Source organism: Macaca nemestrina, chromosome 16 (assembly GCF_043159975.1).
Source record: "Macaca nemestrina isolate mMacNem1 chromosome 16, mMacNem.hap1, whole genome shotgun sequence".
NCBI classification, from domain to species: Eukaryota; Metazoa; Chordata; class Mammalia; order Primates; family Cercopithecidae; genus Macaca; species Macaca nemestrina.
The window spans coordinates 15,689,685-15,803,172 of NC_092140.1; the positions used below are offsets into that span (position 1 = coordinate 15,689,685).

The following is a 113,488-nucleotide window of genomic DNA, read 5'->3' on the forward strand; positions in this document are numbered from 1 at the left end:
TGGTGAAACCCCGTCTCTACTAAAATATAAAAAATAAGCTGGGCATGACAGCATGTGCTTGTAGTTCCAGCTACTTGGAAGGCTGAGGCAGGAGAATCACTTGAACCTGGAAGGCGGAGGTTGCAGTGAGCCAAGATTGTGTCACTGCACTCCAGCCTGGGTGACAGAGCAAGACTCTGTCTCAAAAAAAAAAAAAAAAAAAAAAAAAAAGGAACAACAACAAAAGGAATGACTTTTAAGCCAGGCTGGGGTGAAGGAGAATAGTGGGGCAAATTTACCAAAAATCAATTTGCCAAAAGGCATGTTACTAAAAGATCGATTTGCCCACTATCCATGATCTGAATTTACCAAATGAACTGATTAACTAAAACTCGTTATAATGAATGCATTTCTTGAAAATATTAAATGAGGCCGGGCGCGGTGGCTCAAGCCTGTAATCCCAGCACTTTGGGAGGCCGAGACGGGCGGATCACAAGGTCAAGAGATCGAGACCATCCTGGCTAACACGGTGAAACCCCGTCTCTACTAAAAAATACAAAAAGAAAACTAGCCGGGCGCGGTGGCGGGCGCCTGTAGTCCCAGCTGCTCGGGAGGCTGAGGGAGGAGAATGGCATAAACCCGGGAGGCGGAGCTTGCAGTGAGCTGAGATCCCGCCACTGCACTCTAGCCTGGGCGACAGAGCGAGACACCGTCTCAAAAAAAAAAAAAAAAGAAAAGAAAAGAAAAGAAAATATTAAATGAACATTTCCTTCTTGAATACATTGACTGTTTTCTTCTTACCAGTATGTAAAGGAATGTTTAACTTGTCAAAACCGAGGATCACAGAGTAAAAAATGTATTTTTCTTATTAATTTACTCGTAAAAATATATACATCGCATACACTAAATAAATAGTTGTGTACATTTAGTATCTGTCAAGATTTAATCAGAAAAACAGAAACCATACTAGGTATTTCAAACAGGGATTTAATAGAGCAAACTGGTCATATAGATGTTAGAAGGAGGAGAGAGAGAGAAAAAAAAAAAAAGAGACAACATATTCAGCCTTAAAAAGGAAGTCCTGACCCATCCTGTAGCAGGATGAACCTTGAGGACACAATGCTGTGCAAAATAAGGCAGACACAAGGAGACAAATACTGTATGCTTCCACTTAACGTGAGGTATCTGGAGTAGGCAAACTCACGGAGACAAAGTAGAATGGGGGCTGCCAGGGGCCTGGGTGGAGCAGGGAGGTTACTGTTTAATGGGGAGAGTTGGCTGAGCCAGATTCTGCTTGCTGACTGAGCCTTGTTCATCCAATCCCACAGAATCACTGTATTTCTTTAAACTAAGTAGAACAAAACTTCTCAAAGATATATTTACATGGCTACCCTCTGCAAGAAAAAGGATTTCCTGAGCTTCCATCATCAGTACCATCTGCATGATTTTTGCCACATCCTCAGAACAACTGTAACTCTGTTTACCTTAACATTAAAAATAAATCAACTCACTGACTTTTAGTTTTTGAAGTGTTTGACAGGAAAATTTTAAATCATTACTATAAATGAAAAACTGGTATTTGGTTTGTTTTTGTTTTGGAGACAGTCTCACTCTGTCACCCAGGCTGGAGTGCAGTGGTACAATCATAGCTTACTATAGCCTGGAACTCCTGGGCTCAAGCAATCCTTCCACCCCAGCCTCCCAAAATGCTGGGACTACAGGGATGAGCCACCGAGCCTGACCCATTTGTCATAAATAGAAGGTAACCATAAAATAAATGTTAAAAACAGAATAATGTTATTAAATTTTAAAAGATGTGATCGTTATAATTTACAAAAATGCATACTTGAAAATATGCTCTCCAATGAGAATAGAACTTCATAGGCTGAATTGTAGTAAAGGAGACTTAGTCCAATGCCACTTAGTTTAAGATGAAATGAGGTTCTAATTCAGTATGGTGATGCTGTTTTTAACATTTTGATGATAACCAGCACCGGGCATACTAATTTATAGGTTGTCATTTATTGAAAAGGGCAAAGGGTATTTAACTTTTTTTTTTTTTTTTGGTATTTTTTTTAGTAGAGATGGAGTTTCACCGTGTTAGCCAGGATGGTCTCGATCTCCTGACCTTGTGATCCACCCGCCTGGGCCTCCCAAAGTGTTGGGATTACAGGCGTGAGCCACCACGCCCGGCCAACTTTCATCTTTAACAGGGTTAAATTTTGAGAATTCCCAGCAAAAATGATTTAACTTTTATTCTGAAAAGTCTCCTGAATATTTATAATCCTGGAGCGATAGATAAGAATTGATCATCTTTCTTTCTGGGTTTTTTTTTTTTTTTTAAACCCTTTTCAGATAATATAGCTATGAGTGTTATAAATTTACTTACAGTAAGTTTCAAAAACTTCTTTTATTGTAGAGATATTTTAGAGGCAAAAGATAAATGTAGTTAATCATTGTTGACTTTTTTTTTTTTTTTTTTGAGATGGAGTCTTGCTCTGTCACCCAGGCTGGAGTGCAGTGGCACGATCTCGGCTCACTGCAAGCTCTGCCTCTCGGGTTCATGCCATTCTCCTGCCTCAGCCTCCAGAGTAGCTGGGATTACAAGTGCCCCCCACCACGCCCGGCTAATTTCTTGTATTTTTAGTAGAGATGAGGTTTCACTGTGTTAGCCAGGATGGTCCCGATCTCCTGACCTTGTGATCCGCCCACCTTGGCCTCCCAAAGTGCTGGGATTACAGGTGTGAGCCACCACGCCTGGCCTCACTGTTGACTTATATAATGTTTGGTTAAAGAATTCAGGTTGTGTTACCAGGTGGGCAGGTGGTTTCTTAGAATAGTTCCTACCCATCAGAAAGACATGTAGGCATTTCATTCATTTCCTTCCAGAAGGAGGTTATGAATTACATTAAGCAAAAAGGTTCTGTCAGGATCAAGTTTGTGGACTTTTCCTTTATAAGAGGAGGAAGCTGGGTGGGGATGGCTGAGGAGTAAGAGAAGAGACTTTTCACTGAATAATAATGTTTTAAAAGTCTTGAATTTTGAACTACGTACAGGTGGCCTATTGGGTAAAAAAGTAAAACAATTGAAAAAAAAAAACCAAAAAACCCACAAACCGGCAGGGCACAGTGGCTCACGCCTGTAATCCCAGCACTTTGGGAGGCCGACGTGGGTGGATTGCCTGAGCTCAGGAGTTTGAAACCAGTCTTGGCAACATGGCAAAACCCCATCCCTACTAAAAATACAAAAAATTAGCCAGGCGTGGTGGCGGGCGCCTGTAATCCCAGCTACTCAGGAGGCTGAGGCAGGAGAATCGCTTGAACCCGGGAGACGGAAGTTGCAGTGAGCTGAGATGGTGCCACTGGTGCCACTGGTGCCACTGCACTCCAGCCCGGGCAACAAAGAAGACTCTGTCTCAAACAAAACAAAACAAAAACAAAAACAAAACCCACAAACCAACCAATTACCGCTCTCCCGAATTTATCTTAAAATACTCATATATAGGCTGGTACAGTGGCTCATGCCTGTAGTCCCAGGACTTCGGGAGGCCGAGGTGGGAGGATCTCTTGAGGCTAGCAGTTTGAAACCTGCCTGGGCAACAAAGTAACACACTGTCTCTACCAAAGGGTGTGTGTGTGTGTGTGTGTGTGAGAGAGAGAGAGACAGAGAGACAGAGAGACAGAGAGAGAAAGAGAATATCCCTACAGTTTATAACATGAAAACAAAAGGAAGATGCGTTCCTTCTCTAGACACCCCTACCAGTGGATTTGAGAAATCTTTTCTCATCTGTTCTCAAGTGATTACAATATTTCCTGCAAAATTTTCAGATGAGTTTAGACATGGGAAGCTCAGATTTCCAGCAGGTTCTCAGTCTTGGTTGGCTTTGAGAATGTTCGAATGATTGGGGGCTGGTCCCCGGGATCTGAGCGTAGCTGTCACTGTAGCCACTGCCAGTGCTGAGCAGGCACTGCCCTGAGCACGTCAGTTACATCCTTCCATTTAATTCTCACCGGCACCCTCCACCACACATGTAGCAGAGGAAACCAGAGGGATGCCCAGAAGACACTATTTACAAATAATGCATTCTCTTCTATATCACTCCCTTGCTGAAGGCAGTGCTGCTAGGACAGCATGTTTTCAAGGGAAACAGGCCTGAGGAAGGGGCAAATGTTTTCCTGGTGCCATGAAGCGTAAGCAAGGATCAGGAAAACAGCACCTTACCTGAAGGCCGAGGCAGCAGCTCTGGAAGCAGCAGAAAGCCTGCGGGGGCAGTCTGTTGGGGAGTTTGGGCGGGAGAGGCTTCAAGTAATGAGTTGGATGACAGGGGATGGAATCAGCCCTGCTTCTGGGAATAGCCTCTTGGTGTTTCCCACTGCATGGGCGGATTGCTGGGGAAAGACAGCAGCTTTGGCCGAGTGGCCGCTCTGAAGGCCAGCGAGGGCCCCTCACGCACCGTGCCACTAAAGTAACTGGACAGATGATTGCAGCCCCGACAACACGGTCCCAAGACTCTTGAGGATCATATCCCTGGAGCAAAGGGCAATCCATTCTATGAAACAGACAGATCCTCCAGAAGGCCTGTCTTGGGATCCTTTGTCATCGCCACTTGGGCCAGTCATTGCACTAAAGACCCGACTGCAGTCATCGTCTCTGCCCATCACCAGTCTCCACATTAGTGTTGCTGTTTCGTCTTTGCACTCTTCTTGAAATATCAGCTACAATGTGAGCCTTTGTCTTTTGGGTATTGACCATTTGTAGTAATGGCAGCCTTTTCCCGTGAGAACCAATTGGAGAACGCTCAAGATGGTGATGGGCTATATTTTTCTTCAAACACAACTATCTTCTTTGACCCTTCAGCAATAAACTGTAGATTCTTTTTTAAATTAGAAAATGCAATAGGGTCCTAACTGCTTAAATATTTTCACTTTCAGCCGGGCGCGGTGGCTCATGCCTGTAATCCCAGCACTTTGGGAGGCCAAGGCGGGCGGATCACGAGGTCAGCAGATCGAGACCATCCTGGCTAACACAGTGAAACCCGTCTCTACTAAAAAATGCAAAAAATTAGCCAGGCGTGGCGGCGGGCGCCTGTAGTCCCAGCTACTCGGGAGGCTAAGGCAGGAGAATGGCGTGAACCCGGGAGGCAGAGCTTGCAGTGAGCCGAGATCACGCCAGTGCACTCCAGCCTGGGAGACAGAGCGAGACTCCGTCTCAAAAAAAAAAAAAAAAAAAAAATTTCACTTTCAATATTTCCTAATCAGAAGGGACTTTATTTTATTGGCTTTTTTTTTTTTTTTTTTTTTTGAGACAGGGTCTCACTCTGTTACCCAGGCTGGAATGCAGTGATGCAATCATGGCTCACTGCAGCTTCAGCCTACTAGGCTGAAGCTATCCTCCCACCTTAGCCTCCCAAGTAGCTGGGACTACACACCTGAACCACCATGCCTATTTTTTTGCATTTTTAGTAGAGATGGGGTTTCTCCATGTTGCCTAGGCTGGTCTTGAACTCCTGGGCTCAAACGATTCACCTACCTCAGCTTCCCAAAATGTTGCGATTACAGGTGTGAGCCCAGCCTCAATGGCTAAATTCTTTTTTTTTTGTTTTGAGACAGGGTCTCGCTCTGTTGTCCAGGCTGGAGTGCAGTGGTGTGATCTTGGCTCACTGCAACCTCCGCCTCCCAGGTTCAAGAAATTCTCTTGCCTTGGCCTCCCGAGTAGCGGGACTACAAGTGCCTGCCACCGCGCCTGGTTAATTTTTTTATTTTCAGTAGAGATGGGGTTTCACCATATTGGCCAGGCTGGTCTCAAACTCTTGACCTTGTGATCCACCCACCTTGGTCTCCCAAAGTGCTGGGATTATAGGTGTTAGCCACTGTGCCGGCTGGCTAAATTCTTAAAACTAGATAAAACATGCCAGTTAATCCCTAAATCATAGAAGGTTTGAGAAAATTCAGGAGTGTGATTAAGCAGCAACAGCACACTTGGGACAGAAACAGACACACCAAAAAAGACCACACACCCCATTAGGAGAGTTCTAGGAAGGATGAAACAAGACAGTAACTGCTTTGGGGTTTGGGGCCAACTTTCTAAATGGCTACCGATAATCTGGCAGGTTCTTTCTTCATTGCCAACCCAATTGTCAGTTGACTGAAAGGGGACTATCTCACAGCAATACTGCCCCTAGGAAGGATCTGGGGTTGGCTGTAATGCAGTTTGGGAGATCAAAACTTCCTGTTTGCCTGTCTGGCTCCCTCACCTTCCAAGGGAGCACATATTGTGAACTGTCTGGTCACAAATGCCACACTCTGGGTCACCTCTGCAGCAGCCCAAGAACAACCAATTGCGAGTAGCAAGGCTGGAAAATGCATCACCTAGGGAGAGATTTCTCAATGACCAGGAGCATGTGTATTTTTATCTTTGGTGCAGTTTGCTATAATGCTGAAATTGAAGCAGCTCAACGCACATCCTATTTGCAATATTAAGTGAATTTACTTTGATTTCTTCATCAAAGGGTACACTCAGTGCACCCTTTACTTTTCCTTAATGATGTGCCCCCTGTAGCACAGACCATGTGTTTTACTTGGCCCTTTATCATGCAAGCCTAACACAGTTTTGGTCACATAGCTTAACAAAAGTCAATCAAATTCTTGGTTAGCAAGTACTTCCATTTTCCATGGTTTGCATGTTTTATGACATAGGTAACCAATTTGAAAATTGTCAGAATCAAAATGGAGTCACTAGGCCAGACTTGGTGGCTCACCCTGTACTCCCAGCACTTTGGGAGGCCGAGGTGGGTGGATCACCTGAGGTTGGAAGTTCAAGATCAGCCTGGCCATCATAGTGAAGCCCCATCTCTACTAAAAATACAAAAATCAGCCAGGCATGGTGGTACATGCCTGTAATCCCAGCTACTCAGGAGGCTGGGGCAGGAGAATCGCTTGAACCCGGGAGGTGGGGGTTGCAGTGAGCCAAGATCGCGCCACTGCACTCCAGGCTGGGTGACAGAGCAAGACTCCTCAAAAAAAAAAAAAAAAAAAAAAAAGGAATCACTAATGTTAAGAACACCCAGACAAACGGCTGGAGAAGGTCATAAAGAGAGGGTTCTCATATTTGTATGCATGACAAAGATCACAAAAATCATGACTTTGCACAAAGGCCATTGCAGTCTCACAAAAAATACTTCTGCAAGCACACACATCCAACTGTTTGTCAACCTTGGACTGACATCACCCTTGTTACTGACCTGTGCAGTCAGGGATAATTATCTCAAAACAATGATGTAATCCTCATTTCTTCCTTTATAAACCTTTCTCTTCTCGCCTGTAATCTCAGCACTTTGGGAAGCTGAAGCAGGAAGACTACTTAAGCCCAGGAGTTCAAGAGCAGTCTGGGTAACATAGGAACACTCTGTCATCACAAAAGTAAACAAAACCAAAAAAACCCCACAAAAACCTTTTTCTTCCTGAATATACTCATCACCTATGATGGCATGCACATTCCCATTGCAATGCTCTACTTCCAAATAAACATCTTTTCTTCTTAGGGATCCTCTTTTAGGTTGACACTAACAACAAGAAATGCTATCCAAATGTACTTCCATCTCTTCAGCATGTGTACTCATAATAGCAAATCTACAATGCTAGGCACTGCTCTAGGTGCTTATACATATATTAAGCCTTACAACAACCCTGTGTGGTAGCTGTTAACTTTGTTTTACATAAGAGATTAAGGAGCTCCCGCAAGGGGCCACAGCCAGGCAGGAAGTGTGACCCAGGGGGCAAAGCCTTCCAGCTGTCTACTCCTGTACAATGGCCTCGACAGTGATCTCATCCTACAGATGCCAGATCCATGTCAGCATGGGGGCAAAAGTCCCTGGTGACCTACAGTTCAGTGTACTGAACAAACCAGCTCTTGCAGCAAACTGTCTGAATGTCTTCTCCAAACAGGGACAGACTGCTGCTTTTTAGGGTGGAGCTCCAGATGAGGCAATGGGTGCATTTAGGGCCATGTCTTACGCAGATCAGGCATCTTCAAACACCACAATCACAGTGTCAAGAAAGTAAAATAGTCCACACACACCACATTTATGGTACAACTTCACTGACTTTGCAAAGTTTCCCGGTATTTTCCACAACTTTCTAGGCTTCCTCCCAATGCCAAGGCTGATTAGAGAATTTGAAAAAAAAAAAAAAAAAGCTTGCGGCCGGGTGCCCTGGCTCACACCTGTAATCCCATCACTTTAGGGGGCCGAGGCAGGCAGATCACGAGGTCAAGAGACAGAGACCATTTTCGCCAACATGGTGAAACCCTGTCTCTATGAAAAATACAAAAATTAGCTGGACATGGTGGCTCACACCTGTAGTCCCAGCTACTCAGGAAGCTGTGGCACAAGAATCACTTGAACCTGGGAGGTGGAGGTTGCAGTGATCAGAGATCGTGCCACTGCACTCCAGCCTGGCAACAGAGGGAGACTCCATCTCAAAAAAAAAAAGTTTGCCTAAATTATCTGGAAGTATTAATAGAACTGAGGTGTAATTCTGACAGCCCATGCTTAATGTGCCTGGCTTCTAAATCTGTTTCAATACTCTATAAGGTATGTACTATTATTGTTCCCATTTTACAGAGAAGGAAACTAAGGCATACAGCGTTTAGGTAAGCTGAGTACATGGCAGACTGGGATTTTTTAACCGACGCAGTGATTTTATTCAGAGTTAACAGCTATGGCTAGCCTGTCTTGGTCAAGTTTCACTGGGATATAGCCAAACCCATTTGTTTACTATGGTCCACGGCTGCTTTCGTACTGCAACGGCTATGCAATGGCTAAGTGGTTTGTGAGACCCTATGGCTCGCAAACACATACTGTTCGGTGATGAGCGCTAAAATATTTACTATCTCGAACTCAGAGAACACATTTGCCAACCTCTGGTCATAAGCACATAGCACCATGATCTTTTAAGGTGTACCTTAAGATCACAGGAGCAAGTTGTCGGGCTGATCCAAACTCTTACATTTTCTACCCATGTGTTACAAAACTTCTAAGGAAACAGGGGAACAAATTTCTGATTCATAGCAAGTGGCACTATTATGGTTTCCATTACAATCTGAATGCTAGTCAAGAGGACAGAAATGATAGATCAAGAGGAAATACACAATGAAAGATCCTGAATTATGAAAGAACACATTTCAGAATTATACTCTGCTGCCTTAGTGGAATTTAGAAAAAAAAATTTTGTAATGTTTTACCAAAAAATTATTGTACCACTTCTGGATTCATTTTGAGAAATGAGTAATTTAGCTACAATTTATCTTTAAAATGTTTGTATTCATCCATTCAAATATAATAAATACATAGAAATAATCAGCCCAAATGTTGTCCTGGCATACACTGGAAGGATTACAGCTGTGTGGGGAAAAAGGGTGCAAGTCTAGGGTAGGATGTTGTTAGAATTAACCCCTACTCCCCAGCATCACCCTTCAGAAGTTCCAAGTGCTGGAAGTAAATATCCAAGCTTCCTCCCAAGTGTGATGTGCATACATTGCGGGTCATTCATTTTCTTCTTCTAATATAGTGGTACTCATACTTTTAGGGCTGAGAAAGAAAATCTGCTTAGGAATAGCAAACATGGCAGGTTTTGGCTGTTAATCTTTTGTGGCAAAGAAGGTCTAGGGTAGGATGTTGTTAGAATTAACCCCTACTCCCCAGCATCACCCTTCAGAAGTTCCAAGTGCTGGAAGTAAATATCCAAGCTTCCTCCCAAGTGTGATGTGCATACATTGCGGGTCATTCATTTTCTTCTTCTAATATAGTGGTACTCATACTTTTAGGGCTGAGAAAGAAAATCTGCTTAGGAATAGCAAACATGGCAGGTTTTGGCTGTTAATCTTTTGTGGCAAAGAAGGTTAAGAGAAGCAAAGTAATTTCCTTTTTTTTTTTTTTTAATTTTTATTTGAGATGGGAGTCTCACCCAGTTGCCCAGGCTGGAGTGCAGTGGCACAATCTTGGCTCACTGCACGCCTCCCGGGTTCAAGTGATTCTCCTGCCTCAGCCTCCCGAGTAGCTGGGATTACAGGCACCTGCCACCACACCAGGCTACTTTTTGTATTTTTAGTAGAGATGGGGTTTCACCATGTTGGCCAGGCTGGTCTCCAACTCCTGACCTCAGGTGATCCACCTGCCTTGGCCTCCCAAAGTGCTGGGATTACAGGTGTGAGCCACCGACCCCGGCCCGCAAGGTGATTTCTGTGCAACACAGAAAACTGATGCAACAATACTCCTAGGCAGAATGAAGCAATTAAGTAAAACATTTACCTAGCTCCTGAGCCTTTCAAGTTGCTTAAACAGGCACCCACTCAAAAGATTAGATTATAAAAATATAATGCTTGCAAGATTGTAAGTAAGCTCCCCCCTTTTTTATCATCAGACCAGGTGCACCAAGACCATTTATTTGGTTATGTCTTTACTGATGGTTCTGTCAAACTATAACTCCAGAATTATAAGGTTGCCTCTGATTACAGAAGTGTCAAATTAGCTTTAAGACAATTTTACTTTTCTTTAAAGATACAGCATTTAAAAAATACTCCAAATTGAGTTATGCGAAAGATTCTAACACTTGTGCGTGTACTTGTTACAAAATTCCCAGAAAATCTAAGAGCCACACACATTTTTTTCCCTCCAGAAACAGCTTGCATTTATAAACAATATATATCACTTGCTGACATCAAGACCCCTAAATTTGGTACAAAAGTCAAGAAAAAAACTCCACGAATTTTCATCTTGCATAGACAGAATGAGGTATTAAAAATGCTTCTCCAAGTGCTTTCAAAGAATTGTTAGTTCATGGTACATCTTGCAGTTAGTTCTGAGCTCTGGATTTCAGAATCATGTCACACTAACAGCATTTACTACCAACCTTCCCTATTAACTTGATTCAACTACAATTACCTCTTTGCTTTTCTGCTTTTATCAAGGAGGATGTTGCCAGTCTGCATCGAACAGAGCACTTCTTTCAGAGCTCTTAGAACCTTGCTCTAAGTCCATCTCAGGTGTGAGCGGCTGACAATACCACTAGTGTTTAAACTGGAAGGTAGGAAGTTCTTGCTCCCAAAGCACTTAGCGCGGTGCCCAGCAAACACTAGCTTCTCCCAAACACATCCTCTGACCACACTGTCATTTCAACTCCTGCAGGTATGCCATGTTTTCAACATGTTTCTTTTCTGAAAGTGTAGTAATAAAGTGTAGTCATAATTTAAGTTTAAAAAACCTACATTGCTCTAGCTGACTGGCATCAGTACATGAATTGGCTTTGCAGATGCTACATAAGAAAGCAGAAATGGGTTGTCTTCACACATTTTTTACTCCAATTCCCATCTTTTTCTCCCAAGGAATACAGGCTATAAAGCTCCAAATATTACCACACACATTACAAGAGCCCACAGGTATCCATCCACTGAAACCAAGGACTGCGCAGGTGAAGTCATTTAATATTTTGTTTTGCTAGATTTGGAAGCCTCCAGGCAATGGTGTTGTGCTGCAAACGGAAAATATATTTGAAGGGCATCTGCTAACAAGTAAACCATCTGTATGTAATCCATTCTATTTTCTATTCCATTTCAGATTTAGTTTTAATAAAGTAATACAAATCATTTAAAGAAAAAACCTTTAATTTAAAATTCTGATCTATGCATAAAATTCATTTTTATATCACGGTTAAATTTAGTACAAACTATAAAAATGTTAACACTGAAGTTTTCAACAGAAGTCTATTAAGATGCCTTAGAAAAATTAAACAACAGTAAGTCATTTACTGCTATGAGGTTAATACATAAAGAAACATTCACACATTTTACTGAAATTTTCAGCAAATAACTTTAGCCATAATACTTATAAGTTCAAAAGTTGTGTGTGGCTCTACAGCAATTATAATTTGCAATGAAAACACTAAGCCAAATCTTTTTGAGCTAATCAGAACAATCCTAGCTACAAAATTGGCTGAAATTTGCAAACCTTAAAAAGAACACCAATTGTGAATGGAATAGGTATCATAACTTAGCTTACAGTGGAAGATGGTAAAAACTCGATGCTTAAGACTGAACTGCACAAGGAAAATATTAGGGGAAAAAACACTCAGCTATTACTGATAGCTATTACTTTAAAAAAATATTAGATCATTCTTATAGTAAAAACATGAAATGAATCCAAGCCAGACAGTACTGAGTTTTTACACAAGCCTCTTTTGTATTCAATGTTGTTTATTGAGGAGTGAATAAGAGACTACTGCCAGACATGCCAATGACACTTCACATTCAAGGGCTGGAAGCTGGAAAGCTTCCCGACTGAGTCACTGTATAAGCCTTCTGGGAAAAAGAACCAAAGTGACATCAAATATGCCATCTTCATGCTTGTTGTCTGTCATCAGTTTTTTTCAACTTTTGGGTCTAGTGGTTTGCTGGGTAGTAGGCTTCTTTCTACCCTACAGAAAGACTCACACTCCAATTAACAATGAACACTGAGTGCAGAGCAATCTGTGTGAACACACATCTACGCTGAGTAACTGTTCTTAAAGCTGTTTTTCCTTAAATTTCCTTAGGTCTAACGAGAAAAATTAATTTGATTTCCCTTTCCCCTTCAGGTGGGTGGGTTATACCAATAGAAAAATACTCTTCAGTGCTACTGCAGGGCTTCCAGGAACTCCTTCACTGGTCTGGTAGAAATCCATGGAAACTCCATTCTGCAACACAGCGCTGCTCTTCCTGCTCATGGCTCTCCAGAATGGCCTACACACAACACTACCGCTCTCTTTTGCTCAAAAACAAAACAAAGAAACCTAAACGAAAGGGTAAGCGTTTATTTGGAGTTAGTTTTCTGGTGGGTGACATTAAGGCCCTTCACGCAGAGTTCAGGAGCTCCTGAATGGCGGCCTGCTGCTCAGGACTGAGCTGTGCTATGCACTCAGTCCACAGTCCTCCAGAAGTCTAGGGAAAGAAACATGTTCAGAGACTTAGACATGGCAAAATGCTCATTTGGAAGGATTTTAATCATCATCATAGGTAGACTGTAATAATGCCAAAATACCTTCTCCCTAGGTAGTTTATTTTGATGAGTATCATTGTAAAAGCAAGAAATCTGTTCATTTTTTTAAAGTTCATTTCATTTACAGTAAGGTTTCTTCATTTTTTGCATTGATAAAGCTACACAAAGCAGGTAACATCTTAAAGTAACCCATATACCACATGAATATAGGAAGTAAAAATCATCTATAAAGTTTCTTGGCAGGTGCCAAGTTGTTATTACATCTCAGTTGTTTTTCTTCAGATAGGCAGAAAAACTACACATAATAAGCTTGTGTTAAGCACCAACTGGTAGGCTCAAAATGTCCTAAGCTGAAGGTTTTAATTCTAATAAATAATAAGAACATATGGATGGATTACATTAAGTATAATCCATTTGAGGCTTACAGAGAAGAGACTATGAAAATATAAAAATAAAATTCCCTTAGCTATTAGATTTCTAGTTTCTTCTCATAGAGGAATATAAAGACAAAAAGGCTTTATCTCCCCTTTCACAATTCAACCAAATCAGCTTACCTGTACTTGGCGAACGACATTGGCCAGACGTTTGGCACAAGGATCTTCATGTTTAATTGCCTCGTGCATTTCTCCTTCCGCAATTATACTAAATATTTTGGGCAGATTGGTATTGTTTGGGCCAAGAACAATTGGATGATTACTGACAAACAAGAAGAAAACCTTAGTAAGTGAAATTTATAAGGAGAAATATGATTATGTGTTCACTAAGAAAACCAGCCATTCTTACATATGAACTCTTTAGTTTCTTCCTAAATAAGAAAAAAAAAAAATACTGGACTCATCTCTCAGGATTGTTTTAAGGGCCAAACACAACAGAATGCTCCAAATACCTTATAAATAATTTGTGATGTCTTAAAAAAATGTATTGTATTACTAAGAATAAGTTTCTTAACACAAATTTTATTTTGCTACTACAAAATTGCTTCTAAAATAACTCTGAAGTTCAAAAAAATTATATAAACATTTCAAGAACAAACTGGGAAATAAACTCAGGCAAGTTTAACAGGAAAAAACCTAACAGTGAATTTAAGAATTCTAGTCTTTGTCACTAAGAGAATTTCAGAGTAGTCGTTTTCAAGGGAGATGATCAAATAGCATAATTAAGACCTGGTCATTTCAGATGCAGGAGCAGGTCAGGAGCACGTAGTCTGCAGGATGGCTGTTACATTCCTTAATGATGTACTCAGTGGAAGACTCAAACCCATTTCTTATGTGAACGTGAACTTAAAACAAGCATGGAGAATATGCCTGTTGGCCTACTGCTACAAACTCCACTGGTTGTAGCCCTTAAATTTATTCATAACCTAAAAATAATAATCAATAGTGACAGAGCTTAGATCTGATTATATTTGGGGGGAACTTGGACTTAGAAAACAGACACTAAACAACATGCCCTTAGGCCAGGTTTGGTGGCTCATGCCTGTAATCCCAGCACTTTGGGAGGCTGAGGTGGGAGAATATCTTGAGGCCAAGAGTTTGAGACCTGCCTGGGCAAAACAGTTAAGACCTTGTCACTACCAAAAAAATTTAAAAATACAGAAATAATTAAAGTGCCTCATCTGTTGAATCTAATTTCATAAAGAATAACTCAAAATTAGACCTTATTATAAGGGCAATGTTAACCGTGATATGGCTTCTTAATATGACTTATAAAGACAGCACTGTTATAAACCTATCCAACTGAGGACTGTGCAGAGATCATCGGTTAAACCTTAAAAGACTGATGTCAAACAAGAAAAATCAGGAAGCACTGTGGAGGGGAAGGAAATAAGGTCACACTCTGCTTTCTTACCTTTCAATCAGGTCACACAGATAATTGAAAGTCTGAACAGCTTCTTCTTTATCTTCATGTAGTGGAAGCCAAGACAACCAGTGTGGAAGGACCTCTTCAACATTTACACAGTCAGGCTTGAACTTCATGATTTTCCCTACTGCTGAGATGCAGTTTTCTGTAGCATTGACATTTTCTTTGGTCTTAGAATCCGCAGACTGAATAACTCTTACCAGCAGGGGAAGTGCTTCTAAAATAAGCATTTCAAAGAAGTTCAGCTAAAATCTCACATTTTCATGCAAATGAATATACATATTTTTGTTTTTGGTCCAGATATTGATTATGGTAAAGAAATGTTAAAATGTATGGGAAGTGTTGTCTTCTTGGCTATGTCATTACAGAATGGTAACAGGGGGGACTGCCACAGCACGGACAGGAGCACTAGTCCTCTACTAACTTAGAGACCCAGAGAGATTAGTGGCCTCCAGATTTATAGTACTCACCACATCACGTGAGGGTACTTCAGCTTTAAAAGCTGCTTAACTATAATCCCCAATAAGTTTTAAAAGTCCTATTCTGCCAGGCATGGTGGCTCATGCCTCTAATTCCAGCACTTTGGGAGGCTGAGGTGGGCCGATCACAAGGTCAGGAGATCGAGACCATCCTGGCTAACATGGTGAAACCCCGTCTCTACTAAAAACAGAAAAAATTAGCCAGCTGTGGTGGCGGGTGCCTGTAGTCCCAGCTACTCAGGAGGCTGAAGCAGGAGAACTGCTTGAACCCGGGAGGCAGAGGTTGCAGTGAGCCGAGATTGCGCCACTGCACTCCAGGCTGGATGACAGAGCAAGACTCCGTCTCAATTAAAAAAAAAAAAAAATTCCTATTCTAAGGCGATTGTATATCACCAAAACGCAAAGAGAAATGCACCCCGGAAGGCTGGGGGCAGAGGATGCCTTTGATTCTATTTCTATGAGAATAAATCATATCTTTTTATCATCTAAAATCCTAAATGCTACAGATGAGATGTTTGAAAACAGACTACAGCAGAAATAGGCAAATAATGTTTGGGAGTGTGGTAAAGAGTAAAGTAGGGATACACAGGATGTCTGGAATGCACGTAACTGAATAAGCAAAGGTACCTGTACAAAAAGGGCGATAATTATCTCCACCATACTGTGCCATGACTCCCAGGCCATATGCAGCTGCTTGCCTGACTTCTGGGCTGTTGTCACATACATATTGGAGCATTGGTCTTAGGAAATATTCTGCATATTTAAATGAGGCTGGACTACAGTGTTCTATGACATCATCAAAGATGCATAATCCCCATTGTCTGTCTGGCCATGGTCTATGTGGACACTACAAAAGAAATTCTCTTTTAAGCTTCAAATACTGGTGTACACAAAGAATGTAAAGAAATATTCACTATAGACTATCTGCTTACATTGATATTCCTGATATAGGCAAAAGAAAAAAGAAAACATAGTAACAACCACTTCTTGTGACCAATGATATTCAATCAAATACACAGATTTAATAAAATTTAGGTTTCAAAGACATGTGTGATTTGTTACAGAACTCTACAATCTGACACTATCACACAGAAGAACTGACGGTGGCAGCATTGTATATAAATCTACTTTGTAAAAAAGACAATGGTAATGCTACATTAAAAAAATACAATAATAATAAAAGCTGCAAAGATCTTAACATATAGCATTTATTCAACAGGCTAAGTCATGTGTGCCTGAATCTTTTTAAAAATGTAATGTACTACTTAATATAATAAAATGCAAAATTGAAAGCCAAAAAGAAAAATTCCAAACATCTGATGACAGCTGCTAATTTATAATATATTTTTAAAAAACCCAATACATGGCTGGGTGCGGTGGCTCACGCCTGTAATCCCAGCACTTTGGGAGGCCAAGGCGGGCGGATCACAAGGTCAGGAGTTTGAGACCCGTCTGGCCGATACGATGAAACCCCATCTCTACTAAAAACCAACAAAAAAACACAACTAAAGATACAAAAAAAAAAACCCCAAAAAACTGAATAGGCCATTATATGATGTGTTGATGTAGGCCCATAAATGGAAACACATGTATCTACTACCGTGATGGGGGGTGTTAATGGTGCTGAGGCCATACATGCATGGAGGCACAGGCACGTGGGAAATCTCTGTACCTCCTGTTCAATTTGGTTGTAAATCTAAAACTGCTTTAAAATAGGAAGTCTAGAGCTGGGAGCAGTGGCTCATGCCTATAATCCTAGCACTTCGGGAGGCCAAGGCGGGTGGATCACGAGGTCAGGAGTTGGAGACCAGCCTGGTCAACATGGTGAAACCCCATCTCTACTAAAAATACAAAAAATTCGCTGGGCGTGGTGGCGTGCGCCTGTAATCCCAGCTACTCGGGAGGTGGAGGCAGGAGAAGTGCTTGAACCCAGAAGTCGGAGGCTGCAGTGAGCCGAGATCGCGCCACTGCACTCCAGCCTGGGCGACAGAGCAAGACTCTATCTTGAGAAAAACAAATAAACAAAAGTCTATAAAACATTTTTTAAAACATCAAATATATGGGTAAGAGAAGGTTTAAAAAAAAAATATGTGTATATATATATATATATATATATAAAAGCCCATTATCCATAATCCATGATTGCTGGTAGTACATAACAAAGATAATTGAATTATCTATGGTCCACTAAAAAAGAAGTAACCATTCTGTTTCCTTTTATTAATTTAGGAGGGCATATATAATCTGAAATAATAAAAAAAAAATCACTTGTATGTCTTTCAGATGTGTTAGAACTGAATTGGCCTATGGAAAACTAAGGTAGGAATCTTCAAGCATACAATGAATGAGAAAATATCCAGGGTAATGCAGTCAACTTGATAAAATCAAAGATGTACAATGGAAACAATCATTTCTGAGACCCATTTTAACTTCAAGCATTAGATTTTATGCTGCAATGAAAACAATTCTAGGTTAACTATCCAAAACAACTACTAAGAAAGGTAACACTTACAATGAGGTTGACAATTAACGGAAGCAGCTGTTCAAACCATGGTAATACCTTTTCTTTGTAGCTACTGAATATTGAATGTAAAATATCTGACACTTTGGTCAGAATATAAACATCATTATCATCCTAGAAAAAAACACACACACACACACACACCCCCATATGGATTAAAAAGTATATTTTCTATCATCAATAGTAACATTTATAAAAACCTTAAAAAATGCAGAAAATCAATTTCTCATTCCTGAATTAAGGGTAAATCAAGAGTCTAGAGACTGAAGTCAAGGGTGGGTTATCATGTCTCTTACTAATCAAAGACCAGTCTTACTTGGAAAGACAAAGGTGTGTGGCAAGAACTGTATTTACTGCAAAGATTTTCCTCAGAACATAATTAAAATAGATGGGTTGAAAAATTATCTCTAATTTCTACATTCTGAAATGAAGGTGTTTTTACTATTTTTACTTTGTTTTCAGCAGAATAATCCTCATTTCGGGGTGGATGGTGGGGAGAATGGGGTCTTGCTGTTAGTGGCAATTTGGGCCTACAAGCATGTGGGCACCTTCAGGAAGCTGGTACTACCTACATGGTAGCACTGGCCCACCAAGCGGCCACAGATGAGATGCTGGACTCTAAACACACAATGAAGTATGCTTGACAGTCCTAGGTGGTTTGATGAGAGAACTAAGTAACCTGGTGAAAAAGGCCCCAGACGGTCAATAGTGTGACTCTGGGCAATCATTTCACACTGGAATTTTAGGTTACTCATCTTTAAAACAGTGAAAGCACCACAAAATACAAATGGTTGTTGTGAGCAGTATGTAAATGAACTAGGAAAACCTCAAGGTGTTTTGCTGAGTGAGGTATTACAACAAAATGCACATAGCACCAAAAGACATATCAGTTTAATTTCAGATTACTCATTCATAAATTAAGAGGGGAAATATATCCAATTCCTCTGCTAAAGACTGATAATTACATCAGAATGACAAGTCACATAAATCAGAAACTGAGGCATTTACAAGTATTTCAGATGCAAGTGGTCATGGAAGTAAGTTCCAAAGGGAAAAATTTACCTCATCTTGTAGTGACTCTTCGACCTGTTCATCATAGTCTTCATCTTGTCTTTTAACTAAAACACACCCAAATAAATGTTTTTAAATGATCACCAAAATGGTCAAGGTTTGTATTCAGAAATAAAAGCATGTAAAACTTACCTTGTCGCAATTCTTGATTTTTAAAATGTTCTTCAAGCTTTGCTTTCAATATACCTCCTAGTTCTTCAAAGTGTTCATTATTAAGGCATCCATCTCCCATTACTTCAATGCACTAATGAGGTTGAGAAAAGAAAACAATCCATAAGATTAGGGGTGTTGAAAGTCTAAAGTTAAACTTCACTAAGAATCATACGGAAAAATGAACACAGTTCAGATCCTGAAAGATTAGTTATTTAAATATGCTTAGCTTGTATTTGTTAGAATGACAGCATTGTAGAGATTGGAGTTAGAAAAAACATTTTCTTTTAAACATTACTGAGCACACCTAGGTGCCAGGCATCATGCCAGGTACTGACGATTCAAAGATAGAACACACACATGCATACACACACACCAGCTCCTAAGGAACACAACCGCTATATCCATACTTGGTACACACAACATACAAGAACACGGAAGGAAGGGTATTAGAGGTAGAAGAAATAATATAGGCAAAGGTATGGAAGCATGCTTTCTTCGGAAAAACAGAAGGAATTCTGAATTACAAGAGTGTAAATAAGGATACATAAAGATGCTGAGAAATTGTAAATCTTCAATCAAGATTGGAGCAAACTACAGGTGTGCAAAATGGGATGACACTGTATGAGAAAGGAAGTGACTCAATGAAGAGCAAGGCAGTGCTTGAGGAAAGCAGAACGAACTGAGAGCAAAAGAGAGGAGAGATCTGGAGCAGACCAAGAGGGCTATTTCAACGGCATGAGAAAGAGATGGGGCAATGAAAAAAAAACAGAGAGGAACTGAGGAAAGTAGAAAGAACAGAAACTAGAGATGATACCCAAGCTTCTGTAGTTGGATTATTAAGTACAAGACTAAAATACTATTCAGAATTTCTTCTCTTTTTCCAAAGAATGCATGCTTTCGTGCTGTTGTCTGTATCATTCCCTCTACCTATACTGCCCTTCCAAGGCAAATTTACCCTCTTTAAAAGAAACATAATAATACCAAAATATTAAAACAAAAAATTTAACATTTTTATTTTTTAAAAAATCATACACTACAGCATATACAAATTTATTTAGCTGGCCTACACCTGTAATCCCAGCACTCTGGGAGGCCGAGGAGGATCACCTGAGGCCAGGAGATCGAGACCAGCCTGGGGAACATCTACCAAAAATACGAAAAGTAGCAGGTGTGGTGGCACATCCCTGTAATCCCGACTACTTGGAAGGATGACGCATGAGAATTGCTTGAACCCAGGAGGCGAAGGTTCAAGTGAGCTGCGACTGTGCCACTGTACTCCAGCCTGGGTAACAGAGTAATACTCTGTCTCAAAAAAAATTTTTTTTAAACTTTTAGCAAGACTAATAAATGAACACACTACCTTATACATATTTTTTAAGAGAAAAATATTCACCTTTGCAAAAGAATGCATTATTTCTGAGAGGACGTCTGAATCTGGTTCTGTACCAATGGCCTTAATTAGAGCATCACACATAAAATGCCACATCTGTGTGAGATACTCAGGACCACGGACTCTTGCACACTCCAGGAGAAGAGGCATGGATTCTGCTGCTGCCACTCGAACACGTTTCATTGTTAAGGAACCTCAAAAGACTGTTTATTATTTCACTTAAATGTTAAAGGGTTCAATGCATTAATAGGAGTGCTAGGCAACTTCTGTTTATCTAAGATATCCAAGAGCTTGTGTTAAATATAAAGCATGTATAAAAATAGAAAAGACATACCTCCCGTCTCCTGTCACCTATAATAGTGGCAGGAATAAGTCCAGCAGCAGTGAAGGGCTGCCTACTGCTCAAATGTAAACCAAAATACAAAAATGACTATGAAAGGACCCATGACCATTAGCATGCCTCAAGGTGTACCCACCTCAAAACCTCAGGTAGTATGTTTCTAATAAATGCAACTGAAGCATTTCCCTGAAAAAAACTACCGAGGACCTCTTCCTATGCTGGCCTTTTCAGTTTTCAATAAAGATTAAATTGTCTTTCCCTATCTAATCTCATTTACAAAATAAGGTCTTGATAACTTCCTCTTAAATGCAATTTCACTTTGTCCTCTGGCATCCTGGGAAGTAAGTCTTTGTGGGGTAAAAGCTGTCTTCTGTAAAGGACACCACTATAGGATATCGTAAGAGGAATGATGACAAAGGGGCTTTGGAGTCAGAGAGATCGGGGTTTGTGTCTGGGCTCTAACATTCTCTTGTGTGTAAAGACATAAAAATGTACCAGAAAATATTAATTACAACTACTATTATGTTAAGAAGGATATTGGAATGCAGATGAGGGTGGATCACCTGAGGTCAGGAGTTCGAGACCTGCCTGGCCAACGTGGTGAAAACCCGTCTCTACTAAAAACAAAAAACAAACAAACAAAACAAAAAACAAAAGTTAGCTGGGCATGGTAGCACATGTCTGTGATCCCAGCTACTCAGGAGGCTGAGGCAGAAGAATCACTTGAACTTGGGAGGTGACGGTTGCAGTGAGCTGAGATCGTGCCACTGCACTCCAGCCTGGGCAACAGAGTGAGACTCTGTCTCAAAAGAGAATGCAGATGTACCAAGCGACGTTTCCCCCAAAGGTGCTATCCACATTGGAAATGGAGGATTCTCACTGCTACAGAAAGTTGACTATATCGCTGGTTCTCTAATCTATTAAGACAGGTCTTTGCCAGGCACAGTGGCTCACGCCTTTAATCCCGTAACTTTGTGGGGCCAAGGCAGGAGGATTGCTTGAGCCTAGGAGTTTGAGACCAGCCTGGGCAACACAGGGAGACCTTATCTCTACAAAATAATAATAAAAATATAGCTGGGCACGGTGTTGTGCACGTAGGTCCCAGCTACTTGGGAGGTTGTGGTTTCAGTGAGTCCTGATCACGCCACTGCACTCCAGCCTAGGTGACAGAGTGAGACACCATCTTTTAAAATAAAACTCTTATTTTCTTAACGTTTACCAAAAGATATTTGAGGAAAGTAGCAACTATATATAATTCTAATCATTTGCTAATTATTTATCCTTAAATCCTTAAGTGGGCCACAGAAAGCTGACAAACAGAGGATAGGTGACATTTTCTTTTTCATGTTTTGGCACAAGTGGAAACAAAGGCACACGCAGAGGACCGAGTTTATCACCCTGAAGCACAGTTAGTGCAAATACAATCATGGTGATGTCTACTTCAGTGAACACTGTCTAATACTCCAAGAAACAACTTTACTAAATCTACACGTTTTGTATTCAAAGGTTGTAGGATATCATCGTGGAAATAAAACTTCAGTAAAGGGACCATCAGTTTGACAACCTGTTCGGTGTACTCCACAAAGCCTTCCTTTAACTCCTTAGCATAGCAAACCTGTAACCAAAGTATTGGGAGGAAATAAAGATTCATGTTAGTTTTCAAGCATTAATATTAACAAACAGCAAAATCATTAAGGACCATAGGAGGTTGTACTTTGACTAGAACTACATTTAAAGCTGCATGTAGAACTGTCAAATTAGTCTTCCAACTAAAAAGAGTATTAAAAGGGTCATGAAATGATTGTAGTATTGGTGAGTGACAAAAAGAAAAAAAAAAGGAAATTATTGTCATATACATTGTCTTTCCAAGGCTGGAATCATTCATATTCTATTCAGCAAGTTTTAGCCAATACATCGAACAAAATGTATCACTTATTAGAGGAAAAATCATTCTAAAAGATACATCACCCCTTCCCCAACCCATCAGTTAATTGTAGCATTTACTTTGTAAATGTGTAGCAAACAGGCTTCTGTTATTTTGTATTTTTAAAAAATCATGGCTGGGCCCGATGGCTCATGCTTGTAATCCCAGCACTTTGGGAGGCCGAGGCGGGTAGATCACGAGGTCAGGAGTTCAAGACCAGCCTGGCCAACACAGTGAAATCCCATCTCTACTAAAAATAAAAAAATTAGCCAGGCATGGTGGCGGCTGCCTGTAACGCCAGCTACTTGGGAGGCTGAGGCAGGAGAATCGCTTGAACCCAGGAGGTAGAAGTGGCACTGAGCTGGGATCGTGCCACTATACTCCAGCCTGGGTGACAGAATTAGACGGATCGCGAGGTCAGGCGTTCGAGACCAGCCAGGCCAACGTGGTGAAAACCTGCCTCTACTAAAGATACAAAAAATTAGCCAGGCGTGGTGGTGCACGCCTGTAATTCTAGCTACTCAGAAGGCTGAGGTAGGAGAATCGCTTGAACCCAGGAGGCAGAGGTTGCACTGAGCTGAGGTCAAGCCATTGCACTCCAGCCTGAGCGACAGAGTGAGACTCCGTCTCAAAAAGCAAAAAGAAACCCCAAAAAACCTAATTGTTTCATTCTCTTCTACTACATCTAAAGATTATTTTAAGATGTTATTATTTGTATTTGCTCTCCAGTTGAGAGGGGAAAAAACCCACAAAAATCCAAAGTGTTTATAATTTATAGATACTAAGTATTGTAGATGACAATAAGAAATATACTTTTAAATGAATTAGAACATGTAATATAAATACAAAATAAAATTGAAGCAACTTTTATTTAGGTTTACTTAACTGCTAAATTTGTAATATACCATAATTTCTAAAATCTAACTTTAAAAATAAGTATTAGCCAGGTGCGGTGGCTCACGCCTGTAATCCCAGCACTTTGGGAGGCCGAGGCAGGCGGATCACCTGACGTCAGGAGTTCAAAACTAGCCTGGCCAAAAAGGTGAAACCCCATCTCTACTAAAAATACAAAAAAAAGCCGGCTGTGGTGGCAGGCGCCTGTAATCCCAGCTACTCAGGAGGCTGAGGCAGGAGAATCACTTGAACGCCGGAGATGGAGGTTGCAGTGAGTCGAGATCATGCCACTGCACTCCAGCCTGGGTGAAAAAGAGAGACTCCATCTCAAAAATAAATAAATAAAATAAAATAAAATAAAATAAAGTATTATCCTTCACTTTAAAACGCATGCTTATAAAGAAAACTAGGAACTAAATACACATACGCACACCATAAGCACCATAAGGGATAATAACTGAACATTTTGATTTTCCTGCTGTATCTATTTTTTTACACAATTGAAATCATACCAGTTTTGTTTTACATTAAATAGCATGAACACACTTCTGTTAATTTGTTTAAAAAATATTTCATGGCCACCTACTATAGACTAAGAACAAAACAAACAAAAATCCTTCCCTTGTGTAGCTTATATTCTAAACTCTTTGTAATGGCTGTATATTTATCATTCGTCTTCCCGCTAACAGGAATTTGGGCTATTTGCTGTTTTTTGCTATTTAAAACAGCACTGATAATGAAAGGTTTATCCACATGATTTCTTTAAAATGGAAAGAAAACTTTGCTTTTTAAGGAATATATTCCTGGCTCTCCAAAGTAATTTCTTTAGCAGCTATTAAAAGCACTCATATAAAATGTATATAAATATAAGATGTAAAACAAAAGTTTAGTAAAAATAGTGCTCTCTTACCAACATCTGGCAAGCAGTTGATTTTTCTTCTAGTCCTGCAGTTTTAATACCAAAGCTTTGCTGATCTCCAAGGTTCACAAATTCCCAACCATCATCATCACTCATATTCTCCATGTCTTGGGCTATTAACGGAAAAGAAAACAAATGCATATGACAAATAATAACAAAGAGAGAACTATTGCAACCGATAGGTCCTTCTAAAGACACCTACTATCTAAAAGGGCTACTTCAGGCTTAATTGAAGCCGTCTTCATTAAAGGCCCCATAACCACTGGAAGGTACTGCTGAAATTCTTTTCCAAGGATTTTGCACATTCTGGCCCATGCTGAGATCATGTAAGAGATCTGGGGAAAAAATTTAAAATTAAAAAAATAGATTAAAAACCAATGGGTAAATGTGATAAAGTCATTTCCTTATTTCATAGAAATAATGTTTTATTGATACGTTTACAGTACTTAAGCAATAAGAGCATTTCTAAAGGTTATATACTTAAAAGGTTCAGAATCAATAATGAAATCCCTGTGAACTCACCCTACACTGGGATATGGACAGCAGGTGAGGCAAAAGACAAAGACCAGAACCTTGGGTATTTCTTTCTACTTTCAGTAAGTGATTCTAGTTTTCTTTCTTAGCATCTGAATCACCTAAATGAAACTAATCACCTAAACAAAGCCAAACATTTCGTCAACTCCCAGTCACAAATTTTTTGAAGACAGAAATGTATTTTATCTGACTCTGTATCCCTATTGCCTGCCACTCCATTCATTAAACATTTATTAAAACCCAAGAAACAAAACATCCTTTTCCCTTAGCTGTTACAATTTTCTCGTTAAGTGGCTGAGTATATTTAAAACACCTCTTCTCCTATTACTGTGTTTACACAGACTTCATCATCTGAAATTACCTAGAGAATCTGGTTCCATTCACCATCCCTGCAACCTAGAAAGTGATTCTTATCCCAGTATCTGTCATCCACCTACCTATTTTATTTATTAAGCATGGATAGACACATGCCCCACCTCTTAATGATTTCATATGTAAAAGTCCACCCACTCTTCAGATAGGTACTGGGTGTTTCTCACATGCCAGGCATGAAACTACATGCTGGCTGATACAAAGGTGAGCAACATGCCTTGTCCTTACCACCCTCCCTACTGCTTACAGTCCCCTCAGCCTCCCTACTGTCAGCAGCCTGCTAAGTATCCCTCCTGCCTGTTATCTCGGTACATACAAAACATACATGTATATTTGTATGTCATTTTGCAAAGAAAGCGAACAACAACAAAACACGCTTTCTCTGCAAAATGATATGTTTTCCTGTTTAAACTAATACAGTGTGGCTATGTAAAGTCAAAATTTAATTCAACAATTATTTACGGAGTGCCTTGTTTTATGTCAGGCATTGGGAATACCATCAAGATTATGACAAACATTTATGATGTTACTATAACACAGTGCTGGAACTGCCCACCATTGAGACTGACCAGATCAGGAAAATCTTGTAAAGGATAAGAACTGTGAGCAAGCGTTAGCTGGGTGTATATACCTATGTGTGTATGTACATGTGTCGAGAGGCAGGGGTTCCTCCTAATGAAATGCCTTTGTCTGCTCATAGGCAGAGAGGCAAGCAGTGTGTCCTGAGATTCTTGGGTTCTGTATTTTCTGCCAGGGGAGGGAGGTCATGCAGACTTCAAAGGGGTAGGAGACACCTGAATGGAGATGTCTATTACATGCTGGAGAAATGAAACTTCAATTCTGAAGATCTGAAAGTTGCAAGCATACAGAGGAAACTGGAAGCCATGTCTATGAGTGACACTGCTCCATGGGAGTGAGAAGATAAGAGAGCCTTGGACAGAACTCACTAACACCAAAACTCGAGAGTCAGAGAAAGCAAGAGCAACCGACAACAGACTAGAAAAAGTGGCTTGAGAAACAGAAGGAAAATCAGTGAAGAATGTCTCTGCTAGTAGGGGTTGACAGAATGTCAAGAAACCTATCACTCCTTTTGTTTTAAATATATTGAACCGTGTGCTGTCCACAACTCATTAGCAGATCAAGGCAAACGCATTAAGACCACTTACCTGAGGATCATCATCTTCCATGTCATTGAAGTCTGTCTGGGTCTTTAACAATAGCTGCATCACATCTGATGCATCCTGCATGAACTAGAGGAAAATACGTAGACAGACACTTGTTGCTACCGAATTTTGTTTCTTAATTAGCAAAGCATTGCCAAAAAATTGACTACATTGCCCACATAGGTCATAACCTCCATAGATAAAACTATCATATTGAAAAATTCTCATCAATATTGTGACAGATTTAGTTCACTTTCTAGAAAAATATATTTTCCACTGAAGGGCAGTGGACTACAGTATAAAGGTACTTCTAATGGCATCAGGTGTTAGTCTATGGTTTAAGCATTTCAAGCAGTAAAACTGAATTCAAATTCAGAAAGAAAATTTTGGATTGTTTACAGAATTCACTACATAAAATTTTGTCTATGATTTTCACTTAACTCTTTGCAGTTCTGGTAATCTCCATTGTACAGACAGGCAGCGTTTTAAAGAGAAAATGAAAGCCAGATATATAGAGTATGGGACACAGAAGTATTTTATTGGTATAAAACATACCAATGTTTTAGTGGTCAGTGTCTCACAGAAACCAGTTCCAAATATAAATTAATACTGATGCTGGTTTTGAAGAAGGCAAGACAGAGGTTCCCTGATAATTCTGAGGGTCAGAACATGAGGGTTCAATGACAGAGAAATTTCTTTTGCATTAGCTTGAACAATTCTGAGATGTTGGCTGAGAAACACATTGGCCAATGGTCCTTGGTAATTATTTTCTGAAGATATATATGCATAGATTTCTCTCTTAGAGAACATTTGATGCATTTTAGATTAATAGGAAAGCAAGCGACATGTTTCCAAGCGCACATTTAAAGGGAACTAACATGGATACTGATTTCCACACACCTCCCATGAGATACAGTGTGTGTGGAGGGGAAAGGAGGAGGCATCAAGAGCACAGCTGAGCTAAAAAGAAACCTTAATGTTAACAATGAAAAGACGGGCTGGGAGCGGTGGCTCACACCTGTGAGCTGATTGCTTGAGGTCAGGAGATCAAGGCTAGCCTGGCCAACATAGTGAAAGCCCACTTCTACTAAAAACACAAAAATCAGCTGGGAGAGGTGGCGCGTGCCTGTAATCCCAGCTACTTGGGGGGCTGACGCAGGAGAATTGCTTGAACCTGGGAGGCAGAGGTTGCAGTGAGCCAAGATCGTGCCATTACACTCCAGCCTGGGTGATAAGAGAGAGACTTGGTCTCAAAAACAAAACAAAACAAAAAACACCAAACCAAACAATGAAAAGATGAAGGCAGGAATTAATTTGTATATAAAACAGGAGCAATGTGAAAGGAGTAAGGAAAAAAAAACAAGCATCCAGAAAACCATTTATCAGAAGGAAAAAATCCCTCTAGTACTCTCAATGCCTCCACAGCCAAGTTATATACAGTAAATTCAACATAATAGAAATTACTTACTTTTTCCTTCCCAACAGCCAGACCAATGAGGCTAATGCATTCAATAGTTTTTCCTCTCAGAAGCCTCAGTTCTTTTTGAACCGCATTCTCAACGATGTGCTTCAGTGATGGCATAAATAAATCATAGTAGGGGACAAATTTTTCTTCTGCAGTATCTGCAACTGACGCAATGGATGTCACGACTTGTTCCAAAACTAACTTGGTGCCTTTTTGAATCAGCTAGAAGGAAGACACACAAATGATTACTTCAAAGGAAAACTGGAAGAAGTATTTAAATTTACAATTACTACTCCCTTCAAGTTCTTGAATGCTTTTCTGAAACAGCAGAATGAGACCACCTCTCCAGAAGCAGAGACTGCAGGTTTTGGAGGAAATTTTTATAAAAAGAATTTATGTTGAACTATTTATGTGAGTTTTTTTTCTGTCTTCTGTTAACACAATACCCCTTACTCATTTTTGTCTTGTCTCAAAGCACAGCTATTCTTGAGTATAGATATGGACTCAAAATTTTTGTGTTCATCAACTTTAATGCCTACACTTCATACTCATTTTTTTCTTCACTGATTTCCTCTACTTATATTTTGTGCTGTCTTATTATGTCATAAAGAAAATTCCCTCTTTGGCCCCTTCCTTTATCTTCTAACCACCCCCTCCCCAGAAGATCCCACCAAGGAAACTTGCTGCCTTCTCCTGCATCTGTCTTGCTGAAACAGATGAGATGACCTTTTTCTCTGCACCAAAGACCTGGTGTTCTCTGACCCAGCTAGTAACAAATGCTTACTACCTATCTGCTGCTGGGCCTGTCCTGTCACCAGCAATATTTTAAAATAATTCTTCTGTAATCCCAGCACTTTGGGAGGCTGAGGAGGGCGGATCACTTGAGTCAGGAGTTCAAGACCAGCCTGGCCAACATGGTGAAACCCTGTCTCTAAAAAAACAAACAAATAAATAAATAAATAAACAAACAAATAAAAATTAGCCAGGTGTGGTGGCACACCCCAGTAATCCCAGTTATTAGGGAAGCAGAGGCAGGAGAATTGCTTGAACCAGGGAGGCAGAGATTGCAGTGAGCCAAGATTGTGCCATTGCATCCCAGCTGGGCTGACTAGAGCAAGACTTCCATCTTAAAAACAAAACAAAACAAAAAAAAACAAAAAAAAAAGGAAGCCAGGCATGGTGACTCACACCTGTAATCCCAGCACTTTGGGAGGCCCAGGCAGGTGGATGACTTGAGGTCAGGAGTTCAAGAACAGCCTGGCCAATATGGTGAAACCCTGTCTCCACTCAAAACACAAAAATTAGCCGGGTGTGGTGGTGCACGCCTGTAATCCCAGCTACTTGGGAGGCTGAGGCAGGAGAATTGCTTGAACCTGGGAGACAGAGGTTGCGGTGAGCAGAGATTGCATTACTGCACTCCAGCCTGGGCAAGACTCCATGTCAAAATAAATTAAAGAATAAAATACAATATTTATTGACTCATATGAACCCGACCCAGTTACTACTTCAGATTTTCATAATTCCTCCCATCAACTACACCCACACTCTCAGCAGAGTTCTTTACCTTGTGTTACACATTCAACCATGTCTTCAGGAAGTTCTCTCACTTCCTGCTTCTGCATCTCAACCTCTGCTCCATGTTTAGTATGGACTGTGCTGCTGGCCTCAGAGAAATGTCTTTCCTCCTCCGCTAGGCTACCTTCTCTTCATACAACTCTTCCTCATGAACACTGTCCTCCTATCATCCCATCCCAACAACTCCTTCCACTTATCTTTAAAAACCCACATAGTGCCTCACTGCAGGAAGGAAGGGCAGGGGTACACAGGGCCTCTCACACCACAGCCACCCACCCAAACCTGTAAAGTCACGCTGGATCCATCCATTACTGATTTAACCAACCAACCTATCTGCCTTCAACTTGGTGTCCACCTCGGTCTGCCTTCGGGCACGTGCATGTTTCTTTTATCATATTCTTAGTCTGCTGTCATCTGATAGTGAGCACTTGGGCCTTTGTTTTTAAGTCCTCTCTCTTTGGCTTCTGAGACATTGCATTTCTTGTTTGTCTTGCTCTCTGACCAATCACCAGTGCTATGCAAACTGTGGTTTGTTAACTATTTGCTACCAGTTCATATTAAGTATAGGCACTGAGGGCATTAGAAACTTTCACAGCAATTTGAGAGTAGGTTTATATCTTCTATTTTCTATGCCTTTCTATGCCTTCTGTTCATTTCATTTTTATAACAGTAATCCATTTTCATTGCATTTGACAAACTGGGCTAAAATCCTTGCTTTTCACATCTACATCTCTCATGCACTGTGCTGGACTAACATCCTTCAATTGTTTTCAGGTTGTATCCCTTCCTTCAGCTGTAACTACAATCATTTTTACTTGGATACTCAAAAATGATCTTGTTTCTACAACTTCTGTGTTTCTGTCACTTTGGTTAGAATAGTCAACATTTTAAAATTTATTCTTTTATCTTTTTTTTTTTTTTTTTTGAAACACAATTTTGTTCTTGCTGCCCAGGTTGGAGTCAAGTGGTGCCACTTCAGCTCATTGCAAGCTCTGCTTCCCATGTTCAAGTGATTCTCCTGTCTCAGCCTCCCGAGTAGCTGGAATTACAGGCGTGTTCCACCACACCCGGCTAATTTTGTATTTTTAGGAGAGATGGGATTTCACCATGCTGGCCAGGCTGGTCTCGAACTCCTGACCTCAGGTGATCCACCTGCCTCAGCCTCCCAAAGTGCTGGGATTACAGGGGTGAGCCACCGTGCCTGGCCCTTTCATCTTTTAAAATTAAAACTGCCAGAAACAAACTGTTAATGCTTCCCATGAAATGTCTTTCAGAATCACCTCTTCCACTATTACTATCTAAGCTTCCTGGACAATGACAGTGTGATGGTCTTGCCTTAAATCTTCTCTTTTTTGTGTATGCCTCACCCAATGCTACTACACTAATTTCTTACCATATGATGATTTCCTGCAGCATTTAAGAACATAGAATGGTTTTTCACACTTTACATAAATCAGAGTTCAAAAATTTCTCTGCCTTATTTTCAGGGTGATCCATATACTGATTTTACCTGACCTTTAGCTGTATCTTTCCCAATTTCGGTTATCAATCCACATTTTGGTCAAATCTGAATTTTTCTACTCATCACTCCACAACTCCGAACATCCTCCTTGGTTTTTTTACTTTATATTCTTTATGGTCAGGCTGCAAGTCCCTCTTTCTCCAGTTCTTACCCATCAAATCAAACCAAATTAATCTACAAAGAGAAGGCAGCCTACAGATCTTAAAACTTACCTCTTGAAGCTTAAGTACCATAATGGAATGCAGATGTTTCACCAAATTATCCAAGTATGGAATAAGTAGTGACTTGGGACAGTCTTCAGTGAAGTTAATGAGGGCAGCAGCTGCATGGGCCTGCACACGTTGATTGCCTTGGTCTTCCATGGTCTGCAGCAGAGCTGCAATCACCTGTGAAATGAAACCAAGTGAGCATATATGGTGAAATGTCCACCCCTCTTCCTAAAGTCTGATTTGAGTGTCTGAGGACTTGTTACTTACCTTCTCATGAAATTTCTTTTGGAAACCAGGTGCAAAATCTGTAGCCATCTGTCCCACGGCATTACAGGCTGCATACCTCACTCGTGGATGCTGGAAAACGTTCCCTTTCATTAGTAAAAGCAATAAGGTTTCCACCTGAAGCTACAACACTAATCATTTTCAATCATATATTTACTGGTACTTACAGGATCCTGAAGAAAAAGTAAAACGAAATTTACTATCTCATTTAGAATTCCTTCCATTTGCTGGTGGCACCCTTCACCAATGGCAGATAAGGCCATCAATCCTGCATGCCGATATTTCCAGTCAGCTACAGAAAAAAATTACAGATGGAATACCAATTAGACACTATAAACATGTCATGCTGGTAGAGGGAGATGTAAAAAAGTTCTTATTTGGGAAAGAGTAACAAAATTTTTTTAGAAAGGGTTATATGTATATATAACGTAATATAAAAACATTTGTATATTTACTTTTTAGAAAAATGAACAGAAAAAGTGCCCAACTAGACTACTTGATTCTAAAAGTATGTATCAGGCCAGGCGCGGTGGCTCACACCTGTAATCCCAGCACTTTGGGAGCCTAAGGCAGGTGGGTCAGGAGTTCAAGACCAGCCTGGTCAACATGGTGAAACCTTGTCTCTACTAAATAATACAAAAATTAGCCAGGCGTGGTGGCGGCGGGCACCTGTAATCCCGGATACTCGGGAGGCGCAGGTTGCAGTGAGCCAAGACTGAGCCACTGCACTCCAGTCTGGGTGACAGGGCGAGACTTCGTCTCAAAACAAAAACAAACAAACAAAAAAAATCCTGTATCAATGGTGTGATCTTCATGTCTGCTTTTTAAATCTACTCTATAAAAATATTCACACAAGGTAAGCCAGAATTCCTGTAGAAGAGTGTTTACATTATTATTTGTAATCAATAAAAACAATTAGCATGGAATAGGGATTGTGGAATGTATGTGGCAATTAAAAAAAAATGAGGTAAGCTGTTATGTGGTGATACGACAAACTGTTGAGCAAAAGCTTAAAAAATATGATGTGTCCATACAGTATATTCACTTTAAAAATCCCCTCCGTATATGCATAAATGAGGTCAGAGGAAAGTCTCAGAGAGCTGTTAACAATGGTTACCTGTGAATATGAATTTAAAACCTTGCAAGTTGGCCGGGCACAGTGGCTCACGCCTGTAATCCCAGTACTTTCGGAGGCCGAGACAGGCAGATCACTTAAGGTCAGGAGTTCAAGATCAGCCTGGCCAACATACTGAAACCCCATCTCTACTAAAAATACAAAAATTAGGCCGGGTGCAGTGGCTCATGCGGTAATCCCAGCATTTTGGGAGGCCGAGGTGAGCGGATCACTTGAGGTTAGGAGTTTGAGACCAGCCTGGCCAACATGGAGAAACTCCGTCTCTACTAAAAGTACAAAAATTAGCTGGGTGTGGTGGTATATGCCTGTAATCCCAGCTACTTGGGAGGCTGAGACAGGAGAATTGCTTGAAACTGGGAGGTGAACATTATAGTGAGCCAAGACTGTACCACTGCACTCCAGCCTGGTTGACAATGAGATTCTGTCTCAAAAAAAAAAAAAAAAAAAAAAAAAAAAAAAAAAAAAAAAATTAGCTGGGCATGGTGGCATGTGCCTGTAGTCCTAGTTACTCAGGAGGCAAGGGCAGGAGAATCGCTTGAACCCAGCAGGTGGAGGCTGCAGTGAGCTGAGATCACATCACCCTGGGCAATAGAGTGAGACTCCACCAAAAACCAGACAAACCAACAAATTTCTAACTTAAAACTTCTGCATTTTAATTTAAGAACACATTAATTTATAATTAAAAAAGACAAATGAAAATAAAACATATACAATAATCAACTTTGGGATTGATATATATTATAGGTACAAAGGTAACTGACCAAATAGTAGGGAAATATTCACAGAAATAAAAAAGGATGGCCGGGTATGGTAGCTCATGCCTATAATCCAAGCACTCTGGGAGGCTGAGGCAGGAGGACTGCTTGAGGCCAGGAGTTTGAGACCAGCCTGGGCAACATAGTGAAATCCCATGTCAACAACACCACCAGCAGCAACAGCAATAACAGCAACAGCTGCCCTCCAAGGCAGGTGGGCTTCCACCATCACCTCAGTCAGGGGCAAAAAAAGAAAGAAAGAGTTTCTTTTTTGATAACATTAGACAGAATTTCTTCTTTTAAAAATAAAAGATAACGGATGAAAGAAGATTATATGATTCAAACATTCTAATATTTCTTAAAAGTTCAAATAATGTCACTTTCAAATTCAAATCTAAATATTTTTGGCAAGGAAGTAAATCTGTACATTTTCTTTGGGATTGACAATTTCATGTCAATGAATTGGGTTAAATATGGATGGTAAAAAGACAAGATTAATTTTTTTTTTTTGATGGAGTCTTGATCTGTCACCCAGGCTGGAGTGCAGTGGCATGATCTTGGCTCACGGCAACCTCTGCCTCCTGGGCTCACGTCATTCTCCTGCCTCAGCCTCACAAGTAGCTGGGACTACAGGCGCCCGCCACCACGCCTGGCTAATTTTTTTGTTTTAGTAGAGACAGGGTTTCATCATGTTAGCCAGGATGGTCACGATCTCCTGACCTCGTGTTCCGCCTGCCTTGGCCTCCCAAAGTACTGGGATTACAGGTGTGAGCCACCATGCCTAGCCAAGATTAATTTTTAACAGTCTAAACATATCTTAGAATTTAAGCTTTAGAAAGGGCACAACTTCACTATTCTAGCTTTTGAAGGACATAGCTTACGATTTTGAAGCATTTGCATAATGTGTTCCTTGATCATCGGCAGAACGAGCTTTCCACCAAGTCCACAAGCCATTCGGTCTAGAGCACTCTCGCCTGCAACTGCATTGCTAAACACATAAACAAAATTATGTATTCAATATATCTGAAATACAAAATAAATAGCAGACTCTACAGACATACGTCTAATCGTATTATTATTAAACTAAGACTGAGAAAGAATTCAAGCTGTCTTTAAATGTGGAACTGAAATTAGGGGTTTAAAAACCCTATAGCTTAGTAAAGAAAAAAAAGAGTAATTGCTTTTATCATGATCCACCATAGTTTAGAAAGTCATGTCTGAATCTTATTTTTCTTTTCTTTTCTTTTTTGAGACAGAGTCTCACTCTGTCGCCCAGGCTGAAGTGCAGTGGCGCGATCTCAGCTCACTGCAAACTCCGCCTCCCGGGTTCACGCCATTCTCCTGCCTCAGCCTCCCGAGTAGCTGGGACTACAGGCGCCCGCCACCACGCCTGGCTAATTTTTTTGTAGTTTTAGCAGAGATGGGGTTTCACCATGTTAGCCAGGATGGTCTCGATCTCCCGACCTCGTGATCCACCCGCCTCAGCCTCCCAAAGTGCTGGGATTACAGGCGTGAGCCACTGTGCCTGGCCTGAATCTTATTTTTCAAGACCATCCTCACCCCCTACTGGCTAAAAACTGTTCTCAGAAACAGCTTCTGACACTTTCAACACTCCAGTAAAAGCAGTGTTGAAAGAGCCTTGTGTATTTCATTTCCTAGAAATACAGTCTTCAAACTTGTCAATGAACAGAACATGGAAAACCGAAAAGGGTGCAGAGAATGTATAATTTTCCCCACTGAGTTTATTCACCTTTAAAGGGGTGCAAACTGCACTGCCAGAAACTATGCATAGTTATATAAACACAATTCTACTGTTTTCTCTGAAAGCTGAAGGGATGTGGGCATAAAAGCATTTGGTCTTATGCTGGCTTAGAACTGGAAGATCAGTAGTGAATTTCACATGCATTATCTTTACTGTGTAAAGACAATACTATAAAAATGAAGCTATAAATTACCTTCAGAACAGGTTTTTAGACTTAAAAAATCTCCCCTTGAAAATATATTCATGCCCTGTTTACTCACAAATTAGAAAATCTTATTCACCTAGTCTAGAAAACAAAGTTTCTTAAACTGTATAAATTTAAGTGCCATTTACAGGGCAAATTAAAGGACAAGTAGCAGCACATTACAGTAACTGAACCAGAAAGGAAATTCAAGCTAGCCCTGGTCTTCTCTTCAGCCATTATCAGGTGTTTCCAGTGAAAGATTACTTTCATATACTTCAAAACAGTATTAAAGCCAGAAATCAGTCATTTTTAATAATGGGATTAAGTATCAAAAATGCACCATACATTCTAAAGACAAATGTCTTTAATTTTTTCTTTTATTAACCTAGTAGTTTATACTGACTCCAAGTCTTTCGGGCGAATAATTTCAGCTCCTTTTTTTTTTTTGCGACAGAGTCTCGCTCTGTGGCCCAGGCTGGGGTGCAACAACGTGATCTCAGCTCACTGCAACCTCCGCCTCCCAGGTTCAAGAGATTCTCCTAGCTCAGCCTCCCGAGTAGCTGGGATTGCAGGTGTTTGCCACCAGGTGCGGCTAATTTTTGTATTTTTAGTAGAGATGGTGTTTCAACATGTTGGTCAGGCTGGTCTCGAACTCCTGACCTCATGTGATCTGCCCGCCTCTGCCTACCAGAGTGCTGGGATTACAGGCGCGAGCCACCACACCCGGCCAATTTCAGCTTTTTTAAAGAAAAAGTGGTAGGATAATGCACTGGGAAGAATGAAAGAAATAGTAATTAACCCCAGTACATTAACTGGCTACATAACCTCAGACAAATCACTCAATCTTCAATCTCCCTTTCTGCATCTGTAATATACCTCTGGGACTACTAATAAAGTTGATTAAAGTAACAGAACTCTGAGGTGCTATGTTTCAATATACATTCATTACTACTGCACAGTGAGTACAGATTTTGGTTGACTTTTCCTGTATTCATGGGACTTCCTAAGCTGAAATAAATAAGTACAATAGTAATTCCAGTGTTACTGTCACCTGGTGTGACTTTTAATCTTTTCACCACTGGATCCTGTCTATCCTGAAGTTAAACTACTTTTTACTAGGAAAATATGATGTGTATCGCAGGGAATTTTGTTGAAACAATTATTCTAAGGGAAGTCTTTGCCTATAAAAGCATTTATCACAAAAAAGCTTCTTTATACGTTTTAAAAGATACTCAAACTAAAAAAACAAAAAAACAAAAAAAACCTTGGAAATAATTTAGAGTAAGACAGTTAAAAACACAGCTACTTTATTTGCTGTTTTCATGTCATACTTTTTTTAAAAAACTTCCTTGTTTGTTGTTGTAGGTATCTTTCCATTCCTGATTACAAAATACAACTTTATGTATTAACTATTAAAGTATTTTTATGAACTTTCAAGGAACATAAATTTTATTAATATGTTATGTATGAAAACTAAAGAAAATACTATCTATAAAATGTGACACAGCAATACATACAACAGCAAGGCAAAGTGCCCCATATTCCAGGCTTAAAAGTTTACCTTCAGGTTACAGGGTGCAATGGTGAAGAGATGGGCCTTGGAGCCCTAGGGCTCTCACTGCCACCCTAGACACTATGTTTGATTACCTGTCAAAATCATCATCTTCTAGTTCATCTGCATTTGCCCAGTCCTCATCTTCTTCCAAATCAACCATCATTGCTAACATCTGAGGAACTAAAGTAAACAATTATTTCACATCTGAAGACTGTGACTTTATTTTACCCATACCACTATTTATAAACAAGAATTTTAATATTTCACTTTGCCTCTAAGAGAGTAAGACAGAACAATTATTTGTCTGTGCCCCCAAAACCTGGTTTGTTAAATTTTAACCTTTTGTCATATTTGCTTTTATCTTTTCTTTAAAAAGTAACATTCATAAGTCACACCCTCCTATGAAATTCCCAAATCCAATTACATTCTCCCCCGGTCACCAGAGGTAAGAAGCAACATCACAAAACAGATGTTTCACATTCCTCAATTGTTTTTTTCACACTTGAACTACAGATCTATATCTCTATACAAAATTACAGTACTATTTCAAGATTCGATTTTTTATATAATAAATGGTTTCATAATATATGCACCTTGGCAATTTGCTTTTTTCTCAACACATAAGCATTTCAATTTAATTAATAGCATTCCATTATATAAACATACTACCCACTGTCCAGCTGATAAACATTTTAGTTGTTTCCAATTTCTTCCTCCTATAAAATTTGCTTTGATGAGATTATTACATCTTCTCTCTGACAAGCATGAGTCTAGGCATGAAATCGTTATTACTACCTTCAAATAGTACTAAAAAATTACCAAGCAAGGCCAGGCGCTGTGGCTTATGCCTATAATCCCAGCACTTTGGGAGGCCAAGGCGGGCAGATCACAAGGTCAGGAGATCGAGACCATCCTTGCTAACATGGTGAAACCCCAAATACAAAAAAATTAGCCGGGCGTGGTGGCGGACGCCTGTAATCCCAGCTACTCGGGAGGCTGAGGCAGGAGAATGGCGTGAACCTGGGAGGTGGAGCTTGCTGTGAGCCAAGATCACATGAGCCACTGCACTCCAGCCTGGGTGACAGAGTGAGACTCCATCTCAAAAAAAAAAAAAATAAAAATAAAATAATAATAATTACCAAACAAGCTGTGCTCTGCACAGCTGTTGCAGAAACTATGTGACGTTTCAGTGGAGGTCTGTATTATTTCACAAAAATGTGTGAAGTGCCCTGTGGCCGGAATAAGCGTCCTCTTGGTTCTACATCTTTCATCAACAATTGATATTGTCAAACTTTTGGGCAACTTGTATTCCACAATTACACTGGTTTTTATTGAGACTTAGCAGGGTTCATTAGATATCTCAGATCCCTCTTTTATGAATTTCCTGGCTGGGCCTGCTGGTGCACACCTGTTATCCCAGCACTTTGGGAGGCTGAGGTGGGAGGATCCCTTGAGCCCAGGAGTTCAAGATCAGCCTGGGCAACATGTTAAACCCTATCTCTACCAAAAAACAAAAATTAGCCAAGTGTGGTGGCATGTGCCTGTAGTCCCAGCTACCTGGGAGGCTGCAGTGAGCTGAGATCACGTCACTGCACTCTAGCCTGGGTGACAGAGCGAGACCCCGTCTTAAACAAAAAAAAGCAATGAATTTCCTCTTCTCAGCCTTTGTGTATTCTCTAGATAACAAAACTGTTGATTGTGTGCACTGTAATTATTTTCTTCCAGTCTGTGGCTTTTCAGTTCGTTTATGGTATATCTGATTGGTCAAAAAACTGTTTTAACATTTACAAATTTGGCAATGTTTACATCAATGGTTTGTGATTCAGTCTTAAAATGCTTCAGTCTTAAAATGCAGTCTTAATCTACTATTAAGCATTACTTATAAAATGTATCTGTAATATTTAGTTCTTAATTTAATTTTTTTAACTAGTTCTAGTGTGCAAGGTGATATTCAGGTCTTCAGTAGAACCCAAATTATTTTTTTAATAAGCTGTCTAGAGTTGAAATTTTTTCTCCATAGAAATAACCAGTTATATTCTCAACTCTTAAGTGGGAGCTGAGCTATGAGGATGCAAAGGCATAATAATGATACAATGGACTTTGGGGACTCAGGGGAAAGGTGGGGAGGGGAGTGAGGGATAAAAGACTAAACACTGGGTACAGCGTACACTGCTCCCGTCATGGATGCACCAAAATCACAAAAATCACCACTAAACCAAACACCACCTGTTCCCCATAAACCTATTAAAAAAAAAAAAAAAAAAAGAATGAACCAGTTATTCCAGCAACTTTTTTTTTTTTTTGAGACAGGGTCTCGCTCTGTCACCCAGGCTGGAGTGATCTTGGCTCACCGCAGCTTTGACCTCTTGGGCTCCAGCAATCCTCCATCTCAGTCTCCTGAGTAGCTGGAATCACAGGCGTGTGCCACCATGCCCGACTAATTTTTGTATTTTTGGCAGAGACAGGGTTTTGTCACGTTGCCCAGGCTGGTCTCAAACTCAGGAGGACACGCGATTTGCCCACCTTGGCTTTCCAAAGTGCTGGGATTACAGGTCTGAGCCAGTATGTGGGGTCCTAAGAACTTTCGATCAATTATCTCTTTAAAAATGGCTTTGTTCCCAGGTGAGTGGATCCTCTCCTACACTCTATCCTTTGTTCCATCCAATCCATTGTCAACACCCGCATCATCAATGCATTCTAAATTCACAGAGTTGATGGGGCAAGATCTCCACTTTATTTGTCAAAATTGTCTTGGCTACTCCAGGCCCTATGTTCTTTCAGAAGAATTTCAGGATCGTTCTATCATAACCCTAGATTAATTTGAGAACTGACACTTCGTTCTTGTATTAGTCTTTCAATATGTTATTCAACATTCTCCATATAAGTCTTATATACCTTTTGATTTATTCCCAGTTACTACAACTCATGCCTATAAAATTTTCTAAGTGATTACTACGTATAATGGAACACTTACAATAAAATGCTCTCATATCTAAGGATCTTGCTTAACCCTTTGATTAGCAGTTTATCTGTTTAGTCTTTAAAATTTTTTGTAGACGATAACCTCATAGCCTACAAATAAGCAATATTTTTGTTTCTAATTCTTTTTTTTTTGAGACAAGTTTTACTCTTGTTGCCCAAGCTGAAGTGCAATGGTGCAATCTGGGATCACTGCAATCTCCGCCTCCTGGATTCAAGCAATTCTCTTGCCTCAGACTCCTGAGTAGCTGGGATTACAGGCGTGCACCATCACACCTAGCTAATTTTTTGTGTTTTTAGTAGAAACGGGGTTTTAGCATGTTAGCCAGGCTGGTCTCGAACTCCTGACCTCAGGTGATCTGCCTGCCTCAGCCTCCCGAAGTCCTGGGATTACAGGCATGAGTCACCGCACCCGGCCATCGTTTCTAATTCTTATAACTTATTTTTATCTCTTAATGCATCAGCTGGGGCAGTCAGTACAACACGAACAGTGATAAAGGAGATATTTTTCTTGTTCCTGACTTTAATGGGAATGTTTCTAAAATTCCAACCACTACCTCAGTGTAAGACAAAAGGTAAGTACCACTACGAAATAAATCTGGTGATGTATTTACCCTCTAAATTAAGTGTTCAAGTACTCATTAGCTCATTAAGAAATGGCTAGGCCAGAAAATGATCAGGTTAGTTCTCAAGTCCTTATCCCAGCACAATGAAACTTTAAAGTAGTATTTCCATAGCACAATAGCCATTTAAGTTTCTGCTGCAATGAGGGTCTATAAAACAAAAGCAATGTAATATAGTGAACAGAGCCACGACTAGAGTGTTAGACCTTGTTCTAATCCTATCTTCACTGGTAACACACATTATTTTGGTTTGCAGTTCACTACTGTATATCTATATATCCCTGCTGAATTGTTTTTGACTGTATTAACTGTGCCCAATATTTAACATATAAATGATAGAGTCTGTCACGGTTCACTCTAGAAATGTTATTTTTAACACCAGATTTCAGGGTGCCTGCAAAGTCTTAAAGGCATAATCACAATGTGGGGGTCCACGCTTGCATGTATTGAGATGCATTTTCCCAAATTCATCTGATTCTAAAAGGATATTCATTATATTCTCAACAATCTGAGAAATTACACAACCCTCAGCAAATTTATCCAAAAATTTGGCCACATTACACATAAACTATCTGAAGACTGTTGACTTACTAGTCTGTGCAACAATATTGGTATGTTTTCTTAACATAGCAGCTGCAGTCTCAGAGAGGGTGACAATAACTTCAAGGGCAAGCTGGCGTTGCATATTGTTGAGGCTAGTGTCTCCACACAACTACAAAGAAGACATATTTGTATACATTTAATAGTTTAGATTAGTCCCTGCAAATAACAAACAGAACGTTTACTAACGTACTTAATTTACCTTTAGACTTAGCTGTAGAGTTGCTTCCAAGTGAGGACGCAAATACTTTGGAACAGTATCTGCAATCTCAACAAGGGATTTTAGGACAGAATCATCATTCTGGTAGCACGAGTCATTTACAGCCTAGAAAAGATGAAATAGAAAGTCTGTGTTGAAGATTCACTTTACGATGCCTCCTTAGCCAAAACATTCCTAAGATGCTGACAACAGAGAAATATTACAAAACTATTTTTCACTAAGTAATTTAGCAATCTATATTATGCAAATGTTCTACCTGCAGGCACATATATACCTTCCTTTCAATGGATGTTAACTAGAAACATACAAAACAGACTTACATTTAAGTCAAAATGAAAATCGGTGAAACTATAATAACCATTACAATACTTAAGGCTGCCAAGGAATTACTTTTTTATAACCAGGAGTCCCTTTCCTTTGTCCTTTTATTTTTTCAGCAATAAAGTCTCGCTCTGTCACCCAGGCTGGAGTATGGTGGCACGACCACAGCTCACAGTACCGTCCAACTCTTGTGCCTCAGACTCCTGAGTAGCCAGGACCACATGTGTGGCCATGACACTCGGCTCTTCTGTCCTTTCTTATATCCATGTCCTAGTTGTTTTCATACGCACAGTAAGTACTAGAACCTATAAAGTGTCCAATATTACCCATTTTATTTATCTTGGATGTTAAGTCTGGTCACTGTGGTATTAAAGTATGCATTTTGTGTTTATCATTATCAATTTCAGAATAACAACTCTTAAAAGTTGTGGTAAACATTTTAACTTACTCTAAATCCAGAGGAAGAAAACCGGGATTAGATTTCAAAAGTAACTAGAGATTTCAGATAATAAACTACTAAAGCAATAATATGTTATAGTTAATGTTCTGTCACAAAACTATCTTTTAATTGTGATAGCATGGGGAGAGAAGTTTCACTAAATCCTTTAAATAAACTTTTATCATGTGGAAACCTTCAATTTTAGCTCCTCTAAATCCTCTCTAACTCAGTGGTTCTCAAGGGGAATGGTTTTCCACCCAGGAGATATTTCCTGATGGTCACACGGTTGAGGATGGGCAAAGGCCATGGATACTAAATGTCCTGACCTGAGACACAAGCACAAGGGACTTACATGATCTTCTCATTATGCATTTCACATTTGTACAAACCCCAGACATTTATAAAAAGGAAAAACTCTTTATAGTGATCTGAACCTAGAGCCTAACTCACAAATTATGTTTTGTCTGGTTTCAACAACTGTTATCCCCCCGCAATGTAACTACTGTATCAATCAAGAATGGATACATACAGGTGGAACATCCCAAATCCAAAATGCTCTGAAATCCTCAACTTTTTGAACACAGACACGTCACTCAAAGGAAATGCGCATTTGAGTATTTCGGATTTCTGACTTGAGATGCTCAACTGGTAAGTGTAACACAAACACAGTGTTTCAAAATTTGAAAAAATTTTGAGATCCGAAACACTTCTATTCCCAAGTATTCTGAATAAGAGAGACTCACTCTCTACATTGCTTTGTTCAGAACCTTACTATTTTAGGAAATCTTATCACCAATTCTAATGGGAACTGTGGTGTTTGACTTACCAATATCTTTGTTATCAGTCCAGTTTTAGCTATTACATTTGTATAGATCACTTGGAAACCACCTAGTCTATTATGTCTTTTAGTGTAGTCTTGTCTGACCATTCACATAAGGAAAAGCAAGCCATTTTATTATATGTTTTCTTTGTAGTTCTTTATATTTAGTTAAGGCCATATATATATTCTAAAAAATTGTGCACATATATGTTACATTACTTATGCATTTCATCTTTAGAAGAGTATTTGAAAAATTACTAAAAATTGTCATAAAAAAGGAGTTTGGAGTCTGAAGATTGGGAACCACTAACTTGTACAATCTTTTAAATTTTATTTTAATTAATATAAATTTTTTTTCCCCAGGAGCATAGACTCAAGTTGCCCTGAATATATACTCTATCTTGTCTAATCTTATTTTGCTTTCTGATTAAAGCAGAAAGTATCCTTAAAACATTAACATCCTTAATGATAATGTGAATTAACCATAAACTCACATTATAATACAAACTTACACACCCTGTAGTTAAGAGTAGTTTCTCCTTATGTAAAATGGACCTTAAATCTCACAGGTTATTTGACTGATTTAACGGAAATAATCTACATGACCATATATTCAATAATAAGCATATAACTGCTTACACCATTTACTTTACAGGAAAATTTTATAAGTATAAATATTTAAGAGACTAAAAATGTCTTTCAAAGGCAGTAACCATAAACTCAATGGAGACTGAGATCTGCATGTTTTGTTCACTCTTGTATCCCCAGTGCCAGAACATAATAAGCAATATGAATTTATTGCTTATAAATATCCATATATAAATTCATAATAAGCAATATGAATTTATTGCATAAATGATTGAATGCATTAAAGAACCAAGTAAGGTATAATTATGATTTATTCTATACTGTTTTCATACCTGTAGAAATCCTGGTAGCAAGTCTGCAAAATGTTTGAACAGAGCAACATTATGCTCATTTGCAAGTATAAATGCAGCTGTAGCTCTAGCAGATAAAGTTCTAATCTAAAATGAAGAGGAAAAAATGTCAAGTATGAGAAATTTTTGATAAACGCAAATTCAAGCTTTCTTACTCAAGATCAAATTATTCTTTATCAGTAAAACTGGTGTTTACATTTTAAAGTATAAAAGTAAAAACCTCCTAATACACTGATTTCTTTCAAAATTAGATTAAAATCGATGGCAATATTAATAGGATTGAAATTATTTACCGACGGGTGTTCCTGATCTTGCATACACTGAACTAACATCCGTTTGATGACGTCTAAATAGTGCTGCTGCTGGTTCCCAAAAATTCCAGGGAAGTTCCTAAAAGATAATCCAAACATTCTTTAAAAGCTACATTATATTAATATCTTGGTAAAGTATGAGCTAGAATCTCTAATGAACTGTTTGTTTACCTGACTCAGTACGCATTAATCCATAGGTTGAACATCATCTACCCATTTTCTAAGCAATCCTGTTTTTGGGTTAAGTGAATGAAAACATACTGGAGAAGTCTGGGCTGGGAGTAGAGGCTACTCAACAGCCCATTCCCAGCTACATGCTTTTATCCTTATTACTCTGTCTCAGTCGAAAGCTGACCTGGAGTGCAGGATGGGACAAGAGCAACCACAGGTTTTCAGATGAAAACTACAGTAACTATGCTCTCTGACCATCTGCATTCTCTAATCTGAATTACTGATATTAACAAAGATACATAAGACAACTAAAGTAGAAAATGATATAATGCCTAAAATGTGTATGATCTTGATCACATTTTAGGTGTAGTAGAAAAATATAACACAGTGGGGCAAAGAATAATCACTTAATTCTAAACTTAGACTATTTGATTATAAATATACATGTTTGTTAAAATATTATAAAATTTGGCCACAGAAGATTCAGAAAACATAATGGGGATTCACCTGCATTCTCCTTCTCCTCTTCAAGACACCATTATTAATGTGGTTTTTGAAAAGCTACATTCAGTATTGTGTTAATCTCCAAATAAACGAGAGGAAACTGTTCAATAAAACTTTCAGAATCATAAAAGACAAAGAGAAAGCAAGCAAGCTGTAGAGAACCTTTGTGTACAAAAAAGATCACAACATGAAATAAAAGGCCCTTTAAAAAAATTTTTGCTTCCAATACAAATACAAACAAAGCTTATGTAAAGGCATTATTTTCATTTTAAGTATAAAGTTAAATTAGGCTAAAATAATCAATTAAAAGGTGTTTAGGGCATTCATGAAATCAAATGTCTCAAAAAACTAGATGAATGTATATACCAGAAAATGTGAAGGGCAGCTTCTCGTAGTCCCACATTTTGAGAGCTGACCGAATCAAAAAGGAACTTCAAACCTTCGGGCCACTGGTTATTGCCATCTTCATCTAAAAGTAAAGAAATCCAGACATGAAGTGTGTAAGTCAGAACTTCAATATTCTAGGAGTAAATCCTTTCATAAGCCTCATTCAAAACATGGCGTAGCGAAAAATGTCACTTTTGCCAGTTTTAAAAACTCCATAACATTCTGTCCTTTAGCCATAAAAATGGCATCATAATCGTGTTAAAAAAAAAAAAAAAACCAACAAACCAACAAACCAAACAACTCTGTATTTGGGTTAATCAGGTATCAGCAGAGGTTCTTTCTTTTGAGATGGAGTTTCGCTCTTTTACCCAGGCTGCAGTGCAATGGCGTGATCTTGGCTCACTGCAACCTCCACCTCCAGGGTTCAAGCGATTCTCCTACCTCAGCCTCCTGAGTAGCTGGGATTACAGGCACCTGACACCATGCCTGGCTAATTTTTGTATTTTCAGTAGAGACGAGGTTTTGCCATGTTGGCCAGGCTGGTCTCAAACTCCTGACCTCGGGTGATCCAACTGCCTCTGCCTCCCAAAGTACTAGGATTACAGGCATGAGCCACCGCGCCTGGCCCGCAGAGGTTATTTCTAAGGAGCGGAATTTGAAGAGAAGGCAGCACTTTTAACTGTACAAATATCTGATTGCTTGACTCCTTTATATATACCATTGTCATTAAAGAGTTGAAAAAGTAGGCAAAGCTAGTATTTGGTGGCAAGGTCTTGAAATCAAAGTAACGATTACTTTGGAACTTGAGAAGAAATCAGGGTTAGAATCTCAGGACTCACACAGGGTGCTCACACTTTGCAGTTTGGTGCAAATAGTGCCAGAGGATGTTATTAATATGTTTATTATTTAACAAGATTAGGAGATTTTAAATAATACTTTATAATAAAAATGAGTGACCACAAAAATCTACTGTGCCATTTATGAGACTATGGTTAGACTGTTGCAAAGACCTTAAAAGTTACACAACTCACAGATGAATTACAGATGTTTTCTTTTTAAACTTCCCCCCATATTTGAACTCTTGTGAAATGACAAGTGTGCTGCTAAGCTGACATTAAATGTCTCTTCAACCTAAAGATGATACTTTGAGGGGAAATAAAATATTAGCTTAAAAAAAAATCTATGAGAGCACTTTGAACACTTTGGAAAGGTTTGCATTGTTAAGTGTTTCTGAATAAGAAATGATGTCACCTATAAAAATTCATATTTACATACTTAAAACTGGAAAGTAGAGTTTTCTGAACAATTTAAAAATATTCAAAATTAGGGCCATGTGCTATGGCTCATGCCTATAATCTCAGCACTTAGGGAGGCCAAGGAGGGCAGACCATTTGAGGTTAGGCATTCAAGACTAGCCTGACCAACAGGGTGAAAGCCAGTTGGCACCATCTCTACTAAAAAAATACAAAAATTGCTGGGCGTATGGGAGGCTGAGGCAGGAGAATCACTTGAACTCGGGAGGTGGAGGTTGCAGTAAGCCGTGATCACACCACTGAACTCAAGCCGGGGCAACAGAGCAAAACTCTGTCTAAAAAAATTAATTTGAACTCATCTAAAATATAAAGAATTGACACATTCCCCATTAGTTTCTAAGAAATGGTTGATATAAGAAAGCATATAATCTGCTGGCTGAATTGAACAAGAACTTACTGCATTACTGGTTGATGAGATTTTAAAATTAGTGTCATAATGTACTAAGCTCAATCAATAATAATGTTCCATTTAACCTTGATCTTCAACTATTAAAAATGCCATCTAAACAAGCTGCACTAACAATCACACTTATAAATGCCTGTCCAAAAAAAAAAAAAAAGACAGTGGTGGCCACACTCTCTTCTACGAGCAGGAAGTACAAAGATGAGTGGGACAAAACCCGAGACACCATGGAAGCTGTCATGGCCCTGGAGAAGAACTTGAACCAGGAACCAGGCCCTTTTGGATCTTCATGCCGTGGGTTCTGCCTGCACAGATTCCCATCTCTGTGACTTCTTGGAGAGCCACTTCCTAGATGAGGAAGTGAAACTCATTAAGATGGGTGACCATGTGACCAACCTCCACAGGCTAGCTGGCTCCTAGGTTGAGCTGGGCAAGTGTCTCTTCGAAAGGCTCATCATCAAACAACACTAAAAGCCCAGGAACCTCTGAGGGTCCCCCTCAAACTATCAGGGTTTCTGTCTGAGCCTCTCCCTCCAGCCACCACGCTGGAGATCTCTCCCAAGCCCTAGACCAAATGGAAATAAAGCTTTTTGCAGCAAGATAAAAAAGTAGCATGTTCAATTACATTATTATTATTTTTAGTTGGCCAAAAAGGATTTTTACCTTTAGTAAAATGCATTTTATGATGTTTGCCTTTTACCTCACTTAAAAAAATATTTTTTGGGCAATAAAAATGTACACAGTAGGCTGGGCACAGTGGCTCACAACTATAATCCTATCACTTTGGGAGGCTGAGATGGACAGATCACCTAAAGTCGGGAGTTCCAGACCAGCCTGACCAACATGGAGAAACCCTAAAAATACAAAAAAATATTAGCCGGGCGTGGTGGTGCATGCCACCAGCTAATTCCAGCTACTCAGGAGCCTGAGGCAGGAAAATCACTTGAACCTGGGAGGCAGAGGTTGTGGTGAGCTAAGATCGCACCATTGCACTCCAGCCTGGGCAGTAAGAGTGAAACTCTGTCTCCTAAAAAAAAACAGAAACAAAACAAAACAAAGACATAGTATATGGCTGCATAACAGTATATGTATATATTTATCAGCATACATATACAACAGCAAAAGCACTGGAGTCACTGATTTTTAGTTCAACTGGCAAGTTTAATGTACAAAGTAGGTTATACCATTAATTAGCCCGTGCTTCTAAAACATTATAGATTTAGAAGGAAATATAACTGTCCATTTTCAAGCAAATTATAAAATTACTTTTCCACATAGATTTTTTTTTTTGAGACAGAATCTTGCTTTGTTGCCCAGGCCGGAGTGCAGTGGCATGATCATGGCTTACTGCAGTCTCCAGCTTCTGGGGTGATCTCCCATCTCAGCCTCCCAAGTAACTGGGACTACAGGTGCACACCATCATGCCCACTAATTTTTTGTAGAGATGGGGTTTTGCCATGTTGCCCAGGCTCGTCTTGAACTGCTGGACCCAAGCGATGTGCCCACCCTGGCCTCCTAAAGTGCTGAGATTACAGACGTGAGCCACTGTGCCTAGCCTCACATGGGTACTTTGAATACCAACAGGTAAGTCCTATGACTGGATTTCACAAACATCTGTCTGTAATTTCTGGCTCTAAATGCAAAATCCACAAGCACACTCATTTTAAACAGAATAAATGCTACTCAGGTACTTATGAGTCTTACTGTAAGATTCCACTAAAAAAAAAAAAAAGGAAGGATATACCCAAGTTTTTGGTAACATGAGTGCACCTGCATACACACCTATTAAATTTCTGGCCAGTTCTGCCGCAATATCACAAACTTTTTTCCTCATACTAGATTGTGTTTCCATCTGAATAATCATGAGCAGCTCACTCTTGATGGCAGTCTGGACATCAGAGGGAAGTGCTGGATAGACTTCATCAAATGCAGAGGACAAGAGGCGTCTTAGGAGAACGGCGGCCATTTGTCTAGCCTATAAATAGACAACATTGTTAATAACTAGATTCACTCTGCCATTGATGTACTTCACTATTGTATTTTTATATTTCAAAAGCGCCTTGCTAATTTTCTAAAGAAGTAAATATAACTATTTCTAATTACATTATCTATTACATAGACTTATTTTCTTAGTGCCACAAAATAAGCCATTTGTACTCAAGGTGAGGAGAACTCCTAATCACATTACAATTCAATTACGAACACATATCTTAGCAATGATAAACCTGTCTTTAATCCCTATTTTTAACACATTATTTGGGAGAAAAACAAAACTTAAATTGTAAACCCTATAATGAATGCTCTTTTCCTACCTCTCTGTCTGGTCTCATTCTAGAATATCAAGTGCCTTTCCCACCCAACCTTAGGCTCCCAGACTGACTTAACTTGTTACATAACTGCCCTTTGATTAACATCTTAGATAAAATGCTTCTTTCATGCAAACAAACATTACAAGTTCCCAATACCTAAAAAGTGCTAATCCATCTCAACATGTGTATTCTTGGATTTTCATTTTCAAATCTGTGTAATTAAGTTTGGCATTTTCTGTTTAACATTTCTTGAGATTATCAAAAGAAAAGCTAAGACAAATGCCATACTCAAATTTTATCAAATCGAACCAATAAACTATTGGGAATACTGCACCTAATCTTTCCTGCTCTTGATTTCTCCAAGTTGATGTTACTCATTATCACTATAATTACTTTGGGAATTTGACCAACAAAAAATGTTAAGCTATACAAATAAAATTGATAATTTTTTTTCTCCACTACTTTTCACTGAAAAATCTTTTTATTGAAACATTTATGGTAGGTAGAAACCTTTACAAATATTTAACATGTTCTAGAAATAATTCAAAGTGGTTACAATTCTTATAAAAGTGGTTAAAACTCACGTGCAATTCTTCCCACACATATACCAAAAACTAAAGATATAATCAAGATGCTGTCACTAATTCACAATAATCATCTAATTCTTAAATCAAGTTAAGATTTAAATAAGGCTTAATACAAGTTTTTAAAATTAAAATTCAATAATTTTCATTATTATTCTTGGCTTTAAATTGTTTACTAGCTAACTTGCACTAATCTTCAAGAATTAAAACAGTCATCTGTTTTTAGTGATAGAAGTCACCCTATATAGGGTTATTCACATTTGACATCCATTTTGAGTTACAGAAAAAAACATGCTACAAAAGCAAAAAAAGCACCTCTTGTCATCTAGGAAAAAAAACCTGGGATACTTTCATATGGCTTTTAAAGTGGTTGGGAGAACATGAAGTTGCTAGTCTAAACTGATTGACTATTCATCTGCTTAGAGAAAATTGATTGACTGGAAGAAGTCACGTGAAACATAATGTAAAAGTTTGGCGCGACTTATTTCCATCAAGGATAAGCATTTTACATATAGTTTGACTGCTAGCAAAAAATTCTTACACTATGAACTCTAAATGTAATGTTTTGTAGGTAGAATGGTTTTCTAGACTTGGGTATTTTAATACCTTTTCCAAAGTACACATATTCAATGGCATTCAATATTTATGAGGATATTAACTTATAATTGGGGGTGGGGGGAAGAAAATTAGCTATGAAATGCCTCAATCAGAAGTATGAAACTATAAAATCCCAGAAAACAGCCTTGTTTTTACCATAGGCAAAAATAATTCTTAAAATGAAAACAAATTTGAATTTGGTATAGGAAGTAGGTAATTAGCTAAAAACCATGATTCTAATAAAATATTCTAGAAAATGTCTCCATTCCTAAGTATATCTTTAGTACATACACTTATCTAGAGATGGTTATAAGCATAAATTTTTAAAGATTGGAAAAAAATGTTTTTTCAAAACATTGATAACACATCAAAACACTGAACTAATTTACTTCTTCAGAATAAATTGTTTCAAGGAAAGATTTTTAGCTGCAAAAAGCACTTCAATTAGGCTGGGTATGGCGGCTCATGTCTGTAATCCCAGCACTTTGGGAGGCTGACGGGGGTGGATCACTTGAGGTGAGGAGTTCGAGACCAGCCTGGCCAACATGGCGAAACCCCGTCTCTACTAAAAACACAAAAATTAACCAGGCGTGGTGGCGCAGGCTTGTAATCCCAGTTACTACTCGGGAGGCTGAGGCAGGAGAATTGCTTGAACCCAGGAGGCAGAGGTTGCAGTGAGCCGAGATGGTGCCAGTGCACTCAAGCCTGGGCAACAGAGTGAAACTCCATCTCAAAATCAATCAATCAATCAAATCAAATCACTTTAATAATTCTTATGCAATTTATAAAACCATTAACCTTCATCTACCCTAGACACATTATCTTATATGGAAAAAAGGCAATTATCATTAATACAAAGTACTTAAAAAATTACATTATAATTCCTAAGTAGCTTTTAGTAAATAATAAGTACAAAGTTCTAGTAAAGTCTATGTGGTAAATCACAATTCTCACTTCTACTACGATCATCATCTTATTTTCTAAGAATGTAATAGTCACAAATATTAAGGTAGTACCTCTTCAGCAGCTGTCGTATTTCTGATGGCTTGTAAGAGGAATGTGATCTTTGACTGGCCTGGGATATTCTCATAGGTTTCCTGCGTGGGAAGAAAAAATGGTTAGGAAAGAATGTTAGAAAACTTCATGAGTAAATCAATGAAAGAAATGAAGAGTGGGAAGGATGCACGAGAAATTATTTAATCTAGGTCTGGTGTTAACACCTTCTGTGACATGAAATACACTTCATATATGTTGGGAAAGAGAAGATGTCCAAAGGGTTGTTCTCAAGTTCCTTTCTACCTGTATCTCTTAAATAAATGTCTCTAATGTGTGTGCATGTTTTCCCAACTTATGATCCCTGGTTAACAAAACTCAAGGTCTAAGAGGGCCAAAAAATTGCCAAATGTGACTTAAGCCATTGTGCTGCCAATATTAGTGCTCACTTAAAATCACCTTACATCATGAGAAACTGTTTTGTTAACATTTTTTAGACTGGATGATGTACAACTGGTTCAAATTACCACTACTTAGAACCACCAGACACACACCTGGAAATAAGTCAGAGAAACAAAGTATTCAAATCCTTTATGCTACATTTTCTTCCAAGCAAGGATCATACTAAAACCATACTACATAGATAAATGAATGTGGTCAGGATCAATTTGGCCAGGAGGCTTTAATGTCTTTTGTAAATCTATTAGCAAGAGGTTTGTGACTCAGGACACTCTATACTCTGTTAATAATGTAAAATCACAACAAATTGGTTAACAACAAAAAGTTGACACCAATTAAAAGACAGATGATCAGAATGGATTAAAAAACAAGAACCAACTATATGCTGTCCAGAGAAGTGCAGATTCATATGCAAGAATTCTAATTCGCTCACTGTGGAAAAGAAATCAACTTAAGTACACTTGGAACTGCTTCCTCTAAGAAGCCTCCTAGTAAATAGATAATCCATTCTTATCCAGCAATTTAGAGTTGAGTCTTACGTGGGTAACATTAATTTCTTTAGAGCTTACCTGCTCTCATTGCTACCACATCTCTATATCTACGCGGCTTCTCTGGAACGAAGTGACAAGGGAGGAAAAACAAGGCTATTTTGAATCCATATCTACCTTAAACCTTTTACTAAGTGTCCCATGGCATCCCTGAGATATTAACAGATAAGGAAATAAAAGCTTATAAGTTAATGACTTGCCCAAGATCACAGACAATGAATAGCAGACAGAACTCTGGTCCTCTAAGGCCAACCATATTCAAAATCTCTCTGGTACTGAAAGCTGTTTCACTTCATTAAACAACCATTATATTTATGCAATGCTACACAGTTTTCAAACTTTTCAAACAGATCTGTCTGGGGAAGAACAGATTTTGGGGGAAAGGAGAATTCAAGATCTTCTGATAACCTCAAGTTCCCATTCTAGTAAAAAGCACATAGGATCATAACAATGCTGAAACCTGTGCCAAAAAGTACTCACAGCTGAGAAGATGGTCTGAGTTTCCTTATCCAGAAGACATAACTTATGTAAAGACACCCACAAGCTGAATGCGAAAATGGTTATGTATCTTTCTTTTCTTTTCTTGTCTTTTTTTTTTGAGACGGAGTCTCGCTCTGTCGCCCAGGCTGGAGTGCAGTGGCCAGATCTCGGCTCACTGCAAGCTCCGCCTCCTGGGTTTATGCCATTCTCCTGCCTCAGCCTCCCATGTAGCTGGGACTACAGGCGCCGCCACCTCGCCCGGCTAGTTTTTTGTATTTTTTAGTAGAGACGGGGTTTCACCGTGTTAGCCAGGATGGTCTCGATCTCCTGACCTCGTGATTCGCCCGTCTTGGCCTCCCAAAGTGCTGGGATTACAACAGGCTTGAGCCACCGCGCCCGGCCCTGGTTATGTACCTTTGAGACTTTTCACTTAATATTTACCTTATACCAGCAGTATAATGTTTTCATTTAAAAAGTATCTCACTATACAATAAAAAGCACCCAACTTAGCCACTTATACACTGGTAATGTGAACAATGTTTAACACTTAAATTTCCAGTAGTCTAAATCAAGTTTTGCAAAAAAAATTTTTTTTTTTTTTTTTTTGAGATGGAGTCTCACTCTGTAGCCCAGGCTGGAGTGCAGTGGCGCGATTTTGGTTCACTGCAACCTCTGCTGTCCAGGTTCAAGCGATTCTCCTGTCTCAGTCTCCCGAGTAGGTGGGATTACAGGCACCTGCCACTGTGCCTGGCTAATTTGTTTGTATTTTTAGTAGAGACGGGGTTTCACCATCTTGGCCAGGCTGGTCTTGAACTCCTGACCTCGTGATCCACCCGCCTCGGCCTCCCAAAGTACTGGGATTACAGGCATGAGCCACTGTGCCCGGCCAAACACTTCTTTACTAGGCTATCACTCTCAGAAAACCTAATATAAATCCTGAAGCTCCCTACTCTTGCCCAGGGGGAATTGTTGGTTTGACTATGTAGACTGTTGGTCTAACTCTAGTAGACTCAACATTGGGTCAAATATTAAACTCTACTCCATAATGAATTAGAAGCCAGTGGTGGGAGAGTTTAGTATGAGTGACAGATGACTTCTGTTGAGAGAGGGTTCTCTCCATCTGATATGTTCCATTGTGGTAATCCAAATACAGTATTACATCAATACCATCACAATGGTCAAGGATAATGGTTAGACGAGTTGATGGGTGCTGATGAGTTGATGGGTGCAGCACAGCAACATGGCACAAGTATACATATGTAACAAACTTGCACGTTATGCACATGTACCCTAGAACTTAAAGTATAATAATTAAAAAAAAAAAAAAAAAAGGATAATGGTTAAACAGTCTAAGTTCCACACAGACAGGAATGGTAACTCTTTATCTTTGTATCTGAGTACCCAGCACATCAGCATAAAAGAATTATAAAGATTGTTTCTAATACTATTCCTAGCACTAGTCCTTAGGTTCAATGAATGTTACCAGTGTTGTGGCAAAAAAAATTTCAATTCTATCTGATTCCACCTTATACAATTTACACAATGCAAAGACTTCTCCTCTGCCTCTTCCCTGCCCATGAAGAAATGCTCATATGTACTCATCTCATTCCATAAATATTTATAGTGAGCCTACCTTGTATGAGGAAAAGTAAAAGGGGATGCATGACTTTTATCTATTAACACCCTGGTTCCTCAACAATCAGGTATATTTTTCACTGTTATCCGCTGTCTATTGAAATCTCAACAACGGGCTGGGTGTGGTGGCTCATGCCTGTAATTCCAACACTTTGGGAGATGGGAGGATCACTTGAGGCCAGGAGTTCAAGACCAGCCTGGGCAACACAGCAAGACCCCATCTCTACAAAAAACACTCAATGAAATTCTCTATTAGAATCAATGAGGAACAAATTCTGTATGGAGAACCTTAGTAAAAAAACAAAATCCATGCATATGATTAATAAATACTTAAGCTTATGTCGTATAAAAATGTCTAGTGATAAATACCATGAATACTCTGTACTACTTGTCAACTATTTATTCAATAGTTATTGTATTCTGAGACTTAGGGACATTCACATATGTTTCTTCAAATGAGAAACATTTTCTATAAAGTTAATATCCTTACAGGTTTTAAAAAATAGAAATAAACTATAAAGCCTATTGAATGGCGTATACGATGAAAAAAGTTTTAACTTTTTAGAGTTTTGACATCCCTTCAATGATATCAACCAAATATATAACCATATTTGAATACAAAAGAAGTCACCTTAGTCAACAGTTTGGTATTTATGTGTCAACTAAGTATTTTTATTTTGAATGAGTAAATTACAAAGATATTTACTGAGCCCTGGCCAATTTTTCAGTTCATAGAAAATATTTCTATATTTGCTGTATCAGACTTAACGCTAATTTTATTTCATTTGATTTGTTATAAAACGCTTATTTCATTAGGCAAAAAAGAAAAGGACATTACATGGCACCAGAGAACTTCTCTTAACATTTATTTTTTTGGGGGTCAAATTAGAAAATTCTGTATCACAGTAAGTACTGTGATACTTACTTTACATATTAATATATTCTCAGGATATACAAAGAAAGTAAAATCCTAGTATCTGAATGTTTTCACTAGGAATAAAGAGACTAAGAGAATAACAGTACTTATTTCCAATTATTCTTTATGAGAAAATGTGATGAATGCTGATAACTATCCCCAATGTGATGTAAGTGATAAAAGATTTACAACGGGCACCAACTGGAATTCAAGCTAAACCAGACACTGGTATTTAGTTCAATAGAAGAGAGATTCCCCACTAGGCTTGACAATAGAGACTTAAGCAACTGGAGGGAAGAGGGAGAATTAAACTAGCTTACTAATTACAATGCTGTTCTGCTTTGTAACACATGGAAATTTCTATTATACGTTGGGATTAAAAACTTATTTTGGCGAAAAATTATCTCAAGAGTTAGCAGAAAGCATTAATTTTTTCTTTTTAAGCATCATCATATCCCCAAGGCAAATTGATGCAATACATGCATATTACTTCTAGGAACAAATCCTACTTTTCAGTATTCTCCAAGTAAACCTGGGAAAGTATGCAAAGATAGGTATATATGTACTCCTGTGCATAGCACTATTTTTAAAAGAGCAGGTCACTGGAAACCACAATATCCATTTCATAGAAGGTTGCTTATATAAATATCTATCCATATGATGTATAATCTATAGCTGACCAAAAAACTCACCTATGAGGCAATGTGAAATATACTGAGTGAAAAATTCAAGTTGCAAAATAGTGTAAATAGTATTATAAGCCCATTCAAGTAAAAAATCAATGTGTATGTTAAAATTTCAGGAAAGACTCACGAGACACTTAAAAGTGGTCACCTTTGGGAAATGGGATAAGAACCTATTCACTGTTTGAATTTTTACCCTGAACATGTATTACATATATAAAATAAAGTGAATAGTTGAAAATGCCTCTTCATATAGAACAGAATTTTGGGTGTGTTTACTTCACTTAATATAAAACCTCTAAGTATAACCAGCACATCCAACATCTATTCAAAACAAGGATTAACACTTGTTTTAAGGACACCTGGAAAAGTCTTCAGGCCTGAGTTCAGAAGAGGACCTGTAGTCAATTTCATTGGCTATATGCAAAATTAATTTTTGCTCTTTAAAAATATCCGGCTGAACATCCTTCATTTAATCTTATAAAACTCTTCAATCTCATGGTTGCAAAAAAACCCATATATAACCAAGTTTAGCGGTCAGCTAAGAAACTGGAAAGTTTCTCCCTCCCCTGGAAATATCCCATAATAATCGTGGTCTCAACGCTGACGATGTAACATCAGTCTTCCAGTGAACCCGGTAAATGAGCTTACAGATATATTTAAATTACTGTCACTTGAAAGTATCTCCACATTTTGGAGGCCAGGAACAAGAGGTGGTTTGAAAAAACAGATTACGGTTATATTTAATGAAGTCGAAGACTTAAACATATGGTACTGGCCCAGTTAAACAACGGAAGTCCCACTACATCCCATTTATCCCACGATTCTCTAGAGAGCAAAGAAAATTTGTCTGAAGGAAGAGCAGAGTAAGTGTATTACAAGCCCAGAGTAAGGTGGAAACTGCATAGAAAGAAACCCTAAAGGCAACTTCACAGAACTGGGGGTGGAAAGGGGTAGGGAAATCTGGCTTCTGATGTTAGGAACTAGAATGAGAAAGAACTAAATGAAAAAACGCAGCAGCGACAAGGAAGGGCACACATTTAAAAAGAGAGGGACAGACGGTGTGGGAGATGAGCAGGGGGTAGAAGCAGGCGTGACGGGTAAGGTAGCAGCCAGGGTTTGGGAGACCCACAGCGCTAGGCTGGGTGGAGACAGCAGCTGGAAAGGCGGTGGGGGCTCCCGCTGGGAGAAAGCGGGAAAGGGGCGAGCGGGGAGCTCGGAAAGGGGGTGGCCAGCGAAGTTGGGGCCCCGGGCCCGCCCTGCACCCCACACCTGGACTGGGGCAGCGCGTCGGGAGCGGCCGCACGTGGGTGCGAGCGGCGGCAGGGAGGTAACTGGTGTCGGGCGCCGCGGCAGCAATGGCCGGAAAAGCCCGGGGGCACGACCGGGAGCCGCGGGCCGCCTCACACGTGGGCTGCGCGGCCGCCGCCCGCCGGGCCCAGCCTGCGCGGCCGCCGCGGACCGGCCGAGGCCCGGAGCTGCCGGCGTCGGGAAAGGGTCGGCGCGCCGGCCAGGGCGCGGAGACGGGGGCGGTGAACTCGGTTACCTCTGCCTGTTTCCGGACCACATTGTCGGGGCTGAGCAGGTTTCCCAGGAGCAGGTAGAACTGTTGCTGCTCCGCCGCGGCCGCCGCCATTGCGCTAGGCGTGAGAGAGAAGGAGGGAGGGGAGACAGGAGCCGTGAGGCGCGCTCGCGGGCCGCGGGAGGGGCGGGGGCGGGCCCAGCGCGGGGACCGGCACCAGCGGCGGCGCGGGGCTGTGGGGGGGCCGGGCGGGAAGGGCGGGGCAAAGGGGAAAGGGGAGGACGGGGCGGGGCCTCGCGGCCTCTCACCCCGCCGCGGCCGCCGGCGCCGGCGCCTCACTGGCCCTGGGCGCAGGGGGGCGGGGCCGAGGCCACCTCCTCGGGGGCCGCGCTGATTGGCCACGCACCCTGCGGTGCCGTCACTGGCCGCGCGCCGTGGGCCGCCGGCTGTGCGCGGGTGGGGTCGGCTGGCGGCTACGCAGCCGGGCCAGGGCTGGGATCGGGGTCGTGGTCCGGGTCGAGGCCTGGGCTGGGGCCGGGGCTGCGTCGCGGGGACAGCGGGAGGAGCCGGCCGGGCCCGGCCGCGGCGATGGGCCTGAGGCCTGGCCGGGAGGAGGGGCCAGCTCCTGAGCGCGGGAGATTTCGGCGCCGCGGGCTGGTCGGCCTCCTTCTCGCGGACCCCCGGCCCCTCCCCGCGGCCGCAAGAGCGGGCCCCACCCCTTCGGTCCTTCTCGCCCTGGGATCCAGCCCTTTACCCACATCTAGGAAGGCAAAAGCCCCTTTAGACCCACTTCCTAGGTACCTTCCACCCACAGACTCCTCTTGTTGTCAGACCCTCCGACCTCCCCCAGGACTATGGACTCAGGGCGCCCCTTCCTCCTGCCGCGCCCGCCAGTGACTCACGCCTGGGGCTTTCGCGGAAGAGGGGTTACTCAGCCCGGGGCTCTCCCGCCAGGCTGCCCGTCCCCAGCCCGCGGTCGTCTTCGCACGTCCACGTAGCAAAGATGCCTCCACCCGAGGATCTGTGACTATTCCCTTGAATCCCTTGTTTAGGGATGCTGTTCTCGCAATGATTTGGGAACGTCAAGAAACACCTTTCTTCCTAAAGGAGCCCTGGTTTACAGGGTTGATATCTCAATCTCGGTCTAGGAACCCAGAGGCGTAATTTCAATTTCAGCATTCTAATGCGTAGATAATACACGCAATGTTCTTTAACTGCTGGGGCTGCCAAAGGCAGAGAGAGGGGTGTACAAATCAAAGGGTACTTCTGTTGAGACCCTGTTGTATCCAATACATTGGGCTAAGGGTGTCAGTGGAAGGCTCGCTCTGTCGCCTAGGCTGGAGTTCAGTGGCACAATCTCGGTTCAGTGCAACCTCTGCATCCCGGGTTCAAGCAATTTTCATACCTCAGCCTCCCAAGTAGCTGGGATTACAGGCATGTGCCACCATGCCCAGCTAACTTTTTTGTATTTTTAGTAGAAACGGGATTTCACCATGTTGGCCCGGCTGGTCTCGAACTCCTGACCTCAGGGGATAACCCTCTCCACCCCCCGCCTCGGCCTCCCAAAGTGCTAGGATTACAGGCACAAGCCACCGTGCCTAGCTACGAAAACAATTCATTTCTGCCCCAAAGGGACGCTACATCTCTAGTGAGGAGGTTTCATATTGGGAGAGATGAAGAGTAGCTCTACACAGCTGGCAGTACATAGTATTTAACTTAGGGAATTTAATTTCCTGTTGGCTATTCTGCTGCAGTTCTGCTCTTTGAAAGTCAAAGCATTTGCTCTTTGGTGAATGATTTTAAATCTTGGCCACTGTGTCCAGAATCTGGGCTGAGCCCTGGGATCCACGTGCAATTGTGATGGCCAGCCAAGATTTTTTCCTAACGGATTCTAATTGATTCCTAGAGAAAATTCTCTTAGAAAGTTTTGGGCCATGACAATGATGGGTTCTCTACAGGAGGTCTGCAGACCTATCTTTGTTGAATTTCTATTTCTTAGATGTGACAAGTTTTCATTCTCATGCCACGTTATTTCTTCTAGACAAACCACTATGCACATTACTTTGGGGCAGTTTTGTTTTTGTTTGATTTTGGGTTTTTGTGTGTGTGTGTGTGTGTGTGTGTGTGTGTGAGTAGTTGGGGTGTCTGGATTCTGAGGAGGTTTCATCATCAGCCAAGGTTATTAAGATTTTAAGGCTGGGCATGGTGTCTCACGCCTGTAATCCCAGCACTTTGGGAGGACGAGGTGGGCAGATCACCTGAGGTCAGGAGTTCGAGACAAGCCTGGCCAACATGGTGAAAGCACGTCTCTACCAAAAATACAAAAATTAGCCAGGTTGGTGGTGGGCGCCTGTAATCCCAGCTACTCAGGAGGCTGAGGCAGGAGAATCGCTTGAACCTGGGAGGCAGACGTTACAGTGAACTGAGATTGCGCCATTGCACTCTAGCCTGGGTGACAGAGCAAGACTCCATCTCAAAAAAAAAAAAAAAAAAAAAAAAAAGAATTACAGACAAAAACAACTCATTCAAATGACTAGGTCAACAGCAAAATTTGATAAATTGCCTAGGGGCTTGCTTAGGGTATGGCCGGATCTCCAGTTACTTTTTAACACCTGTTGTGGTATGTGTTTTTATTGGCAATGAGTCTGTAGATTACATATATTTGCTTAATAGTTACTAAATGATAGAAATTTCAATCAAGTTTGCAGATTTTTGTTACTATTATTATTGTTATTGTTATTATTTTGAGACAGAGTCTCGCTCTGTTGCCCAGGCTAGAGAGCAGTGGTGTGATCTCGGCTCACTGCAGCCTCCACCTCCTGGGCTCAAGCCCCTCCCACCTTAGCCCCTCCAAGTGGCTGGTCTGCAGGCACAAGCCACCTGTAGTTTTGGTAGAGATGGGGTTTCGCCCTGTTACCCAGGCTGGTCTCAAACTCCTGAGCTCAGGTGATCCTCCTGCCTTGGCCTCCCAAAGTGCTAGGATTACAGGCCTCAGCCACCACACCCGGCCAGGAGCTTGTTTTTTTAATGAGGCAAAGCGTAAACCTAAGATTATTTCAGGTAGTCTAAAAACAAAACAATTTTGTATTAGTGGTGACATCAACTGCTAGAACACAAAATCACAGTCCAACCTTATTTTAACATTTTAAATATCCAATTAAAAGGGAAGGAGAAGCATTTTAAGGTTAATGAATGAAGAGACCACCCACCCCCCTCCAAAAATGGGAGAAATTCCAGTAAACTTGGGGTAGATAGCAGATGTCCTGACAATGGAGACTGGTTCTGGTGTCCAGAAAACCTCTTAGGTGGGGACTGTATTTTTGGTAGCAGGCTCGCCATTCTGGAGAGTTTATAATGCTCAGCCTTCTGGGAAGCTTACTGCACTTAGAAGCCCATTTCTCATAGAGAGTGTCCTTATAGTTTATAAAAGTATCATTTTCTTATAAGAAAATAACTCAGGGGCCGGGTGCGGTGGCTCACGCCTGTAATCCTAGCACTTTGGGAGGCAGGTGGATCCCCTGAGGTCAGGAGTTTGAGACCAGCCTGGCCAACAGGGCGAGACTCCATCTCTGCTAAAAATACAAAAAAAATTAGCTGGGTATGGTGGTGCATGCCTGTAATCCCAGCTACTTGGGGGGCTGAGGCAGGAGAATCACTTGAACCCAGGAGACAGAGGTTGCAGTGAGCCAGTATCATGCCACTGCACTACAGCATGGGCAACAGAGCGAGACTCCTCTCAAAAAAAAAAAAAAAAAAAGAAAGAAAGAAAAGAAAATAGATATTGCATAAAGGCAGCTTGCAGCAGTATAGATTTATTTATTTCCCAAGGAGATCAAATGGTGGAAGGTAAAGAGCCTTGAACTTGAGTCTAGAGGATTTGTATCTTTAGTCTCTTACTAGCTGTGTAACCTCGAGTGCTTAATGTCACTAAGCCTCAATTTCTCATCTATAAAATGGGGATAATAAAAAGCATAATATTATTAATCATAAAAGTTCTTCTAGCATTAACCTATAATTGGAAGTAAAAATGCAAGGATAGAAAACTTTGAGTTTTGCTCACTCCGTATTCGCTGCCATTGCTTTGGCCACGTTAAAATAAAAAAACAAAAACAAAACTGCCCCAAAGTAATGTGCTTAGTGGTTTATCCTGTGAATGGCCAGCTCCTTTCCCTTGCAATTTATTGGACTTGACATTACTTCCATTAAGTGCTGGAGGCAAATTTGCTTGGAGCATTTGCAACCCCTTAAAACGAAGTCTCTCTCAGCTGATACGTGAAATCTAGGTAGGTTAGGAGTTTTGCTGTTCGGAAGTACTGCGCAGCCTGGGTGTGACCTGTTTGTAATACTGCAGGAGACAAGGCTCCTTAACTAGAGTGCATCAGAATCCTCTCCTGCTACTGCTCTTAGTTTTATGGGCTCCCATGTTGACGGGCGTGTTCTGGAAATGGGAGAAAGTTGGAGAAGTTAGGCTTGTAAGACCTCTGTGAAAGCTTTTCTCAACTGGGATAGAATTTGGTTTTGTCTGCCCTTTCTGGTTCATAGAATGCTGAATGCAAATGACATAAGAGTCTCCCAAGTGAATAATCTAATTTTTTTTAAGTTGCCTCGGGTCTCTGTGACTCCTCATCTTGGTATTTGTAAGCTCTTATGCTTTTGATATCACAATTTATTATGAGGGTCAATTTAGATGATATAAATCAAAGCGTTATAATCTGTAACTACACCAATGTAAGCTGGTGGCATTATTATTTTTATTAATAATTAACCTGGTACAATGAAAAAGAATGCTGGCTTTGTTTTCTCATCTGTAAAATTGGAATAATAGTTCTTCATAGGAGTGTTTTGAAAGTTAGGACGATATATGTAAATTCACATAGTATGGTGTCTGCATAAGTAGATACTCAATAATTATCATCTTTTATTAGTAAGATGGATTTGGGAGTTAAATGTGACCTTAAGCAAGTAATTACTCTTTTTGTTTGTTTTTTGAGAGCTGGGCCCTTGCTATATTGCCCAGGACAGTCTTGAACTCCTGGGTTCAAGCGATCCTCCCACCTCGGCCTCCCAAAGTGCTGGGATTACAGGCTTGAGCCAGCATGCCTGGCCTTAAACAAGTAATGACTCTTAAAGCTGCATCTGGTGCATAGTCATGTGCATCCCATTTCTGTTTATATAAAATCTACTTGCATATTTTCTGTTGGTCTCCCAATTGTGCAGAGTAAAATGGTATATGGAATGGATTACCCATCTTCAGTAGACACTTGGCTGATAAGTAAGATTTCTGACTCTAATATTGATGTTTTCTACTGCCTAGATAAGAGCCACAAAAAAATTGGGAACGATTGAAAAATTGTTTATTGAAAATATGCTGAACTATTCACATTTTTTTTCAACTGCTTTTTTATCAAAACTTTCAAGTTCCTGCTCTGAAGCAGTCTGTTACATACAGTCAGTGCACCCCAGCCAGGGGCAAGTGGGACCCTATCAGTCCTGAAGGACATTGTGCACAATAGGCCCTCAGTAAATTGTGGAATGGAACACAGGCCAGGGAAATTTTGACTTGATTGTCTTCTTTTGTGCCCTTTCTTAGTTTTATATTTGAGATTCAGCGGATATCTGCAGGTGGAGGGACTGATTTTAGGGAGGCTGGGAGCAGAGGCTCCAGAGCCGGCCAATGTGCAAGTTCAAATGATAGCTTCACAACCTACATGCTGTGTGATCTTGCCCAAGTTAACCTTCCTCAAGCCCAGTTTCCTCTTCTCTGAAGTGGGCGTAATAGAAGTTGTTTTTTTTTTTTTTTTTTTTTTTTTTTTGAGACGGAGTCTGGCTCTGTCGCCCAGGCTAGACTGCAGTGGCCTGATCTCAGCTCACTGCAAGCTCCGCCTCCCGGGTTCACGCCATTCTCCTGCCTCAGCCTCCCGAGTAGCTGGGACTACAGGCGCCTGCCACCTCACCCGGCTAGTTTTTTTGTATTTTTTAGTAGAGACGGGGTTTCACCATGTTAGCCAGGATGGTCTCGATCTCCTGACCTCATGATCCGCCCGTCTCGGCCTCCCAAAGTGCTGGGATTACAGGCTTGAGCCACCGCGCCCGGCCAATAGAAGTATTTTTTACTACTGACTAAAATACCTGGCAGTAGTGCCGGGCACAGAGTAAATGCTTAATAAATAGTGGCTGTCATTGCTAATACAGATTGCAACCTCTAAAATTTGTAACTTTAATTTTGATTGGACATCTACCTGTTAGACTATTGCATTTTTATATTTCCATTATATAAGTGATCATGTTACAGGAATGCATAATAATTGTGGTTAAGAAAAAGATCAAGTTTGATTTGATTATCACAGAGCATTTAAAGGCTCTTTCCAACTTTCAATACTACAGTTGCAATGCCCATTATGGTATCCACTAGCCATTATGACTGTTGACCAATTGAAAATATGGCGTGTTCGAGCTGAGATATGCTTTTTTTTTTTTTGAGATGGAGTGCCACTCTGTCGCCCAGGCTGGAGTACAGTGGCACAATCTCGGCTCACTGCAACCTCTGCCTCCTGGGTTCAAACGATTCTCCTGCCTCAGCCTCCTGAGTAGCTGGGATTACAGGCGCCCGCCACCATGCCTGGCTAATTTTTTTATTTTTTTATTTTTAGTAGAGATGGGGTTTCGCCATCTTGGCCAGCCTTGTCTCGAACTCCTGACTTCGCAATCCACCCGCCTCAGCCTCCCAAAGTGCTGGGATTACAGGTGTGAGCCTCTCTACCTGGCCTGAGATATACTTTAAGTGTAAAATACACAGTAAATTTCAAAGACTTAGTAGGAAATTAGGAATAACAATTTTATATTGGTCACATGTAGAAATGTTAATATATTGGGTTAAATAAAATATATTAGTTATATTTATTAATAAACTATTGTTAAATGTATTAATTTCATCTTTTTTTTTACTTGTTAAAATATGGCTACTAGAAACTTTAAAATTGCATATGTGATTTGTATTTGTGGCTAGTATTATATTTCGATTGGGCGGTGCTTTGCTAAAATAGCCAACTAGCTACACATACGTGTCCTACATATTTTGTACATTGACATTTAGGAAGTGACTTTTGGGTGGGTGTGATGACTCACACCTGTAATCCCAGCACTTTGGGAGGCTGAGGTGGGAGGATTGCCTGAGGCCAGGAGTTCGAGACCAGCCTGGGCAACATGGTGAGAACTTGTCTCTTTAAAAACAAAAACAAAAACAAAACAGGAAGTGACTTTCCCCAGGTGAAATCAGTTACCTTACTGTGTTTTCTGTTGCTTCCAGTTTTCCAACTTGATCCTCAGGCATTTGAAGACATGGTACAGTACTTTCTGAGTAGTGTTCCTTGCTTAGGAATTTCTTTCCTCTGCTGGTTTGACAGAAAAAGAATGGCAGACCATTAGATGCTACTTAATTTTGAAGATGATATTCTTAAAAATCACATCTGATTTTGAAGAATAAATCCTTATAAGTTAAATCAAAGACTGGTTGAGAGTTGGAGAAAACAAAAGTATCTTTTATTTTCTTGATGTTAATAGTTTTCATTTCATTAAGTGGATTTTTAAAAATCATTTGTTGCATTTTAAAACCTGAAATAAAAATATACTTAGCAGAGGCCAGATGCGGTGGCTCTTGCCTGTAATCCCAACACTTTGGGAGGCTGAGGCGGGTGGATCACGAGGTCAGGAGATCAAGACCATCCTGGCTAACATGGTGAAACCCCGTTTCTACTAAAAATACAAAAAAAATTAGCCTGGTGTGGTGGCAGGTGCCTGTAGTCCCAGCTACTCGGGAGGCTGAGGCAGGAGAATGGTGTGAATCTGGGAGGCAGAGCTTGAAGTGAGCTGAGATGGTGCCACTGCACTCCAGCCCGGGTGACAGAGCAAGACTCCGTCTCAAAAAAAAAAAAAAAAAAAAAAAAAAAAAAATATATATATATATATATATATATATATATATATACACATATACACTTAGCAGAAATATTTCATTTCTAAGTTAGCTGTTTTTTCTTAGAACACAAATAGGTCAAAAAAAAAAAAAAAAAGAAAGTAAAAGGATAGAAAAAGACACACCATGCAAACAGTATTCAAAAGCAGATACACAGCCCGGACAACATAGCGAAAACCCATCTCTACTAAAAATACAAACGTTGCTGGGCGTAGTGGCAGGCGCCTGTAATCCCAGCACTTTGGGAGGCCAGGGTGGGTGGATCACTTGAGGTCGGGAGTTTAAGACCAGTCTGTCCAACATGGTGAAATCCTGTCTCTACTAAAAATACAAATGTTAGTTAGCTGGGCGTAGTGGCAGGCGACTGTACTCTCAGCTACTCAGGAGGCTGAGGTATGAGAATTGTTTGAATTTGGGAGGCAGAGGCTGTAATGAGCTGAGATGGTGCCACTGCCCTCCAGCCTGGGTGACAGAGCAAGACTCCATCTCAAAAAGACAAAAAACAAAAGCAGGCGGAATGGCTCTTTTCATTTTAGACAAAATAAATTTTAAGACAAAAAATGTCATTAGAGATAAAGAGGACATTTTTATAATAAAAAAGTCAATCAGGAAGATAGAACAGTTTTAAACACATGTGCCTAACAGCACCAAAATACATAAAGCAAAACCTGACAGAATAGATAAGAAATAGATAAGCCACCAAAAATAGTTTGAGACTTCAGTTCCCACCTTTCAATAACTCATAGGATAACTGGATAGATCAATGATAAATGGAAGACAAAGAACAAGATAAACCAACTACACCTAAAAGACAAGCGTAAGACACCACCCAAAAGCAGCAGAGTAAACATTTTCCTCAAGTGAATATGAAACATTCTCCAGGATAGACCATATGTTAGGCCGTAAAACAAACTTCAGTCAATGTTAAAGGATTGAAACCATACAAAGTATGTTCTCTGACCACAACAGAATAACATTAGAAATCAAGAACAAAAGGAAATTTGAGAAATTCACAAGAGATTAAACTGCATACTCCTAAATAACAAGTGGGTCAAAGAAGAAATCACAAGATGACCTGGCACAGCGCCTCGTGTCTCTAATCACAGTGCTTTGGAAGGCTGAGGTGGGAGGATCCTTTGCGCCCAGGAATTAAAAGTTACAGTGAGCAACGATCGCACCACTGCATTCCAATCTGGGTGACAGACAGAGTGAGACCCCTTCTCTATATTGAAAAAAAAATCACAAGAGAAATTAGAAAATACTTTGAGATGAATGAAAATGAAAATATAAGGTACCAAAACGTATGGGATAGCAGTGATAGCAATGCTTATAGGGACATTTTGAGCTGTCCCTATGAATTAGAAAAGAAGAAATCAATAACCTACTTTCTTAGATACTAAAGAAAGAAGGGCAAACTAAATCTACAACAAGCAGAAAGAAAGAAAGCCAGGAAGAAAGAGAAAGAAAGAAGACTAAAAAGGAAATAAATGAAATAGAAAATTTAAAAAGAGAAACTAAAAATAACCGAAAATTGTTTCTTTGAGAAGATCAACAAAATTCACAAACTTTTGGCTGTACTGACCAAGAAAAAAAAGGGGAGACTCAAATACTAAAATCAGGAATGAAAGAGGAGACATCACTACCCAGCTTTCAGAAATAGAAAAACTTATAAGAGAATACTCTACACAATTGTGTGCTAACAAATTATATACCCTAGAGGAAATGGACACATTTCTAGAATGCAAATCAAGAGTGATTCATGAAGAAATAGAAAATATGAATAAATCTACAGCAAGTAAAACTATTGAATTAGTTATTTTATTTTATTTTATTATTTTTTGAGACAGAGTCTTGCTCTGTCACCCAGGCTGGAGTGCAGTGGCGTGATCTTAGCTCATGCAACCTCCGCCTCCCTGGTTCAAGCAATTGTCCTGCCTTAGCCTCCCAAGTAGCTGGGACTATAGGCACACACCACCACACCCGGCTAATTTTTATGTTTTTAGTAGAGACAGGGTTTCACCATATTAGTCAGGTTGGTGTTGAACTCCTGACCTCAGGTGATCCACCGGCCTCGGTCTCCCAAAGTGCTTTGATTACAGACGTGAGCCACCGTACCCAGCCGAATTAGTAATTTTAAAAGTCACAAAGAAAAATGACTTTACTGGTGAATTTTACCAAACATTTAAACAGCAATTAACACCATTCCTCCTCAAACTTTGCCAGAAAATAGAAGCAGAGTGAAGATGTACTAAATCATTTTATAAGGCCAGTTGTGCCCTGATGCCAAAACCAAAAAAAACTGTAGACCAATATTGACACAAAAATTCTAAACAAAATACTAGCAAACTGAATTAAACAACATATAGAGAGGATTACCTACCATGACCAAGTGAAATTTATCTGAGGAATGAAAGGTTGGCATAACATATGAAAATCAATGTAATATACCATATTAATAAAGCATAAAAAGTATATGAGCATCTCAATTGATGCGGGATAAGCTTTTCACAGAATCCAATCCCTTTTCATTATTAAAATACTCAACAAACTAGGAATAAAGAGGAATTTCCTCAACTTCATAAAAGCCATCTGTGACAGACTCACAGCTAATATCATATTTAGTTGAGAAAAACTGGATGCTTTCTCCCTGAGATGAAGACAATAATGTCTATTCTCACCATTTTTATGCAATATTTTACTGGATGTTCTGTGTGTGTGTATATTTATATGTGTGTGTGTGTGTGTGTGTGTATATATATATATATATATTTTTTTTTTTTTTTTTTTTTTTTTTTTTTTTTGAGAGGGAGCCTTGCTCTGTCACCCAGGCCGGAGTGCAGATCTCAGCTCACTGCAACCTCCGCCTGCCTGATTCAAGCAATTCTCCTGCCTCAGCCTCCTGAGTAGCTGGGATTAAGGCACGTGCCACCACACCCAGCTAATTTTTTATTTTTAGTAGAGATGGGGTTTCACCATGTTGGCCAGGCTGGTTTCGATCTCTGTCATGACCTCATGATCTGCCTGCCTCGGCCTCCCCAAAGTGCTGGGATTACAGGTATCAGCCACCGTGCCCGGCCTGGTAGTTCTATCTCTATTCACAGGTGACGTGATTTCGTATAGACAGAATCCTAAGGAATTCACACAAGCACACACACACACATAAACTATTAGAACAAACAAAGCAAGTTCAGCAAGGTTGCAGGAGACAAGATCAATATATAAAAATCAATTGTAATTCCATATTCTAGCAATAAACAATTCAAAAATGAAATCAAGAAAACAGTTTTATTTACAATAGCATCAGAAGAGATAAGACTCAGTAACAAAATAACAGTGACTTTCACAGAACTGTAGAACTTGTATGCTGAAAATTATAAAACATTGGAAGAAATTAGGAAAGATCTAAATAGATGGAAACACATTCTATATGCATGAATTGGGAGATTTATTATTATTAACATGGTGATACCCCCATCCCTTGATCTATAGATTCAAGGTAATCCCAATTTAAATTTCAACTGCCTGTGTTTTTCAGATATGGACAAGCTGATTCTTTTTTTTTTTTTTTAATTTGACTTTCAGTTCTGAGATACATGTGCAGAACGTGCAGGTTTGTTACAAAGGTATACATGTGCCATGGTGGTTTGCTGCACCCATCAACCCATCATCTAGGTTTTAAGCCCCATATGCATTAGGTATTTGTCCTAATGCTCTCCCTCCCTTTGTCCCCCATCCCCTGACAGGCCCTGGTGTGTGATGTTCCCCTCCTGTGTCCATGTGTTCTCATTGTTCAGTTCCCACTTAGGAGTGAGAACCTGTGGTGTTTGGTTTTCTGTTCCTGTGTTAGTTTACTGAGAATGATGGCTTCCAGCTTCATCCATGTCCCTGTAAAGGACATGAACTCATTCTTTTTTATGGCTGCATAGTATTCCATGGTGTATATATGCCACATTTTCTTTATCCAGTCTATCACTGATGGACATTTGGGTTGGTTCCAAGTCTTTGCGATTGTAAATAGTGCTGCAGTAAACATACGTGTGCATGTGTCTTTATAGTAGAATGATTTATAATCCTTTGGGTATATACTCAGTAATGGGATTGCTGGGTCAAATGGTATTTGTGGTTCTAAATCCTTGAGGAATCACCACACTGTCCCTATTTAAGAAATGGTGCTGGGAAAACTGGCTAGTCATATGCAGAAAACAGCAACTGGACCCATTCCTTACACCTTATACAAAAATTAACTCAAGATTTTAAAACCTAAAACCTAAAACCATGAAAACCCTAGAAGAAAACCTAGGCAATATCATTTAGGACATAGGCATGGGCAAAGACTTCATGACTAAAACACCAAAAGCAATTGCAACAAAAGCCAAAATTGACAAATAGGATCTAATTAAACTAAAGAGCTTCTGCACAGAAAAGAAACTATCCTCAGAGTGAACAGGCAGCCTACAGAATGGGAGAAAATTTTTGTAATCTATCCACCTGACAAAGGGCTAATACACAGAATCTACAAAGAACTTAAACAAATGTACAAGAAAAAAGCAACCCCATGAAAAAGTGGGCAAAAATATGAACAGATGCTTCTCAAAAGAAGACATTTATGTGGCCAACAAACATGAAAAAAAGCTCATCGTCACTGGTCATTAGAGAAATGCAAATCAAAACCACAGTGAGATACCATCTCATGCCAGATAGAATGGCGAGCATTAAAAAGTCAGGAAACAACAGATGCTGGCGAGGCTGTGGAGAAATAGGAATGCTTTTACACTGTTGGTGGGAGTGTCAATTGGACAAACTGATTCTAAAAATTCATCTAGAGTTGCAAGAGACTCTGAGTAGCCAAAGCAGTTGAAAAAAACAGAATTCGAAGGATTAAGAGTTGATGAATTCAAGGCTTACTATAGAGCTATAATAATGGCCAGGTGCAGTGGCTCACACCTATAATCCCAGCACTTTGAGGGGCCGAGGTGGGCAGATCATGAGGTCAGGAGATCGAGACCATCCTGGCCAACATGGTGAAACCCCATCTCTACTAAAGTACACAAAATTATCTGGGTGTGGCGGTGCGTGCCTGTAGTCCCAGCTACTTGGGAGGCTGAGGTAGGGGAATTGCTTGAACCCGGGAAGTGGAGGTTGCAGTGAGCTGAGATTCCATCACTGCACTCCAGCCTGGCGACAGAGCTAGACTCCGTCTCAAAAAAAAAAAGCTATAATAATTACACTGTGTTACTGGCATAAGGATAGACATATAGATCAATGGAATTGAATAGTGACTCCAGAAATAAACCTTACATGTGTTGTCAGATTGATTTTTGACAAGGGTACTGTGATGGTTAATTTTATGTTTCAGCTTGGCTAGGCTGTTGGAGCCCAGTTGTTTGGTCAAACAGCAGTCTAGATGTTGCTGGAAAAGTATCTGTGGATACAATTTAACATTTATAATCAGTTGACTTTAACTAAAGCTAATTACCCTCCACAAGGTGGGTGGGCTTCATCTAATCAGTTGAAGGCCTTAATAGCAAAGATGGAGGTTTCTGGGGGAAGAAACACTTCTGCTACAAGACCACAGCACAGAAACCCTGACTGAATCTCTACCTGCTGGCTTGCCCTTCAGATTTCAAACTCAAGACTGAAACATCAACTCATACCTGAATTTCCAGCCTGCTAGCCTGCCCTGCAGGGTTTGAACTTGCCATCTCTCATAATTATGTAGCAGAGTCCTTAAAATAAATGTCCATCTATCTACCTTTTTTTTTTTTTTTTTTGAGACAGTTTCACTCTGTTACCCAGACTGGAGTGCAGTGGTGCAATCTTGGCTCACTGCAACCTCTGCCTCCCAGGCTCAAGTGATTCTTGTGCCTTAGCCTCCTGAGTAGCTGGGGCTACAGACGTGCCTCACCATACCCAGCTAATTTTTTGTATTTTTAAAAGAGACAGGGGTTTCACCATGTTGGCCAGGCTGGTCTCGAACTCCTGATCTCAAGTGATCTGCCTGCCTGGGCCTCCCAAAGTGCTGGGATTGCAGGTGTGAGCCACTGTGCCCAGCCTATCTATTTCTTATTGGTTCATTTTCTCTTGAGGACCCTGGCTAATATAGGAGCCATGACTGTTCACTGTGGAAAGATTGTTGCCGGTACAACTTGATATCCACATGCATTAAAATGAAGCTGGACCCATACTTCACGTCATAAAAACTTCACAATGGATCATAGACTAAACATAAGAGCTAAAACTATACTATTCTTACAAGGAAATATAGGACTAAATCTTCATCGCTTTGGGGTAGGCAATCATTTTTTAGCTATGACAGCAAAATCACAAAAGGCTGAAGAGAAAAATAGATACATTGAACTTGACAAAATTAAAACCTTTGTGCTTTTAAGGACACCATCAAGAAAGTGAAAAGACAACCCACAGAATGAGAGAAAATATATGCAAATAATATATATTGTTTGAGACAAAGTCTCACTCTGTCACCCAGGCTGGAATGCAGTGGCATAATCTCAGCTCACTGCAGCCTCCACCTCCCAGGTTCAAGCGATTCTCCTGCCTCAGCCTCCAGATTAGCTGGGATTACAGGTGTGTGCCACCATGCCCATTTAATTTTTGTATTTTTAGTAGAGACAGACTTTCGCCATGTTGGCCAGGCTGGTCTTGAACTCCTGACCTCCAGTGATCCACACTCACTTTGGTCTCCCAAAGTGTTGGGATTACAGGCGTGAGCCACTGCGCCTGGCCACAAATCATATATCTTATAAGGGACTTATATCCAGGATATATAAAAAACCCGAAAAAAGACAACCCAAGTAAAAAATGGGTAAAACATTTGAATAGACATTTCTCCAGAGAAAATATACATATAGCCAATAAGCATATGAAAAGATGTGCAACATCGTTCATCATTAGGGAAATGCAAATCAAAACCACAATGTAAGATACCACTTCATACCCAATAGAATGGCTTTAATAAAAAAAGGCAATAGCAAGCGTTGACAAGAATGTGGAGAAATTCAAATGCTCATACTTTGCTGATAGGAACATAAAATGGCACAGCCAATTTGGAAAACAGTCTGAATTAGCTGGGTGTGGTGGTGCATGCCTATAATTCCAGCTACTCGAGAAGCTAAGGCCTCTCAAATCACTTGACCCCGGGAGGCGGAGGTTACGGTGAGTCGAGATCGCACCATTTGCACTCCAGCCTGAGTTACTGTTTGACTCAGTAATTTCACTCCTACATATACATGCAAGAGAAAAGAAAACATATGTCCACACAAAAGCTTGTACATGCATGTTCATGGCAACATTATTCACGATAGCCAAAAAGTGTCCATTCAACTGTCCATCCACTGGTGAATGGATAAACAAAATGTGGTCTAACTGTACAAGGAAATACTACTTAGCAATAAAAGAATAAAGTAACGATACATGTAACAACATGGGTGAACCTTAAACTCATTAGATTGCCTGAAAGAAGTCAGACACAAAGACCACACATTTTTTTGGTCCCACTTATGGGACCAAATGTCTAGCATCAGCACATCCATAGACAGTTGATTGGTGCTTGCCATGTGCCTGGGCATGGGGTGGGTAGGGAATCAGTGAGTGCGAGTAGGTATGGAGTTTTCTTTTAGGGTGAGGAAAGAGTGATAGTGATGAATGCGCAACCCACTGAATATACTAAACACTCCATTGTACAGTTTAAAAGGTTGAACTTTAGGCTGGGTGCAGTGGCTCATGCCTGTAATCCCAGCACTTTGGGAGACTGAGGCGGGTGGATCACCTGAGGTCAGGAGTTCGAGACCAGCCTAGCCAACATGGGGAAACGCTGTTTCTACTAAAAGTACAAAAATCAGCTGGGCGTAGTGGTGGGCGACTGTAATCCCAGCTACCCAGGAGGCTGAGGCAGGAGAATTGCTTGAACCCAGGAGGCAGAGGTTGCAGTGAGCCGAGATCACACCACTGCACTCCAGCCTGGGTAACAAGAGTGAAACATCATCTCAAAAATAAATAAATAAATAAATAAAAGTTAAAATAAAATAAAGTAAAAGTTTGAACTTTATGGTATATGAGTATCTCAATAAAGCTATTATATTAAAAATAGATTTCTTTGGAGAGCTGAAGGATATTGATTTAGACCTCAATAACTGATTTTTCCCCCTATCTTTCACGGTATTTTTACCTCAGTTCTGAATCCCTGGATAACCATTCATAACCTTCAAACCTCGGAGAATTCCTAAAACAGTGTTTGTGGAGAGGGAGAATGGGGAGATTCAGATATGATTTGGCCTGTAGACTTTCCTTCCTATCTTTTTGCTACTTATAGCAAGTATCTTACAATTTGGACACATGACATACACATTTCACCTCCTGCATTATGAGGACGTACATAATGGAGTCTGAATTGTGACACTGATCCGCATCTCATAGTTGCAGCTATTGGCAGGATGAATTTTTAGTCATCCACAGTTAATGAGGAACAAATGAAAAGGACCTTATAATGGTTCATAGGCTTCAATTCCACCCACCCTATATGTAGTACTGCTTGATGCCACACTTAACTGCAGCAGTATATGTTTAATGAACGTTTCCTTCATTCATTTGTTTAGAAAAATATTAGGCACCCCCTCTGTGGGAGGTGCTGCTAGGCTGTGGGGATTCCAGGGGGAGCACGCAGACAGGGTTCCCACCTTCAGGGAGCTTAGCTCTTTTGAAAGAATTCAGATAATAAACAAGTAAACTGATAAGATACTTACGTATAGTTATAGGTGAAAAAAGAAGATAATGGAATCACAAATGACTGGATTGGGGGTGGGGTCATACCCTAGGGACACAGTCTTTTCTTTTTTTTTCTTTGAGACAGAGTCTTGCTCTGTCGCCCAGGCTGGAGTGCAGTGGTGCTATCTAGGCTCACTGCAACCTCCGCCTCTCGGGTTCAAGCGATTCTTCTGTCTCAGCCTCCTGAGTAGCTGGGACTACAGGTACGCACCACCACGCCTGGTTAATTATTTTTTTATTTTTATTTTTATTTTTTGTATTTTAATAGAGACGGGGTTTCACCATGTTGGCCAGGCTGGCCTTGAACTCCTGATTCATGATCTACCCACCTTAGGCTCCCAGAGTGCTGGGATTATAGGCATGAGCCACCGTGCCTGGCTGGGACAGTCTTTTGAGAGGAGGTGACAATGAAAGATGAGGCAAGTGAAGAAATGGGGGAGGCTCTCTCAAGCAGAGGTGACAATACGAAGGACAGAGGCAAAAACAAATTGGGGTATTCCAGGAGGGAAAGAAGGGGATAGCTAAAGCTAAGAGGGTTGGGAGGCCAGCAGAGGCCAGATCACCCAGGGCACTCTGATAGTTCAGCAGTGTGTTCTGCTAATAGGGCATTGTGATGGTTCTGTAGTGTGACTTGTTCTCTCTCTCTCTCTCTCTTTTTTTTTTTTTTGAGACAGAGTCTTGCTGTGTCACCCAGGCTGGAGTGCAGTGGCGTGATCTTGGCTCATTTCAACCTCTGCCTCCTAAGTTCAAGCAATTCTCCTGCCTCAGCCTCCCGAGTAGCTGGGATTACAGGTGCCTGCCACCTCGCCTGGCTAATTTTTGTATTTTTAGTAGAGATGGGTTTCACCATGTTGGCCAGGCTGGTCTTGAACTCCTGACCTCAGGTGATCCGCCCGCCCAGCCTCCCAAAGTGCTGGGGTTACAGGCATGAGCCACTGTGTCCTGCCTCTTGTAGTGTGACTTGTTCTAGGGGAAAGGGGAATCCAGTGGAGGGTTAAAAAAGAGATCTGACCTGAAAACCTTTCAAATTTCAAAGATCATCTTGGCTGCAGTATGGGGTGGGGTGGGATGGGGTGGGATGTGGCTTGGACCCCTTTTTTTTTTGAGATAGCTTTCTTTTGGAAATAGAGCTGGACAGAGGGTGCAGAGGCCGATCCAAGGTTTGTGAGGCCTAATCATACAGTTTGAGGGCCTTCTATAAGAAAAATTAAAAACTAAACACAAAGTGAGATAGAAGACCCTGCAATGAGATAACACAAAAATGAGATAGAGGGTCCTGAGCAAGGGAGAGGCCCCGACACTGAAGCTTCTGGAGTTTCATGGTGAGTCCCCCCAGCGGTGGGGGTGAGGTCGGGAGAGATCAAGAATGCCCAGGTTTTGTGACTGAGCAACTTGTGATGCCATTAAGCTGAGAAAGAGGTGTTTGGGGTAAGGTCTGCAGAGAAGAGCTGGGTTTCCTTCGTGGCACTTTTGTGGTACCCAGGAAACAGCCATGTGGCTGAGGATAGAGGGACAATGGAACCCAGGAAGAGGGCAAGGCTGGAAATGGCAAGCCATCACTTTCATGGCATTTAAAGTTGTGGAAGTGGACGACATCAGGTTGGAAAGAGAAAAGAGAGCCAAGCAATCAGCCGCAAGACGACTCCACCTGAGGCCAGGCCATGGCGGTTTCTAGTTTATATCTAGTCCAAATATAATAGCATATTTAACATTAGTCACTTTAAGCTCTAATTCTCTTTTTCGCTCTGATCGCAAGGATTTCTTTCTTTACTTTTTTTTTTCTGAGACAGAGTCTCATCCTGTCTCACTCTGTCACCCAGGCTGGAGGGCAGTGGCACGATCTCGGCTCACTGCAATCTCTACCTCCTGGGTTCAAGCGATTCTCCTGTCTCAGCCTCTAGAGTAGCTGGGATTACAGAAGACAGGGTTTCTTTAACATTTAAGGAATCCACTGATCTACTTCTGGAATCTTCAGATATAAAAAAGAGAAGGAATCCACTAATGCATGTAAGGATAGTGGGCTGAACAAGTAGGCACTAATGATCAAAACTAGTCAATTCAAAAAATTATTTGATCAAAGAATTGTTTATTTTTATTGTTTTTATTTTTATTTTTTCCTATACTTCAGGAGTAGTAGGATTTACTTTGTGCCAAGGAAATAACTAGTTTTCTGTAAATTGTCTTCAACCATTCAGGCCTCCTGCCAGCTAATGTAATTCTCCACCTCTCACTGAGAAACATTGTTTAACAATATGGAATGATCATTTAAAGAACCTAGATCAGGCTGAGTGTGGTGGCTCATGCCTGTAATCCCAGGACTTTGGGAGGTAGGTGGATATCACCTGAGGTCAGGAGTTCGAGACCAGCCTGGCCAACATGGTGAAACCCTGTCTCTACTAAAAATATAAACAAAATTAGCCAGGTGTGGTGGTGCAGGCCTATAGTCTCAGCTACTCAGGAGGCTGAAGTGGGGGAATTGCTTGAACTGGGGAGGTGGAGGCTGCAATGAGCTGAGATCACGCCACTGCACTCCAGCCTGGGCAACAGAATGAGATGCCATCTCAAAAAAAAAAAAAAAAAGATGTTAGATCAAACTAATATTAAGAGGTCAAAAGACCATCTTCTTCCCATCTTAATCTAAAGATTTGTCTAGTTTTGTTTATACACTTAAGTTTTCATTTGATTATTCAGAGGGATAATAAACCCTACCCTTTTAAAGAATGTGGGAGTGAGTGGGAAAAGTAGGAATGCGTTTTAAAGTCTATCTGCCATGTAAAATCAGTGATATTGGACCCGTGTGATAAGAATGCTTGTTTTACATGGCTTCAGCTATCCATAGACCCAGCATTTTCTCTTCAAACATAGCTACATTTAGAAAATCTTAATATAGCTTAAAATAGGAATTTTGGTATTTGGACCTGGACACTGCCAATATAAAGGGATCCCATTATGTTATGATGTTATTATTCAAGCTGGTTGGAGTCAGTTTGCAGAGACTCCTATTCCACCAATCACTTGGCTTGTGTGAATTGACTATTTACTGGCTGTGAGATTGAGGATAAGGGCTAAATCTTTTCTAATAAGAGGACTATTTAAAAACCAGAAGAAAATCATACATTTCAGCTGCGAACTTTAGGAGAAACTTTAGAGAAAAGATTCTGTACATATCTTTAGTTTCATATGGTAATAGGTTATAAAACATATGAAATCAAAGTAAAGAGCTAGAAGTGATGGGGTACTGTTAAAATAGGGTGCTCAGGGAAGATCTTCCTGAGGGTGAGATCTAACAATGTATTGCTTTATGAAAATTAATTTTCTGGTAGAGCAAAGATATTTAAAAGATTAGTATTAAAAATAAAAATGCTCAACCTACTTTCTTATGACTTCTGTAAAAAAGTACTTTTTTATATGTCAGATTTCTAAGTTATAATAATAACACAACATTCTGATTTCTTTCTGTGTTTGAGTGATAACCTTCTATGCTTTATCTTATTTAATTCTCATATGTAACCAATGATCCTTCAACCGTTTTGTCAAGAAAACTCTTTAAACATGTATTCATTCCTTCCTGGCCTTTTGAAACCTTTTGAAACACTGAATTATTTTTCACCTTTCCAGAGCGGGGCATATAGGATAGAAGTTGGCCCTTGGGGTCAGGGGATCCTGGCTGTAGTTGCAGCTTCCCCCTTAACTAGCTGTGATTCTGAACTGGGTTCTCCATGCTTCCCAAAGCCTCATCTGTAAATTTCCTCATCCGTAAATTGGGAGAGTTGGACACCTCCCTAGGGGACCCTCCCAGCTCCAGCGTCTAAGGACCATCAAGTCGGTTATGTCACTGGGTTGTAGGAGATTGGTGGATACAGAGGACACTTAGGCTTGCTTGCCCTGAAGTGAAATTGTTCTGGAACTCTGGAATTTCAACTCTTATATTTCTGCCTGTGTTTTGGAAGTGTTTTCCCTGCTCATTTTCTCCATCAGATAGTGTCGTTTATTGTAGTTGCCAACATAAAATGACAGCTGTCTCCACTTGTCAGCTGCTCTTATCATCTGGTTTGCTGTGTGCTTTGGAAGGCAGATGACCAAGCACGTATGAACTAGGCACAAGAGCATATGAACCTGGCACAGAGAAGACAGCTGAGGATATTTCCTGTAGAGTAGCATGTGTGAATTTGGTAAGGTATTTGGCCACTTAGGTATTTTTCTTTTTCTTCTTCTTTTATTTATTTTTTTTGAGATAGGGTCCCACTCTGTAACCCAGGCTGGAGTGCAGTGGCAGTCGTGGCTCACTGCAGTCTTGACCTCCCCAGCTCAAGGAATCCTCTCACCTCAGCCTCCTGAGTCCCTGGGACTACAGATGCATTCCACCATGACTGGCTAATTTTTTCTATATTTTGTCTCACTATGTTGCCTAGGCTGACCTCAAACTCCTAGGCTCAAGTGATCCTCCCACCTCAGCCTCCCAAAGTGCTGGGATTATAGGTGTGAGCCACTGTGCATGGCCGGTATTTTTCATTTGGAGGTTTATAACTGCATTCCAGAATTTTCACTCTACTGGAAAACTAACAGAATGCTCCAGTACAAATCTGTCTCACATACTAGTTAGTGTCTTTGAGGTTCCATCACAGACAAATGACAGAGGAAAGCAAAGCTGTTTAGGAAGGTCTAAATTGAACATTCTATAATAAAGGCGTTCCCATTTCACAAGTCCCTGGTATCTAATACTTTGTAAGATGACATTGAGCCGTTTTTACCCCTAGTTAGAGGATTAAGTTCTAGGAGAAGTTAAGCAGGTGGTTCCTTAAGTAAGTAGTCTTTGGACCACTTAGGGATTGATTTTGTTTTCCCATAATGAAAATGAATTCTGTTTTCCTTTGTTTACTTGACTTTAGTGATCTCTGAAAACTAAGATAAAATATACTCAGCCTCTGAGGGAATACAACCTTAATGTACAGAAGACAAAATAGGGACTCTGAAGATTTTAAACAGAACATCTTGAGATTTGAGAAATTAAAGGCAGTAAAAACCAGACTGCTTGTAAGCACTTTTTTTTCCCCATAGGAAAGCAGGGTAGATAATCCTGATGGGTTGGATTTCAATTAATTGGTGAATAGAAGGTAAAATGATCAAGAAACAAATATCGCAATTATAGGAGAAAATAGGAACTTTTTTGTTTTAAAGGAAATAAAGAATAGAATTCACAGTGAACAGAGACAGAATAAAATCTGATAATTCTAGACTCACTTGAGTACCACAAGGATCCCGATCAGGGAAAACAGCTGGGCCTACACATGGGTCCCGGAAAGGCTTCTCCCCGGAACCACCTAAGTGAAATAAAAACTCATTTCTGACTGTTTCAGGATGGTCACACAGACCTTTAGGGTAATAACCAACATTCTTTCGGGCAACTCTAACCAAGTGATGCCTCCTTAAGGTTTTGGAGTGAGTCCCCAGCTCATGTAAGGCATGAACCAAAGAACAATGAGCCGTCATAAAACCGTCATTGTTTCATACTTGGTTTTTGTGTAGAATGTTCTCCAAATCATTGTCTCTGACCTTTCCTTCCTCTTGGGTATGACTGTGGTGACTCCAGGAGATGAACTAAAGGGACCTCCTGGATCTCACAGGGAAAGCCTTTCCCTCCAGTACCATGCTAATTTGTTCCTTGGTGCAGATGAAATTCTTAAATGGTTTCATCTGGATGTGAGGTTTTGGGATGACTTACTGCGGTCAGAGCTGTTCCCGGCACTATGGCTGCTCCAGTTATGGGATGTCATCAGTCCCACAGTTCTGACCTCCTGGCTCAGAGACGTCACCATGGAGACACCTGGCTGCTATTGTGACCCGCAGGAGGTCAGCTGGCTCCCGCTGGTGGGCATTTCTACTGCCCACCCTGCCAGCTTCACGGGCCCACACTGCATAGACATTTTGACGTTACAGGCTAGCCCAAGCTCCCGAAGCTGTGAAAAGGAAAGGGAGCTATCTATAGGCCTTTGAGAACTTAAAACCCATGTTGCTGGGGGCCACTCCGATTGGGTACAAATGTGTCATCAAATTCCGTTTTGAAACTGTCTGAGTAGCTTCTTTACCTATAGATTTTGATTCTATTCACTACTCAATACTGAAAAGAGAAATTGATCTCTCAAATAGACAAAGATAAATTTGTATGGAAACAACAGGAAATTCCGTATTACATAAATTTATGTCAACTGGGTTTGTAATTCAATTACTTTTTCTTTTATTTTAGTGGACAAGTAATAATTACAAATATTGGCTGGGCGGGGTGGCTCATGCCTGTAATCCCAGCACTTTGGGAGGCCGAGGTGGGGGGATCATTGAGCTCAGGAGTTCAAGACCAGTCTTGGCAACATGGCAAAACCCCATTTCTATGAAAAATGCAAATATTAGATGGGTGTGGTGGTGCACACCTGTAGTCCCAGCTGCTCAGGAGGCAGAGGTGGGAGGATCATCTGAACCTGGGGAGGTTGAAGTTGCAGTGAGCTGTGATTGCACCACTGCACTCTAGCCTGGGCAACAGAGTGAGACCTTGTCTCAAAAAATAAACAATAAAAAATTGTAGATATTTATGGGATGTAATTTAATTATTATATCACAGATTAACATCAATTTTGCCCTGTATTCTCGTGGTTCTCAATGCCCTAGCTTTGTACATTTAGTTTGTTTTTTTGAAACAGATTCTCACTCTGTTGCCCAGGCTAGAGTGCAGTGGCGTGATCTCGGCTCATTGCAACCTCTGCCTTCCGGGTTCAAGAAATTCTCCTGCCTCAGCCTCCCAAGTAGCTGGGATTACAGGTGCCCACCACCATGCTCGACTAATTTTTGTATTTTAGTGGAGACAGGGTTTCACCACGTTGGCCAGGCTGGTCTCGAACTCCTGATTTGGTGATCCCCCTGCCTCGACCTCCCAAAGTGCTGGGATTACAGGTGGGAGCCACTGTGCCTGGCCTAATTTTTGTATTTTTAGTAGAGATGGGGTTTCACCATGTTAGCCAGGCTGGTCTTGAACTCCTGATTTCGTGATACCCCTCTTTCGGCCTCCCAAAGTGCTGGGATTACAGGCATGAGCCACCGCACCCAACCAGGAAACTTAAAACCATCAGATCTCGTGAGACTAATTCACTATCATGAGAACAGCACAGGAAAGACCTGCCCCTATGATTCAATTACCTCCTACCAGGTTCCTCCCATGACACATGGGAATTGTGGGAGTTACAACTCAAGATGAGATTTGGGTGGGGACACAGCCAAACCACGAGTGGCCTTATTTGCCTTTTATTCATTCTACTTCATGTAGCTATAGATGGGCTGTGAGAATCTTGGATAATTGGAAAACCCCATGGTCTTTTTTTTTTTTTTCTCTTATAAAATGTCTACCCTCTGATGATCATTTAGATATGTTGATATGTTGTCCTTCAGTTAACATTATTTTAGGATCTTTCTTTCTCTTTCTTTCTTTTCTTTCTTTCTTTCTTTTTCTTTCTTTCCTTTTCTTTCTCTTTCTTTCTTTCTTTCTCTCTCTCTCTTTCTTTCTTTCTTTCTTTCCCTTCCTCCCTCCCTCCCTCCTTCTCTTTCTTTCTTTCTTTCTTTCTTTCCCTCCTTCCTTCCTTCCTTCCTTCCTTCCTTCCTTCCTTCCTTCCTTCCTTCCTGCTTCTGCTTTTTTTTTTTTTTTGAGATAGAGTCTTACTCTGTCGCCCAGGATGGAGTGCAGTGGCATGATCTTGGCTCACTACAGCCTCCACCTCTCAGTTTCAAGTGATTCTTCTGCCTCAGCCTCCCCAGTAGCTGGGATTACAGGCACCTGCCACCATGCCTGGCTAATATTTGTATTTTTAGTAGAGACAGGGTTTCACCATGTTGATCAGGCTGGTCTCGAACTCCTGACCTTAGGTGGTCCACCCGCCTCGGCCTCCCAAAGTGCTGGGATTACAGGCATGAGCCACCAGGCTGGGCCCAGGACATTTCTTTTAATTCTGTTATACTATTAAGGGCAGTGGTATCTGTCTTAATGATGGATAATAATGTACATTGTTTTTTGTTTAAAAGAAGAGAAAGGGGGCCAGGTGCAGTGGCTGACGCCTATAATCCCAGCACTTTGGGAGGCCGAGGGGGGTTGGATCATGAGGTCAGGAATTCAAGACCAGCCTGGCCTACATGGTGAAACCCTATCTCTACTAAAGATACAAATAATTAGCCGGGTGTCGTGGTGCGCACCTGTAATCCCAGCTACTTGATAGGCTGAGGCAGGAGAATTGCTTGAACTTAGGAGGTGGAGGTTGCAGACAGCTGAGATAACACCATTGCACTCCAGCCTGAGTGACAGGGCAACTCTGTCAAAAAAAAAAAAAAAAAAAAAAAAAAAAAAAAGGAAGAGAAACGAAGAAAAGTGTTTGTCCTTATTTCTTAAAACATTCAGTGAATATTGTGTTCAAGTGATTAACTGTGGTGCCTTCAGCTGCCCCTGAAGTAGTCATAACTTTTTACTCTAACTCCTAAACGTAACACCACATCTACCCATATACAAACAGGTACATACTTATTTATTTTTTAACATCATTAGTCTTAGTTTTTTGAATGTTGAACCTGCAGGCTTTAAAAGTACAACTTAGGGCCAGGCACGATGACTCACTAGCACTTTGGGATGCCAAGGTGGGAGGATTGCCTGAGCCCAGGAGTTTGAGATCAGCCTGGGCAACATAGCAAGATCCTGCCCATACAAAAAATAAAAAATTAGCCTGGCCTGCTGGCACAAACTTGTGGTCCCAGCTACTTGGGAGGCTGAGGTAGGAGTATTGCTTGAGCCCAGGAGGTTGAGGCTGCAGTGAGCTGTGATTACTCCACTGCATGCTAGCCTGGACATTGGAGAGGGACCATGTCTCGGGAAAAAGAAAGAAAGAGAGAAAGAAAGAAAAAATCCAACTGAAAAAATATATTTAGCTGGGTGCGGTAGCTCACACCTGCACCTGTAATTCCAGCACTTAGGGAGGTCAAGGCAGGCGGATCACTTGAGGCCAGGAGTTTGAGACCAGCCTGGCCAACATGACAAAACCCTGTTTTGAGTAAAAATTCAAAAATTAGCCTGCTGTGGTGGTGTGCACCTGTAATCCCAGCTACTGAGGAAGCTGTGGCAGGAGAATCACTTGAACCTGGGAGATGGAAGTTGCAGTAAACCAAGATCGTGCCACTGCACTCCAGCCTGGGCTATAGAGAGAGAAACCTTGTCTAAAAAAAAAAAAAAAAAAAAAAAAAATTAAAGTGTTCACAACATAAATGAAGCAGCTCATTTAGAGAGGAAGGGAAATGCCTGGAAGCCAAGTGTTGGCGTTTCCACCAAGGCTGAGCATTCTTATATGGAGAGCCTGCCGAACTGCCTTTCTTGGGATGCATATTTTCATGCTACATCATACATTTGGTGAAGCAATTCAGCTACACCCTTTCAGTGGGGGCTGAAGATGAATCAGCTCATCATGTTGTAATTCAGAAAAAAGCGAGGTTTATTTTTTTTCAGGCAATCATTCTAAAATGCTGGAGGAAATGAAGCCCCTTAGCCCACTGGCCCCGATCTGTGCCGGCTTTTGCACTAAAATGGAGAGGCTGTTCTGCAGGACTTGCTCCTCAAACAAAGGATCTTCCCGAAATGCATCTCCACAGACCTTCTACTCAAAAATTCATCTCTGTGGGAGAGGGGACATTTTGTAGCATTTTGTCTTCAGCTTGTACTCTACAAAAATCAAACTTCAGATATGAAAATTCTTTTCAACTATAGATTCATTGAACTAGAAAGGGCCAGAAGAACTCTAATTGATACAATTAGGACTTACATAATTTATGTTAAGAGAAGACTAGATATGAAGCAACCCAGAGAATAAGAGTCTAATCTGCACTTAACCTTTTATTTTTCTTTTCTTTTCTTTTTTCTTTTCTTTCTTTCTTTTTGTTTTTTTCTTTGAGACGAAGTTTTGCTCTAGTTGCCCAGGCTGGAGTGCAGTGGCACGATCTCAGCTTATCACAACCTCCGCCTCCCGGGTTCAAGCGATTCTCCTGCCTCAGCCTGCCTCAGCCTCCCGAGTAGCTGGGATTACAGGCATGTGCCACCACGCCTGGCTAATTTTGTATTTTTAGTAGAGAAGGGGTTTCTCCATGTTGGTCAGACTGGTCTCAAACTCCAGACCTCAGGTAATCTGCCTGCCTCAGCCTGCCAAATTGCTAGGATTATAGGCATGAGCCACCGCACCTGGCCTAACCTTTTAAAAAGAAATTTTTCACGGGCAAAAGATCTGAATAGATGTTTCTCCAAAGAGGGTATACAAATAGCTAATAAGCCCACAAAAAGATGCCCATACATGGGAGGTTGAGGCAGGAGAATCACTTCAACCTGGGATGTGGAGGTTGGAAGTTGCAGTGAGCTGAGATCATGCCACTGCACTCCAGCCTGGGTGACAGAGCGAGACTCTGTCTCAGGGGGGGAAAAAAAAAAGATGCCCAACATTAGTCATCAGGGAAATGCAAATCGAAACCACAATGAGATACCACTTCATACAAACTAAAATGGCTATAATCAAAAAGTCATAATAATAATGTTGGTGGGTATGTGGAGAAATCGGAATCCTCTTACACTGCTGGTGGGAGTGTGAAGTGGTGCAGCTGATTTGGAAAACAATCTGGCATTTTCTTGAAAAGTTAAACAGAGTTCCATTTGACCTAGCAATTCTGCTCTTTGGCATATACCCAAGAGAAAAGGGAACTTGTAGTCCCAGCTACTTGGGAGGCTGAGGTGGGAGGATCACTTGAACGTGGGAGGTCAAGGTTGCAGTGAGCTATGATTGCACCACCGCAATCCAGCACGGGCAACAGAGTGAGACCCTGTTTCTAAAAAAAAAAAAAAAAAAAAAGTGCAAACAACCCAAATGTCCATCAGCTGAGGAATGGATAAATGAAATGTGGTATATGCATACAATGGAATATTATTTAGCAATAAAAAGAAACATGAAATACTGATATATGCTCCAACATTGGATGAACTTTAAAAACAGTACACTAAGGAAAAGAAGGCAGTCACAAAAGATTACATATTATGTGATTTAATTTATATGAACTAGAATAGGCAAATCTATAAAGACAAAGTTGACTAATGGTTGCTTAGGGCTAGTGGAGCTGTGCGGGGGGTGGGGCAGGAGAATGATAGCTAAAGGGTATGGTTTTTTTAATGGATAAAAGTGTTCTAAAATGGATTATGTTTATGGTTACACAGCTATGAATATACTAAAAACCAAGAAGGGTACTTTAAATGAGTGAGTTGTATGGTATGTGAATTATATCTCAAGAAGAAAGAAAGAATGAAAAAGAAATCTCTCTAGGTTTCTTCCTGGTTGCCAGAAAATTCTTTTTTTTTCTTTTTTCTTTTTCTTTTTTTTTTTGAGACAGGATCTTGCTCTGTCACCCAGGCTGGAGTGCAGTGGTGTGATCACTGCTTACTGCAGTCTTGACCCCCCAGGTTTGAGGGATCCCCCCACCTCAGCCTCCCAAGTAGCTGAGACTGCAGGTATGAGCCACCATATCCGGCTAATTTTAACATTTTATTTTTTTTGTAGAAACAGTCTCCCTATGTTGCCCAGGTGGTCTTGAACCCCTGGACTCAAGTGATCCTAATACCTTGGCCTCCCAAAGTGCTGGGATTACAGGCATGAGCCACTGTGTCTTTCCAGAAAATTCTTTCCCATATTTGGTATTTTTCTTTTGCTCACTCTCATCAACACTTGTTTTGTTTTTGGTGGAGACAGAGAAGGGTAAACACTTCCTCATCTTGAATCATAAATCTTCTAATACTCAAAGGCCATTAGTATATTAGCCATTTGGAGGAAGTGATTTCAGTGCCTTTAACCTTTCCTTATAGGATTCATTGTTATGCCGTTATTTGCCTTTCTACCTCTCCAGGAGCTTCTTAACCATTCTGGGCCTCAGATTCTTCACCTATAAAATGAGACTGGTGGACTAGATCTCAAAGACCCCTTCCAGGTCTGAAGTCCTGTCATGAATGTCGGCATCCTTTGAGAAAGCATGAACATGTACAAATGAAAACAGTTTTCTGAACCATGGAAGGCAAAACTGTAATCAGCTATGAAAAGAAGCTGGAGACAGACTGAGGTAGACAAGTTTTACAGTCAGTGAACACAGCATGAAGTGGGCACAGCAAAGGCCTGAGAGTCAGGAAACTTAATCTCTGCTTTGATAACTCATGGTAAGAGTTGGGAGAAGTCACATGACCTCTTGAGTACATTTTCTTTTCTATAAAATGGGCATCATATAACCTGCCTACCTCTCTCTAAGCAATGTTCTCACTGAGTGATTAAACAAGTAAATATTTTTGTAATGCACAGATTATAATATTTTATATATGATTCACAACAAAAGTGCTGTCATTGAAACAATTCTTTCCTTGAAAGAAAATTTACGATACGTATTTTTTTTTTATTCATTTCATTTTGGTTTTATCATCTCCTCTTAAAACTTAATGAATATAGGCTGGGCGCAGTGGCTCACGCCTGTAATCCCAGCACTTTTGGAGGCTGAGGTGGGCAAATCACTTGAAGCCAGGAGTTTGAGACCAGCCTGGCCAACATGGTGAAACCTTGTCTCTATTAAAAATACAGAAATTAGCCGGGGGTGGTGGCACAGCCTGTAATCCTGGCTACTCAGGTGGCTGAGGCACAAGAATTGCTTGAGCCTGGGAGGCAGAAGTTGCAGTGAGCGGAGATGACGCCAGTGCACTTCAGTCTGGGCGACAGAGCAAGACTCTGTCTTAAAAACAAAACAAAACAAAAAACTTAATGAATATGGTATAGTAAAATGTAAAGAAATATAAAAATAAAAGCTTAATGAAATCATGATTAATGTGAACAAAGTTTATGAGAACATTAAAAATTAATAAGAAGTATTTTTCTTCCAAATTTGGCTTTGTAAAAGCCTATGTTAATTATAAAAATTGTTAAGCATTTTTCTAGTTGCCACTTCTCCCACATTTATATTGTTCTCATTGTTAAGGTGTCTTATATTGCTTTTTTAAAAATTATACTTTAATTTCTGGGGTACATGTGCAGAATGTGCAGTTTTGTTACATAGGTAAACACGTGCCATGGTGGTTTGCTGCACCCATCAACCCATCATCTACATTAGGTATTTCTCCTAATGCTATCCCTTCCCTAGCCTCCCACCCCCCGACAGGCCCCAGTGTGTAATGTTCCCTTCCCTGTGTCCGTGTGTTCTCATTATTCAGCTCCCGCTTATGAGTAAGAACATGCGGTGCTTGGTTTTCTGTTCTTGTGTTAGTTTGCTGAGAACGATGGTTTCCAGCTTCATCCATGTCCGGTGTCTTATGTTTCTGAGTAGAACCAGAGGTCAAGGGACCATGTCAAATCTCTCCATTGTTACACCTTAATGCATGTAACAATGCCATGCACCTGGTATTTCCTCATTAAATACTGATGACATTTATTGCCTGCTAATGGAAGAGGTTGAACTGCTCAATATAAATAGGACATTGAAAATTTGCAGTCCAGACAGAAGTTTTTTGTGTGAGTCTAGTGATTTCTGAGAACCATAAAGCTAATTTAAAGCATCTTAGGCAATAACAAATATCTCATGGTATTCATGAGATCAATGACATCATGAAACTTAGGAAACTGAACAATCGTCGCATAAGTTGACACACTTAAAAGAGAGATGGTCTTCCAAGCATGGAGAGCATATGATTTTCCAGGGGTACCACCTTTGCTCAAAAGAGCATGGAAATTCCCCTGTTTGGAATTTGGAATCTGTCCAGAGTCAGATTACCATCCCTCAGGAAAATCAACCTCATTTCTTATAGCCATACAATGTGGTTAATGATGTTTGCTCTTCCTCTCTTGTAAGCTATTGAGTTATCTTCAAATAGGATGCGTTGCATAGGTAACAATGGGATCATGCCAATTACTGTGTAATTGGAGTTAGAGATAGGCCTGCTTAAAATCAAGAACAATAAACATCCATAGAGCTGAGATTGCCAGTGTCCCAGATACTTTCAGGTGTGTTATTCCATCCTTAAAACTACCCTTTATGACAGGTGGTACTTTCCTCAGGAATACGGGACATTCAGGGATATCCACACAGATTCTGGGCCATGGGAGAGTCCAGATGGGCTGTGCAGTCTGAAGTTGCTGATAGCTGTCACTCTTGCTGGGGGTCACGTGGCACATTGCTTGCTGCTACTGGGATGTCCACTCAGGGCACAGCAAACCACTGTAGTTTATTAGCACAGCAACAAGCAGTGCTCACTAAGGGCTATGAAGTTGCTGGCTTTGGCCAAGGTCCCAGCTTGCTTTCTGGGGCTGAGACTAAGGGTGTTCACATTGACAGGGTTCAGGCCATCTTGAGGCCACTCTCTGCTCCTCCAGGAGTGGAGGGCCCACCTTCTTTCCTTCTCAACTCCTCCTATTTTCTCTTCCTCCCCAGGATGCTCTAACTTCCTCCCAAGCTCTTTTTTTTTTTTTTTTTTTTTTTTTTTTTTTTTTTTTTTTTTTTTTGAGACAGAGTTTTGCTTTGTTGCCCAGGCTGGAGTGCAGTGGTGTGATCTCAGCTCACTGCAACCTCTGCCTCCCGGGTTCAAGCAATTCTTGTGCCTCAGCCTCCTGAGTAGCTGGGATTACAGGCGCCCGCCACCACACCTGGCTGGTGTTTTGTATGTCAGTAGAGACAGAGTTTCACCATGTTGCCCTTGCTGGTCTCAAACTCCCGAGCTCAGGCAATCTGCATTTCTCAGCTTCCCAAAGTGTTAGGATTACAGGCGTGAGCCACTGTGCCCGGCCCCAAGCTCTTGTTTAAGGATGAATCTTATAGGCTGCCTCTTTAGAACCTTGCCTTTTGACTCTTTAAAAACAAACAGACAAACAAACAAAACAAACAAGCACCAAAATGCCAAACTCAGGTTTGGCTTTAAAACGATTGTTATGTGTTTAGCTCAACTGGAAAAACTGAATGAAAAAATGTATAGCTCATGTATACAATAAGGTAGATTATCAAACACATACAGCAGAAAGCTCATTTCAGATCAGAAGTTCTACATTCAGTGTCACAGTGAGGATGGTAGAAATGAAAACATTTTATTCATTATTTTGCGTGTTGCCTATTTTTTTCTAATTTTTAAAATACACATATTGCTTCTTTCTCTGTTAATAAAAGGTTATTTTAAATGACTGCACTAATACAGTTTGTATTGTGATAAAATATACATGACAAAATTTACCATCTTATCAAATTTTTTTTTTTGAGATGGAGTCTCTTTCTGTCGCCCAAGCTGGAGTGCAGTAGTATGAGCTTGGCTCACTGCAATCTCTGCCTCCCAGGTTCAAGCGATTCTTGTGCCTCAGCCTCCCATCCTGAGTAGCTGAGATTACAGGCGTGAGTCACTACGCCCGGCTAATTTTTTGCATTTTTAGTAGAGACGAGGTTTCAGCAGGTTGGTCAGACTGGTCTCAAACTCCTGGTCTCAAGCAATTCGCCCGCCTCGGCCTCCCAAAGTGCTGGGATTACAGGTGTGAGCCACTGTGCCCGGCCCTGTCTTACCAATTTTTAAGAGTACAGTTCAGCAGCATTAAATATATTCACAATGTTGTGCAGCCATCGCCACCATCATGTCCAGAATTTTTTTGGTGTGAAACAGGGTCTCACTCTGTTGCCCAGGCTGGAATGCTATAGCACAATCACTGCTCACTGCAGCCCCGACCTCCCAGGCTCCAGTGATGCTCCCACCTCAGCCTCCCGAGTAGCTAGGACTGCAGGTGTGCACCACCATGCCTGGCTAATTTTTTAAATTTTTTGTAGAGATGGGCTGGTCTGTGCCCTATGTTGCCTAGGTTGGTCTCAAACTCCTAAACTCAAGTGATCCTCCTGCTTTAGCCTCCCAAAGTGCAGGGATTACAGGTGTGAGCCACAGCACCCGGCCCGGAATTTTTTTCATCTTGCAAATCTGAAATTCTGTATACAGTAAATGCTAACTCCCCATTCTCCCCACCTCTAGTCCCTGACAACCACCATTCTACTTTCTGTCTCTGTGAATTTGACTAGGTACCTTATATAAGTGGAATCCCAGTCTTTGCTAAGATGCTATTTTTTGTGTGTCTGGTTTATTTTACTTAGCAATAATAATGTCTTCAAGCTTCATCTATGTTATAGCACGTATCAGAATTTCCTTCCTTTTTAAAGCTAAATAATATTTCATTGGATGGATATACTACATTTTGTTTATCCATTCATCCATTGATGGGTACTTGGGTTGCAGATACATTTTGATTATTGTGAATAGTGCTGCTATGATCATGGGTGTAACTAATACAGTTTAAAGAATTTATTTAGGAGATAAAAATAAACAGTATTTAGATTTTGGTTATATTCCTATTACTGATTTTCTTTTTACCTAAGCCTTTGGCTGAAGAAAGGAAGGGCCATGCCTGCTGAATTGGGAAAGAAGAGCAGGGAATGAAGTAAAAGGACAGCCACAGACTAAGGGTTAGTGTTCAGAACATACAAGAATTCTTACAAATCAGTAAGGAAAAGATGTGCCACTCAATAGAAAATGGTCAAAAACTTGAACCAACATTTCATAACAGAGACAATCCAAAATGAAACAATGCTCAACCAAAAAGTAATCAGAGAAATGCAAATCAGAACTACAACAAGATACAATTATGCACCCACCAGAATGGCTAATTCTGTTTTTCAAAGCTAACCAAAGCAAGAAGAACTTACTTACACAGCCAATGGAAGTGAAAAATGGTACAAACCTTTGGAAAATAATTTACTGTTCTCTTGTAAAGTTGAAAATAAATAAACCCCAGGAGCCCGCAGCTTATTTCCTGGGTATATTCTCTGGAAATCTGCATGCACAGATGCACCAGGGTGCAATAATGCTCCTGATAGCATCGCTCATAATAGCCCCAAACCAGAAACAACCGAAAAAGTCATCTGCAACACAATGGATGCATTCATTGTGGTGTATTCATTTGATGGAATACAGAATTACAGCTACACGCACCATGGATGAAACTCACAAATATGATGTTTAGTGAAAAAGTTTAGTGAAAAAAGGCAGAGTCAAAAGATTTCATATGATTGCTTCCATCTGTGTAAAGTTTAAATTAGGCAAAAAATAATATATTTTTAGGAAAGCATGTGTAGGTGGTGCTATGGTTTGGATGCAGTTTGTTTAGCTCTGCCAAGTCTCATGTTGAAATTTAATCCCCAGTGTTGAAGGTGGGGTCTCGTGGGAGGTGTTTGGATCCCTCATGAAAGGCTTGGTGCCATTCTCTTGGGAGTGAGTTCTCACTCTCAGTTCCCAAGAGAACTGGTTGTTGAAAAAAGCCTGGTACCTTCCTGGTACCTTCTTCCTCGCTCTGTCTTGCCTCCTTCTCTCTCACCATGTGACCTGCACACGCTGGCTCCCCTTCCCCTTCCGCCATGAGCGGAAGCAGCTTGAGGTCCCCACCAGAAGCAGATGCTGGTGCCATGCTTCTTGTATGGCCTGCAGAACCATGCACCAAATTATCTTTTCTTTATAAATCACCCAGCCTCAGATATTCCTTTGTAGCAACATAAACAGATGAAGACAGGTGGTCAATATATAATAGGAAGCAAGGTGTCAATGGGAAGGGTTTTGAGTGGGGAGGAATGTGTGGGACAGGGGACACTGTCCTATCTTCTGATTTAGGTGGTGGCTACTTTATAATTAAAAATATACGTATTTCAAAATAATTATAAAATTCACAGGAAGATGCAAACACTGTGCATAAATGTATACCTGTCAATTCCCCCAATAGTTGGATCACGCATAATGATAGTCCAAATTGACATTGGTCCAATATATGGATCTAGTTCTGTGTCATTTGATGACACAAACAGTTTTGAGTGTCTGCCACCACCCACATGATACAGTACTAGTCTATCACCACAGAGCTCCTCGTGTGCGTCTCCTTCATAATTTCCTCCCTCCAGCCCCTCCCACCATCCCTAGACCCTGGCAACAACCACTAGTCTATTTTCCTCTTCTGTAATTTTGTCATTGGAAATGTTGTATAAATGGAATTGTATAATGCATGACCTTCTGAGACTGGCTTTGTACAATCAGCAGAATCCGCTTGAGATCGACGCATGTTCTTACCAATAGTTTGTTCCTTTGTGTTGCTGAGTTGCATTTCACTGTATGGATGCTCCTTTTTTTTTTGTTGAGACGGAGTCTCGCTGTGTCTCCCAGGCTGGAGTGCAGTGGCGTGATCTCGGCTCACTGCAAGCTCCGCCTCCCGGGTTCACGCCATTCTCCCGCCTCAGCCTCCCAAGTAGCTGGGACTACAGGCGCCCGCCACCATGCCCGGCTAGTTTTTTGTATTTTTAGTAGAGATGGGGTTTCACCATGTTAGCCAGGATAGTCTCGATCTCCTGACCTTGTGATCCACCCGCCTCGGCCTCCCAAAGTGCTGGGATTACAGGCTTGAGCCACGGCGCCCGGCGGATGCACCTTTTTTGATGGACATTTCAGTTGCTTCCAGTTTTTGCCTATTACAAATAAAGCTACTATGAGTACTTGTGCATAGTTTTCTGTGTGTATACACATTTTTACTTCTTAAATAACTCCCAAGAGTGCAATTGCTGAGTTTTATGGTAAGTGTATGCTTAGTTTTAAAAGACACCAACACACCATTTTCCAAAGTGACTGCACCATTTTACATTTCCACCAGCAATGTATGAGAAGTGCAATTTCTCTGCATCCTTGCCAGCATTTGCTATTGCTGCTATTACACTTTTCCCCCCCATTCTGATACATGTGTAGTGTTAGGTCATCATGGCCTTAATTTGCACTTCCTTAATGGCTGGTGATGTGGAACATTAGTGGAGGAGGAGCAGCGTTCTATCTTCTGACTTAGGTAGTGGTTAAACTGTGAATGTTTTGTATTTCACAGTAAAATAGGAAAAGAAGTGGCCGGGCGCGGTTGCTCACGCCTGTAATCCCAGCACTTTGGGAGGTCAAGGTGGGTGGATCACTTGAGGTCAGGAGTTGAAGACAAGCGTGGCCAACATAGTGAAACCTTATCTCTACTAAAAATGTGAAAGTTAGCCAGGCATGGTGGCGGGCGCCTGTAATCCCAGCTACTTGGGAGGCTGAGGCAGGAGAATCACTTGAATCAGGGAGGCGAATGTTGCAGTGAGCCGAGATCATGTCACTGCACTCCAACCTGGGCGACAGAGACTCCGTATCAAAAAAAAAAAAAAAAAAAAAAAAGAGCACTGAGATTCATATTTTGAGATATTATCTCCCTACTTCCATTCAAAACAATAAGGCAACCACGTGTGGGGCACTGAAGTCACCTGGCTAGAGGTAGAGTAGGCAGGCAGTGGACCCCCCCGTGAAGCCTGGGCTATTTTCAGCTGCCCACAGCACCTCCGTGTAAAACCGACTTTCATAAAGCAAATGTCCTTCCAAAGCAGTCTGACGTGGAGTTGTTCAAACACTAAAAAAAATAAAATTTATTATGCATATGCATTGCATAGGCGTTTCGTGTGCTGCAAAGTGGAACATTCACATCAGAGTACATGGATGAGAAATGAGAAACTCACACTGCATTTCCAGGTAGTTGGAAAGGCTTTAAAGAAGAAGGAAATTTAACAGCAATTTAAAAGGCTCTTTAGATTGTAACTGAGAGGGACTAGGGATGGGGTAGGGAATTGTTACTTGTTATTATAAGCACTTCTGTACTGTGTCTTCATTTAGAAAAGAAGTCTGCTGGGTGCGGTGGCTCACGCCTACAATCCCAGCACTTTGGGAGGCTGAGGTGGGCGGATCACCTGAGGTCAGGAGTTCGAGACCAGCCTGGCCAACATGGTGAAACCCCGTCTCTACTAAAAATACAAAAATTAGCTGGGCATTGTGGCAAGTGCCTGTAATCCCAGCTACTTGGGATGCTGAGGCAGGAGAATTGCTTGAACCTGGGAGGCAGAGGTTGTAGTGAGCCAAAACTGCACCACTGCACTCTAGCCTGGGTAACAGAGCGAGACTCCATCTGAAAAAAAAAAAAAAAAAAAAAAAGGAAAAGAAGAAGTCAGAAAAGATAGTACAAATTTACATAATGTGTTTTGTGTTAGTTTCCTAGGGCTGCTGTCACAAAGACCCACAAACTGTATGGCTCGAACAACAGAAATGCATTGTCTCATAGTTTTTGAGGCTAGACGTCTGAGATTAAGGACCTTAGATTTCTATATTTTAGAAAGATGCTAATGCAAAAAAAAGTTTCTGGAGTCAACTTGCAGTCATCGAGAAATCCAGGCATTAGAAGTACTGCATTTCTTCCTCCTGGACTCTTGGATCATTGAGAGTGTATTCCAGCCATTTCTGTTCCTGTACATGGTAACATTTTTTCTTTTTCTCTCATCCTCCTCATTCACTGTTTTTGACCTAGATACTAGTCATTGAAATTAAACAGCACGTTTACAAGCATTTTACATGAGTTAACCCTTTTACTTCAAATAACACAGTAAGCCTATGAAGTAGGAATGAATAGTATCCCCATTTTGCATATGAGGAAACAAAGGCTTGGAGAGGCTGAGTAACTTGCCCCCACATTTAGGGCTAATTAGCAGTGAGCTGAGCTGTAAACCCAGGTTGTCTGTCGTAGAGTCTGTTCCTAGGCACCAGTCTGTACTATTCATCGTGAAATTAAAGCAGTAGCAATTGTTGTTATTGATTTATTTTTATTTTTTAGACAGAGTCTCACTCTGTTGCCCAGGTTGGAGTGCAGTGGCGCAATCTCAGCTCACTGCAACCTCTGCCTCCTGGATTCAAGCGATTCTCATGCCTCAGCCTCCCGAGCAGCTGGGATTATAGGCGTGTGCTGCCAGGCTTGGCTAATTTTTGTATTTTTAGTAGAGTCGTGGTTTTGCCATATTGGCCAGGCTGGTCTTGAACTCCTGGCCTCAACTGATCCGCCTGCCTTGGCCTCCCAAAGTGCTGGGATTACAGGCCTGAGCCACGGATCCCTGAGGTAATTGTTATTTTTTTAATGTAACTTTTATTTTAAGTTGCAGTAGCAATTATCATAGGGTTTTACGTAAATATCAACAAAGTTTCTACAGTTCCTTGGCATGTGGTAGGTGAGCTATGAATGCTGCTTCTCTTTTTTTCCTCCTTATGTGTCTAATCTTTTTTTTTTTTCTGACTTGTTATTTTGTAATGCAGACATTATTTGGGAGTCATAAAGATTACAATGTTTGTTCAGAAACTCCATAAAGCATTGCAGTTGGCAAGTTATTGGAATTTTTCTCTTGCTATTGGTAAGTGATCCCAAAGATAAAACTTCCTGAAGAGAATACATGGTTTTTGACAATGCTATAATATTTCATAGGATCTTAGGCTAGGCTAGCTCTGAGGTCACACAGAAACATGAGCACAGAGGTGTTGATAGGATTTACTTCCATTTCTGAATTCTGACACGGTTCTGAAGTTTTAAAAATGCTATGAACATAATTTTTCCTCCAATTCTATCTCAGGGCAGTGAGTTTTTTTCAGGTCACATCCAAATTTTGGTAGTGTTAACTCGAGGTCTGTTGGAAATTAATCTGAGAATACCTTCTGGAGATGGAGACTGTTGGATCTGGGATTTGTTTTTTACCTACTTAGAAGCTGATAAGTGAGCCTGTGCCTGTTTCACGGATGCTGGCGCTAGACAAAGATTCCTGTGTCAGAGATAAAAGCCTTTATTATTCATGGCAGAGCAGGCAGCATGGGCGTCAGCATATTTGCTTTGGTTTTCTCTGCCTCTGAGTCCTCTGGGGACGATGCAATGTGACCTAGATGAATGCCACCCATGCGGGTCTGAGATGCCACTAAGAAGCACTGAGCTTTGGGACTCCACCATTTTCAGAGCAAGCAGTTGGCAGTCTACTGTTTGTCCTGGGGGAGACACCAGCTCATCTCTCAAGGTTACTAACTGAATAAGCAATCCTGAGAAATGACATGGGGAAAAAGAACAGAGAGTAATGATAAAACTTTTCATCAACGCTGTATAAGTGGCAAACCAATCATTAGCGGAGATTGGAAAAGCAATGAAGAGGCGGCTCCAGCAATCGGGGGAAATGACAGAGCAATCTGCAAGACTGTTTTCTACAATAACTTGGAAAACAGCAAATGCTACTAATAAACTTTTGGATTTCATTAAGGAAGTCCCCAGGCAGAAAGTTGAAAGTGTCAGTTTGTTGGTCTAAAATACATATATGGTAAGGTAGAGAGATGAAGTCAAGAAGTAGCTGTTTCATTTGCAAGTAGAATTCAGAGAAAACAGAAAGGATCCAAATCATTACACATTGTATACATGTATCAAAATATCACATGCGCCCCCTCCCGCAATGTGTACAACTATGACATATTAATAAAAAAAAAAGGATCCAAGATTTGGTGGGTTGGAAGATAAAACTGTTTGATCATCCCTGGTCTCCACAGCTCATAGAAGATTCTCAAAATGAAATGAGACCTGGGGCCAAGTCCCAAATTAAGTGTACAGCTGTGACGTCATATTTAAGGTTGCCGAAAGAGTCAAGGCAGCGTCTCCTGAACACCCTCAGTAGACAGGGAAGCATTGTTGCACTCAGCCTGACTTATGACCCAAAGTAGAAAAAGAAGAGTCTAAACAAAAATTACCAATGTGACTTTTGCCACATGAAGATCTGTAGCAAAGTCACAAGAAATCCAGAAAAATTTTAAGAGAATTTTCCTGGTAAAAGCACTGCCAGCTTGCACTAAAAGGAACAGACTGTTCAAAATGAAAAAAAAAAAAAAATGACCTGTGGGCTCCCGACTTTCTATAGGTAGGAGGCAGACTGAGAAAGCTACTCAGTGGCAAAATGGGCCATTTCTTATAGAAATGAAAAGTTGTCTCAGAGGGCTGAGCTAAGGGCCCCTCGTACAGTGTAGAACCAAGAGCCACTCTGAGATATGAGCTGGGTGGTTTCATGCCAAAGGAACAGCAATGAACCCTAATCAAGAATTTTCCCAGGGCCAGGCACAGTGGCCCACACCTGTAATCCCAGCACTTTGGGAGGCTGAGGCAGGCAGATCACTCGAGGTCAGGAGTTCAAGACCAGCCTTGCCAACATGGTGAAACCCTGTCTCTACTAAAAATTCAAAAATTAGCCAGGTGCGGTGGCACACACCTGTAATCCCAGTTACTCAGGAGGCTGAGGCACAAGAATCACTTGAACCTGGGAGGCGGAAGTTACAGTGAGCCAAGATTGTGCCATTGCACTCCAGCCTGGGTGAAAAGAGTGAGACTCCATCTCAAAAAACAGAACAACAACAACAACAACAACAAAAAGAACTTTCCTGGCTTCCAGTTTAGGAGGACCTGGCAACATGTGTCCAGCTGTATTTGAGAACTGCCATGGAAAAATGACTTCTATGCCCCTCCATCCTTCCCTTTTGAATAGGATTATTTATTGTGGTTATCCTGCTTTACTATGCTATTTCAGGTATGTGTTGGGTGGAAAACTTGCCTTTTTATTTTGTAGGTGTCCAGACTGAGGGGTGCTGCACCTGAGAATAAGCCCTCCAGGAGCCTCACTTGGACCCAATGCAGATGACTAGCCTTGAGCATGATGCCATAATTGGATGAGGCACTTATGAGGCCCTCGGTGTTCCTAGGGTGGGGCAAGCATACTGTGCATGCAAGAGGAAAATAAATAATTGTGGTCAGATGAAACATGATGGGAGATTGGAAAAAAAATGGCCGACTTTTTATGCTGACTTTCTCATCAAGAAGTGGAGTTTTGGGAGCAAAATGGCTGACTTTTTTTGCTGACTTTCTCATCAAGATGTGGAGTTTTGGGAGCTCAATGATGAGAACACATGGACACATAGAGGGGGACAACACACACTGGGGCCTTTTGGAGGGTGGAGGGTGGGAGGCGGGAGAGGATCAGGAAAAAGAACTAATGGGTACGAGGTTTAATACCTGGGTGGTGAAATAATCTGTAGAACAAACCCTCATGACACAAGTATACCTATGTAACAAACCTGCACTTGTACCCCTGAGCTTACAATTAAAATTAAAAAGAAAAAAGAAGTGGAGCGTATCCCCCATATTCTCTGAATGTGGACTGGCCCTGTGACCGGCTTGGACCTGTGGAATGCAGCTGCAGTGGTGCTGGGCGGCTTCCTGCACGAGGACGAGGCCTCAGGTGATCTTAGTGTCTGCTCTCTTCCTCTTTGTATGCCACGCGAATGTGAAAAGCCCACGCTGACCTGCAGGAGACATGCGGCTCAGTCAAGAGCCAGAACCAACCGCCAGACATAATGAGGTCGTTTTTTTCCATCCAACCCTATGGAGCTGCAAGATAACTGCAGCTATGTTAGTGACCTCAGCAGAAAACCTGACTGGCATAGCCACCTGCTACGGTCTGAATATTAGTCCCTGCTAAAACTCACGTTGACATAGTCCCCACTGCAACCGTATTAAGAGAGTGGAGAATCTGACTGGGGCATTTGAGAAGAGGGACCTTTGGGAAGTAATGAGGATTAGATGAAGTCATGAGGATGGGGAATTAGTGACTTTATAGGAGGAGAAAGAGTCCTGAGCTAGCATGCTCAGCCCCTTGCTGCAGGATGCCCTGAACCGCCTTGGGACTTTGCAGAGTCCTCACCAGCAAGGCCTTTACCAGATGCAGCCCTTGACCTGAGGCTTCCCAGCCTCCAGAACGATAAGAAATGGATTTCTTTTCTTTATGAATTACCCAGTCTCAGGCATTTAGTTATAGCAACAGAAAATGGACTAGGGTGCCACCCAGATTGCTGACCTACAGAATCATGAATGACAAAAAAGAGTTGATTTGAGCCACTACGTTTCAGAGTGGATCATTATGGCCCCAAAATTAACCAATATAAACGCTTTTGATGCAAATTCACCACAGGCATAAAAATCCTTCCAAAAGAGCCTCCCAAGGACTTTGGAAAACTGAGGTAGTACCACTAAAAGCTGTCCATATAGACCTAATTATTTAATAGTTGTGCTCTTAGGTATACACAATAGAAATTTGTGCATGTACTCACCAAAACACATGTAAAATAAGGTACACAGCAGCAATTTATAATAATCCCAAACTGGTAGCACCGCAAATTTCCACCAATAGTAGAATAGATAAATCAGTTGTGATATACAGTAGAATGCTATACAGAAAGAAAATGCACAGATATACCTCACAAACATAATGTTAAGTTAAAAAAAGCCAAACACAAAAGAAAGCATGTTGTGTGGTGAACAATCAGGATAATGGATATCTTTGCAGTGAAGGACTAATGACTAGGAGGTGGCCCATGTAAGCTTCTGGGGGGCTGGTAGTTTTCTATTTCTTGACATTGGTGGAGATTACAAATGTGTGTTCATTTTGTGAGAACTCATTGAGCTGTAAACTTATGATTTATGAAGTTATTTGTATGTATTTTATACTTAAATAAAAACATTTCTTTTTTTAAAAAGAGAATCCTAAGATTAATAAAGGAATTTGAGAAAGGACAAAATTCATGTTTTTTTTTTTTTTAATGCAAAATCTGGAATTTCCAATTTATTTATCCCCGTGTCTTCAGGAAGGAATTCACTTTTATTTTGTCTTATATTCTCTCTGTTGAAACAATCCCCATTGATCTGATTGCCATTTGATAAACTCTTTTCTCTCTTATACCTGAGTCCTGTTTTTATTTCAGTAATAGTTATCAAGTATGACTAACATCCTTTAATAACTATTATATGTTATGAATTTCAGGAGAAAACACATTTGCCACTGAGGATTTTGGATGATATCATCTTGTAGCCAAAGCAAAAGTTGTGGGAGGAAGCAGCAGAAGATGAAGATGAAGTAGGTTGGGGCTGATTACAAAATACCGTGAAGGTATGCAAGATGTCACACTTTATGCAAGAATTAAAAAAGACAACCATTATATCTGGATTTTACAAAAGTCATGAGATAGCTGGGTTTAAAATGGCATAGTAAGAGAGTTCTCCTGCAGCCTCATCTCTAAAAATGCCACCATACGAAAATAAACAGAAAAGAAAACTCCATGTTTGAATAAACGAGGGGACAGCTGTGGTGCAGAAGCACAGTAGATGGGGGAGGGTGGCCAAATTCAGTGACGACAGTAAAACGTGGGCTTGATGTCCACAGAAGGTGCCTGGAGTACAGATCTCTCAGAACGTCAGCAGAGCAAGACAAAAAATATGTAATTTGGAACAAAGGGAAACACACAGACCCACCATGTTTGCTAGAAGCAGTTTGCCAGTGGAGTGGAGGAAACTGTATCACATGCAGTGCCAAAGTTATCAGTCTGGATTTCCTGGGGGAAAAGTGGACACTGAAAAATCCTCCGACAACCCAAAACCTCACTCAGGGAACCTAATTGTGATTCTGATACTCTGGATATTATCCCCCAGCCCGTCTTTCATGATATTTCTGCAATTATTTGATATAAAAAGAACTGAATAATTCAACTATGACCACTAAGAAACATTAGACATTTGTAACTTGTAACCTGCAACAAATTGTAGCAACTAGTAATGCAAACCATACAATGATACTATAATTTAAAAAGTGGGGAAAGGAGGAACACAAATGCTGGCTGAAAAAACACGATCAGAAAAATGTTACCGCAAAGCAAGTGAACGTTGCAGCCAAACAGCCCCATTCAAAACCTAAAAAGGAAAAAGAAGTAATGTTTGATTCAATTGTGTCTATAAAACAAAAGCTTAAAGAAGAAATATAGGAAATTCAGGAAAAATATAGCAGGGCAACATAAGGAGATGAAACATAAACTAACAGACTAAAGGGAAGAAGAAAAAATACATATTCACTATTACAGAAATAAAAGTGTCATTAAAAGTAGCTCAAAGGAGCATATAGATGGCATATTGAGAAAAGCAAACAAAATGTAATGTAAATGGACACACTTAAGAAGGATTAGAGAGAAACTGATCTATCAAAGACAAAAGATGTTTAATATATGCGTAAGAGGTGTACATGACAAAGATAAAAATAATGGAACAGAAAAAAATTGGAAGATATTTAAATGTTAAGGCTGGGCACGGAGTAATCCCAGCACTTTGGGAGGCTGAGGTGGGCAGATCACTTGAGGCCAGGAGTTGGAGACCAGCCTGATCAACATGGTGAAACCCTGTGTCTAGTTTAAAAAAAAAAAAAAAATTAGCCAAGTGTAGTGACACACACCTGTAATCCCAGATACTCCGGGGGCTGAAGCAGTAGAGTTACTTGAACCAAGGAGATGGAAGCTGCAGTGAGCTGAGATCACACCACAGCACTCCAGCCTGGGCAACAGAGTCTGTCTCAAAAAACAAAAAGATATTTAAATGTTTAATAAACATTTCCAGGAGTAAAAGGAAATTTGAATGTGCAGTTGTCCCAGAAAATTAGAAAAAATATTCCATATATTTATTTAGTAGAAATAGAAGACATGAATCTGCAGTTTGAAGGGACCCAACTTATTGAAAAAATTGATACAGACTAATCAACAGCAGTAACATCTGGTAAAGTTACCAGTCTACAAAGATGAAGCCAGAGACCTTGGCATTTTGGTGGGGAGGAAATGCTCGAGCCACCTCTAAGGGGGAAATGTAAGGCTGGCCTCTGACTCTTCAGGAAACATTCAATGTTAGAAAACAATGGAGTTTTGCTCACAAAGCTTAGAGAAACAGAGTGTGACAAACATTTTTTTAAAACTGAGCTAAAATTTTCCAATATAAAGGCAACATACAATTTTTTTTTTTTTTTTAAATACAGAGTCTCTGTTACCCAGGCTAGATTGCAGTGGTGTGATCTCAGCTCACTGCAACCTCTGCCTCCCAGGTTCCTGTGATTGTCATGCCTTAGTCTTGCGAGTAACTGGGATTATAGGCGCATACCCCCACGCCCAGCTAATTTTTGTATTTTTGGTAGAGAAGGGGTTTCACCTTGTTGTCCAGGCTGGTCTTTAACTCCTGGCCTCAAGCTATCCATCCGCCTCAGCCTCCCAAAGTGCTGGGATTACAGGCGTGAGCCACTGCACCTGGCCCCCATACACATATTTTTTAGTCACCCAGGATGCAAGTACTATACCTTTTTTTTTTTTTTTAGATGGAGTCTTGTTCTGTTTCCCAGGCTGGAGTGCAGTGGCATGATCTTGGCTCACCACAACCTCTGCCTCCCAGGTTCAAGCTATTCTCCTGCTTCAGCTTACCGAGTAGCTGGGGCTACAGAAGCGTGCCACCATACCTGACTAATTTTTGTATTTTTGTAGAGATGGGGTTTCCCTATGTTGGCCAGGCTGGTCCCGAACTCCTGACCTAGTGATCCGCCTGTCTTGGCCTCCCAAAGTGCTGGGATTACAGGCGTGAGCCACCGCGCCCAGCCTAAGGACTATAGCTTCTGTGAGCCCTTCTTAAAGAAACTACTATAGACAAACTTCAGCCAAATAAAAGCTCAATGAAAAAATTGCAGTATAACATCAATTCTACTTGCAGGATTCAGACCAAAACAGATCTCATGCTATGGTTGAAAATGAAAAGTTAAATCTGTAAATTCTGATGATGTAGAAGTGATGTAGCTATTAAAATTTTGGAGGGTGAGATAGTGAGAAGGTATGAGATGACCTAAGTACTATGATTTCTTTAATAGAGATTGAGATACAAGAAACATTGGAATCTGGTATAAAAATAATAGATGGCAAATATATTTAAGGATAAAAGTAAATATTAAGATAATAAAAATCAGATAATATGGGAATGTGGAAACAAAGGAAATATACTAACATTATTGTTCATAATGGGAGTAATTTGTACTATCTAAAAATAGATTAAGTATTAAACAATTATAACTATCAAAAACTTTGTAACAATAAACGCCTCTAAGATGGAGAACTGGGTACCTGGGAAGACAGGAGAAACATGTTTTTCTTTTGCTTTGAGACAGAGTCTTGCTCTGTCATCCAGGCTGGAGCACAGTGGTGTGATCTCAGTTCACTGCAGCCTTGACCTCCAGGGCCCAGGCAATCCTCCCACCTCAGCTTCTCGAGTAGCTGGGACTACAGGGCTCATGCCACCACTCCTGGCTAATTTCTTATTTTTTGTAGAGACGAGGTCTCCCTATGTTGTCCAGGCTGGTCTCGAACTCCTGAGCTTAAGTGATCCTCCTGCCTCAGCCTTCTAAAGTGCTGGGATTACAGGTGTGAGCCTCCTTGCCCAACCAAGACATATTTTTCAATGTATATTCTTATACCTTTTAAAATTTGTACCATGTTCGTATATTAGCTACTAAAACAATAGAAAAACACAAAATAACAAAAAAGGTGAAATTACAAATGTAAACAGAACAAAGCCACCAGATTTTCCAATTATCATAAAAAACACACCAGGCCAAGTGTGGTAGTTCATGCTTGTAACGCTAGCGCTTTGGCAGGCTGAGGCGGGAGGATCACTTGAGGCCAGGAGTTCAAGACCAGTCTGGGCATCATAATGAGACCCTATCTCTACAAATATAAAAAAATTAGCCAGGTGTGGTTGTGCCCACCAGTAGTCCTAGCTACTTGGGAGGCTGAGGTGGGAGGATCCCTTGAGCCCAGGAGTTTGAGGCTGCAGTGAGCTATGATCACTCCAGTGTACTCAAACCTGGGTAAAAGAGCAGATCCTGTATCAAAAGCAAGACAAAACAAAACGAAACAGCACACACACCAAAACTATAAAGAAATCACAGCCATAGAAAGTATTTTTTAAGGGAACAAAAATATTAAAAGCATAACAAAATAGGATGACAGAACTAAGATCAAACGTACCTCCCATGTTTACATAGGTGGGTTAGTCTCACCTGATAACAATAAAAAGACTGATTAATTACTATGTAAGACCTAACTATCTGTTGTATACAAGAAACATCTGATGGCCGGGCGCGGTGGCTCAAGCCTGTAATCCCAGCACTTTGGGAGGCCGAGACGGGCGGATCACGAGGTCAGGAGATCGAAACCATCCTGGCTAACACGGTGAAACCCCGTCTCTATTAAGAAATACAAAAAACTAGCCGGGCGAGGTGGCGGGCGCCTGTAGTCCCAGCTACTCGGGAGGCTGAGGCCGGAGAATGGCGTGAACCCAGGAGGCGGAGCTTGCAGTGAGCTGAGATCCGGCCACTGCACTCCAGCCTGGGTGACAGAGCGAGACTCCGTCTCAAAAAAAAAAAAAAAAAAAAAAAAGAAACATCTGAAACAAAGTGGAGCAGAAAAGTTGGGAATACAAAGATGAGCAATGGCATTAACTTAATATCAATTATTAAAAGGCTACGCCCTTGGCCGGGTGCGGTGGCTCACGCCTGTAATCTCAACACTAACACTGGAGGCCAAGGCAGGCAGATCACTTGAGGTCAGGAGTTCGAGACCAGCCTGGCCAACACGGCAAAACCCCACCTCTACTAAAATACAAAAATCAGCCAGGCGTGGTGGCATGCCTCTAATCCTAGCTATGTGGGAGGCTGAGGCAGGAGAATTGACTGAACCCAGAGGCAGAGGTTGCAGTGAGCCAAGACTGCACTACTGCACTCCAGCCTGGGTGACAGAGTAAGACTCTGTCTCAAAAAAAAAAAAAAAAAAAAGTAAAAGGCTACACCCATGGAATATTGTTATCAGGTGAGACTTCCCGAGTAGCTGGGATTACAGGCCACCACACCTGGCTAAATTTTGTATTTTTAGTAGAGATGGGTTTTCACCATGTTGGCCAGGCTGGTCTGGAACTCCTAACCTCAAGTGATCCACCCGCCTCAGCCTCCCAAAGTGTTGGGATTACAGGCGTGGGCCACTGCGCCAGGCGTTAATTTCGATCTTTTCAATTAGGAAAGAGTTGGAATTTTCTGGTACAAATTGGTCATTTGTAACTCTTACTTTCTTAATTGTTATTCAATGACTTTGACTATTTTTCTTCAATCCATTATACTGTAAAAAAAAATATGTAAGTATTGAATGTCAATGAACTTTTCAAGCATCAAGAAGTATGTAGGACTGGGTGCAGTGGCTCACGCCTGTAATCTCAGCCCTTTGGGAGGTTGAGGTGAGCGGATCACCTGAACTCAGGAGTTTGAGGCAAGCCTGTACAAAATGGCAAAATCCCGTCTCTACCAAAAATACAAAAACCAGCTGGGTGTGGAGGTGTACACCTGTGGTCCCAGCTACTTGGGAGGCTGAGCTGGGAGGGTCACTTGAGCCGAGAGGTTGAGGCTGCAGTGAGCTGTGATTGCACCAATACACTCCAGCCTGGGTGACACAGTAAGACCCTGACTAAAAAAATAAAATAAAATAAAATAAAATAAAATAAAATAAAATAAAATAAAAGACGTACCTAGATTTTGTTTAATTATCATCTCAACTTTGGAAGGGCATAGCGACCTGAAAAAAACTGCACAAGCTTGCCATTCAGATTTTCTTTCCTAAAGAGATGCTGACAAGTATTAAATAGCAAAGAACAGATGTGATTCCCTTCAGGCTCCATGTGCCTAATCAGGAAATTCTAAATCATCTAGGAAAAGGCAAGGGAAAAGGGCTGCTCTGCATCTTTCTCCCCTTGCTGCCTTTTATACCATTTCTGCTACAAGAGTGAGGGTCAAATTGTCTTGATAACTAAATCTAGGCACAGCAGGAAAGCAAGAAGCAGAGTTAAGTCATGATAGAAAACCTTTCATACTCCCCTACACTGTCTTTATTGAATGCACGAAAACATGAGTAAATGCGTCTTTTAAGGGTGCAGAAAACTTAAGTTGCTGGGTTTCAGTTTAGTCAAAGTGTAGTTGCACAGCCAGGAGTGACCTTTAGACAATAACGTTGGTAGGAAGGCTTCTACAGCAGCTCGTTGAATGGACTTATGTTCTTAGCCTCACTTATTTTTAATTATTACATTATTACATTTTATTGCAGGTATTTAATAAGTTCTTGATAAATACAGATTAATGATAAATATTGCCATTTTACAATTCTCATTAACAATATATTTGAGATTATTCATTATTCTTTTCACTTTATTGATAAGGAAGTGGTGCCCAGAGACTTGTCAAAGTTCATACAGTTAGCAATGAGATTAACCAGGCCTAGAACCAGAGACTTTAAATCCATGCCTTTCTCTCAATGCTGTATACAACCGTAATTTCCACTAGATTACTGCCTAACTTCCTAATAATTATGTTAAGCTCCAATTCTTCAGTCTGCTGTTAAAGGTTCTCCAGAATTCGGGTTAACCTTGTCTTCCAGTCTTTTTGTTTTTTGAGACAGTCTCACTCTGTTGCCCAGGCTGGAGTGCAGTGGTGCACTGCAACCTCCACCTCCCAGGTTCAAACGATTTTCCTGCCTCAGCTTCTCAAGTAGCTGGGTCTACAGGCACATGCCACCATGCCTGGGTAATTTTCAGTTTTTCAGTAGAGATAGGGTTTCCCCATGTTGGCCAGGTTGTTCTCAAACTCTTGACCTCAAGTGATCCGCCCACCTTGGCCTCCCAAGGGTTGGGATTTCAGGCATGAGCCACTGCACCCAGCCTGAATATTCTTGTATATGGCTTTTTGTGGATATATATTTCTTGGGAGGATTCCTAGGAGTGAAAATACTGGACATTATGCTCATTAAAATTCCTAGACAGAGAAACCTTGAATTCTGGACAACTGCGGCACTTACCTAGCTCAGAACTACTTTACGAGATTATGATGGAATTCTGAACTCTCCTTGCATTTTATTTTTACGAGAAAATTAATCACTATTAAATTATCAGGATGTCATTAACATGTACCTAATATACACTCTGGGCACCTTGCATCATACGTCATCTCCTATGCTGTTATTTATCAGCTGTTCACCCTTGGGCAAATTACTTAGACTTCCTGATCGTCAGTTTCCTTATATGGAAAATAAGGATTAAAAAGAGCACCTACTTTGGAGAGTTTTGTGAGAATTAAATGAAATAGTGCATATAAAGTCCTTATTAAATTGTCTGATACATGCAAGTCCTCAAAATTTTAACTCATAATAATCATTATATGACATCTTACAACAACCCAATGAGAATTACTACTAATTTTCAGAAACAATAAACAATTTGTTTTATTATGGTTACAGAATGAAGAGTGGGATGCAAATTTAGGTCTACTTTGGCCCCTAAATTTGGCACCAGGCTGGACACGGCGGCTCACGCCTATAATCCCAGCACTTTGGGAGACCGAGGCAGGCGGATCACCTGAGCTCAGGAGTTCGAGACCAGCCTGGCCTACATGGTGAAACCCTGTCTCTACCAAAAATACAAAAACTAGCCAGGCGTGGTGGTGCATGCCTGTAATCCCAGCTACTCTTGATGCTGAGGCATGGGAATCACTTGAATCTGGGAGCTAGAGGTTGCAGTGAGCCAAAATCATGCCACTGTACTCCAACCTGGGTGACACAGCGAGACTTTGTCTCAAGAAAAAAAAAAAAAAAAAAGGCACCAAAGCCTGAACCTGTTCCACTATATCATTTTGATGAGATAGATTTTTTCCATAGAGCATGTCATTTAATCTTTTTTTTTTTTTTTTCCTGGGACAGGGTCTGACTCTGTCAGGCTGGAGTACAGTGGCACATTCTTGGCTCACTGCCACCTCTGCCTCCTGGGTTCAAGCAATCCTCCCACTTCAGCCTCCCCAGCAGCTAGGACTACAGGTGTGTGCCACCATGCCTGGCTAATTTTTGTATTTTTTGTAGAGACGGGGTTTCACCATGTTGCCCAGGTTGGTCTCAAACCCCTAGACTCAAGTGATCTACCTGCCTCAGCCTCCCAATGTTCTGGAATTACAGACATGAACCACCATGCCTGGCCTCATTTCATCTTCACAGCAATTCTGTGAATGATTTCTGCCAATTTGAAAAGAACAAGAAGGCTTTGATGGAAAGAAAATCATCAACTAGAAAAAAAAGTGGTATGAGACAACGTCTCAGAGAAACTTGGAATGTGATTTCGTTTGCTGTGGTTTTTCTCAAACAAAACACAGATACCCAGAAGTCTTTTCGAGCTTTCCTGGGTTCCATGGGGTTAGTCTGCCAGTAAAGGTAGGATTGAGGTGGATTTTTTTTTTAAACTTTTCTAAAAATTTACCGGTAGATTTCAGTTCTCTCTTCTTTCTTCTCTTTCTAGTGCAACTGGTCTGCTATTTTAATCACAGCAGGATTACAAATGGCACACTCAGAGAGTGTGGGAGATTTTAATAAAGGAATTATTTATACAAGGGTGGGCAGAGTGAAGGCAAACCCACAGGCAGAGTAAAGGACCATGGGGATGAAGAGTGGGAAGGTGTTCCCACCCCTGCATCTGCAGATGCCTTGGAAGGTCATGGCTATGGGTGTACTATGGAGAAAATAGTTCTGTCTGTAGGAGAGGACTGTCCAACAGTGTGTCCCTTGGTGGAGGGACTCGAGATGTTTGTGATGTCCTGGCAGAGTGGAAAACAGGGAACCCCGACCTCCCTCTGTCTTTCTCGGGTCTGTGAAGGGTGTGCAGGTGATGGTGACATACTCTGCATGTGACTAGTGCAGTCAGATATTTCAATGCACATTTTACAGATGTGGAAGTAGACTCAGAGAGTCTTAATAACTTGCCCAAGGTCATAGAGCTAGGAAGTGAAAGAATTGAGATTTCATTGTGGGTTCAGGTCAGTGGCTCTTAACACTGGCTGAACGTAAGTATCACCTGGTATATATCACTTCAGTATTTTAAGAAAATACTGAAGTCTGAGCCCCATGCTCCGAGATCCTGATGTAATTGGCCTGGCTTGGGGCCCAGGCAGTGTATTAAAAGCTCCCCAGATGATTCTAATGTGCAGCAGGGGTTGAAAACCATGGTTTGGTTGAATGCCAATATCTGTGCTGTATTTACTGTAATATGAGCGGCTATGGGCGTAGGGCTAGTGACAGAGAAGTCACTGAACTGAGGAAACCCACTGTCTTATGCTAAGAATAGCACCATAATATGGTGAAACCGGGGAGTGCCCTGAGATGCTGGAGGCAGTTTGGAGGAGTGAGGGGAGACTCCTCAGAGGAGTTAAAGCTTGTACTGAGCTGGGTGGCAGTGACAGCAACAATACTTACCTAGTGTGGTTTTCATAGGCAAGCCATTACTCCAAGTACTTAGTAGTAGTAGCTAATTTTATTCTTATCGCTACCCTATGAATAGGTGCTATATTGTCAGTAATTTATTTATGATCTATTAGTTCAATTAACATTTTATTAATGTTTTGTCCATCTTACAGATAAGAGTGCTAAAACAGAGGTTAAGTGTTATATTAGTCTGTTCTCACACTGCTAATAAAGACATACCTGAGGCCTGTAATCCCAGCACTTTGGGAGGCTGAGACGGGCGGATCACGAGGTCAGGAGATCGAGACCATCCTGGCTAACACGGTGAAACCCCGTCTCTACTAAAAAATACAAAAAACTAGCCGGGCGAGGTGGCGGGCGCCTGTAGTCCCAGCTACTCGGGAGGCTGAGGCAGGAGAATGGCGTAAAAACCCGGGAGGCGGAGCTTGCAGTGAGCTGAGATCCGGCCACTGCACTCCAGCCTGGGCGACAAAGCGAGACTCTGTCTCAAAAAAAAAAAAGACAAAAAAAAAAAAAAAAAAAAAAAAGACATACCTGAGATGGGGTAATTTATAAAGAAAAGAGGTTTAATTGATTTACAGTTCCACATGGCTGGGGAGGCCTCACAATCATGGCGGAAGGCAAAGGAGGAGCAAAGTCGTGTCTTGCATGGCGTCAGGTAAGAGCGAGAGCATGTGCAGGGGAACTCCCTTTTATAAAGCCGTCAGATCTCATGAGACCTGTTCACTATCATGAGAACAGCATGGGAACGACCTGCCCCAGTAATTCAATTGCCTCCCATCGCGTTTCTCCCACAACACGTGGGAATTATGGGAGCTACAATTCAAGATGAGATTTGGGTGGGGACAGAGCCAACCCGTGTCAAGTGTCTTGCTTGAGGTCACACACAGATATAGGTGGATTTAAACCCACGCATTTTGACTTGAGAGCCCCTCTGTGTTAACACTATTAACATAGGTGAGGCTGGGGGTCCGGGAGGAGAGGAAAGATGGAGGGTAGAGAACGTGGTGTTCTAGGCAGAACCTAAAGCAGGTGAAAGATGGAAGCCGTCAGACATAGAGAGCATCTAGTGGATCTTTGCTGGAGCTTGGGGTGAGTGGTGGGGGTGGGGAACAGGGGGCAGGGGTAGTGCATTTCCCAGAATGGGGTTACATCATGTGCCTTATTCTAAAGGCAATAAGCAGCCAGAAGAGAGTGACTTGGTCAGATGATCTGCTGGTACCATTTACAGTGGGGATCATTGCAGAAAACCTGTGCACACCAAGGCCAGCAGCAGCAAGAGGTTCTGGGGAGGCAGCTGTGCTCTTCAGGGTGGGTCACTGACAGACCCCCGCACCTGTGTGACGTTTAGAATATACCCAATGCCAGAGAACCTGGGCAGCAGCCCAGAGGGAGCCCCAGCCATGAGGTGAAAGCTCTGGCCTAAGGATCAGCCCTCCTCCTGGTTCTCTGGCACCAGGATTCTCTATGCAGCCATAAAAAAGGATGAGTTCGTGTCCTTTGTAGGGACATGGATGCAGCTGGAAACCATCATTCTCAGCAAACTATTGCAAGAACAGAAAACCAAACACCGCATGTTCTCACTCATAGGTGGGAATTGAACAATGAGATCACTTGGACTGTGGAAGGGGAACATCACACACCGGGGTCTATTATGGGGAGCGGGGAGGAGGGAGGGGTGGCATTGGGAGTTATACCTGATGTAAACGACGAGTTGATGAGTGCTGACGAGTTGATGGGTGCAGCACACCAACATGGCACAAGTATACATATGTAACAAACCTGCACGTTGTGCACATGTACCCTAGAACTTAAAGTATAATAAAAAAATAATAAAGAAAAAAAATTCTGTGAAAAGTAGGAAGAGATCCTCTCTCATGTTGAGAGAGTGGGTGAGGCAACTCACAGTGTAGTGGGTTTAACTGACTTAGAAAAAGGAAGAAATGTGAAGTTTCTCATATTTGAGTACTGAAGAATAAAAGTCTCGTTTTGCCACTGAAAAGGAGATGTATATTAGTCCATTTTCACACTGGTATAAAGAACTTCCCCAAAGTGGGTAATTTATAAAGGAAAGAGGTTTAACTGACTCACAGTTCCGCATGGCTGGGGAGGCCTCCAGAAACTTACAATCATGGTGGAAGGCAAAGAGGAAGCAAGACACCTTCTTCACAAGGTGGCAGGAAGGAGACAGGCCGAGTGATGGGGGAGGAGACCCTTATAAAGCCATCAGATCTCGTGAGAACTCACTATCATGAGAACAGCCTGTGGGAAACCACCCCCATGATTCAATTACCTTCATCTGGTCTCTCCTTCAACATGTGGGGATTATGGAGATTATAATTCAAGATGAGATTTTGGGTGGGGACATGGCCGAATTATATCAAGAAGGAAACATTTTTTAAAAAAATAGAGATGGGGTCTCACTGTGTTGCCCAGGCTGGCCTCAAACTCCTGGGTTCAAGCAATCCTCCTGCCTCGGCTTCCCAAAGTGCTGGGATTACAGGTGTGAGCCACTGCACCCATTTTTTTTTTTTTTTTCAGAGCCCGGAGGAAAGGATTTGAGGGTAGGATTAATGCGATGAATTTTCCAGTGGAGGACAGAATTGGAGGTTGAAATCTCAGCACAAAGAAATTTAGGATCTGGCAGCAATGTGGTTGAGGTAAGGGAAAAGGAATATGAAATCAGATTTATGACATCAATATCAATTGAAACTGTGTAGGTAAATTCTAAGTTTTGCAAAAATCCTCATCAGGAGGAAGAAAATGGCAACAATCCATCCCCGCCCCACTTCTTCTACATTACCTTCCCCTCAAGTATCAGCAGATTATACCTGACAATTGCTTGGTGGTAAACATGTAATTACATTTGTTTATTTATTTCTAGTCTTCACAGCCAATGAGACTGGTTTCGATCTAGGCCTCCTAGCTTAATGAAATCAATGAATTGAAAGCTTAAATCTGTACTTTGGTTTAAACTTCTTCTTTCTCAGCTCACAGGGTCTCTCAGTCCTTGGACCTCACCCCAGGGATAGAGAGGTTTTTTCTTTTAAATGAATTGATTGGATGTAGGTTTAAGGACTGTGTGAACAGACCTTTTCACATAAAATAATAAAAGTGATATTGACCCTGGCTCTGAGACTGGAGCCTTGTGGCTTTGCTGAAGAGTATTAAGAAGAGCAGACTGCAAAGGCCTGAGGCCGCAGAAACTACTTAAGAATTATAAGTGGCCTATTTTACCCACAAAAACAACCAGGGAAACATTTTAATCTTCTTCTTGAGTCCAAAATAGAGATCTGATTTTATCTCCTCAAGGCAGAATAATTTCATATGGCCATAAATAAGCAAAAGGGCTTTCCTTTTGCTCCAACTAATTGCTGTAGAAGAGCTGAGCTTTTTCCTACATGGATAGAAAGGTAGAAAGAACAGTATAAAAAGCACCAGTTTCTTACCACCTGGAATTAATGTAGGATATTTTTGTCACATGTATCTTTTTATTTTTATAATGAAAGGAAGTATTATGGAGAAAACTTAAGTCAGGGTTCCCCGACCCCTAGGCCACAAACCAGTACCTGTTAGGAATGGGGGCCACACAGCAGGAGGTGAGTGGCAGGCGAGTGAGCTTTATTACCTCCTGAGCTCCACCTCCTGTCAGATCAGCGGTGGCATTAGATTCTCATAGGAGTGCAAAGCCTATTGTGAACTGTGTGTGC

General features: G+C 41.0%; 1 protein-coding gene and 1 long non-coding RNA gene across 5 annotated transcripts; one reads left to right on the top strand and one right to left on the bottom strand.

The window, feature by feature from the left end:
* Positions 1 to 12,801: 12,801 nt before the first annotated feature.
* Positions 12,802 to 80,411, bottom strand: LOC105477635 (importin 5). 4 transcript variants are annotated; one of them, XM_011734202.3, is made up of 29 exons: positions 80,304 to 80,354; positions 79,823 to 79,902; positions 65,109 to 65,219; positions 57,853 to 57,946; positions 51,609 to 51,689; positions 48,885 to 49,077; positions 45,366 to 45,468; positions 44,307 to 44,403; positions 43,996 to 44,100; positions 41,478 to 41,600; positions 41,267 to 41,387; positions 37,166 to 37,253; positions 34,454 to 34,560; positions 31,850 to 31,974; positions 31,665 to 31,754; positions 31,401 to 31,574; positions 28,095 to 28,313; positions 26,630 to 26,713; positions 24,760 to 24,892; positions 24,549 to 24,670; positions 22,339 to 22,435; positions 20,484 to 20,656; positions 19,070 to 19,181; positions 18,929 to 18,984; positions 17,858 to 17,980; positions 15,973 to 16,192; positions 14,855 to 15,083; positions 13,561 to 13,702; positions 12,802 to 12,948 (listed from the first exon to the last, which is right to left on the bottom strand). In XM_011734202.3, exons 3-29 carry the CDS (start codon positions 65,156 to 65,158, stop codon positions 12,862 to 12,864), a joined length of 3,348 nt encoding a protein of 1,115 aa, XP_011732504.1. In that variant the 5' UTR covers positions 65,159 to 65,219; positions 79,823 to 79,902; positions 80,304 to 80,354; the 3' UTR covers positions 12,802 to 12,861. The 4 variants fall into 4 exon arrangements, with proteins under 4 accessions (XP_011732504.1, XP_024647294.1, XP_024647296.1 ...); XM_024791526.2 differs by lacking the exon at positions 79,823 to 79,902 and having other exon boundaries at positions 80,304 to 80,411; XM_024791528.2 differs by lacking the exon at positions 80,304 to 80,354 and having other exon boundaries at positions 65,109 to 65,216; positions 79,823 to 79,897.
* A 5,412-nt stretch (positions 80,412 to 85,823) lies between these two features.
* On the top strand, positions 85,824 to 100,385 carry LOC139359066 (uncharacterized). The gene is made up of 5 exons (XR_011614640.1): positions 85,824 to 86,138; positions 86,531 to 86,834; positions 94,760 to 95,021; positions 95,850 to 95,944; positions 98,174 to 100,385. It is a non-coding gene; the product is annotated as an uncharacterized lncRNA (long non-coding RNA).
* Positions 100,386 to 113,488: the final 13,103 nt, after the last annotated feature.

What these genes read in the sequence shown, in the direction of transcription:
- LOC105477635 (XM_024791526.2), bottom strand. Translation starts at nt 65,158, where the DNA reads ATGCCTGAGGATCAAGTTGGAAAACTGGAAGCAACAGAAAACACAGTA. An exon ending in CTCTACAGCTAAGTCTAAAG is followed by an intron (nt 41,388 to 41,477) that starts GTAAATTAAGTA and finishes TCTTCTTTGTAG; the next exon opens with TTGTGTGGAGACACTAGCCT. An exon ending in TGGCTGTTGGGAAGGAAAAA is followed by an intron (nt 26,714 to 28,094) that starts GTAAGTAATTTC and finishes ATTTTCCTCTAG; the next exon opens with TTCATGCAGGATGCATCAGA.